The following is a 144,179-nucleotide window of genomic DNA, read 5'->3' as shown; positions in this document are numbered from 1 at the left end:
AGAAACATGGGGGGGAAATGTGCCTGCGTCTTATGGTGCGAATATACGCTTGTCACCGACCCCCACCGCGCTCCGGAGTGCTCCGCAGCCTTGGCCTTAGGAAAGGCCACGGCTTCGGCCTAGCTCCGAAGCGGTGGCCATCTTGGCGCACCCGCCGTTTGCAATGTGATCGCTCTGTCAAATGACGGAACGATCACAAAACGGCGTCATGATGACGGTTCCTCTCTCCCCTCTCTGTACAGATCTGTACAGTGGAGGGGAGAGATCGGATGGCAGCAGCGCTGTGGGCTGCATCTGTAGTGCCCACAGCGCTGCCCTGTGTCAAGTGCAGTCACAGCCATCCCTCCATACCCTGCCAATACCATGCAATACCCTGCCAATACTCTGCCATACCCTGCCAATACCTTCTATGGTAATGGTCACTCTGCATTTCATGGGCACTGGAAAATATTTTAGTACACCATTTGGTTCAGAATATTTTTTTCTTCTCGTTGTTAACCTCTAAAACCTAGCTGCGGCTTATGGAGCGAAAAATACGGTATGTACCCCTACGATGGGTGCTCACAATATATTGTGTTATGACTACAGTACACTGAGGTGCAGGATGTGACCACTGCAGCTTATGCATGTATTTGCAAATGTGTGCAAACGAAACCCCTGATTTTACATGAACTTAGACAGGAGAATTTGGTTTGTTGCAGGCTGGCAAGTGAGCTGGGAATTTTTGTCTGTTGTTGGTTGACGTGCATCGCCTTCCCTGTGCTCCTTGCTGTTAAAGCGGAGTTCCATCCATTTAAAAAAAAATCAGCAGCTACAAAAAATGCAGCTGCTGACTTTTAACAAACACGCACTCACCTGTCCCATGGTCCAGCGATGCGGGCGCATGAAGCTTCGCTCCTCTCCCCCTCCTCTCCGCAGGACCGGCATAGTAACTGTGGGTGCCCGGCTGTGGCATCACAGCCGGGCACACACTGTGATGTGAATGGCTGGGCAGTCTTATGGGACCTGTGATGTGTCCCAGAATATTGCAGGGAGGGAGGGAGGTGGGAGAGGTGAACTTCCTTCCAGCAACACAGTGCCAGGAGAGCAAGTGGGAGCTGGGTGCCTGTAAACTTGGTACCCGCTCCCCCTCCAAAAAAATGGACATGCCAAATGTAACATGGCAGGGGGTCACCAGTACTTAAAGTGGAAGTTCCATTTTTGGGTGGAACTCTGTTTTAAGGCCAGTCATAGGTTGGGGCCGTTGCTGTTTGTTTGTACCGCTGAACTAATATTACCTAGCAGCTACTCTGAACTAGGAGGGTCAGGTGCTATACACAGATAACAAAAATAACCTATAGCTACTTGCCGATAGTAATTGCTCAAAAATACAACAAAATAAGACTCACTACAAAATTATATAGATCAGACAACATGTTAAGACATATTCAGCCAGACCACTTGGCTGTGTCCAAGAAGGTTGCCCAATATTTCCTAAGAGTTACTGTAGTCTAAAGGTTTTCTTGACAGTTACTTGTGTTCTGCAAGTCCTGAAATTGTGACACAACTAAGGCCACGTACACATGACGGGACTTTCCGGCAGACTAGGTCCGACGGTCTTCCCGATGGACTTACGGCGGAGTTCCGACGGACCTTCCAAATGAACGGACTTGGCCACACATGAACGGACTAAGACCGTTCCAAAGTCCATTTGTTTTGAACGTGATGACGTAAGACGGGACTAAAAAAGGAAGTTCAATAGCCAGTAGCCAATAGCTGCCCTTGCGTCGTATTTGGTCCGTCGGGCCAGCATACAGACGAATGGTTTTCCCGATAGGAATTGAGTCCGTCAGACAGATTTGAAACATGTTCTATTTCTAGATCCGTCTGATTTTTTTGTGAAAAACAATTGGATTAGCCCACACACGATTGGATTGTCCGACGGACTGATTCATTTGGACCTAGTCTGCCGGAAAGTCCGGTCACGTGTACGCGGCATAAGAGGTTTAAAATTTTGCTTAAAATACCTCCCAGTGCTTCTGACTGGTATTAATAGTATCAATACAGTCACGTATTCATAAAATTACTTATCTGTTCATAAAAATGATATACAGTGCCTTGCGAAAGTATTCGGCCCCCTTGAACTTTTCAACCTTTTGCCACATTTCAGGCTTCAAACATAAAGATATAAAATTTTTATTTTTTGTGAAGAATCACCAACAAGTGGGACATAATTGTGAAGTGGAACGAAATCTATTGGATTTTTGAAACTTTTTTAACTAATAAAAAAATGAAAAGTGGGGCGTGCAAAATTATTCGGCCCCCTTGCGTTAATACTTTGTAGAGCCACCTTTTGCTGCGATTACAGCTGCAAGTCGCTTGGGGTATGTCTCTATCAGTTTTGCACATCGAGAGACTGAAATTCTTGCCCATTCTTCCTTGCAAAACAGCTCGAGCTCAGTGAGCTTGGATGGAGAGCGTTTGTGAACAGCAGTTATTAGCTCTTTCCACAGATTCTCGATTGGATTCAGGTCTGGACTTTGACTTGGCCATTCTAACACCTGGATACGTTTATTTGTGAACCATTCCTTTGTAGATTTTGCTGTATGTTTGGGATCATTGTCTTGTTGGAAGATAAATCTCCATCCCAGTTTCAGGTCTTTTGCAGACTCCAACAGGTTTTCATCCAGAATGGTCCTGTATTTGGCTGCATCCATCTTCCCCTCAATTTTAACCATCTTCCCTGCTGAAGAAAAGCAGGTCCAAACCATGATGCTGCCACCACCATGTTTGACAGTGGGGATGGTGTGTTGAGGGTGATGAGCTGTGTTGCTTTTACGCCAAACATATCATTTTGCATTGTGGGCAAAAAGTTCGATTTTGGTTTCATCTGACCAGAGCACCTTCTTCCACATGTTTGGTGTGTCTCCCAGGTGGCTTGTGGCAAACTTTAGATGAGACTTTTTATGGATATCTTTGAGAAATAGCTTTCTTCTTGCCACTCTTCCATAAAGGCCAGATTTGTGCAGTGTACGACTGATTGTTGTCCTATGGACAGACTCTCCCACCTCAGCTGTAGTTCTCTGCAGTTCATCCAGAGTGATCATGGGCCTCTTGGCTGCATCTCTGATCAGTCTTCTCCTTGTCTGAGCTGTAAGTTTAGAGGGACGGCCAGGTCTTGGTAGATTTGCAGTGGTCTGATACTCCTTCCATTTCAAAATGATCGCTTGCACAGTGCTCCTTGGGATGTTTAAAGCTTGGGAAATCCTTTTGTATCCAAATCCGGCTTTAAACTTCTCCACAACAGTATTACGGACCTGCCTGGTGTGTTCCTTGGTCTTCATGATGCTCTCTGCGCTTTCAACAGAACCCTGAGACTATCACAGAGCAGGTGCATTTATACAGAGACTTGATTACACACAGGTGGATTCTATTTATCACCATCAGTCATTTAGGACAACATTGGATCATTCAGAGATCCTCGCTGAACTTCTGGAGTGAGTTTGCTGCACTGAAAGTAAAGGGGCCGAATAATTTTGCACGCACTACTTTTCAGTTTTTTATTTGCTAAAAAAGTTTAAATTATCCAATAGATTTCGTTCCACTTCACAATTGTGTCCCACTTGTTGGTGATTCTTCACAAAAAAATTAAATTTTATATCTTTATGTTTGAAGCCTGAAATGTGGCAAAAGGTTGAAAAGTTCAAGGGGGCCGAATACTTTCGCAAGGCACTGTATATGGATGTCTCGGCATTCGCACAGCTAATGGGGATATTTCCAAAATAGAGAAGACATCGCTTCTAAGTGCAGTAATAGGAAGGGTTAAATAAAAACGTACAAGATGGAAGTAAAATGCAGGCTCATCAATGAATCCATAACATCTAGCGGGATGCCTCCTGGGAATAAAGACAGCTGCAGGTGGAAGTTCCATCCGACCAGTGGTGGGAAACACTGTTTCTGATCCAAGATAGAGAGCCGCGCTATCATGGCCAGCATGGAATACAGGCAACCAGAAGTGATGTCAAAGTGGGCAGGAAATGTTTCGGAGCATGCCCAGTGGCTTCTTGTTCTTGGTTTGAGTTTGGCTCCATTCAAATCTCTGCGTATGATAATTGAAAAGCAACTTCCTCTGTAGGGGACTTTTGAATAGGGTAGATAGCTAATGAAGTATTAAAAAAGATCTCTGCGTATGGGGACGCCAAAAGAAGCTCCTGTATTTCTTTTGGGCAACGGGCGTCCCACGATTCTGTTTGTGCGTTTTTACCATGATTCGTCAGGCGATGAATTTGGGGTGGTATTAAAATCAATGCGCAACGCACAGGCGTCCCGCAATTTGCCGATATTGCGAGTCGTGGGCAGAATCGTGGCGATTCCAACTGCAATTTGGAACGTGGAGATGTGAACGGAGTCTTAAGGCGTCAGCATACCAAGACATTTTGGACAATTGCATGCTCCCAACTTTGTGGGAACAGTTTGGGGATGTCCCCTTCCTGTTCCAACATGACTGCACAAAGCTAATTTTAAACAAATGGCTGACAGGCAGGGTATTCATGACAGAAGAGATCCTATTGGTCTCTTTTGCCATAAATGCATCCTTCTGCCTGTCAGCTGTCATGTTCACTTAGCCATGCATGCGCAGCTCGGTGAACATTTCCGGCCCGATCCGTGCCGCAGCAATGGACTCCCATGCATTTGCGTGGAAGTGACGTCATTGCAGCCTGGCCTATCCAATGGGTGAAGGCACAGGACCCGGAAGATAGACTGGGCGAAGATGGAAGTGCCGGAGGCCCGGTGGTTCGATGCCAGCGCTGTAGGACACCATATGACAGGTAAGTCTGGCATAATGTACTAATATGCTGTGCAAACTAGCACATTATGGCATAACCCACCTGGGAAGTTTTTTTATTGCTGACTTTACTTCCACTTAAAGACATGGATGAGCGATTGGGGTGGAGGAACTTGACTGGCCTGACCTCAACCAGATAGAACACCTTTGGGATGAATTAGAGTGCAGTCTGTGAGCCAGGCCTTCTTGTCCACATCAGTTCCTGTCCTCAATTTTTCTTTCGCCCAGATACCCCCACTACACACATTTAGAAGTGCAATCTATGGACAGTGTGTATGGAAGACCGCTACGCTGGGAGAACACCAAAGCGTGCCCACACAAACCCAGCATCAATGTATTAGCTCAATGTATGTATGTATATATATATATATATATATATATATTTTTTTTTTTTTATTTTTTTATTTTTTTTTCCCTCTCTCACTGCACAAGATTTTGGCTGATGGCTGCATTACCGCCGTTCTGACTAGGAAAATGCAGAGACAGGATGTTTTGTGCACCGGCCTCACTAAACACACACAACTCTGGAGCATCAGATAAGAGAGGTACAACTTCCTCTGTGCTGGCCACTACACAACACCACCTGACCTGCCCCTTCCACACCGGATGTGACTACCAAGCAGCCTAGTGCTGGGGAGAATTTCCCTCCTGCATTGTCTTAACAATATTATTACTCCAATTTACGTTTGCTTTATATACAGACCATGCATTACTATATGGTGAGCATAATGGCCTAGTGGTTGGTGCAGCACCGCGGCCTTGCAGCACTCAATTTTGCAAATCACCAAAAAATGTACAGTGCCTTGAAAAAGAATTCCACATTTTGTCATGTTACAACCAAAAACATAAATGGAATTTAATGTGATAGACCAACACAGCGTGGCACATAATTGTGAAGTGGAAAGAAAATGATAAATGGTTTTCAAAATATTTTTACAAATAACTATCTGAAAAGTGTGGCGTGCATTTGTATTCAGCCCCTTTTACTCTGATACCCCTAACTAAAATCTAGTAGAACCAATTGCCTTCAGAAGTCACCTAATTAGTAAATAGAGTCCACCTGTGTGTAATTTAATCTCAGTGTAAATTACAGCTGTTCTGTGAAGCCCTTAAGGGTTTGTTAGAGGACCTTAGTGAACAAACAGCATCATGAAGGCAAAGGAACACACCAGACAGGTCAGGGGTAAAGTTGTGGAGAAGTTTAAAGCAGGGTTAGGTTATAAAAAAAAAAATATCCCAAGCTTTGAACATCTCACAGAGCTCTGTTCAATCCATCATCTGAAAAAAAAATTGAAAGAATATGGCACAACCGCAAACCTAACAAGACATGTCCGTCCACCTAAACTGACAGGCCGGGCAAGGAGAGCATTCATCAGAGAAGCAGCCAAGAGGCCCATGGTAACTCTGGAGGAGCTGCAGAGATCCACAGCTCAGGTGGGAGAATCTGTCCACAGGACAACTATTAGTTGTGCTCTCCACAAATCTGCCCTTTATAGAAGAGTGACAAGAAGAAAGACATTGTTCAAAGAAAGCCATAAGAAGTCCTGTTTGCAGTTTTCGAGAAGCCATGTGGGGGACACAGCAGACATGTGGAAGAAGGTGCTCTGGTCAGATGAGATCAAAATTAAACTTTTTCTGCCTAAAAGCAAAACGCTATGTGTGGTGGAAAACTAACACTGCATATTACCCTGAACACACCATCCCCACCGTGAAACATGGTGGTGGCAGCATCATGTGGTGAGGATAGTTTTCTTCTGCAGGGACAGGGAAGCTGGTCAAAGTTGATGGGAAGATGGATGGAGCCAAATACAGGGCAATCTTAGAAGAAAATCTGTTAGAGTCTGCAAAAGACTTGAGACTGGGGAGGAGGTTCACCTTCAAGCAGGACAACGACCGGAAACATACAATACAGCCAGAGCTACAATGAAATGGTTTAGATCAAAGCATATTCATGTGTTAGCATGGCCCAGACAAAGTGCAGACCTAAATCCAATTGAGAATCTGTGGCAAGACTTGAAAATTGCTGTTCACAGACGCTCTCCATCCAATCTGACAGAGCTTGAGCTATTTTGCAAAGAACACTGGGAAAAATGTCACTCTATAGATGTGTAAAGCTGGTAGAGACATCCCCAAAAAGACTTGCAGCTGTAATTCCGGCGAAAGGAGGTTCTACAAAGTATTGACTCAGGGAGACACCATACAAATGTACCCCACACATTTTTCACATATTTGTAAAAAAAAATTTAAAACATTTAATTTTCCTTCCACTTCACAATTATGTGCCACTTTTGTGTTGGTTTATCACATAAAATCCCAATAAAATACATTTACACTTTTGGTTGTAATCTGACAAAATAGGGAAAATTTCAAGAAGTATGACTACTTTTTCAAGGCACTGTAGTCGCTAAAATGCTAACAAAATAAGACATTTCATGAAGTCTACAGGCTTGGAAAGATCAATTTGTAAATGGATAGAAAATTGGCTAAAAGACAGAATTCAGAGAGTAGTGGTTAATGATTTGTACTCTGAATGGTCTAAGGTTATCAGTGGTGTACCCCAAGATTCAGTGTTGGGACCCTTACTTTTAATATCTTCATAAATTATATTGGGTCTGGGATTAAAAGTACCATTTCAGTCTTTGCAGATGACATCAAGCTATGCAGTGGAATAACGTCCTTACAGGATGTCTCCAACCTATAAGCCACCCTCAATGCTCTGTTTTATTGTGCAACTGTGTGGCAAATGAGGTTTAATGTTAAGAAATGTAAAGTTATGCACTTGGGGGCTAAGAATATGCATGCATCATACATACTAGGGGGGAGTACAACTGGGGGACTCCAGAGAGAGAGAGATATAGTTTTGCCCCCCTGTACAAATCATTAGTAAGACCTCATCTGGAATATGCAGTTCAGTTTTGGGCACCAATTCACAAAAAGGATATCGGGGAACTGGAGAAAGTGCAGAGAAGGGCCACCAAACTGATAAGAGGCATGAAGGAACTCCGCTATGAGGAAAGATTAGAGGAACTGAATTTATTCACTCTTGAGAAGAGGAGATTAAGACCCCTTTCACACTGGGGCGCTTTGCAGGCGCTACATCGCTAAAAATAGAGCCTGCAAAGCACCCTGAAAGAGCCGCTGCTGTGTCTCCAGTGTGAAAGCCCTCGGCTTTCATACTGGAGCGCTGCACTGGCAGGACAGTAAAAAATAAAAAATAAAAGTCCTGCTAGCATACACCGCTCCTTCACTGCTGCTGCCCATTGAAATCAATGGGGCAGCACGGCTATACCGCCGGCATAACGTTGCTGCAGCATCGCTTTGTGGTGGTTTTAACCCTGTCTCGGCCGCTAGCGGGGGTAAAAGTGCCCTGCTAGCGGCCAAATAGCCCCTCTAAAAATAGCGTCATTTTACCGCCGACACCCCAGTGTGAAAGGGGTCTCAGGGGGGATATGATCAACATGTACAAATACATAAGGGGTCCATATAGTGAACTTGGTGTTGAGTTATTCACTTTAAGGTCATCACAGAGGACAAGGGGCACTCTTTTCATATTTTCATCTCCAAATACGGAAAGGTTTCTTCACAGTAAGAGCTGTGAAAATGTGGAATAGACTCCCTCCAGAGGTGGTTCTGGCCAGCTCAGTAGATTGCTCTAAGAAAGGCCTGGATTCTTTCCTTCAAGTGGTTGTATACCCTTTTTTCTACAGGTAAGCCTATAATAAGTAGACATGTGCAGACTGCAATATTTTGTTTTGGAATTTCGTTTTCGTCTGAAAAATAAATGTATTTAGTTACTCTCGAAATTCGTTTTTATTTCGTTTTTCGTTAAAAAATTGCATTAATCCGAAAATCCAAATGAATTACGGTCGAATCTGTCATTGAAGGCTTATGGTGTCTGTAGGAATGTTTAAAGAAGATTCGAACAGAGCAGTGAAACTCACTTATGATACTGCGATCATACATTCCCAGTCAAATATTTTGACTGCAAGCTATAGTAGGATTCTAATGTTGTACGTCTATGGGGTTTTTTTAAGGTTATTTGCATTGCACACAGGTCATTAACATTAGCATTAAGAAAAAAAATTAAAAAAATTAAGAAAATAAAAATAAAAATGCGTGGGGGTCCCCCGAAATTCCATACCAGGCCCTTCGGGTCTGGTATGGATATTAAGGGGAACCCAGTGGCAAAAAAAAAAATGGCACGGGGGTCCCCCTCAAAATCCATACCAGACCCTTATCTGAGCACGCAACCTGGCAGGCCGCAGGAAAAGAGGGGGGGGGACGAGAGAGCACCCCCCCAAACCGTACCAGGCCACATGCCCTCAACATTGGGAGGGTGCTATGAGGTAGCTCCTCAAAGCACCTTGTCCCCGTGTTGATGAGAACAAGGGCCTCATCCCCACAACCCTGGCCGGTGGTTGTGGGGGTCTGCGGGCGGGGGGGCTTATCGGAATCTGGAAGCCCCCTTTAACAAGGGGACCCCCAGATCCTGACCTCCCCCTCTGTGTGAAATGGTAAGGGGGTACAAAAGTACCCCTACCATTTCACCAAAAAAGTGTTAAAAAATGACAGGAGACGGTCTTTGACAATTCCTTTATTAAAGTCTTCTTTCATCTTCTTTCTTCTGGTCTTTTTCCTTCTTCTTTTCTTCATCCTTTGGTTTCTTCCTCCATCTTCTTCCTCCAGTCCTCTTCTTCCTCCGATCCGCTTCTTCTTGGTCCGGTGTTCTCGTCCGGCATCTTCCTCCACGGCGTCTCTTCTTGGTTCACGGGCCGCTCCGCGCAATGGGAGGCTCCAGCTGTGTGTGACGCTTCTCTTCTTCTGACAGTTCTTTTATAATGGAAGGCCGGGCCACCCAGTGACTCCGCCCCCCCCCCCCCCCCTCTGACACACGGTTCCATGCATCAGAGGTCAGCTGTGTTGGAAGGCAAACTACTCTGAGCCTGGGTGACAGAGAATGGGGATGATGAGCATGGCTTTGTTATCCACTCCACCAACTCATCTGCATGCTCTGGCTCAATAATTCAGCCAGCAGCAGAAAAAAAAGGAAGAGCATGCCCCACGGCCACCTGCAGAGGATGCACCATGTCCACGACCAGCACTGTTGACTGTAGACACAGAGGCTGCTTGTCCTCTTTTAGTGGCCTGTGAGCATCTGCCTCTCCTTGGTCGCCTTCCGGATATGATGTATATTTTGTTTTGCAACACCACACTACACTGTATTAGATATTGTGTACACACCGCCTACATTGTTTTAGCAACTGTACTATGGCTGCACTGTACACACTGTATTAGATACTGTGTACACCACCTGCACTGTATTAGCAACTGCACTACGGCTGCACTGTACTGTGTACACCACCAGAAGTGTAGTAGAAACTGTACACACTGTATTAGATACTGTGTACACCACGGAATGCACTGTAGATATAGGCTACACTGGATGCAGAGTATAATATATATATATATTAGGGCTGTGAAAATTAAAGATTAATTTCTCGATTAATCGTTAATTTTTTTGATTGATCAAAATTCTTTTGATCGGTACTCACCTCTCCGCCGACTTCCCAGGTCTTCAGAGAGTTCTGCCGGAGATCCGGTGACATCACCGGACTCCTCCCCCCTTCCCCAAGTGTCTCCGTCTGCTAACGAAGGGAAGGGGGGAGGAGTCCGGTGACGTTGAAGTTTCTGATTGAACGTAATGTGTACGGGGGAGGAGCTACGCATGATGCCACCCGCTGCTGCCCTACAGAACTAACACGATTGTCGGCTTTACATGCTGTGTTTTTATCATCTTTATGTGAGTAGTTTGTGTTTGAACACAAAAATGAAATCTTATACGTAAGCGATGAGCATTTCGATCTTTTCTTTCTACCCATGACCTGAGATTGTGAGAGAAGTTTTAACCCTTTTGATACCCGTTTGCATGACCACCTGTTTGCACAGGGGTCCATGCCATAAGGTGAGAGTGATTAGTTAGACAGGAGGTGGAGGGATTGTCACGCTACTGTGGAAAAAAAAAATTACTTACGTCAGTGCTACAGTTTGAATTTAAAACGTTTGTGTGAACTGTGAAGTTAAGTCATGGATTGTGGAAACTAACTAGTGTCAGGTGATTGTATATAGTGTATACCACATTTACCACTGACTTATTCAGAGTTGCAATGCAAGGAGATCAGCTAAAAGTAGTTGGATCTGTATGTGCGTTATAATTAACCGAAATTAGTCGATTAATCGATTAAAAAAACCAAACGATTAATCGAACACAAATTTTTTAATCAGTAACAGTCCTAATATATATATATATATATATATATATATATATATATATATATATATATATACACACACACACACATACATACATACATATACACACTCTATATTTTAGGGCTGTTACCAATTAAAATTTTCGTGTTTGATCAATTTAAAAAAAATAAATAATAATAAATCGATCAATTGACTAATTTCAATTAATTATAAACGCACATACAGATCCAACTACTTTTAGCTGATCTCCTTGTATTGCAACTCTGCATTAGTCAGTGGTAAATGTGATATACACTATATACAATCACCCGACACTAGTTAGTTTCCACAATCCATGACTTAACTTCACAGTTCACACAAATACGTTTTAAATTCTAACTGTAGCACTGCCGTAAGTCATTTTTTTTCCCCACACTAGCATGACAATCCCTCCACCTCCGGTCTAACTAATCACTCTCACCCTATGGCATGGACCCCTGTGCAAACAGGTGGTCATGCAAGCGGGTATCAAAAGGGTTAACGCAGAACAAAACCTCTCACGTCTCCTTAGATCTCAGCAAGGATGCCAGGTCATGGGTAGAAAGAAAAGATTGAAGTGCTCACCTCTTAAGTATAAGATTTAATTTTTGTGTTTAAACACAAACTACTCACATAAAGATGATAAAAACACAGCATGTAAAGCCGACAACCATGTTAGTTCCGTACGGCAGCAGCGGGTGGCATCATGATATATATATATATATATATATATCTCAAATACACTGCACTACCTGAATAACCTGCCTGCTTAATCTAAATTAAGCTATCTCTCTGTCCATGCCAACAGCATTACACACGGCCGCCGTGTAAGCAGCCTTATATAGTGTGGGGCGTGGACTTAGTCCCCTTGAGCCATGGTTGGCCAAAGGCACCCTGCCAAAGGATCTCTTAGCAGAGGGCTGTGATTGGCCAAAGCATGCAGGTCAGGTGCATGCTTTGGCCAGTCATCATACAACAATGCACTGCGATCTTGCAGTGCATTATGGGGCGTTCCACGGCGCTCAAATTTGTCCCAAACGCGCCATGCGTGCGGGAGCGCTGAAGCCCACGGTACCCGGAAGTAACCCTGGGAACGATGTTGATGGCCAGGGCGGGGTATGAGGACCGCTGCGGGGGCTTTGATCTAAAGGTAAGTAATTCATAATGAGCTAGAATGCCTTTTGTCTTGCAGTTTTTTTTGTGGGTTTATAACCACTTTAATGCACATAATATACTAACATTTATAGGTAAAGTTGATCCAGGGAATATCCAATTGTCTCTCGGGGGATCAGGAAGGAATTTTTTTCACCTGCTGTAGCAAATTGTATCATCCTCTGCTGGGGTTTTTGCCTTCCTCTGGATCCACTGTGGGTGAAGGATTGTGTATATGGGATTGTATGTTTTTTTTTTTTTTTTTGGTTTAACTGGATGGACTTGTGTCTTTTTATAATCTTAGCTATGAATAAGCACTTACTATAACGGTGTGAAACACGTTAGCGGTTTTATCCTTGCTGCATGGATTTATTGTAACAACAAGGAAATCATTTTCATTGGAGTGCGGCCATCCAGACCTTTTTGTTCAATTTTAACCTATGTAAAAAAAAAAAAAGTCTGTATTAAAAAGCAATTACCGTATTTATCGGCGTATAACACGCACTTTTTTCCCTTAAAATCAGGGGAAAATCGCGGGTGCGTGTTATACGCAGATCCACCACGATTTCCTTGCGATTTTTGGGCTCTGGGCGGCTGTTAGCCGCCTTCGGCCTCTCTCGGCGGTTTTTGAGAGCGGCCGAAAGCCTCCGAGTACCGCCGAGGCGGACGAAAACCGCTGAGAAGCGGTGAGAGCGACCAAAAGCCTCCGAGTACGGCCGAGGCGGCCGGCCGAAAGCCGCCGAGAACTTCCGGGCGCCGCCGAGATACGAAGGACATCTCGGTGGCGCATTTTTTAAAAACAAAAGCTGAGCAATACATGATGTGTAAATGACACATTCAGAAACGCATGCTTGCTTGCAAGATGCTTGTTCCACAGCACATGCTATAGGTATGTGTGTATACAGCGCACACCTTTTTATGTTTTTGCCTTAATCATATTGTAGGAAATTCATGCTTCTATGAACGCACGCTTCTATTGAGGCATTTACTCTGCCCACATACACATATGAAGAGCCGTTTGCATATGTGTTTATTTGCATGACACTACAGAGGTTGTCTGCGTTTCACAGGCAAACGGCACCTCCTCCAGTTAGTAGGCTTGCCCTTGGGTTAGCCACCATGCTCAAGTTTTAAAAAGTGCTAGAGCCCGGGTCTAAGAGGCCGGAGAATAGTAGTAATGGCATGCCAAGGCAGTCTGCTGCCAAGAGATCAGTCTGTTGCATGGCTGGACCTAGGTGTGTCCAGCATGGTCAAGTATCTGGAACTCCTGGGTTAGGATCCCAGTCTAAGGTACATTCTCAGCCCAGGGAGACTGAATGTGCTCAATACAATAAAGACTTAAGAGCACTTAAGCTGGGTCCTCAACGTAGAGAAATTGTCTTGCAGCCCCTTTGGAGGCTGGAGTATGTTGAGTATAGTCATAGGCACAGCCCAAAGCAGGGTGTCTTTACCTGGGTCAAAGGCCAAGACCATAAAATAAATTAAAAAATAAATACATTTTTGGACTAAGTAGGCAAGTAGGGCAAAGACCTTCCATTTGCCTTTGTTTGCGGTTGTTGGGGAAGATGGTAGCCTCATTCAACACTCAATGCCATTAAAAAACAGCATGCTCTCTGCTTGGATCAATCAGTGTGTAGAAATGATGTGTTGTAACCTCTAGCAACCAGTCAGTAAGTGGTAATGATATGTTGTAACCTCTGACAACCAATTGCAATTGCTGTCTGATCTGCTGCAGTAAACTGATTTTGAGCCTACCTGCTATTTATTGTATGTCTCAGAGCAGGTGGAGAGAGAAATTGCATAGTGGGGGCCGAGGTTGGTGGTGCTGGGTCAATGGAGCCCCAGGAAAATGTTTGCCCAGGGTCTAATCAATATTAAAGATGGCCCTGCAAACCAGGTTGACTGTTAAGCCCCATACACACTATCAGTTTTTCTGCTGAGTTTTTCCTTCAGATTTACCAAAACCCTATAATATGAGGTCAAACCTTAGGAGTTTCAATGCAATCAGGCAGGCCCTCACTGCATGTTTTTGGTAAACCTGAAGGAAAAACTCAGCAGAAAAGCTGATAGTGTGTACGGGGATTAAGAATGCTTTGATGCCTAGAAGCTGCCAGTCCAGGATCCAGGCACCCTGTAAAAGCACCACGGCAAACACCATTGGATAGTAATACCAATGGGATAATTCTAGGGCACCATCACTACTGACCCAACCCTCCAATATTAGTATGGTGACTTACACAGCTTCTCATTAGAGCAGCGCAAACAGTAGTGGTCATGACTGAAATGCAGTACCCCCTATCAACCAATCATATTTCAGATGATAACAGTAAGGGCTGGATCGTGCTAGAAGGTGGTGCAAGAAAAGTGCAATCCACGTGCGTTTTCTCTCCACGCTGGAAATGCACTGCCTTTGTGATCAGCTGCGGATCCCACTACATTAGCGACCCCCCAAACACAGATCGCAAACGCTTTGTGTTTGTGAGCACTGAATCGCATGGTTCCCCCAGATTTGGTGCAGTGCTTTTAAAAAAAAAAAAAAATAGTGCATGCATACTTCTTTCATGTCCCGTTGCGTTTTCAGCCTAAGTGAGATTGCACCGCACAGGAATTGCACAGGAGCGCGGCATGCATTCCTGAGGGATCCCCGTGTGAACTGGCCCTAAAACATCCAGAAGCATGAATTCTGATTGATTGCTATTAAGTACTATGCTTTGATTTTCAATTTACAGAATAAGTCCCTTTTGCTGATTGGAGTGACTGATATGTTTGTAGAAGGATCGTTCATATGAGATCAGATCATGGCTGCGCGTCCGACATCTGGTGCCTCTAGGAATCGCCGTTACCGTGTATGGCCACCCCTCAACGTTACCAAGTGCTGCTGGTTTTATAGAAGAGAATATGAAAATCAGAGCATTGTAAGCAGTGACAGATGTGCATATTTCAGAGGAGAAATTATTAGGTCAGTGGTCCTGCGTCTAAAAGCCTCCAATGCTGTTTTCCCAGCTGTTAAATTCCAGCGTTTTAAATGCATTTTGGGGTTTTGTAGTTCTAATCTCTCACTGGGCAGATTATAGAAATCCAGTGACCGTCTCACACTAGACACAGAGCAGCTTCAAGAATAACCTTCTGTAAGGGGAACATAGTTACATATATAGTAGGTGAGGTTAAAAAAAGACACAAGTCCATCAAGTCCAACCTATGTGTGTGATTATATGTCAGTATTACATTGTATATCCCTGTATGTTGTGGTCCATCAGGTGCTTATCTAATAGTTTTTTGAAATTATCAATACTCCACCCTGAAACCACCGCCTGTGGAAGGGAATTCCACATCCTTACCGCTCTTACAGCTTATATGAGACTATGTGTCACACTTACTGTGTCCGGGGGGTGGCCACCAGCACTTTCAGGTTTTACTGAGAGCATCAGTGCCACGACCAATCAGTACACAGTTCTAAATTCAGGTGCATTTTAACCGCTTCAGCCCCGGAAGATTTTACCCCCTTCCTAACCAGGGCACTTTTTGCGATTCAGCACTGCGTCGCTTTAACTGACAATTTGCGCGGCCATGTGACGTTGCACCCAAACCAAATTGATGTCTTTTTTCCCCCCCACAAATAGAGCTTTCTTTTGGTGGTGTTTGATCACTTCTGCGGTTTTTCTTTTTTTGCGCTATGAACAAAAATAGAGCGACAATTTTGGGAAAAAAAGCAATATTTTTTACTTTTTGCTCTAAAAAATATCCCCAAAAATATCTAAAAAAAAAAAAAAAAAATTTTCCTCAGTTTAGGCTGATATGTATTCTTCTACATATTTTTGGTAGAAAAAAAATCACAATAAGCGTATATTGATTGGTTTGCACCAGGACCGTTTTTAAGGCAGGGCAAAAAGGCCCTGGGCCCTGTCAATTTTGTGGGGCCCAAAGCAGCTGCCTCATACTTGCCAACTATCCTGGTTTAAATTCCCTTGTCCCTTGAGGTTTTAGTCCTGTGCTGTGTCCTGATATCTCAGTGTGAAGAAAAGTTTTGCCCAGGGTCCAATCAATATTAAAGGCAACCCTGGTTTGCGCAAAAGTTATAGCGTCTAAGAAATAGGAGATAGATTTATGGCATTTTTATTATTATTATTTTTTATTAGTAATGGTGGTGATCTGCGATTTTTATCGTGACTGCGACATTATGGCGGCCACATCTGACACTTTTGACACTATTTTGAGACCATTGTCATTTATACAGCAATCAGTGCTATAAAAATGCACTGATTACTGTGTCAATGACATTGGTAGGGAAGGGGTTAAACACTAGGGGGCGATCAAGGGGTTAAGTGTGTCCTAGGGAGTGATTCTAACTGTGGGGGGGTGGGCTTCCATTGACATGACAGCAATCACTGCTCCTGATGACAGGGAGCGGTAGATCTCTGTCATGTCACTAGGCAGAATGGGGAAATGCCTTGTTTACATAGACATCTCCCCGTTCTGCGGCTCCATGACACGATCGCGAAACACCGGCGGACAACGAATCCGCGGGACCCGCGGGCATGGTCATGCTGTACGCAGGGAGCACGTGCCCGCTAGCGCCCTGCCAATTATAGGGTGCGTACAGGTACGTCCATTTGCCCACCACTGCCATTGTGCCAACGTATATCGGCACACAGCGGTCGGCAAGTGGGTAAGTTGCAAACAAACCCATGGTTTGGTGTTTGGGCAACACATCGCTACACTTCTGCTGAGCAGCCCTTCAGCTAGGTACTCCCGGGGGCTCCGCTAGGTAATTTTGGTCCATGGGTGCAGTGGAGGACACAGGATGGTAGCACAGAGGGAACAATGGCCCCTGTGCGCTTGTGACTCCAGTGCAGAACATCATGCATCTTCTAGTGACCTCTGTGCATCTTTGATTCCATTGCAGAGAACCTTGTGTCTTCCAGTGGCCCCTGTGCACCTGTAACTTCAGTACAGAGTATCCTGTCTCTTCCAGTGACCCCTGTGCACCCGAGGCCCAATGCATAGCATCCTGTGTCTTTCATTGGTCCCTGTGCAACTGTGACTCCACTACATAGTGTGACAGACCCAACTCTGCAGGGGCTTTTGGAGGGGACTGCAGAGTATTCTCTTGCCTACTGACTAAGGGCCCTGGCATTTGAGGGGACTCTATTCTATGGGAGGTTTGTGCCTGGGGGACCACTGGAGTAGTTTTACTTCAGATTCAAGTCCATGTCTCTACGAAAACCACAGACTCTGAGCACTGAAGGTCCTGGATACAGATTTGGGGCCTCTATGCCCAAGTCAGCATTCACTGCTTCAACCCCCCTCCTAGACACAGCAAATGTTAATATAAGCAGCTCAAAACAACCTGATGCTGGGGTCTCCTGCTATAATCTGTTTCTCTCATGGTATAATTTCGCCATTCTGTGTCTCCTACGTGTGTATTCCAATTGTTGATTGAGTCACATATTGTTTCTGTCTGTCTGTCAATCCTTTTAGAGCAGGGCTCTCAAACTGGCGGCCCTCCAGCTGTTACAAAACTACAAGTCCCATGAGGCATTGCAAGGCTGACAGTTACAGGCATGACTTCCACAGACAGAGGCATGATGGGACTTGTAGTTTCGCAACAGCTGGAGGGCTGCCAGTTTGAGACCCCTGTTTTAGAGATTGGGACAGTCCTAGGTCTTACCTACTGGGTCTTACTGGGGAACTGGTGCCAAATGGTCTGGGACTCTGGGCACCTAGGCTTGTTCAAGTGACTAATGGTTGATTAGCATACTATTTATATTTATGTTAATGTTATCAAGCTCTTAGCTGATCTTATGTGGTATATATTCTGTGAGAATTTACAATAAAGACAGTTCCAGTTTGCACCTAAGCTAGTGTTGTCTAGATCCTAGGTGCAATATTCCGCTATATCATCTGGTTCCTGGTTCCAGACAGTAAGAAGCTGTATATCTTGATGGAGGCACCCAAGAGGGGTGCCAAGTGGTCCATCACAAAGAGCATCCTGTGTCTTCCAGTGGCCCCTGTGCACCGGAGGCTCCATGCAGAGCATCCAGTGTCTTCAAGTGGCCCCTGTGCACCTGAGGATCCATGCAGAGCCGCCTGTGTCTTCCAGTGGCCCCTGTGCACCTGAGGCTCCATGCAGAGCATCCAGTGTCTTCAAGTGGCCCCTGTGCACCTGAGGATCCATGCAGAGCCGCCTGTGTCTTCCAGTGGCCCCTGTGCACCTGAGGCTCCATGCAGAGCATCCAGTGTCTTCAAGTGGCCCCTGTGCACCTGAGGATCCATGCAGAGCCGCCTGTGTCTTCCAGTGGCCCCTGTGCACCTGAGGCTCCATGCAGAGCATCCAGTGTCTTCAAGTGGCCCCTGTGCACCTGAGGATCCATGCAGAGCCGCCTGTGTCTTCCAGTGGCCCCTGTGCACCGGAGGCTCCATGCAGAGCATCCAGTGTCTTCAAGTGGCCCCTGTGCACCTGAGGCTCCATGCAGAGCCGCCTGTGTCTTCCAGTGGCCCCTGTGCACCTGAGGATCCATGCAGAGCCTCCTGTGTCTTCAAGTGGCCCCTGTGCACCTGAGGATCCATGCAGAACATCCTCTGTATTCCAGTAGGCCCTGAGCACCTGAGGATCCATGCAGAGCATCATTACCCTCTGCTACCTGTTTACCCTCAGGTATACTGCTATCACCCAGACTGTCCTCCCAATGTATACGGACCCCTGTACATGACAGATCAGATTTAAATTAACTTTAGAACCTGATGAAGAAGACTCTAAACCCCAAAGATGTGTTGGCTTGTAAACATCAATTATACTATATTGGCAAAAGTATTTTGGCACCTGCCTTTACACGCACATGAACTTTAGCGGCATCCCAGTCTTTGTCCGTGGGGTTCAATATTGAGTTGGACCACCCTTTGCAGCTATAACAGATTCTTCATTCTTCCAGAAGTGCATTTGTGAGGTCAGGAACTGATGTTGGACGAGAAGGCCTGGCTCGCAGTCTCCGCTCTAATTCATCCCAAAAGTGTTCTATCAGGTTGAGGTCAGGACTCTGTGCAGGCCAGTCAAGCTCCTCCACCCCAAACTCGCTCATCCATGTCTTTATGGACCTTGTTTTGTGCACTGGTGTGCAGTCATGTTGGAACAGGAAGGGACCATCCCCAAACTTTTCCAACGAAGTTGGAAGCATGAAATTGTCCAAAATGTCTTGGTATGCGGATACCTTATAGCCCCATACACACTATCAGATTTTCTGCTGATTTTTATCTTCAGATTTACCAAAACCATGTAGTGTGAGGGCCTGCCTGATTGCATACACATTGAAACTCCTAAGGTTTGACCTCATATTATATGGTTTTGATAAATCTGAAGGAAAAAATCTGCAGAAAATCTGATAGTGTGTACGGGGCTTTAGAGTTCCCTTCACTGGAGCTAAGGGGCCAAGCCCAACCGCTGAAAAACAACCCCACACCATAATCCCCCCTCCACCAAATGATTTGGACCAGTGCACAAAGCAATGCCCATAAAGATGTGGATGAGCGAGATTTGGGTGGAGGAACATGACTGGCCTACACTTCAACCCAATAGAACACCTTTGGGAGGAATTAGACTGGAGACTGTGAGCCAGCCCTTCTCGTCCACATCAGTGCCTGACCTCACAAATGTGCTTCTGGAAGAATGGTCAAACGTTCCCATAGACACACTCCTAAAGCTTGTGGAAAGCCTTCCCAGAAGAGTTGAAGCTGTTATAGCTGCAAAGGGTGGGCCAACACAATATTGAACCCAACGGACTAAGACTGGGATGCCATTAAAATTCATGTGCGTGTAAAGGGAAGCGTCCCAGTACTTTTGGCAATATAGTGCAATGCAATGGGTGGGCCAACTCAATATTGAACCCTACGGACTAAGGCTGCGTACACATGAGAGGATTGTCCGTCCAACTTAGTCCGCTGAAACACTTGAGCGGACAGTCCGCTCGTGTGTGGGCTTCAGCGGACTTTTTCAGCGGACAGTCTGGCGGACTAAGTCTTTCGGAATTTCCGTAATTTTGTCCGTCCAACTTTGGTTTCAGCGGACAGTCCGCTCGTGTGTAGGCAAGTTGGACGGACTAAGTATGGCGCATGCTCAGAAAGGATTTACACGGCCGAAGATTGCATTGCAGTGTATTGGACGTCGTATTTCTAGTCCCGTCGTACGTGCTGTACACGTCATCGCGCAAGCTTTCAGCGGACTGTCTGTTCATCGTGTGTGGTCAAGTCCGTTCATTCAAAAGTAGGACGGACTGTCCGTCGGATTGTCTGACGGACTTAGTTGGACGGACAATCCTCTCGTGTGTACGCGACCTAAGACTGGGATGCCATTAAAATTTATGTGTGTGTAAAGGGAGGCGTCCCAGTACTTTTGCCAATATAGTGCAATGCAATGGGTGGGCCAATTCAATATTGAACCCTACCGACTGAAGCTGGCCATACACCTATAGATTATCTGCAGATTTTCTATGGTTAGATGGAAAAAGTGGGAGATTCCTCCATCCACACAGTTTAGCGAACATGGAGAAATCTGTTGCACTTTTTCCATCTAACCATAGAAAATCTGCAGATAATCTATAGGTGTATGGCCAGCTTAAGACTTGGATTCCATTAAAATTCATGTGTGTGTAAAGGGAGGTGTCCCAATACTTTTGGCAATATAGTGCAATGCAATGGGTGGGCCAATTCAATATTGAACCCTACCGACTAAGACTGGGATGCATTAAAATTCATGTGCGTGTAAAGGGAGGTGTCCCAATACTTTTGGAAATATAGTGTACCAATAATAAACCATATTTGGACTACTACTTAGCCTTTTCTCTACCGATAAGGTCATTAGAGGTGTCTGGGTCCCCCTCGGGTATCAGAACAGGAAGTGAAGGGGCTTCTTTTTCAACGGGGACACCTCATTAAAAACAAACAAAAAAAAAAATCGCAGCTCCTTCTCATTCCATCCGACACCAAAATCAAATACTTTTCCCAGCATTTCGTGTTAAAACAATTCCAGTCGTCGTTCTTTTCTCGTACTTCCCGATTTTCTCAAGTGTTTGCAAACACCGAGCGCGATCAGCAGGTGCGGATAATGCGATTGTCAAATATTTTATCTCCCCAAAACTCCGGCGTTTGAAGTGTTCCGTTGAGTCACGTAGCTGCCTGAGATCAAACAGATTTTACAGCAAATGAATACATAAAAAAAAATAAAAAATAAATACTTTATAGAGATTTACAAACCCTCGCCTGAGTCGCCTCCTCGCCGAACGTCTTTTATCTTCCTTCCCATTCTCATATGAACTTCACACAAAACTCCGATACCAACGTCTTTCATACAGACCGCTCCTAATTGCTTTTCTTTTTTATATGTTGAGGATGAAAAGAATGTTTTGGCTCCTCATAAACAGACCTGAGCCGGGTTACATTCGGTAAAATCGAGCTTCAAATTGTTACAGATGGAGACACTTAAAGGAAGACGTCATCTTTACACGGCTTTAATGTCCGGGAGGAGCCATCCGTCTACTAAATACCTGGAATAGTCATTGATGTCAGGATTTAGGGTGTCTAACAGGTCACTCCAATATAATCCTACTTTGTTATTGGTGGCAGGTATGTAGTAACTTGTCACAGTAAACTAAACATAAGATCGACAGTCATTGTTCATGTTCAGTGCATGCTAATGAAGGAAAATAAGGAAAATACAGCATTATGGCCACTAGATGGCGCTCACAATGATAAAATAGTCCCAGAAGCCTAGTAAGTGTAAAGAGGAAAGGATCACTGCTACTCCCAACCAGCCCGGGGGGAATAAACAATAAGGAGCCTCTTCAGGAGAAGACATGGCCGCTCCTTATCTTTTATTCACCTGGGCTGGTTGGGAGGAGCGGCCATCCTTTCCTCTTTACACTTACTAGGCTTCTGAATTGGTATCAGGACAAGCCTGCAGCCCATGTTCTTGAACACGGGGATAAGACATGTGCAGAACGAATGCAGAACAAAACACGTGTTTACGATTATTTACATAAATTCGTTTTAATTCGTTTTCAGGATTCACTTAATTTATTTGAACTCAATCCGACCGAATTTGGAAAATTTTAATTCCATTCGAGTTCCATTCTAAATCAATATTTATTCTATTCTAAATTAAAATTTTGGAAGATGGTTATATCCTTTCTATTCCATACTATTCTATTGTTTTTTTTTTCTATTCCATTCTATTCTAATCTATTCTTTTCCATTCAAATTCAAATTTATTCTATTCAAAATTCAAATTTCAGAAGATGGTTATATTGTTATATTCTCTGTTCTATTCTTTTCTATTCAATTTTTTTCCATTCTGTTTGAATTTATTCTTTTCTAAATTAGAATTTTGGAAGATGGTTATATTCTTTCTATTCCATTCTATTGTTTTTCTATTCTATTCTAATCTATTTTTTTCTATTCAAATACAAAATTTATTCTATTCAAATTTCAGAAGATGGTTATATTGTTATATTCTTACTGTTCTATTCTTTTCTATTCTATTTTTTTCCATTCTGTTTGAATTTATTCTCTTCTAAATTTGAATTTTGGGAGATGGTTATATTCTTTCTATTCCATTGTTTTTTCTATTCTATTCTAATCTATTTTTTTCTATTCAAATACAAAATGTATTCTATTCAAATTTCAGAAGATGGTTATATTCTTTCTGTTCTATTCTTTTTTCCTATAAAAAATTTTTTCCATTCTGTTTGAATTTATTCTTTTCTAAATTTGAATTTTGGAAGATGGTTATATTCTTTCTATTCCATTCTATTGTTTTTTCTATTCTATTCTAATCTATTTTTTTCTATTTAAATACAAAATTTATTCTATTTAAATTTCAGAAGATGGTTATATTCTTTCTGTTCTATTCTTTTTTTCTATTCTTTTCTATTCTATTTTTTTTTCCATTCTGTTTCCTTTACTAAGGCTGAGGAGCGCTCTGCGGATCGCGGCGGAGGGTGGTGCTTATCGTATATTCGCACCATAAGACGCAGGGACATTTCCCCCCCCCCCCCATATTTCTGGGGGGAAAAAAGTGCGTCTTATAGTCCGAAAAAATACGGTAAGTTTTAAAGGGAAGACCAGCAATAAAAGAGTAAACCTTCATCATGACCTTCTATGAGGACTGCAGATACAAAAACAATGCAGGGACGGCTCATGTAAGGGTTCTCTATGAGATACAGTGCCTTGGAAAAGTATTCATACCCCTTGAAATTTTCCACATTTTGTCATGTTACAACCAAAAATGTAAATGTATTTTATTGGGATTGTATGTGATAGATCAACACAAAGTGGCACATAATTGTGAAGTGGAAGGAAAATGATAAATGGTTTTCAATTTTTTTTTACAAATAAATATGTGAAAAGTGTGGGGGGCATTTGTTTTCAGCCTCCTTTACTCTGATACCCCTAACTAAAATTTAGCGGAACCAATTGCCTTCAGAAGTCACCTAATTAGTAAATAGAGCCCATCTGTGTGTAATTTAATTTCAGTATAAATACAGCTGTTCTGTGAAGCCATCAGAGGTTTGATAGAGAACCTTAGTGAACAAACAGCATCATGAAGGTAAAGGAACACACCAGACAGGTCAGGGATAAAGTTGGAGAATTTTAAAGCAGGGTTACGTTATAAAAAATATTTCAGGCTTTGAACATCTCACAGAGCTCTGTTCAATGGAAAGAGTATGGCACAACTGCAAACTTACCAAGACATGGCCGTCCACCTAAACTGACCGGCCGGGCAAGGAGAGCATTCATCAGAGAAGACGACAAGAGGCCCATGGTAACTGGAGGAGCTGGAGCGATCCACAGCTCAGGTGTGAGAATCTGTCCACAGAACAATTATTATGCCGCGTACACACGATCAGAATTTCGGCCAGCAAAAGTCCGATGAGAGCTTTTCATCGGAAAACGCGACCGTGTGTATGCTCCATTGGACTTTTACTGGCGGAATTTCAACCAGCAAAAAGATTGAGAGCATATTCTCAATTTTTCAGACAGAAAAGGTTTCTATCGGAAATTCCGATCGTCTGTGGCAATTTCGACGCGCAAAATTCCGACACATGCTCAGAAACAATTCGATGCATGCTTGAAAGCATTGAACTTCATTTTCGTGGCTCGACGTAGTTTTGTACGTCACCGCGTTCTCGACGGATGGAATTTGGTGTGACCGTGTGTAGGCCACACAAGCTTGAACGGAATTCCATTTGGAAAAACCATCCAAGGCTTTTCCGACCAGAATTCAGATCGTGTGTACGCGGCATTAGTCGTGCACGCCACAAATCTGGCCTTTATAGAAGAGTGGCAAGAAGAAAGCCACAGTTTAAAGAAAGCCATGAAAAGTCCTGTATACAGTTTGCGAGAGGCCATGTGGAGGACACAGCAAACATGTGGAAGAAGGAGCTCTGGTCAGATGAGACCAAAATTTAACTTTTTGGCTCAAAAGCCAAACGCTATGTGTGATGAAACACTAACACTGCACTTCACCCTGAACACACCATCCCCACTGTGAAACATGGTGGTGGCAGCATCATGTTGTGGGGATGCTTTTCTTCAGCAGGGACAGGGAAGCTGGTCAGAGTTGATGGGAATATGGATGGAGCCAAATACAGGGCAATCTTAGAAGAGAACCTGTTAGAGTCTGCGAAAGACTTGAGACTGTGACGGAGGTTCATCTTCAAGCAGGACAACGCTAAACATACAATACAGCCAGAGCTACAATGGAATGGTTTAGATCAAAGCATATGCATGTGTTAGAATGGCCCAGTCAAAGTCCGGACCTAAATCCAATGGAGAATCTGTGGCAAGACTTGAAAATTGCTGTTCACAGACGTTCTCCATCCATTCTGACAGATCTTGGGCTGTTTTGCAAAGAAGACTGGGAAAAAAATCCCCAAAAAGACATGCAGTTGTAACTGCAGTGAAAAGCGGTTCTACAAAGTATTGACTCAGGGAGGCTGAATACAAATGTACACCCCACACTTTTCACATATTTATTTGTAAAAAATGTTGAAAACCATTTATCATTTTCTATCACATAAAAAAAAAAAATGTGGTCTATCACATAAAATCCCAATAAAATACATTTACATTTTCGGTTGTAACATGAAAAGATGTGGAAAATTCCAAGGGGTATGAATACTTTTTCAAGGCACTGTATAAAAAAAGCCACTAATGGCGCTATGTATTAAAAAAAATCAAAAAAAATCATTGTGCAAATATCTCACAATCCACATAACTGTCGCAAAAAAAAAAAACTGTAATGTGTCTAATATGCTTATTTCCTATTATAATCAGCTCCATCTAGTGGCCACAGCTTTTATTACTTTTTTAAATATTAATTTTGCCCTGACCTACACTTTAAGGCAGCCTTAATTATAACCTTAACCGAGATGCCACTTTAGCATGCCTTTCACCTACTTTAGAATATCTTACGTGCTCCTGCAGCTTTATAAATCAGGGCTTATGTGGCTTACTTGGTTTTAATTTCAGCTGTTCAGAAGAGATGCTAACTGCAATTGCTCCAGATTACCACTAGAAGGAGAAACTGCAAATATTTAAAAGCCCTTTAACAGTATTGAGGACGTCGTGGGTCTCACAGGTCTGATATCTGTCCCTATTGCAGACAAAAATAGACCACATGCTGACTTTAAATAAATAGAATTTATTTTCTCTTCCAGTTCACATCACTCTTCTGCACACATAGAAACATAAAAAAATATTATTTCAAGCTTTGTCTGGAAAGTAGCACCACCTTATACAGGAGAGAAGTATGCACAGGCTTGTCACAAGGCTCATCCCCCATCGCTATCCTTGGGAGATCAGGAAATGTTGGACTTTGTCACTTCGCCCATTCAGTTCCCCTCCAACCCTTTTACATTCACCTTCACTGTGCTCCCCCATCCTTCTCCACTGGGGCCCCGGGGTCCAGCCCCCACATCAACTACACCTTGAAGGGTGTCAGAGCTTACACAGCTTTGTGGCATCATCATGACTAGGTCTGAGCACTGCACTCTGGGAGGTGGTCACATGCCCCTCCAATGCCACCAAGGATCAAGCTCAATGTATTTCCAAAGGGTTTCAATCAAATGGCGGGGGGGGGGGGGGGTGCAGCATAGGTGAGTATTAGTTGAGCTTTGGGGCAGAGTTGCCATTTGTGCAGGCATTGAAGCTGCACAAGGGCCCTTTGGGACTTAGGGACCCATATGTATTGTGTGTAGGTTAGACATAGACCTAGATCAGACATATGCAATTAGTGGACCTCCAGCTGTTGCAAAACTACAAGTCCCATCATGCCTCTGGATGTCTTGCTTGTGGCTGTCAGAGTCTTGCTATGCCTCATGGGACTTGTAGTTCTGCAACAGCTGGAGGTCCACTAATTGCATATCCCTGACCTAGATGTTACTCGCTTCTAGGGCACATTGTAGGAGACCTTCTTCACAATTCCCCAACTGTTCTCTCTCACACCAGCAATTGGGCACTATTCCTCCCACTGATACCAACGATGGGGCACTATTCGTTCCACTGACACTAACAATAGGGCACTATTGCTTCCATGGACACCAATAATGGGGCATTATTCCTCTCACGGACACCAATGATAGGGCACTATTCCTCCCACTGACACCAATGATGGGACATTGTTACTGACGCCAGAACATTTTCTATTCCTAATGACTACAGTCCAGCCCCTCTAAAAGTCTGAAGGATAATAATCTTGCCCTTTTTTTTTTACAAAATTTGGAGATCCCTGGTCTAAAGAGTAATCAGGGGCGGGGCAGCGACACAAAGCCCTCCTATAAAGCCCCTTAGCACAACCCGGTTGGTTGTAGCACAAAACTTTTGGACGATAACACAATTCCTACATAAGTGTTTCATTTGCGGTCTTTGCGTACACCAGCTGTGAGAACCATGCTAAGCAAAGCAGTATACTCCGAATATGAGATCCTTCATCGAGTCCAGCACTCCTGTATATTAACAAGCTTCTGGTGAAGAGTTGCCCCCAAAACGCGTTGGTTTGTCTTTTTCAACTTATACCGGGAAATGAAATACTCTTTGGATTCTACACATTTGGTGTGACGCTCCTCTTCGGGAACCTCCTACGGTTATTTGGATACAGTTGCAGTTTTGATTCACCCGATTTGTAAACTTGGACAATCTGTAGGTATATACGGCTCCTACTGTCCCATATTTAACCGTACTAGAGAAATCTGGTTTCCATCAGATCCAGTTTGTTTGCTCCAGCACCACCGTTCAATTCCTCCAATACAGATGCAGTTAAAAAAATAAAAATCACCTAATGCACCCAATTACAATAAAGTAGCTCCATCCAAAACAGATACTTGATTCATGGGTGGATTCTGGTTGGGTTCCGTCATCTTCTGGTTTCCTATATCACTAAGAGCCCATTCACAATATGGGGTGTACATATAAAAACATTTGCATAGCCATTTGTCCAGCAATACTACTGGTACTTTTGTTCTGCATGAATGCAGGAACATCAAATGAACTCCTATTTCTTCTACAGGTCAAATGTTATTTATTCATTGAAAAAAGGGAAACTACCACATTATGGCCACTAGATGGAGCTGAGGATCATAGAAAATAGGTATTTATGATCTTCAGCTCCATCTGGTGGTCCTAATGGGGTATTTTCCCTAACCACTCTATTTGGATCATAGGAAATACTTATCTATTTCTTATAATCCTCAGCTCCATCTGGTGGTCTTAATGCAGTATTTTCCCTAACCGCTCTTTTAGGATCATAGGAAATTAGTATTTATTTCCCATGATCCTCAGCTCCATCTAGTGTCCATATTGCGATATTTTCCCTAATTACTCTGTTAGGATCATAGGAAATAAATATTTATGTCCTATAATCCCCAGCTCCATCTGGTGGACAGAATGAGATATTTTTCCTGACCACTCTATTAGGATCATAGGAAATAAGTATTTCCTATGATCCTCGACTCCATCTAGTGATCATAATGTGTTTTTTTTTTCCCTAACCACTCTGTTAGGATCTTAGGAAATATGTATTTCCTATGTTCATTAGCTCCTTCTGGTGGACATAATGTGGTATTTCCCCTAAATATTCTATTAGGGTAATAGAAAATACAAAATTATTTCCTATGATGCTCAGCTCCATCTAGTGGCCACATTGTGGTGTTTTCCCTTAGCATCTGTTAGGATCAGAGGAAATTAGTATTTCCTCTGATCCTTAGCTCCATCTGGTGGCTATAATGTGGTACTTCCCCTAACCACTCTGTTAGCATAATAGGACACAAGTATTTATTTCCTATGATCCTCAGCTCCATCTCTGTTAGGATAACAGGAAATAAGTATTTTTTTTCTCTTATGATCCTCAGCTCCATCTAGTGGCCTTAACGTAGTATTTTCTCTAACTGCTCTTTTAGGATCATAGGACATACGTATTTATTTCCTATGATCCTCAACTCCATCTCTGTTAGGATAATAGGAAATAAGTATTTTTTTCTCTTAACAGAGATGGAGTTGAGGATCATAGGAAATAAATACGTATGTCCTATGATCCTAAAAGAGCAGTTAGAGAAAATACTACGTTAAGGCCACTAGATGGAGCTGAGGATCATAAGAGAAAAAAATACTTATTTCCTATTATCCTCAGCTCCATCTAGTGGCCTTATAGGATATACATATTTATTTCGTATGATCCTCAGCCCCATCTCTGTTAGGATATTAGGAAATAAGTATTTTTTTTTTCTTATGATCCTTGGCTCCATCTAGTGGCCATAATGCAGCATTTTCCCAAACCATACTATTTTTTTTATGAATGAACAACATTTGACCTGTAAAGGCACTGGATTTAGTTGCCAGAAATCACAGATCTGGATGGGCCCATAGTGACTACTGTGGAGCGAGTTTTCCACTGGAGTTTTTGACTCTTTCTTGTGTGAAGCCATGCAAAAAGGAGTCTCACTTTTTCTGCAGTATTTTCAAGAGTGTAATTAATCCGAATAGAAGAGTGAGATCCTTTGCTAAGAGATGGGAGCTCAGAGAAAGAGATCTTGCCAGTGAAGTCCCTAAATGTGTCCATACACAAGGCCATTTGACACAGACTTTGACTGCAGAACACTTAATAAGATGAAAGCAACCTCCCACCAATAGTTTGGATCAATAAAATGAGCATTAAGGGGCCTTGATCAGTCATTTTTGGTAACTGGGAGTTATTGTCACAAATCCTCTGTAACCAGCTTAAGAGATAGGCCGGAAGATGTCACCAAAATATCCGTTTTGGGTGGACTGTCCCTCAAAGTGTCCTTGTAGGAGCAAAATACCTACCGGTGGAATATTTTTAAAAATGCACTGAAGTAGGTTTTGCATAGAAAGTGATTTATTTTTTCAGTAGTTCTACACTATAGATTTCATTTCAGATTTGATCCGTCCAGTCTGCCGGATTTGAGATGACTTGGAAGGGACGATTTACAATGTAAAGTAGTGAGTGTACAGCTTGTATAACAGTGTCAATTTGCTGTCCCCTCAAAATAACTCAACACACAGCCATTAATGTCTAAACCGCTGGCAACAAAAGTGAGTACACCCCTAAGTGAAAATGTCCAAATTGCACCCAAAGTGTCAATAATTTGTGTGGCCACCATTATTTTCCAGCACTGCCTTAACCCTCTTGGGCATGGAGTTCACCAGAGCTTCACAGGTTGCCACTGGAGTCCTCTTCCCCTCCCCCATGATGACATCACCAAGCTGGTGGATGTTGGAGACCTTGCGCTCCTCCACCTTCCATTTGAGGATGTCCCACAGATGCTCAATAGGGTTTAGGTCTGGAGACATGGTTGGCCAGTCCATCACCTTTACCCTCAGCTTCTTTATCAAGGCAGTGGTCATCTTGGAGTTGTGTTTTGGGTCGTTATGTTGGAATACTGCCCTGCGGTCCAGTCTCTGAAGGGAGGGGATGATGCTCTGCTTCAGTATGTTACAGTACATGTTGGCATTCATGGTTCCCTCAATGAACTGTAGCTCCCCAGTGCTGGCAGCACTCATACATCTATTTCCAAATGACAACCTCTGGATATGACGCTGAGTACTCAAATTCTTTAGTTGACCATGGCGAGGTCTGTTCTGACTGGAACCTGTCCTGTTAAAGCGCTGTATGGTCTTGACCACCATGCTGCAGCTCAGTTTAAGGGTCTTGACAATCTTTTTATAGCCTAGGCCAGTGATGGCGAACCTTGGCACTCCAGATGTTTTGGAACTACATTTCCCATGATGCTCAACTACACTGCAGAATGCAAGAGCATCATGGGAAATGTAGTTCCAAAACATCTGGGGTGCCAAGGTTCGCCATCACTGGCCTAGGCCATCTTTATGTAGAGCAACAATCCTTTTTTTTCAGATCCTCAAAGTTCTGTGCCATAAGGTGCCATGTTGAACTTCGAGTGACCAGTATGAGAGAGTGAGGGTGATAACACCAAATTTAACACACCTGCTCCACATTCACACCTGAGACCTTGTAACACAAATGAGTCACATGACACCGGGGAAGGAAAATGGCTAATTGGACCCAATTTGGACATTTTCACTTAGGGGTGTACTCACTTTTGTTGCCAGCGGTTTAGACATTAATGGCTGTGTTGAGTTATTTTGAGGGGACAGCAAATTTACACTGTTATACAAGCTGTACACTCACTACTTTACATTGTAGACAAGTGTCATTTCTTCAGTGTTGTCACATGAAAAGATAGAATAAAATATTTTTTATTAGCAATATGTGAGGGGTGTACTCACGTGTGTGTGTGTGTGTGTAAGAGTGTGTGTGTGTGTGTATTTATTTTTATTTATTTTCTTCTATTGGCTGAACTGGATGGACTTGTGTCTTCTTTCAACCAGACTAACTAAATAATCCAATACATTTCAGGGGCCCCCTTCTTCAATGCATTAGCCGATTCACAGGTATTGAGCGCTTCTAAACGTTGAGTGTTTCTAAATGTCGACACAATAACTCATTATTCCTTGTGATTATACGATTGAGACCTGAAGAAGGAGAAGGTCATTAATCCCCAGAAATGTGTTTAATGGATGTGATCCAGTGTTAAAATATTTAGGATTCCTAGAAACAGTCTGGTGTCCTCATTATACTTTGTATTTGTGGTCCTCAATTCTGGACCCTCTACTTATGTGGCATCGTCCATATTCCCATTGCACATGTTCCCGAAATATGCTGTAAAATAATGGGTCCTGCCGCAATCACCAGCTGGAAACTGGAAGATGCCAAGTACAGTGCAGATATTTGCCAGAACACCATGGAAATTCAGATTACGTCCAAACGTTTTTTTTTTTTTATTGAAGAACAATCACATCAGAAACAGCAAAGAGCAATGTTTCCGAGCTGTACAGGACACATTCATCAGGCAGGCGATGACCCCCTTCGTCAGGCATGTGATGATCCATTGTCAGGCATGCAGTGATCCCTTCATCAGGAATGTGATGAAGGGTTTGAACCTTTTACAAGGGTCAGTCAAGTGATGATCCCTTGTCAGGCATGTAATGATCCCTTCATCAGGAATGCGATGAAGGGTTTGAACCTTTTAGAAGGGTCAGGCATGTGATGACCCCTTTGTCAGGCATGTGATGAAAGGTCAGGCAGGTGATGAAGGGTTAGAACCTTTTGTGATGACCCCTTTGTCAGGCATGTGATGAAGGGTTAGAAAATTTTAGAAGGGTCAGGCATGTGATGAAGGCTTAGAACCTTATCCCTTTACTGAGGAATGTGATGGCCCCTTCGTCAGGCATGTGATGACATCACATACCTGATGAAGAGGAACTGCGCTGCTCTGAAACGTTGCACTTTGCTGTTTGTGACGTGATTGTTCTTCAAAAAAAAAAAAGGGCTTGAACATAATCTGAAGATCAGTGGTGTGCTGGCAAACATCCTCTCCTTATGAGCAATCCCATTTTTGTAGTATTCAGCCTCACCAGATCCCCTGTGCCCAGTCATATTTCGATTAATTTAACAAGCTGAATCGATGGTCCCGCTGTTTTCACTAGTCTTGCACAGCAATAAAACCCCAACAGAGGTTCTAACCCTTCCCCACTCTACCCACAACTAGAAATGAAATTGTTTTGCTAGGCAGTTCCTTAACAGTGCAATCTTGACTTTCCACCAACTAGTGTGACAGTGTGTGAAAACACTCCTAAAATGGGATTCCAGCTGCTAAAATTCAGTTTCTGGTCCTCATTTCAAGTAGCATGATACGAGTTATTGCTGAGACTGGTATCTTGGTTATCAAGACGGGGGTCAAGGGTCAGCTGGGGGTCGTACAGTTGTGTTCGGATCCATCTTGCAGAGAGGTACTCAGTTCTGTTGGACTGTCTGCAATGTTTGGTTCGCTGCTGAAATGTCGCTGGGTGAAGTTGGGTTGAAGGAGCAGACATGGGTCCGAGAGCTCGGTGTCCTCCGATCGGGGGTGCATGATGGAAGCCATAGTCAGGAGCTGGATGTCTGTGTGAGCGTTGGCGACTGTGTGCCTCCGAATACTGCCGCATCTTTCCAGGTACGCCTCGCCTTCCTGTTCCGTCAGGGGGGACAATGAGCGTTCGATAGCAAGTGAGGTGCCAACGTGAGTGCTGTAGGACATTGGATCTGACCTCATGTGACACTTGGGGAAGCGATGTTCTGGAGAAAATAAAAATGTAGACAATGCAGAGAAATTAACAAAATTATTATTATTACAGTAAAGCAAACCAACAAACTGCAGCTGAAGGCCCAACCCCATCTTACCCCATCTTTTGAAAAAACACAGAAGCCCAGAGGGTGATGGAATAAAAAAAATAAAAAAAAATTGTTTTACTAAAGACACTAGCCTCCTTTACAATGCTGTACCAGAAGAAAGTTCTCTCCAAGGTCCAACACTGCTCGTGTTTCAGATTGAATATTTGCCCAAGTTAAAAAAAAAACAAAAAAAGCTGTAGACTTCAGCTATGGGCAATGCATGGACTGCAGTACCATTTTCTAACCTGTAGAGGGCCATGTTACTACAGTGTGTTTTCTGCTACTTTATAGGATATTTAAACCCAAAAAATCCAAATATGTCATGTATTGTAGCCAACCAGACCTTAGATTTTGCGGCTCCATTTGTTTCTTTATTTTTTCAGGCAAAGGCCACTTTTAGCACATACAGAAAATACCTGCTAACCCTGCCAGAAATCCAGTGTCATTGTATCTTCCCGGGAACTGAAATAATGTATCTTCCTTCTGTAAACTACGAATCACAGCCTCACACAGAACATGCAGCAGAGCTGCTCCTGAATGCATTGGACACAGCTGACATTGGATTATTATTGTACAGACAATCTGTATAGTGTGTAGCTGGCTGTTGCAGTTCTGACTTTTGGAATCCTCAAATCGGAAATGCAGCAGAGCTGCAACAGCCAGCTACACAGTGTGCAGATCAAGGCTGTGTCTGTAAAATAATCCAACTTCAGCTGTGTGCACTGTGGGGGAAGAGCAGGACTTCCCATCCTCTGACATTTTTTTACTGCACTCCCACATCAGAAAGGCTAGATTTGGTCCTGGTGTTGAGTAGGACTCCTCAAGCTGCCTGCTCTTATTTTGGACTTCTAGTTTACCCACTATTGGCAAATACTAATTTACAGGAATTTGGGAGATCTGAGGTGTGAAGGTGCAGGGATTGGGGTAATTGGTTGTGTGAAGGTGCAGGAATTGGGGTAATTGGCTGTGTGAAGGTGCAGGAATTGGGGTAATTGGTTGTGTGAAGGTGCAGGAATTGGGGTAATTGGTTGCGTGAAGGTGCAGAACACTCCAGCCAGAACTGCCATTCGGCCGCTGGTTTTCCAGCATGCATGCCCGACAGAAGCTGGCCAAACTGCAAGCATCTGTAGGACGGACTGCCATACACATGGGCCAAATGTTATTGAACCGGCCGATGTCCCCCAACATTCTGCCCCTGTGTACTAGGCTTAAGAAGAATCAGTGAGGATGTAAATCGTCAGGGAAGAGCAACAGTGCACAGAATTAACTTTTTTCCCCAGCAAAAATAACCATATAATTACTTGCTAGTGCTGCTGCAATTACTCTAATGGCAAAAAAAACCCTCCTTTCAGATCTGGCTTTTTTCTCAGAACTACAAACCTTGGCTGTTTTTATTAGGCTTTAGCTAGACAGGGCTGCTGTTAGAAATCACAGGGCCCCATACAGCCTACCTGGCAGGGCCCCCTTCCCCCGTCCAAAAGTGACTGAAGACATAGATTTATCAGTCCCTTTCTCAGTAGCTTCAGCTGCACAGATGAATGAATATGGGGCACTCTGAGGCTTCCTGTTCATTCACAAACTGAAGCATAGTAAAACACTGTGATAAATGGACACAGGAATGATTGGTACTAATCGCTCACTGTGTTCATTCAGGAAAGGAAGGATCCAGTAATTTACAGGCAGAAGAGGATCGGTGCCTGCAAGAAGACAGTACAGTCGGACCTTCTGCTCAACATGTACCTGGGCCCCCTTCTGAGCTGATGGGGCCCGGGCCCGGTACAGGGGGGCTGGCTGCACTGCCTTATCAGCGGCCCAGGCTAAGGAGACATTCTGGGATTATTTTTTTTTTTTTTAATAGCCACAGAAGACTGTACTAGGCATTCAGGCTTAAATTTTCGAATGGCTGGGCTGTAGTAGAAGTTGTGGGGGGGGGGGCAATACATCTACAATGCCTAATAGAGCGGGGGGGGGGGGTCAGTGACTAGCGGCATCCTGAGGACTTCTATACTGCAGGCTGTGCCTCAGCAACCTCCCTAGTGGGACCCCCTCCCACCTCCAGGCCCTATAGCAGCCATGTGGTTGGCTATAGTAACAGATGGCAAAAAAATACCCAACAGGGGTTGAAACCCTTCATTAACAAAGGAATAGCCCTTGGGACTTTGTGTGAAGTGTGCACAGTTGGCCAGTGAGAATGACAAGGATAAATGCAATGAGAATATTTATTACCAAATTATAATGCATACATGCATGCATAGCATAAACAATTGCTAGGCCGATACAATTTAGCACAAGGTTATAGGTTACAATAGTACATATAGTGAAACATGGATATGCATGATATCTAGAAAAGCCGACGCGTTTCGCGAGGCATAGCTCACGCTTCAGGGGTGGATGGCATTTTGGCTTTGCCGATCGGGGAGTAAGGGATCTTCTTTTTCTAGGCCTCTCCCACCATTTGTACAAACTTTTTACATGTGTTTTGTTACATATTTTACTTATTATGTTTTTTTTTTTAAATATGCATCCACCCTTGAAGAGCGAGCAAAACACTTAGGTTATTTATTTTATAAACGGTTCCCGACTGGCGCACGCCGATGTACGTCGGCAGAATAGCACGGCTGGGCAAATGGGTGTACCTGCACGTCCCTTTGAATTTGCCACCATGCCACCGCTCACGTGCCGGCCGGGAGCTCCGTGAGTCAGGTCGGGTCGCGGGTCCAGCGTACTTGATGTCAGCGGGGATACCCACGATCGCCTCACTGAGAGGAAGAACGGGGAGATGATAATGTAAACAAGCATCTCCCCGTTCTGCCTAGTGACAGCGTCACAGATCATAGCTCCCGGTGATAGGGAGCTATGATCAGTGATGTGTCACAGCTAGCCCATCCCCCCTACAGTTAGAACACATCCCTAGGACACACTTAACCCCTACATCGCCACCTAGTGTTAACCCCTTCACTGCCAGTCACATCTACACAGTAATCAATGCAATTTTAATCGCACTGATCGCTGTATAAATGGGAATGGTCCCAAAATCGCGCCAAAATTCTCTGACGTGTCTGCCATAATGTCGCAGTCATGATAAAAAAAAAAAAATATTAATAAAAATGCCATAAAACTATCCCCTATTTTGTAAACGCTATAACTTTTGCGCAAACCAATCAATAAAACGCTTATTGCAATTTATTTATTTTTTACCAAAAATATGTAGAATACGTATCGGCCTAAACCGAGGGAAAAAAAACGTTTTTTTTTATATTTTTGGGGGATATTTATTATAGCAAAAAAAATATTTTTTTTTCAAAATTGTCGCTATTTTTTTGTTTATAGTGCAAAAAATAAAAAAACGCAGAGGTGATCAAATACCACCAAAAGAAAGATCTATTTGTGGGGAAAAAAAGACGTCAATTTTGTTTGGGAGCGAAGTCGTACGACTGCGCAATTGTCAGTTAAAGGGACGCAGTGCCGAATCGCAAAAAGTGCTCTGGTCTTTGGCCAACCAAATGGTCCCGGGACTTATGTGGTTAAAGAGGAGGGTCGGTTATACGAAAAAAAAAAAAAAAAAGTCAGCAGCTGCAAACACTGCAGCTGCTGACTTAATCAACACACTCACCTGTCCAGGGCGCCCGCGATGTCGGCCGCCCGAGGCCGACCCGTCCCTCGGCTCTCGGGTCCCGGCGCCGCCATTCCTTGTAAGGGAAACAGGCAGTGGAGTCTTACGGCTTCACTGCCCGTTTCCTACTGCGCATGCGCGAGTCCCGCAGCTACTGCGCATGCGCGAGTCCCGCAGCGCTTTCTGAATGGGACGCGCTGTGTTCTGGAACACACAGTTCCCAGAACACAGCGCGAACCATTACCCAGAAGACAGAACATCTCCGCGGAGGAGGAAGAGGAAGATTAGGAGAAAGTGCCTAGCAACAGGCATTTCTGGTAAGTAAAAAAAAAAATTTTTTTTCATTTTTTGTTTTTTATATTTTTTTGTAATTTTTAATATTTTTTTGTTTTCAGGGTGGCCCTCCACTTTAATAAATGTTCTCATTACATTTATCTTTGTCATTCTCACTTTTCTCACTTTGCACATTTCACACAAAGTCCCAAGAGCTATTCCTTTGTTAATTGTATAATTAGGGATGGAGGTGTGTGACCCCAGTCATTTCTTTTATATGAAACCCTTCATCATTCCATTTATAACAAAAAAATATAAAAATAAGTAGAAGAATAGCTGGAGTCCCACTTTCAAAAATAATTACGATCAAAGTATACTGGGCAATAATTCCAGCCAATCGGGAATCAAATTTCCTAACTTTCCAAACTGCTGCAAATCCCCATAAAATCAGTTTGTTATAAGCAATGACATTTTTACAGGGGAATAAACAAGATGGATCTCTGCTTTTGTTTTATACTTTTTTTTTTTTTCCTTTAGCGTTGGTTTTGCCGTCATTAGGAAGAGCTGAGAAATGCCGCGTATATCCATCGTCTGATAAAAATAAAAATCGGTTTCCGGAAGAAGGCATTAGGGATGAAAGGAGCTGCTCACCAGGATACTTTTATACCACGAAGGTCTGACCTTTACAACAGAAAAAGGTAATGAGGATGTGTAGGATTACCCCTAGGTGGTCCGAACAAGGCAGAGATCTGTGTGTAGGTGGTAAAGCTCCGGGAAAAGAGCTGAATACACCACTGAAATACACCGATGGGGGTCGGCTTTACTTGCCCACGTATTGGGGTGCTTTCACACTGCTCCGTTGAATAAATGCAGTAAAAACGCACATGCATTTTTTTGGCGCATACTCTGAACTCCTGACTATAATCATGCACCTGTGGAAGTTGCTGCATTTCTTAGCCCTTGTACACTCGGTCGGACATTACAACAACAAAATCCGTTGGATTTTGTCCGAAACTTGTGTTGCATACACGCGGTCGGACAAAGTTGTCGGAAAATCCGATCGTTCAGAACGTGGTGACGTTATTTTGTTACGACGGGACTATGTTCAGGCTAGTAGCCAATAGCTTTGGTCTAGGAATTTGATCTGAGCATGTGTGGCACTTTGTCCAATCGGAATTCTCTAAAAACGATCGGACAAAGTCCGATCGGATCATGTTGTCGGAAAATTTTATAGCCCAGCTCTAAAACTTTGTCGGTCGGATATTCAGACAGAACCAGTCCAATGGAGCCCACACAAGGTCGGATTATCCGACAACATGGTCCGATCTGACATTTTCCGTCGGAATGTCCGACCGTGTGTACAAGGGCTCATAGAAATCAATGCAATATGCATATTTGGTGCCCCAGAATCGCATCACATAGGTTCGAAAACACATTGCAGAGCAGTAATCAGGTCCTCAGTCCCATGTCATTCTACAAACTGAACGCTCAGGGCTCATACATTTCAGTTTCGGGCCCCAAAGTGAAGCTGTTGAGATGGGCTCTAGGGTCTCCGGACTGTCAGGCAGCAATTTAAGAAATGTCATCGGAGGCCTGTGATGGGTTGGGACTTGTTGTGACACCGAGAGCTGAAAACACTGAAATGGTAAACTTTTCAACCTGAAGTTTAGCCCGGGGACTGAGCGTCCAGAACGGAGGGACGAGGATTCCAGGGAAGTTTCTCCAGAGGCCCAGAAACATATCGTAAAGCACGTATACATGCAATGGTCACATGCCACTTTTTTTTTTTTAATGCAAAGAGGGAGAATGGGTGTTGGGACTTTAGATATACCCCCGTGTGCACAATAACATGGAAACAGATACTAATAACATAAAATAAGTCTAAGAAAATTTTGTCTTTATTTTACATAATATTAAAAGCATTTGTTGCTATCAATAGAATACATTACAAACAAGTCTGTGTATAAGGTCTGCTAGAAGGGTCAACACGTTTCGCGGATCATCTGCTTCGTCAGGACTATTATGCCTTGACTGGGAACTTGGTGTTCTTGGGATGATTCCCTACTGCCTGAGCCACTGTGGAACTTCTTTCAGAGTAGAGCCCTTGTTACCCGATGCTGCTTGCTTATGGATTCTGGCTCTACCCTGTGGCCAGCTGTAGGTAGTTACCTGATCTTGTGACCTCTAGTCACTTCCCCCTACCTGTCCTTGCCCTAGTATAGGTTCCATTTCCTGCTTGTTGGTGTATAATATATTGTATTTCTGGTTACTGACTTCTGCCTGTGCCCGACTTCCCTTCTTGGATCTCAACCGTCCCTCCACCTGATACCGGGATAAGAAGACTACCGGTCAGGAAACTAGAGTGACGGTTGGAATCTCCTGGCAGACCTTACAAGGACCAGTAGAGTTAGGCACATTGAGATTGATCAATCAAACAATTTAAAAACAGATACAAGATCTGAGTTGATATGTATATATCATATCATAGTGAATTACAGATGAAGTCCAAGTAGATTGTAATGCATGTGTTGCAATCGAGGGGCTCACCGTACTATAATTCAGATGTGAAAGATGGACGAATGATGCACAAAGCAGCAAAAATTCAAAATCCCAAATAGGGCCCAATTGGTTCAAACAAATAGGTGCAAGCCAAAGTCAAATTAAAGAAGCCATCTTGACAGAGGGATAACCCTCACACAAATCTGAGGGGTGAAACCTATCATCTCTGATCTCTATACAAGTTTGTGTGGGAGTTATCCCTCTGTGAAGATGCCTTCTTTAATTTGACTTTGGCTTGCACCTATTTGTCTGAGGCAATTGAGCCCCATTTGGGATCTTGAATTATTGCTGCTTTATGCATCATTCATCCATCTAGCACATCTGAGGTATAGTATGGCGAGTCCCTCAATTGCAGTACATGCATTACAATCTACTTGGGCTTCATCTTTGATTCACTACGATATCATATCAACTCAGATCTTGGATTTGTTTTTAAATTGTTTGATTCATCAATCTCAACGTGCCTAACTCTACTGGTCCTGACGAAGCGGATGATCCACGAAATGCGTTGACCCGTCAAGCAGACCTTATGCACAGACTTGTTTATAATGTATTATATTGATAGCAACATATGCTTTTAATATTCTGTAAAATAAAGACAAAATTATTTTAGACACATCGTATGTTGTTATTAATATCTGTTTCTATGTTAGTGTGCACATGGGGGTATATCTAAGGTCCCGACACATTTTCTCCCTCTTTGCTACTACATACGGGATGATACCCCTCTGTTCACATGTTTTCAATATAGTTACACTCCTTCCCACAAACACAAATTCCTCGCATAGCAAAAATTCAAGGGAATGTATAGGGAGTTTTGTACATATTGTTTTGTACATATTGACATGAGCGAATGTACGCTCGTGTCACCCCTGTGTGCCTGATCAACACATTTGGGGTGCCGTGGCGTGCACCTGCAGATAATCTCCCATCCACAATGGACGGTAGTATAGTCCGGGTATGCTTTGTTCTCTGAACAACGCAGAATAAGGATTCACACCAAATGGTAAAAACGGGAATCTTTGGGTCGTTGTGGTCAGGAGCAGCGTTCTTGATTTCAAGCTTCCTGTCTGTAGCTGAAGATACTTTACAGAGACAGGGGGCTGGAGATCGTACACGCTGCCCCCGCTCAGACACGCCCATAAGACTCCCTTAGTCATTATTCATTGGTTGTTGTATAAAACTCATCTTGTTGGAAGGATTTCCTGTGTTGACATTCATATCCTGTGAGGTCATCTGCCGTGGAGGAAGCAATTGGCTGTTGGGGCGATCACTTCCTGTTTGTCATTGCTTTTTTTGTCTTTGAATAAAAGACCCAGTGCGGTGCTTGGAGGGGGAGCAGTCGTACTGAGATGAGGACGTAAGCTGTGGTCATGTCTGTTTACTTGGGGATATGTGGGAAATAGAGTGATAGGTAAGATGCATTATACCATTGGACGAAATAGGCGCTTGTTAGCGCAAAAGAGTATGGTGGGTTTTTCCACGACACACCTTGCAGATGCCACAGAGTGCATGCACTTTTTGTGCATTTCTGCACTTTCCCATGCTTCGTGTTTTAGGCAGACTGTTCATTTCAAAGATATGCTCTAGGCGCATAAAATGCACAAAAGAAGTGCCCTACCTATTGTAGAAAAACACACCACACTAAAAGGCATGGAACTGCACGTTGGCACAATGTGTGGGGAAAAAAGAAGAACTAATGGCACTGCTGTACGCCTGCTAAAGGGCAGCACGTTTTTCTGCGTTGAGAGAAAGCAACCGATTTTGGGCGCGTTCCCACAATGCACAGGTGTAAGGCAGCCCAGGGATGATTTTTTTTTTTTTTTCCTTCCACCTCAGGTGGAAAAAAAAAATAAAAATCGCTTGATTTCCTCCATTAACACAGTCAGTGTTGATGGGAGAATGCCTCCTGCAGCACTATTATGTTCTACCAGCAGGGGGTGGGTGTGAGGCGTATTCCCGGGCGGGAGAACACAATGATTACTGCTTGCTGCTATAGCCAGCGGTAGTAATCGCATTTAAAAAATGAAATTTAAATCCATATATGACTGGCTTTAACCACTTGCCGCCTGCTCACCATCCAATGATGGCTGGGCGGTGCGGCTCTCGTTCTGGGTGGACGTTATAAGACGGCCGTGCCGTGTTGCTAGGACAAAGAGCCGCGGCGAGTGAGAGGAGAGCTGATCAGCAGCATCTCTTCACAGGGGACAGCTAGGTATGTAATCAGGGCACTGATCATCAGTGCCCTGATTACAATTAAGTGCCCACCAGTGCCAGCAATGATTGCCCACCACAGCCAGCAATCGGTGCCAACCAGTGCCCACAATTGCCACCAATCTGTGCCCACAAGTGCCAGTAATCAGTGGCCATTAGTGATGCCATTCAGTACTGGCTATCAGTGCTGCCCATCATTGCCCATCACTGCTGCCCATCAATGCTCATCACTGTTGCCCATCAGTACCGCCCATCAACTATTTGTGCCCACCAGTGCCACCTATCTGTGCCGCCTATTAGTGCTCATCAGTGCCACATATCAGTGCCACCTATCAGTGCCCATAAGTGAAGAATATATGTGCCTCATCAGTGCAGCCTATCAGTGCCCATCAGTGCTGCCTCATCAGTGCCCATCAGTGGAGAAAAATTACTTATTTACATAATTTACTGACAGAAACTAAGAAAAAAAATTTGTTTTCCAAAATTTTTAGTCTTTTTTTTTTTTGGGGAAAAAATAAAAAACCCAGGAGTGATTAAATACCACCAAAAGAAAGCTCCATTTGTGTGAAGTAAATGATACAAATTTCACATGGTTACAGTGTAGCATGACCGTGCAATTGCTATTCAAAGTGTGACAGCTGAAAGCTGAAAAATGGCCTGGGCGGGAAGGGGGTGTAAGTGCCCGGTATTGAGGTGGTTAACAAGCCCTAATAGAAGTGCACTTTATTCCCGATTTATTGGCTATGCTCTATCAACTACCCTCCATCTGTCCAATGAGAGGGCCCACTGAGTCTCATTGAACAGGAAGGGTCATTTGGCAAGGCTTCAGCATGAAGCCAGTGAAAGCCAGGTCTTAGTTACATAATGAAGCTAAATCAGAGAGGGGCACAGCTGAGACCTTTCTGGATAATCGCGGTAGTAAAGGCATCTTGTGGTGTCTAATCTGCGGCAGGACGTTATAAATAGGAGTCCAGGGTCACTTTAAGTCACACATACCTCTGTAGTCAGGATCAGATTATCGTAGCCGCGGGACACCTGTCGTTTCTCAGTGCCCACATGGTGGGAACTTGGCAGGTTGGATGATTTATGTTCATTTAATGAACTCTGTTTGAGGACCTTCATGTTTATGTTGGGCTATAATTGTTAATCTAAACCTTTTAAGAAAGGAATCTTTAGTCAAATATTAATTCTCCTAAGCCAAACTGAACTAAGTCAGCAATCCGGAGCTAGAAGGTAGAATTTAAATGAGTGCTCCCAGGGAAAAATGAAAGCGCTCAATATCAAATGTAAAAAATATATATATTTAGTGCTGATATACAGAGATTTAAAGCTGAAGTTTTAATAATAGATCCTTTGAAAATGACCCGTGGACGGGACGAAACCGGTTAGGTGACAACGGGTGGTGACGTAATTTCCGGCTGACCATTTCCGGTTTTACATTGTTTTCAATGTTTTAATATGAGTGGATTACCTGGAATTTTGGATTTTGTACAATAAATATACAGAATTACGCTATATAGCTTCTTTTGCCATTTGTACCCATCCCTGGAGGTTCGTTGAGGACAGCACCTTTTGTAGCTGGAGTTACAGCCTGTGGGATCACAGAGCCCAGCAGTCCTCATAACGTTTGCACACTTCTCCATTGGATTCGGCGATTTATGATGGCTCAGTGAGGACAACGCAAGCTGCAGTGATACAGCCAGTGGGACTACCAAGCCCAGCCATCCTCTCAAAGCACATCCGGCTTGTGCTATGGGAGTCCAGGATCGCTGGTGAGTGAGAGGGCACACAGAGGGGAGCACGAATTTTGCACTGATGTTTGTCTTGGCACTTTATACTGCACATCCGATTAAGTTGAAGTTGCACTGGAAAAACCTACTTGGATTCACATGGACTTTATATATTTATTTATTAACTGGAATTTATGGTCTTTACACTCAGAACAGGCCTCACCATGGTTGACCAAAGAATTTGAGTGCACGTGCTCAGCGTCATATCCAGAGGTTTTCTTTAAGAAATAGATGTAAGAGTACTCCCAGCATTGCTGCAGAGGTTGAAGGGGTGGGGGGGGGGGGCATAGCCTGTCAGTGCTCAGACCATACGCCGCACACTGCATCAAACTGGTCTGCATGACTGTCGTCCCAGAAGGAAGCCTCTTCTAAAGATGGTGCACAAGAAAGCCCACAAACAGTTTGCTGAAGACAAGCAGACTAAGGACATTGATTACTGGAACCATGTCCTGTGGTCTGATGAGACCAAGATAAACTTATTTGGTTCAGATGGTGTCAAGAGTGTGTGGCGGCAACCAGGTGAGGAGTACAAAGACAAGTGTGTCTTGCCTGCAGTCAAGCATGGTGGTGGGAGTGTCATGGTCTGGGGCTGCATAAGTGCTGCCGGCACTGGGGAGCTACAGTTCATTGAGGAGACCATGAATGCCAACATGTACTGTGACATACTGAAGCAGGGCATGATCCTCTCCCTTTGGAGACTGGGCTGCAGGGCAGTATTCCAACATGATAACAACCCCAAACATACCTCCAAGACCACCACTGCCTTGCTAAAGAAGCTGAGGGTATAGGTCAGGGATATGCAATTAGCGGACCTCCAGCTGTTGCAGAACTACAAATCCCATGAGGCATAGCAAGACTCTGACAGCCACAAACATGACACCCAAAGGCAGAGGCATGTTGGAACAGCTGGAAGTGCGCTAATTGCAGATCCCTGGTATAGGTGATGGCCTATTGAGCATCTGTGGGGCATCCTCAAATGGAAGGTGGAGGAGCGCAAGGTCTCTAACATCCACCGGCTCTATGATGTCATCATGGAGGAGGGGAAGAGGACTCCAGTGGCAACCTGTGAAGCTCTGGTGAACTCCATGCCCAAGAGGGTTAAGGCAGTGCTGGAAAATAATGGAGGCCACACAAAATATTGACACTTTGGGCCCAGTTTGGACATTTTCACTTAGGGGTGTACTCACTTTTGTTGCCAGAGGTCTAGACATTAATGGCTGTGTTTTGAGTTACTTTGAGGGGACAGCAAATTTACACTGACTACATTGTAGCAAAGTGTAATTTCTTATGTGTTGTCACATGAAAAGATATAATAAAATATTTACAAAAATGTGAGGGGTGTACTCACTTTTGTGAGCTACTGTACATACAAATATATACAGTATATTGAAGTATAGAGGGATTTGGCTCCAAAAAAAAGGGGGAAAAATTACATAATAGGACATGTATAAATTATAGTGATGTCTCTAATTCTTAGTGGACTTATAGAACGCCATTGTCATGGACATAGAAAAAAAAAAAAAGACTCATGCTGTAAAAAAGCCATTTATAAGAGACCGTTACACTTTAAGAATATCTTGCAAAGGATTTCTCGGAATAAATGTTTTTTTGGCAAAAACAACAGTGAGATTCCTCCAGAGCTCTCATAAGAATAAAATCTAGCCCAGGGCCCTCGGCCTAGTTTCGGCACATGACGTCCGTTCATCCACAGCCATGCTGACAACCGCAATAAATAAGCACATTAAATTCAAGGCAGCTGCACAATTAATAAATGACAAACAAAAAAGACTGAGGTCACAGCGGCGTTGGGTTCCCGTTTGCAGAGGAGGGGGCTGGCAGGCACACATTTTTGTTATTTGTTTGGAGAACGGATTTGCACTCTCCAGCGTTCCCAGAATCCTCAGGGGGTTAATACTTGAACACCTCGCCCACTCTGCAGAGCAGCTGATGTGGGGCACCAAAGGACATACCGATCGGCTGCCATCATTGGCATTGGCCAAGTGGGACTCCGCTGAGAAATGTCACTGTGGTTTGTGAAGCTGCCTGATTCTTTAGAATTCCTAATTCCTTCGTCATCCGACCAATGCAAGAGTCATTTTTTACCATCATCGGGGCTATGTTCTTCAAACCGGGGAAATTAAAAGCAGAAGGATTGCCCAAGAGTTTCTAACTTAAGTTTTTCCAGTTGAAGGGCCAATGTTGGGTGAAAACCAAGGCCACCGCTATAACAACCATAGCTTACCCAGTATACAGGAGGTGCTGGTGTGGCTGTAGCTTCTGTCCGTGTACGCCGCCAAGTACGGTGATACCACCATCTTCAACAGTTCCTCCAACTTCAGGTAGCCTTCATTGGGGCCAGACGGCTCGTGGATACCCTGCAAAGAAGAAAAGGTTTCAGACGCCTGGGCTAGACATTGGAAATTACCATTTGGTAGAATGAAGTACTCTACATGTAAAGCCGATCATTGAAATCATAACCTTGAACATGTAAGGATTCATGCACACTGGACGCTCCAAGATGCCTTAACTCCAAGCAGCAGAAAAATACTGGGTGCTGGTAAACGTGTGCCTTGCTTTTAGCCGTGTTTAGCAGCATCAAGCACTTGGGTGTTATTTCATTTCATTGGCCAGAAAAAATAATTTATTCTGGACATTGAAATGAATGAACGCTCAAATGCTAAAAACGCATCTAGCGTAATATGCGATTACATGCAATTTTGCCGCATCTAGAATTTTTCTGCCAAAACTCTCCTCTCCTGAACGCGATTCTGTTGTGTTTTTTGCATTTTTTTAAACCCAACTCAAAGAATTTGAAAAAAATAAATAAAAATTCTTGCAGGGGTGTTTCCAGCACTGGAGGGGTTAAATGCTTATTAAGTCTAGAAGGTACAGTGCAGGCAGGATTACTTATCAAGTGGTTGTAAATCCTTACATGTACCACTTAAGTGATAACCCTCAGGTGTTACAGAAATATGAAACAAATTCTTCTACATAAAAGTTATACCTGTTTATCTGCAGCCCTCGTGTCTCTACAGCCATTCAAAGTCTAGAAATTCATGCACCTTGACTGAACTTTCAGAAAGCAGGGGGCAGGGATCTGAAGTTTCACTCTGCAGAACTCAGTGAGGATCGCTCTGGGAGATGATTAGAGGGAAGGAACACACCCCTCTCCACACAGCACATAGTTGAGACTGTCAATCACAGGCTGTGTGCTGGAGCTCCCTACCCTGTCACCTTTTTAACATGATTTTCACATATTCTTAATAATCAAATCATACAATATACTGCAAAAAACTACATAAAGTGCAAATGTGCAAAAACGTGCAGAACAGTATCAAGTCCTTTCAATACAAAATACATGTGTAGATTCTTGTTGTGAAGATCCGAGTGCCACTCTGTGCCCCCCTCCTGGGTCCCTACTCACCAGAGATAAGTTATAAACACGCAAGATCTTTCCAACAAGGATCAGGATGTCTCCTTAACCCCCCCCCCCCCACAGCCAAATTGACAACATCTAGGAAGGAGATGGGTGCTTCATAACAGTTTGTCTTGGCTCTGAGCACTTTCCTGAGACAAGCAATGACAACAGATAATGCCCCGTACACACGATCGTAAATTCCACCAGCAAAAGTCTGATGTGAGGGTTTGGTCGAAAATTCCGACCGTGTGTATGCTCCATCTGACTTTTGCTGGTGGAATTCCCACCAGCAAAAGATTGAGAGCAGGTTCTCAATTTTTCGATCGGAAAAAGTTCCGATCGGAAATTCTGATAGCCTGTACCAATTCCGACTCGCAAAATTCCTACGCATGCTCGGAAACAATTTGACGCATGCTCTGAAGCATTGAACTTAATTTTCTCGGCTTGTCGTAGTGTTGTACGTCACCGCGTTCTTGATGGTCGAAGGTTCAGAGAACTTTTGTGTGACGGTGTGTATGCAAGCCGAGCTTGAGGGGAATTCCATCCACGTTTTTTCCCGACGGAAAATCCGCTCGTGTGTTCGGGGCATAAAGCGAACAACCTGTTCATCCCTCTGCATTCCTCTTGCTATTGCTTGTCTTGGGTAAGTGCTCAGAGCCAAGACAAGCTGCTGTATAGTAAATATAAAGTTGGGTTTACATCTACCAAGAGATCCTCTGCTAGAGGTCCTTTGAAAAAAATTTAATACGCGACATCTCATTACTGGCTAAAAAAAAAAATTAAAAATGAAGTACCAGCAATTGCAGACACAATTAATTAGAACTAACCCATGAAAGAACTACAATGTGACCTACAAAGCCTAGTACCCATCCCTAGGCTTTGTGGTTACATGGGATGTGAACATACAAAGAACTCTATAGAAAGCCATACTGATAATTAATGTCAGATGTACAGATTTGTCATATATAACCTTTGCATCTTCTACAGCGTCATCTCTGCCTTTCTGATCTCCTATTGCCACTCGCTAATTATAAGACTTCTCTTGTGCTGCAGCTATTCTATAGAGGTCTGTTCTTCAGGTCATGAGACTCCCATGGATCTGCAGACAGTCACACTTTTATGGCAATCTCAGCATTTAATCGGATTTCTGCCAAGATTTAATTTATTAATACAATTTATATGGCCGGAAAGTCACATTTGCAGATGGTCATGGTCGATCTCTTGAGCATTTTGTTGAGACACTTTTACCATTTTAAAATCCTTGTATCCATGCGCTTATTATACGTTACTACACCAGGGTAAGTATCTTTACTTTTAGCGCCTTTTTGCCACAGAATAGGTGCAGGCACTCACCCCCCTCACACTTGTGGGCATGGTCAAAAGTGGGCATAGTCAGCCAAGAGGGTGTTGCTTTTATGGTGTATGGCTTGTAGTGTTGCACCTTCTCCTGTTTATTTTGCTATTTTTTAGACCAGGAGTCTCTAAACTTTTTACTGTACTTCAGAATTCATGGGGACCAGATTGTTGCCCTGGTAGTAGAACATTCCCAGCATCAGTGAGAGGAGACAGGACTGGTGCTCAGTGGGATAAAAAAAAAAATGACACAGCAGTCTGTGGTCAGTAGGGTGAGGAAGAGTGCCCCATCATTGGTGTCAGCGGGAGGACTAGTGCCCCATCATTGGTGTCAGTGGGAGGACTAGTGCCCCATCATTGGTGTCAGCGGGAGGACTAGTGCCCCATCATTGGTGTCAGTGGGAGGACTAGTAGTGCCCCATCATTGGTGTCAGTGGGAGGACTAGTGCCCCATCATTGGTGTCAGTGGGAGGACTAGTGCCCCATCATTGGTGTCAGTGGGAGGACTAGTGCCCCATCATTGGTGTCAGTGGGAGGACTAGTGCCCCATCATTGGTGTCAGTGGGAGGACTAGTGCCCCATAATTGGTGTCAGTGGGAGGACTAGTGCCCCATCATTGGTGTCAGTGGGAGGACTAGTGCCCCATCATTGGTGTCAGTGGGAGGACTAGTGCCCCATCATTGGTGTCAGTGGGAGGACTAGTGCCCCATCATTGGTGTCAGTGGGAGGACTAGTGCCCCATCATTGGTGTCAGTGGGAGGACTAGTGCCTCATCATTGGTGTCAGTGAGAGGACTAGTGCCTCATCATCTGTGTCAGTGAGAGGACTAGTGCCTCATCATCGGTATCAGTGGGAGGACTAGTGCTCCATCATTGGTGTCAGTGGGAGGACTAGTGCTCCATCATTGGTGTCAGTGGGAGGAAGGGTGCCCCATCATTGGTGTCAGTGGGAGAAATAGTGTAAAATAACTCCACTGCTCTAGGTCGGTCTACCTCAACACCAGCCTCAAGTTCCACATGAAGAGGTGCAGGTCCGGCTTGCAAAAGAGAATTACTTTGCAGGAAAAAGTGGATGACCACACTCAAAATATGCAATTTAGCCTTGCTGGGTAAACCTAAATAATATGAAAGGGTAAGTCTCTCAGGTGTGCTCTGTTACGACTAAAGCCGCGTACACATGTAGCCATCTGTCCGACGGACTTTCCGAACGGGCTACTTGCCCACACACGGCACTTTTTGAGCGGACTAATATGGCGTACTAAGTCCGCCGTACTATCCGCCCTACTTTTGAAATGAACGGACTCGCCCACACACGCAGAGGAAAGTCCGCTCATTTCGAGCGCGTCTCTAGGTAGGCGGGGCCCGCGAAGAAGATGTCGCTGGCCCCGCCGCCTGGTATGGACTTAAAGGGGAACCCCAACGCCGAAAAAAAAAATCGGCGTGGGGGTCCCCCCCCCCCCCCCCCCCCCCAAGTCCACAACAGACCCTTGTCCGAGCACGCTACCCGGCCGGCCAGGAAAGTAGGGGCGAGCGAGCGCTCCCCCCTCCTGAGCCGTACCAGGCCACGTGCCCTCAACATGGGGTGTGCCTTGGGGAAGGGGGGGCCGCGTGGCCCCCCCACCCCAAAGCACCTTGTCCCCATGTTGATGAGGACAAGGGCCTCTTCCCGACAACCCTGGCCGTTGGTTGTCGGGGTCTGCGGGCGGGGGGCTTATCGGAATCCGGGAGCCCCCTTTAATAAGGGGGCCCCCGGATACCGGCCCCCCACCCTATGTGAATGAGTATAGGGTACAATGTACCCCTACCCATTCACCTGTAAAATAAAGTACAAAAAAAAAACACAACACACAAGATAAAATAATTTATTGCACAGCTCCGGGGGGTCTTCCGTCTTCAGGGGTCTTCTCCCCGGACTCCTCCGCTATCTTCTTGTAGCTCTTTTACTAGCGGAGGAGCCCGGCATTCTTCTTCGTCGCCGCGGCCTCTTCTTCCGACTTCGGGGGTCTTGTCCCCCTCTTCAGTTCTTCTGCCGGGCCACCGCGCCTTCTTCTAGCTCTTTTACAGGCGGTGGCCCGGTCTTCTGTCGCCGCCGCCGGCTTCCGTTCTTCTGTTCTTTTCTTCTTCTTCTTCAGATGTTGCCTCGCCGAGTCCTCCGCTCACAATGACGGGGAGCGGGCACGCAGTGACTTATATAGGGACAAGGGGCGGGGTCTTCGGTGGATGTCACATGGGTGGATGTCACATGGTGACCCGCCCCCTTACGATGTCACAGTCCCGGAGGATGCTGGGACTGTCACCATGTGACATCAACCCATGTGACATCCACCCATGTGACATCCACCGAAGACCCCGCCCCTTGTCCCTATATAAGTCGCCGCGTGCCCACTCCCAGTCATTGTGAGCGGAGGACTCGGCGAGGCAACATCTGAAGAAGAAGAAGAAGAAGACAAGAACAGAAGAACGGAAGGCAGCAGCGACAGAAAACTGGTGGCCCTGCAGAAGAACCGAAGAGGGAGACAAGACCCCCGAAGTCGGAAGAAGAGGCCGCGGCGACGAAGAAGAATGCCGGGCTCCTCCGCTAGTAAAAGAGCTACAAGAAGATAGCGGAGGAGTCCGGCGAGAAGACCCCCAAAGACGGAAGACCCCCCGGAGCTGTGCAATAAATTATTTTATCTTGTGTGTTGTGTTTTTTTTTTGTACTTTATTTTACAGGTGAATGGGTAGGGGTACATTGTACCCCATACTCATTCACATAGGGTGGGGGGCCGGTATCCGGGGCCCCCTTATTAAAGGGGGCTCCCGGATTCCGATAAACCCCCCGCCCGCACACCCCGACAACCAACGGCCAGGGTTGTCGGGAAGAGGCCCTTGTCCTCATCAACATGGGGACAAGGTGCTTTGGGGTGGGGGGCCGCACGGCCCCCCTTCCCCAAGGCACCCCCCATGTTGAGGGCACGCGGCCTGGTACGGCTCAGGAGAGGGAGCGCTCGCTCGCCCCTCCTTTCCTGGCCGGCCGGGTAGCATGCTCGGACAAGGGTCTGTTGTGGACTTGGGGGGAACCCCCACGCCGATTTTTTTCGGCGTTGGGGTTCCCTTTTAAGTCTATACCAGGTGACGGTGCCAGCGGCGTCTTCTTCGCGGGCCCCGCCTACCTGCAGACCCACTCGAAATGAGCGGACTTTTCTCAGCGCGGGAAAAGTACACTCATTTCAAAAGTACGGCGGACTGGCATACACATGCCTGGAATGTCCGCCGAAATGCGAGTCCGGTGGAAAGATTGGAGTGCAACACTGCCTTCTAAGTCCGCCATACTTTCGTGTCAAAAAGTATGCCGGAGGCTACACACGGGGGGATTGTCTGGCGGAATTGAGTTTGCCGGACTTTTCCACCCGCTTGTTTGATCGTGTGTACGCGGCATAAGTGCTTGGAGCGCAAAACGCATCAACACTGTTCCTTTCCTGTAGGTGCTGTGTATGTGTCTGTATTGATGAACTGTTTCCAATAAATTCCTACGATCTTCTGCATATTTGAGTGTGGTCATAAATTTTTCCTCCAAAGTAATTCTTGGAAGGAATAGTGTCTTATCATTGGTGTCAGCGGGAGGAATAATGATCCACTGTTGGGGTCAGGAAAATGAATGTTGCCTAATTTTTTGTGTCACTTGCCGGGTGAGAAATGGTTCAATACTTTCATGAACTTTCAGTTTTTACAGCTACAAAATTCAGTTTGATCTAATTATTCGAGTTAGTTCATGACCCGGTTAACCGCATGATTTCGTGGTAACACTGTCTTCTTATGCAATACTAATAGTTTACCAATTCAAGTATTAAAATAGACTGAAATGGAAAGTTCAGGTCATGAGGTCATGTGTGCCAAACTTATCACACATTTCGGCGACCTCCTCACACTCACTGTCCAATATTTAAAACCAAACTTAAAGGGCAAGTGAAAGCAGGTGCTTACAGGAGGTGCGAATATAATAGGATTTTTATAACGGCATACCTGTAAAATCTTTTTTTTGGAGTACATCACTGGACACAGAGCCATAGTAGTTACTATGTGGGTTATATAGGTCACCTTTAGGAGATGGACACTAGCACACCCTAAGACAGGAAGTTCACTCCCTATATAACCCCTCCCATTACTGGGAGTTTTTGTAGCAAAGTAATATACGTGTATCCAAAGATGGGAGGGACCCGTGTCCTGTGATGTACTCCAAGAAAAGGATTTTACAGGTAAGCTGTTATAAAAATCCTATTTTCTTGATCGTACATCATGGGACACAGTTACTATGTGGGATGTCCCAGAACAATGCTATCTGAGGGGAGGGAGACACAAACAAAAGTAGGGCGCCATCAGACCTGAGGACCTATACTGCTGCCCGGAGCACACTGCTCCCAAAGGCGATATCCTCATGCCTTTTTCCATCCACCTGATAGAATCTGGTAAATGTATGGACTGAAGAACAAGTTGCGGCCTTGCAGATTTGAGCCATGGAGGCTTAGTGATGCACCCACCATGAAGCGTTAACAGCCCTGGGAGAGTGCACTTTGATTTGAAAAGGTTGAATCTTCTTCAAACCATAAGCTTGAACAATTACTTGCCAAATCCATTTAGAAATAGTAGATTTTAATGCTGCCTTCAGGCAACACAAACAAAACATTAGTCGTTCCAATCTGAGCAGTCGCCTTCAAGTAGACTTTAACTGCTCTCACTATATCAAGAGAATGTAGAGACTTTTCCTCCCATAGAACAGGGTTCTGGAAAAAATGAAGGTAGAACACTATCCTTTTTTAGATGAAAACCTGACACTACCTTTGGTAGGTAGTTAGGATGAGGACGCAATTCTACCCTATCCTTGTGAATAATTAAATATGGCTCTTTACAAGAAAGAGCAGCCAACTCGGATACCCTTCTTGCAGAAGATATGGATACTGGAAAAACTAACTTCCTTGTCAAAAAGATCAAGGGAATATGTTGTATCGGCTCAAAAGGCTGTTTCTGTAACGCCGACAGAACTAAATTCAAGTCCCAAGGGTTCAGGGGTGACCTAACCGGTGGATTAAGCCGCGTTAACCCCTGTATAAAGCTACATACCAAAGAATGTGAAGCTAGTGGTCATTGTAACAATACTGATAAGGCCGAAACCTGGCCTTTGATAGTACTCAAGGCCAGCTTCAACTCTAACCCCATTTGCAGAAAGTCAAGGATTCTACCTATGACATACCTTCTGGGATGCCAACCCCTGGATTCACACCAGGAAACATATGCCTTCCAGACTCTATAATATATGACTCTGGAGGCCAGCTTCCTTGCATTAATCAAGGTAGAAACAACTGATCCTGACAGCCCACGCTTCTTCAGAATGTGGGTTTCAATAGCCAAACCATTAAATTTAGGGTTTGTAAGGTAGGATGGAATATTGGACCTCGAGAGAGTAGGTCTGGACGTGGTGGTAGAGTCCATGGGTCCCCTACCGCCATCTTTATGATCTCTGCATACCAACATCTTCTGGGCCACAAGAATCACCGACTTCCCTTCCTGCTTGATCCTGCGAAGAAGTCGTGGAAGCAGCAGAATAGAAGGGAATGCATAAATCAGTGAAAACTGGTCCCACGGGGCCACCAAGGCATCTGTTCCGCATGCTAGCTCTTGACACAAAGTTGATCTTTTTGTTGAACCTGAACACAAATAGGTCTACATCCGGGATCCCCCATCTCCGACATATTGCCAAGAAGATATCGGGGTGAAGGGACCATTCTCCGGGGAACAACTGCCGGTGACTCAAGTAGTCCGCCTGCCAATTTTCTATTCCTGGAATGAAGACTGCCGATAAGCAAGGTACATGGTTTTCTGCCCAAGTTAGGATATGATTCACTTCTCTCTGGGCTGCATGACTTCTTGTGCCCCCCTGATGATTGATATAGACCACTGTCATGGCATTGTCGGATTGGATCCTGACACAAAAGTTCCGCAACCTGAATGTCCAGGCCCTCAGGGTCAAGAGCACTGTCCGAATCTCTAGAATGTTGATGGGCAAGGTTCTTTCGGTTCTGGACCATTTCCCTTGGACAGTTGCCTTTTGCAGGACTGCTCCCCAACCCAAAGGTTGTCATCTGTTGTTACCACCTTCCAGGTAACTGGTAAGAAGTATTTTCCCTTCTGCAGATTTTTGGTTATCCACCAACTGAGGCTCCGGCGCACCTTTGGAGACAGACACATTGGGAAATCTAGAACTTGGACCTTCTTGTTCCAAACCGATAGGATACCGTTTTGCAGCAGCCTTTTCTGGGCTGTATCTATGATCAGAGCCAAGTACTCTAATCTCATTAATGGATTTAAGGAAGATTTCTCTAGATTGAGAATCCAACCTAGGTATTCCAAGTAGTTGACTGTGGTGACCATACTTTGGTCTAAGCGGGCTACCGACTGGTCTATCAAGAGCAAATCATCTAGGTAAGCTGAAATCGTTATACCTTGAGCCCTTAATCTGGCCAGAGGAGGGGCCAGGACCTTTGTAAACACCCCAGGTGCAGTAGCTAGACAGAAAAGGCAGAGCTACAAACTGAAAATGAAGCTTTTCTACCTCGAAACGTAGATATTTCTGGTGAGTGTGAAAAATAGGCACATGGAAGTATGCATCTTTGATGTCGATTGATGCCAGAAGTTCTCCTCTTTGTAGGATGGAGACAACTGATTGGATTGGCTCCATGCGAAAAGAGCGGATATTCAGGAACCAGTTTAGATCCTTGAGATATATAATGGGTCTGACATCTCCATTTGGTTTTGGCACCGTGAAAAGGTATGAATAAAACCCCAACCCCTGCTCTTCCTTGGGGACCACCATGATCACTTTTTGAAACAAAAAAGACAGTCCCCAATGCATGAAAGAGATTTTATTTTTCTCTGGATCCTTGGGAACGTTTGATATGAAAAACGAGGAGACAGGAACTCTCGGAACTCTAGTTTGTAACCTAGAGCTATTGTGTAGATCACCCATCTGTCTCGAAACTCCTCCTGCCAGACCCTTGAAAACTGCAGAAGTCTTCCTCCCCACTCAAGCAAGCGGGGGCGCCCCTTCATAGGCTTTAGTATTTTGTTTTGTAGGTTTCCTTCCCCAGGACTTTATTTGTCCCTGGGGTTGACCCTGAGGTTTACCTCTTGAACCTGATGGTGGAGGCCGTCGTAACTGCCTGGAGGCTGATGCCCCTGGCACTGGAGAAGGAGCTTGTTTAAATGAAAGACGTTTACTCCTTTACTGGTAAGAGGGTACTTTTTCCACTTGAAATGTTTTGGATGTATTTATCCAAATCATCCCCAAACAGCCATTCCCCACAGAAAGGAAAACTAGCCAGGAGTTTTTTGCATGGCATTTCGGCTGATCAATTATTCAACCATAGGATTCTACGCATATGCACCAGCCCAGGCATAAGGCCTGAAGAATAGAGGTTAATTGCGTCAATTGCAAAACATAAAGCCCCTGGTAGCTCAGCTAAATCCTGGGCCTGCTGACCAGGGATAACCTTGAGCACCTGTCTCAACTGGTCTTTCAAGGATTCACATACACCAATTGCTGCCACTGCAGGTTGAATCACTGACCCTGCCAAAGAAAATGCGTTTTTTTAACAGGAATTCCAAATTCTTATCAGCTGGATCCCTAAGCATTTGAGCATTGTCTACCGGACAAGTCAAATTTCTATTCACCAAGGATATAGCAGCGTCAGTTGCTGGTATCTCCCACTTTTTGGTGCTTTTTTCCTCCATAGGATAAAGTGCTGAGAATTTTTTAGGAGGAAAAAAAATGCTTATCTGGGTGAATGATGGGATCCCTACATCGTCACTGAGAGTGAGGTGGCAAACAAGGCTGTGCTGGTGGAGCAGGGCACAGGCTCTGCGATGTCCCCTCAGAATGCTGCATTCAGAAGAGGTAGTGAACAGAGACATGGGATGAGCGCTTCAGAGTAAAGAGCTTAATGTGTAAAATGGAAATGCACGAGGCGGATGGCTCACTTCTAAGATAGGGTGCTACCTTAATGGGAATGAACTCATGTCCGTGGCCCTGTCCCTATTTCCCAGGCATTAGTAAGCACTTTCGCATGGGTCACCACATTGTGTGATGAGCCCTGCCCACACAAGTGTACTGACATTGGGTGCTCATTCTGAGTAATCATTTAAAATGTATTTAAAGCCAAATTTTGGATAGTGGAAGGACTAGAACCCCTTTCAGCTTTTTATTGTTGTCTGTGTCCCTGTTATGGATTGTCCCCCACCTCATATCTAGGAAAACCTTTGTTATTGGGAAGTGAGGGGAAATCTAGCTCACAAAGGCCAGAAATACATAGAGTAGGGATAGAGTGGAGAGGGGTTGGAATGCCTGTCAGGTTTTTTTCTGTTTCAATAGTATTTGTCGATTACAAGATATGTAAATTAAAAATTAAAAAAAACCCTCCATAACAGCAACAGATAGGCATGGCCCCAAGGCCATGATGGCCAGAGGGTCCTAGGGAGGTTTCCAAAAATAACAAGGTCTCCCCTGGGCTCTGCAATATCCATATAGTGGTATAGTTTACATCCTATATAAATTCAACATAGGAAGGACCAAGCGGAAACCAAGGGATGGTTAGGTAGGTGGATGGTGCAAACGGAAAAGGGGTTGTGCACCCAACAGGTGGAGAAGTAATGAAAAGCCAGGGTAGACTAGGGGGTCAAGAGGTTTGAGGCTAAGAGAGGGAGGGAGGGGGGTAGGCCTGTCAGGTTTTTTAATGCTGTCTGTATCCCTGTTAGAGAAATGTACCCTCTAATTGTCCTGCTACCATAAATAAAAGTGAGATTCTAAAATGTGGGAGGTCACCAGAACAGGGATAGTGGGAAAATCATCCAATAGGAACACTTGCACCTGTGACAACCCCCCAAACTCACATTGGAAAGATATCCTTGATACTCCATTCACACAGGGGCAACTTTGGATCCGACTTCAAGTCACCCCAAGTCGCGCTACATGTAAAAATCAATGTAAGTGAATGAGAGCCATCTTAATGCACACTACTGAAGTCGCTCCGACTTCAGAAAAGGTTCCTGTACTACTTCAATCCGACTTCTAGGCGACTTGTACCCATTGATTTCAATGGAAGTGGCCTCAAAGTCGGATCTCCATCTATATTGAAGTGACAATGTCGCCTCTCTCGCAGAATATTCAGCTCTCGAGGGGGAACCCCACACCAAGTTTAAAAAAAAAAAAAACAGCATGGGTTCCCCCTCCGGGAGCATACCAGGTCCTTAGGTCTGGTATTGATTTTAAGGGGAACCCACTACGCAGAAAAAACGGCGCGGGGATCCCCCCAAAATCCATACCAGACCCTTATCCGAGCACGCAGCCTGGCCGGTCAGGAAAGGGGGTGGGAAAAAATTTTCCCCACTTTTTCACAAAATTTTAAAATCTGAATGTGGAATGTTTCAAAATAAAAAAATTTCAGTGTCAACATATATAGCCTCATAACGTCAAATCATCTTTCATCAAAAGTCACTGAGCCCTGGAATGGATAACCATACTATTACATCCCGTCACCGTCTTTAAACTCCTACCTGAAGAACCAGCAGCATCTGCAGGATGGGTGGTGGGATCTGAGACTGCATCAGAGGTAGTGTTTTGTCCAGGTTCACCTTTAATAAGACCAAGTCCCTAAAGCCAAGCAGAGCAATTTGACGGATAGTGAGCTCCTGGCCCTGGAAGACAAGCACAAGCATACCAGTCTTATTGGAAAGAACGACAAGGGGTCACAAGTATCATTACTACAGTGAACATCAGGTGATATGCAAAATGTCGGAACCAATCAGATTACAATTTGCTGCAGTAAAAAAAAAATTAAATCTGCATTGAGAAAAATACTGTAGTTGATATTGTTGATATCCTTCTAAGAATACTATTTGCTTAGCTGCATCTGCCATTATTATTTTCTGATCCAGAATGAGCATAAAGATTAGAAAACCACAGTGAAGGCAGAACACTTGATTTGTATACTTCTTCCAGGACATTATCCAAGTACTAAAGCCAACAGACAAGCATGAGATCCAGGCAACTAGTATGTTTTAAGAAGGAGAGCTCAACAATGGCAACCAAAATTTTGTCTGGCCTCATACTTCCTTTATAAATCATCCAGCAAGTTATGTCAATAGACAATGTCAACCAAGCCACTGTGGGAGTCAGTGAGCTCATTCAGCTTACCTTTAATTCTAGAACACTAGATTTAGTAGGCTCCTCGTAGGTGTTTTGGGGCCAAGTGTCCCTGGTTCCAGGCAGTGTTGTACAGAGAAGATGATATCACAGGTTATGCTGCACGCATACATGGAACTCCAACTCATCAACTATACACATTGGCCTTGGTATCCAAGTCCATTAAAGATCAGAACCAAAATTTGGCTAGCTTATATACAAACAACTCTTGAACAGGCAACTAGGGCCGGTGCTACCACTAGGTAAACTAGGAAGCCGCCTAGGGCGCACTGCTGCCTATGGTGCCCAGCCACTGGCATTCCTACTCTCTTCTCTCTGCAGCAAGCAACTAAGTCTCAGGATCAGCAGGCAGCCACCGCTGAGTTTGCACATAGTGTCAGAGGCGCAGCGGAGGACTGTGTCTGTGTCCCATCTCCCGAATGAATGGAAGCAAGCAAACATTCATTGATGGGCGCTGGTAGGTTGCATTTGATGGGCACTGGGGAGGCTGCATTTGATGGGCGCTGGGGAGGCTGCATTTGATGGGCGCTGGGGAGGCTGCATTTGATGGGCGCTGGGGAGGCTGCATTTGATGGGCGCTGGGGAGGCTGCATTTGATGGGCGCTGGGGAGGCTGCATTTGATGGGCGCTGGGGAGGCTGCATTTGATGGGCGCTGGGGAGGCTGCATTTGATGGGCGCTGGGGAGGCTGCATTTGATGGGTGCTGGGGAGGCTGCATTTGATGGGCGCTGGGGAGGCTGCATTTGATGGGCGCTGGTGAGGCTGCATTTGGTGGGCGCTGGTGAGGCTGCATTTGGTGGGCGCTGGTGAGGCTGCATTTGGTGGGCGCTGGTGAGGCTGCATTTGGTGGGCGCTTCATTAAAAAGGTGGGTGTATACATGGGCAGGGCAAAGGGGGTGGAGTCAGAGGTGGAGCAAGGGGGGGCAGCAAAATGAGGTTGGCATAGGGTGTCAAAAATTCTTGCACCAACCCTGCAGGCAACATATATGCATAGGTAGCCTGGACCTCTAAAGAAAATGCAGTTCACTAAACCCCTGAAACTGGCATAGAACCCACTGAAGATGGCAATGTACACTGCATATGATTCAAATTTGTACAAAAATTCCCCTGAAGACTTTTTTTTTTTTTGTTAGAAAATTCTAACCATTTATGGCCTGCTATAGTACATTACTGCTCAAACTTTTTAGAGCTCTTGGCAATGTCTTCCAATTCTTGATCCCTTGCCAATGGCACACAAATATGAGGCTACCCCAAAATATACACTCTTGTCTCATGCACCTCTGTGAGGTGGACATTGGTGGTACTCAATGGCCAGTCTTCTTATGCATCATCTGGTGCACCTCACCCTGGTTGCACTACTATCAGTGGTGACCCCTATGTCTTAAGAAGCCAGCATTACCAAAACAGAACTTTGTGTTGATAGTCAACCTAACAGTCCGGTTCTCAGCCCAAGAACTTCATGCACCAATTGGCACCTAGGCAGGACTCCTGTGTGCCCCAAGCAGCCTCCAGCTACGTAACCCTGTAAATAAGACATTTAACCGCAATACTACTCTTCCTCCGAGCCCATCACAGCCTAGCCCGCAAACACTGGAACATTAGAGGGAGATTGCATAATACACAATGTCATAGAAGCACAGTGGAAATCTAAAACTGGATTAGGTGGTTAAAAGTAAACTGAGTAGACTTTTTGCCATTTTTACTGGAAGTAATTAGTAATTCACAGGTTCTAGTTATTACATGCCGATAATTACTGATTCAGTTTAGCCTTTCATTTTACATTTTTACATTCTCTACCCTATTAAGAATTCTGGTCCCCTAGAGGCAACAATGTGTACGACAGCTGCTAATCATTAATACATCCGAGACATAATACAGCAATTTAGTGAAACCACAAAAAGGAAAATTTGGTGCAGCGTTAATTAATAACTTCAATCTCCATACATATAGGTCTTAATGAGGGCAACTTCTACTAGCTTTCAGTTATTATCTCATCTTAACTCCTGTAGTTACATTAACCATTGCTTTACCCATAGATCTTGGTAGATAACAAAAGGGCGATTATATATATATATATATATATAGAGGAGACACAGCAGTTAAAGTAAAAAAAAAAAAAAAAAAAAAAAAAGAGAAGGAAACACTGGATATTTATTGCTCGAGAATGTACCCAACAACATATCACTTTGTTGTGCTGAGACAGGTTGGGTTCACCAATTTTTCTCAACTCCGGTCCTCAAGTACCCCCCCCCCCCCCCCAAAGATAATTTTTTCAGGCTTTATATTATTTTGCACAGGTGATTTGATCAGTTTCACTGCCTTGGTAATTACCACAGCCCTTTCATCCGAGGGAAATCCTGAAAACATGACCCGTTGGAGGTACTTGAGGACTGGAGTTGAGAAACATTGGAGTACAATTGGCCGCACCTGGAGTATGCAGTTCTGAACACCAGTTCTCAGGAAGGATGTACTGGAAATGGAGCGAGCACAAAGAAGGGCAACCAAACTAATAAAGGGTCTGGAGGACATTAGTTATGAGGAAAGGTTGTGAGCACTGAACTTATTCTCTCTGGAGAAGAGACGCTTGAGAGGGGATATTTAAATGTACAAATACCGTACTGGTGACCCCACAATAGGGATAAAACTTTTTGGCGGGAGTGAGTTTAACAAGACACATAGCCACTCATTAAAATTAGAAGAAAAGAGGTTTAACCTTAAACTGCGTAGAGGGTTCTTTATTGTAAGAGCGGCAAGGATGTGGAATTCCCTTCCACAGGCGGTGGTCTCAGCGGGGGGGGCATCGATAGTTTAAAAAAACGATTAGATAATCGCACCTGAACAACCACAACATACAAGGATATACAATGTAATACTGATATATAATCACACACATAGGTTGGACTTGATGCACTTGTGTCTTTTTTCAACCTCACCTACTATGTAACTACGTAATTACGTAACTATGTACACCATTCCAACTTGTGATACTATCATAGCTCCCAACTCGCCTTGATTTTGAGGGACTGTCCCTCATTTGGAGCAAAGTCCCTCTTTCCTCCTCATTAAGATCTGATCTATTTAGTTGTATATAAAATGCACTTTTTATCTATCAAAAAGTGTTTCCCAGTGCTAAACCATTCCTCCAAATTCTAAATGGCTGCATTTGTTAATTTTCAAAGCCAGTATAATGTAATAATAGTGGTTAAAAAAGCACTTGTAGGTTTAACTAATAATTTTTGTTGTATAATTCTCCTTTAAAGGGGGCATGGCAGGGGGGTGTCCTATGCCTATATAATTTTGTCAATAGGTGTCCCTCATTCCCATCTAAAAAAAAAAAAAAAAAAAGTCTAATGCCGGCCATAGATGGATCGAATCTTGGCCAGTTTAGCAGGAACCGACCGAGATTCAATCCATCTATGGGCAGGCTGGTTGTACTGAAGTCTGTCGGATTTTTACTAGCATTAATCACTGCCTTCTACAGGCCAGGAAGGCTCCCTGTGCCCCCCACCCTCCGGCAGGACACAATAGCGATGAGGGAAGCATTCCGCAATCAACATTGTATGTTAATGAGGGAATCAAGTGATTTTCTTTCCTTCCAAAGAAGATCGTATCATCTATGGCCTGCTTTAGGTTACATTCACACCTCATCTCATTCATCCCTATGGAAAGTGCATTTTGATGGAAACCACTCCAAAGATGCAGCAAGCAGGATTCTTTTCAACTTATCACACTAAAACGCAGAGGGTAAATAAAGCCTTAGTAGAATGTCTATAACGCATTTGGAATCTGGTCCTCATTTACTGGCTTTGAGTAAAATGGTCTAAAAGAGAGAAAAGGAGTGAACAGGTTGCATCTGACTTAGGTCTCTCTATAGCAGACAGACTTTCTCAGCTAGGGATTTGTGGAAACCTTAGGTTAGAATGGGTACCTTGAGCTGTATTTGGTTTAACTCCCGTTAGATCCAGGTCCAGAGCTATATGGCAGGGTTAGCAGCATGGCATCAATTACCTTTTTAGCTGTCTACAAGGGTGGCCATTCTTCCCTTCTTTCTTTCTCATCGACCCCCGAGGGAGTCATTTTTACAGGGGTTCCCTAAGACTTGAAACTATTTTAAAGGGTTCCTGTGGGGTCAACAGAGGAGGACTGTTCTATAGACAAAAAAAAATATTCTTCCTGTTGTCCCACCTCCTGGGATTGCATTGCAATGTATTGGGTCGAGGCTAACAGGATGCTGAGCATTATTAATTCCTTGAGAGAGTTTTATATTTCCTGAGAAGAAGAATAAGAATAGCCAAGACCGGTAAACAAATGGGCACGTTACCTACTCCAAATTGGTGTTGGTTCCATTAAACCAAAAATATATTACACTGAGCAAAATTATAAACACTTTTGTGTTTGCCCCCATTTATCATGAGCTGAACTTAAAGATCTACGACTTTTTCAATGTACACAAAAGGACTATTTCTCTCAAATATTGTTCACAAATCTGTCTAAATCTGTGTTAGTGAGCACTTCTCCTTTGCCAAGATAATCCATCAACCTCACAGGTGTGACATATCCTGATGCTGATTAGACAGCATGATTATTGCACAGGTGTGCCTTAGGCTGTCCACAATAAAAGGCCACTCTAAAATGTGCAGTTTTACTGTCCAAAAACCAGTCAGTATCTGGTGTGACCGCCATTTGCCTCACGCAGTGCAGCACATTTCCTTTGCATAGAGTTGATCAGGTTGTTGTGGCCTGTGGAATGTTAGTCCATTCCTCTTCAATGGCAGTGCAAGGTTGCTGGATATTGTCAGGAACTGGAACACGTTGTCATATACGCCGATCCAGAGCATCCTAAACATGCTCAATGGGTGACATGTTCGCTGAGTATGCTGGCCATGCAAGAACTGGGATGTTTTCAGCTTCCAGGAATTGTGTACAGATCCCTGCAACATGGGGCCGTGCATTATCATGCTGCAACATGAGGTGATGGTCGTGGATGAATGGCACAATAATGGACCTTAGGATCTCGTCCCGGTATCTCTGTGCATTGAAAATGCCATCAATAAAATGCGCCTGTATTTGTTGTCCATAGCAAACACCTGCCCATACCATAACCTCACCACAACTGAATGTAAGCATTTGTCCACTCAAGTCTGTTACGACGACGAACTGCAGTCAGGTCGAGACCCTGATGAGGACAACGAGCATGCAGATCAATTCAAGGGCAACAGCTCTGGTTCTGCAGTCAGCATGCCAATTGCACGCTCCAGACAGCCTAAGGCACACCTGTGCAATAATCATACTGTCTAATCAACATCTTGATATGCCACGGCTGTGAGGTGGATGGATTATCTCAGCAAAGGAGAAGTGCTCACCAACACAGATTTAGGCCTCTTTCACACGGGATGGATCCGTGATGATCCGCCCCGTGAACATCCGCTTGCTCAGCGGGGATCGACGGAGCAGGAACTTGACAAGTCTGTCTCGGCACACTGTGCAGGGATGGACCTGTCAGAGCGCCGCTCTCCCCTATGGGAGATCGGATGACGCGGACCACAGAGTCCCTCGTCACCCGATCTGCAGATGGATGGAAATGTAAGTTTTTCCTCCGTCACATTTTTTCGGGTCAGAGCGGGTCGGATGTCAGCAGAAGACATGTCACCGATGACATCTGACGCTCCATAGGGGTCTATGGAGCATCCATTCAGGTCCACCTAAAAAACTGACAGGCGGACCTGAACGGATCGTTCATGTGAAAGAGGCCTTAGACAGATCTGTGAACAATATTTGAGAGAAATAGTCCTTTTGTTTACATAGAAAAAGTCGTAGATCTTTAAGTTCAGCTCATGATAAATGGAGGCAAACAAAAAAGTGTTGCGTTTATCAATTTGCTCAGTGTATATACAGAAAAGAGAATGGTATAAAGAACCTCAGAAATAAATATAAAATTACACAATTATTTTTTAATTCTATATAAAATAAAAAGTCATGATCTGATCACACAAACGCATATTAGCGGCTATTAGGAGCTGCTTTTGTTTGGAAAGTCAGGCAGGTGTGTTGTCATGTGTCAACCTACATTTCCTTTGTGCTTTGACATGCATTATTGACATGGATTATTGCACATTTCCAATGCATTTTTAAAAATTATAAGTTGGAGTGGATAGAGCCAACAGCCATTGACCAACCCTTGTGAGAGGTCATTAAAGAGGACAAGGGGCACTCTAAGTCTGGAGGAAAAGAGATTTAACCTCCAGATATATGGAAAGGCTTCTTCACAGTAAGAGCTGTGGACTGTCAAGGAACTAGTTCTGGCCAGCTCGGTAGAATGTTCTCAAGGAACTAGTTCTGGCCAACTCAGTAGATTGTTCTCAGGGAACAAGTTCTGGCCAACTCAGTAGATTGTTCTCAGGGAACAAGTTCTGGCCAACTCAGTAGATTGTTCTCAGGGAACTAGTTCTGACCAACTCAGTAGATTGTTCCCAAGGAACTAGTTCTGACCAACTCAGTAGAATGTTCTCAAGGAACAATTTTTGGCCAACTCAGTAGATTGTTCTCAGGGAACTAGTTCTGACCAACTCAGTAGATTGTTCCCAAGGAACTAGTTCTGGCCAACTAAGTAGAATGTTCTTAAGGAACTAGTTCTAGCCAACTCAGTAGATTGTTCTCAGGGAACTAGTTCTGACCAACTCAGTAGACTGTTCCCAAGGAACTAGTTCTGACCAACTCAGTAGATTGTTCCCAAGGAACTAGTTCTGGCCAACTAAGTAGAATGTTCTTAAGGAACTAGTTCTGGCCAACTCAGTAGATTGTTCCCAAGGAACTAGTTCTGACCAACTCAGTAGATTGTTCCCAAGGAACTAGTTCTGGCCAACTCAGTAGAATGTTCTTAAGGAACTAGTTCTGGCCAACTCAGTAGATTGTTCTTAAGGAACTAGTTCTGGCCAACTCAGTAGAATGTTCTTAAGGAACTAGTTCTGGCCAACTCAGTAGAATGTTCTTAAGGAACTAGTTCTGGCCAACTCAGTAGATTGTTCTTAAGGAACTAGTTCTGGCCAACTCAGTAGATTGTTCTTAAGGAACTAGTTCTGGCCAACTCAGTAGATTGTTCTTAAGGAACTAGTTCTGGCCAACTCAGTAGAATGTTCTTAAGGAACTAGTTCTGGCCAACTCAGTAGATTGTTCTTAAGGAACTAGTTCTGGCCAACTCAGTAGATTGTTCTTAAGGAACTAGTTCTGGCCAACTCAGTAGAATGTTCTTAAGGAACTAGTTCTGGCCAACTCAGTAGATTGTTCTTAAGGAACTAGTTCTGGCCAACTCAGTAGATTGTTCTTAAGGAACTAGTTCTGGCCAACTCAGTAGAATGTTCTTAAGGAACTAGTTCTGGCCAACTCAGTAGAATGTTCTTAAGGAACTAGTTCTGGCCAACTCAGTAGATTGTTCTTAAGGAACTAGTTCTGACCAACTCCGTAGATTGATCTCAAGGAACTAGTTCTGGCCAACTCAGTAGAATGTTCTTAAGGAACTAGTTCTGACCAACTCAGTAGAATGTTCTTAAGGAACTAGTTCTGGCCAGCTCAGTAGATTGTTCTTAAGGAACTAGTTCTGACCAACTCAGTAGAATGTTCTTAAGGAACTAGTTCTGGCCAACTCAGTAGATTGTTCTTAAGGAACTAGTTCTGGCCAACTCAGTAGATTGTTCTTAAGGAACTAGTTCTGGCCAACTCAGTAGAATGTTCTTAAGGAACTAGTTCTGACCAACTCAGTAGAATGTTCTCAAGGAACAATTTTTGGCCAACTCAGTAGATTGTTCTCAGGGAACTAGTTCTGACCAACTCAGTAGATTGTTCCCAAGGAACTAGTTCTGGCCAACTAAGTAGAATGTTCTTAAGGAACTAGTTCTAGCCAACTCAGTAGATTGTTCTCAGGGAACTAGTTCTGACCAACTCAGTAGACTGTTCCCAAGGAACTAGTTCTGACCAACTCAGTAGATTGTTCCCAAGGAACTAGTTCTGGCCAACTAAGTAGAATGTTCTTAAGGAACTAGTTCTGGCCAACTCAGTAGATTGTTCCCAAGGAACTAGTTCTGACCAACTCAGTAGATTGTTCCCAAGGAACTAGTTCTGGCCAACTAAGTAGAATGTTCTTAAGGAACTAGTTCTAGCCAACTCAGTAGATTGTTCTCAGGGAACTAGTTCTGACCAACTCAGTAGACTGTTCCCAAGGAACTAGTTCTGACCAACTCAGTAGATTGTTCCCAAGGAACTAGTTCTGGCCAACTAAGTAGAATGTTCTTAAGGAACTAGTTCTGGCCAACTCAGTAGATTGTTCCCAAGGAACTAGTTCTGACCAACTCAGTAGATTGTTCCCAAGGAACTAGTTCTGGCCAACTAAGTAGAATGTTCTTAAGGAACTAGTTCTGGCCAACTCAGTAGATTGTTCCCAAGGAACTAGTTCTGACCAACTCAGTAGATTGTTCCCAAGGAACTAGTTCTGGCCAACTCAGTAGAATGTTCTTAAGGAACTAGTTCTGGCCAACTCAGTAGAATGTTCTTAAGGAACTAGTTCTGGCCAACTCAGTAGAATGTTCTTAAGGAACTAGTTCTGGCCAACTCAGTAGAATGTTCTTAAGGAACTAGTTCTGGCCAACTCAGTAGATTGTTCTTAAGGAACTAGTTCTGGCCAACTCAGTAGATTGTTCTTAAGGAACTAGTTCTGGCCAACTCAGTAGATTGTTCTTAAGGAACTAGTTCTGGCCAACTCAGTAGAATGTTCTTAAGGAACTAGTTCTGGCCAACTCAGTAGATTGTTCTTAAGGAACTAGTTCTGGCCAACTCAGTAGATTGTTCTTAAGGAACTAGTTCTGGCCAACTCAGTAGATTGTTCTTAAGGAACTAGTTCTGGCCAACTCAGTAGATTGTTCTTAAGGAACTAGTTCTGGCCAACTCAGTAGATTGTTCTTAAGGAACTAGTTCTGGCCAACTCAGTAGAATGTTCTTAAGGAACTAGTTCTGGCCAACTCAGTAGAATGTTCTTAAGGAACTAGTTCTGGCCAACTCAGTAGATTGTTCTTAAGGAACTAGTTCTGACCAACTCCGTAGATTGATCTCAAGGAACTAGTTCTGGCCAACTCAGTAGAATGTTCTTAAGGAACTAGTTCTGACCAACTCAGTAGAATGTTCTTAAGGAACTAGTTCTGGCCAGCTCAGTAGATTGTTCTTAAGGAACTAGTTCTGACCAACTCAGTAGAATGTTCTTAAGGAACTAGTTCTGGCCAACTCAGTAGATTGTTCTTAAGGAACTAGTTCTGGCCAACTCAGTAGATTGTTCTTAAGGAACTAGTTCTGGCCAACTCAGTAGAATGTTCTTAAGGAACTAGTTCTGACCAACTCAGTAGATTGTTCCCAAGGAACTAGTTCTGGCCAACTCAGTAGAATGTTCTTAAGGAACTAGTTCTGGCCAACTCAGTAGAATGTTCTTAAGGAACTAGTTCTGGCCAACTCAGTAGATTGTTCTTAAGGAACTAGTTCTGGCCAACTCAGTAGAATGTTCTTAAGGAACTAGTTCTGGCCAACTCAGTAGAATGTTCTTAAGGAACTAGTTCTGGCCAACTCAGTAGAATGTTCTTAAGGAACTAGTTCTGGCCAACTCAGTAGATTGTTCTTAAGGAACTAGTTCTGACCAACTCCGTAGATTGATCTCAAGGAACTAGTTCTGGCCAACTCAGTAGAATGTTCTTAAGGAACTAGTTCTGGCCAACTCAGTAGAATGTTCTTAAGGAACTAGTTCTGGCCAACTCAGTAGAATGTTCTTAAGGAACTAGTTCTGGCCAACTCAGTAGATTGTTCTTAAGGAACTAGTTCTGACCAACTCAGTAGAATGTTCTTAAGGAACTAGTTCTGGCCAACTCAGTAGATTGTTCTTAAGGAACTAGTTCTGGCCAACTCAGTAGATTGTTCTCAGGGAACTAGTTCTGACCAACTCAGTAGATTGTTCCCAAGGAACTAGTTCTGACCAACTCAGTAGAATGTTCTCAAGGAACAATTTTTGGCCAACTCAGTAGATTGTTCTCAGGGAACTAGTTCTGACCAACTCAGTAGATTGTTCCCAAGGAACTAGTTCTGGCCAACTAAGTAGAATGTTCTTAAGGAACTAGTTCTAGCCAACTCAGTAGATTGTTCTCAGGGAACTAGTTCTGACCAACTCAGTAGACTGTTCCCAAGGAACTAGTTCTGACCAACTCAGTAGATTGTTCCCAAGGAACTAGTTCTGGCCAACTAAGTAGAATGTTCTTAAGGAACTAGTTCTGGCCAACTCAGTAGAATGTTCTTAAGGAACTAGTTCTGGCCAACTCAGTAGATTGTTCTTAAGGAACTAGTTCTGGCCAACTCAGTAGATTGTTCTTAAGGAACTAGTTCTGGCCAACTCAGTACAATGTTCTTAAGGAACTAGTTCTGGCCAACTCAGTAGATTGTTCTTAAGGAACTAGTTCTGGCCAACTCAGTAGATTGTTCTTAAGGAACTAGTTCTGGCCAACTCAGTAGATTGTTCTTAAGGAACTAGTTCTGGCCAACTCAGTACAATGTTCTTAAGGAACTAGTTCTGGCCAACTCAGTAGAATGTTCTTAAGGAACTAGTTCTGGCCAACTCAGTAGAATGTTCTTAAGGAACTAGTTCTGGCCAACTCAGTAGAATGTTCTTAAGGAACTAGTTCTGGCCAACTCAGTAGAATGTTCTTAAGGAACTAGTTCTGGCCAACTCAGTAGATTGTTCTTAAGGAACTAGTTCTGGCCAACTCAGTAGATTGTTCTTAAGGAACTAGTTCTGGCCAACTCAGTACAATGTTCTTAAGGAACTAGTTCTGGCCAACTCAGTAGATTGTTCTTAAGGAACTAGTTCTGGCCAACTCAGTAGATTGTTCTTAAGGAACTAGTTCTGGCCAACTCAGTACAATGTTCTTAAGGAACTAGTTCTGGCCAACTCAGTACAATGTTCTTAAGGAACTAGTTCTGGCCAACTCAGTAGAATGTTCTTAAGGAACTAGTTCTGGCCAACTCAGTAGAATGTTCTTAAGGAACTAGTTCTGGCCAACTCAGTAGAATGTTCTTAAGGAACTAGTTCTGGCCAACTCAGTAGAATGTTCTTAAGGAACTAGTTCTGGCCAACTCAGTAGAATGTTCTTAAGGAACTAGTTCTGGCCAACTCAGTAGATTGTTCTCAAGGAACTAGTTCTGCACAACCCAGTAGATTTTTCTCAAGAGCTAGTTCTGGTCAACTCAGTAGATTGTTTAAAAAAAAAAAGAAGAGCTGGATGCATTCCTAAATGCACAAAAACTAACTGGATATTAATATTTATAGGTAACACCAGGGATTGTTGATCCAGGGAATATCCGATTGACTCCTGGGGGATCAGGAAGGAATGTATTTTTCTCTGACTGAAACATATTGGACCATGCTTTAGTGGACATTTTTGCCTATATCTGTATCAACTGTGGGTCTACAGTTGTGTATATGGAAGTTTTCTGTTTATTTATATTTTTCTATTGATTGAACTAAATGGACTTGTGTATTTTTTTCAACAAGACTAACTTTGTAACTATGAATGCATTAGGCCTAAATGGGCCCTTCAAGTGGTTATTAAAAAGGTACACTTTTTTTTTACCTTAATACATTAAGGTAAAAAACAAAACAAAAAAAAACCCTTCTGCATGCAGCACCTTCCCCCGCTACCTCTTATACTTAGCCTGGTCTCAATCCAGTGGTGTGCATGAGAACAGCGGCTCTCTCGGCTCTCTCTTGCCCCACTGGACAGAGAGGCAGGAGCCATTGTCTTCTGCTGCTGTCAGTCACGGCCAGTGAGGAGAGAACAGGGGGCCAAGCTGTTCCATGTGTGCCAATGGACATACAGCCAGCTCAGGACCGAGCACACACACGAGTGCCCCCAGATCAAGAAGCTTGCTCTGGGGGCACTCTGCAGGAGGGATTAGGGGGACACCAAAAGAGGAGGATAGGGGCTGCTCTGTGCAAAACCAGAGCAAGTAAGTATGACACTGTTTTTTTTTTGTTTTTTTAATGCCTTTATCTATATAAATGCTTTTGTCTATATACTGTAGCACAATGAACCCCAAACTTCCTAATGAGGGTATTTTAGCCAGGTATCTGTTGTTTTTACCCAACCAGATCCTTATTAGTCCCTGTACCATAGGCAACCAAGCATCAGGATAAGATAAACTCAAGGTCTCGTCATAACACAGATATATCAGTGGTATAATCCATGGAACGCAGCAATAGATGCTTCTTTGGGCTCAGCTGCTTTGCATTAATTGAAAAAAAAAAAAAGGGGGGGATGTAGTTCCATTCTGTCCACAATAGCCAACCAAAGCTCTATGTTCTTGTAACATGTAGCCGATTGATACAAATGGAACAATCAAACTATTTAACAAGAGACACCAAATCCACAGAATCAGCCATTGTTTGAGTTCAGAGCGTCTCACAATGGACATCTGCTAGAGCATTGCATCCTTGTAGTGTGCAGCCATTTGTACAAATGTAACAATCCCACAGATCTTCTATTCAGCGACACAAGAATTTACTGCAAAACAGCTGAGCGCACACAACTTTATGATAGTGCACCTATTCCTGCGTTCCAACGCTGCTATAATTGTATTACGATGAGAACTTTGATTCTATCTAGTTCTAGTGATGTGGGGTTTAATGTGCAATAGATGTTGTCTTATTTAAAAAGGAGAAGTATGGGTTTGTTTGTTTTTTCACCTAATCATACTTACCTAGTTGGATGCAGCATCTGTCCCCGAGCGTCTCTGCACTGAGAACCGAGCCATTGAATACCGCCAATGGCTCAGTCCTCACTCCTCCCTGAGCAGAGAGCTGCTGACTGTCAATCAGTAGCTCTTTGCATTCTATGCATTAATGTGAAAAACCTCCTATGATGCAGCAGCCCCCCCCCCCATACTTACCTGAACCCGGTCTATTTAGCGACAGGGACGAACACACCAGCTCCAGCCGATGTCTCGGGTCTTGATTGGATAGATTGATAGCAGTGCAGCCATTAGCTCCCGCTGCTGTCAATCAAATCCAATGACGCGGGAGACGGCGGGCAGGGCAACTCCTGCTGTCTGTGTCAATGGATGCAGCAGGACACGGGAGCGTGCCCGCACAAGTGCCCAGAGAAAGAGCGGCTCTCCAACGGGACACTCGAGAAGAGGAGGAGCCAGGAGTGCCGCTGGAGGACCCCACAAGAGCAGGATCCGGGCCACTCACAAAACCAACTGCACAGAGGAGGTAAGTATGACATGTTTGGTTTTTTTTTTGTTTTGCTTTTGTTTTTGTTTTTTAAACAAACCTTTACATATCCTTTAAGCTGCCTGTGGAAGGTGCCAAATCAACAGGCTGGCTCTAAGGAGGCATGTCAATGCATAAAGCAGCACTTGAAAACAGAACAGGGCCAGGTTACAGTGCACGGTTGTATTTTAATGCACACACTGCAACGCAATAAAATGCGCGTCTTACTTCCTCATATTACAAATAGTGTTTACTTCCATCTATGTACTGCAGTAGGATGCATTTTGAAAAATAGAAAATATTACATTTTTTGGCAGTTTAGTGCATTGGAAGGCCCATAGAAGTCACTAGTAATGCAAAGGTTGTTTTTTTTTTAAAATGCCAACGGATTTTTTTTTAATGTAATGAAATCTCAACATTTGCATATCATTTTTTATGGTATTAATAAAGATTTTTATCATGTAAAGGTATCCTTGTAGTTTTGTATACCATTTCTCTTTTTCTGTAAGTAGGGTTTTATATTTTATCTACGGAAATGTTTGAACAATACCTGAACAGGATAAAATATTGCTTGCAGCGTTGGCAGGATTTCCATGAAGAAGTGGTCCCATAATTCTGCTAAAATCATGACACGGTTTTCACCTAGAAAGCAATATATAAGAGACTTTGTTGAGATTAAAAGACCTTTACTTGTACTGGAATTTAAAATTACTCTCTGATTAGAGACTTGTCTCCACTGGTGTTACATATTTAATTCTGCAAATGCTCTTAAAACGCACCTTGCATTTTTTAAGCAGTTTTTGAGCATCTGGGATTGCCTTTGGGTTAGGAATTTGGAAGGTTGCTCCATGTTGCCGCTTTTAATGGCAAGCTTTAAATTTTTATTTTTACATGCCAAATTGCTGCTACTTCCACGGGCATGGCCCCTACCTTCTTGTTCCATGGTCACTGTGCCTATCAATTGCTTTCTAGGAGACTTTCTAGGGCAGTGGTCTCCAAACTGTGGCCCAGGGGACAGATGTGGCCCTTTGCTTGCCGTTATATGGTCCCTGGGGCACCATTCCCCCTACTGAGACCATCAATATGGCACTATTCTTCCCATTGATACCAAGAATGGGGCACAATTTCTCCCATTACAACCAATGATGGGGCACTGATGTTCGGACATTTTCTACTCCCACTGACCACAGACTGGCCCTCCTAAATCCTGAAAGACAGTAAATTTGCTCCTTGCTTCAAAAATGTTTGGGACCTCTGTTTTAGGGCATATACATACACATATATGACGCCAATGAGAAGCAGCCAAAATCCAAGATTGAGTACGTTTCCAAAAAGGCCTATGGATAATATTCACATTCGCCAAAGATAATAGTATAGGGACAAAAGGGAGTCTTCTTGATAAAGGTGTTCATTCCAGACTAGAAGATCTAATAAATGTGGAAAGATCTAAATGATGGTCTACAGTATAGGGTAAAGCCTTTGGGGCAATAAGAGCCAAGATCCCAAAACAGAGACCCCCCCAGAAAGTATGGCTTGTAAGGCCCAGGTGGATTAATTATGACGCCGGAGCAAAAAAAGCCTGATGAAAGCAGTGTGGTTCCTCCAGCAGCAGAATAGTAGCACAGATATAGATAACAAATGTCCTTCAGCAGTACATTGGGTTCCCACCCGATAGATAGATAGATAGACCCTAGAACAGAGGGCAGAAAACTGTAGATCGCGATCTACCAGTAGAATGCGGACAGGTGACTGGTAGATCGCAGTCTGGACTTGCTGACCCGCCATTCTAGAGCATCAAATAGAGTGCAATGTGTAGGGACTCCTTGTAAAGTTGGAGCTGGTATAGGCAGCAAGAGCCACATAAGCCAATGCTTCCTCTGTAGTGCTGTCTCCTGTCCCATGTGGAGGGATACCAACTGCACTCCATCTCAGGAGGCGATAGGTTGCCTCCTCACCACCTGATTTAAACCCGTGACTGCAACACGGTAGTACGGCAGTTAGAGGATTAAATTGGGCGTGAGGTGGCGACACTGTGCCCAGTGATCTTTGACTTCTCCCATGTTGTCCAGGTAGGTCTCCACCTCTTTAAGTTTGCCTACCCCTGCCCTAGAATGTCCCCTGCTACAATGGAAGTTTTAACTTTAATCATCCTGGATATTGACATTTTAGACTGAAGTAAGCTTATAAAAAATAAACAGTATTGATAATCTTTGTTATTAGTGAAAGCGCAGTCAGCTGTATAGTGAACTACCCTCTCCACAACAATCTACTTGCACTTTCTATTAAATGCCAATGCATCATAACGTACATCTCATCAGCAATGCGCTGAAGAGCATCTTGGCACGTGCACTGAAAAGCGTTTTGATTCATTTCAATTGATTTCAACAGCACATGCATCAAAGAAAAGCAATAAGGTTAACCCAACCTAGGTTTTACAGATACAACATTATGACAGACATAAAACACAAAACACTAATAAATAAGAACCAGTATATAGGTTACGATTTACTATGGATAAACAAAAGTTTGGGGAAATTTGGCTTTGGCAGTTGGGTTTTGCATAAATGTATAGTGGTAACATCAGATCATTGGAAAGAAATCCACTAAACTGCAGATGAGTCTGGTGCATTTGGTTTAAATTACAGTGAATGGCTACAGTGAATGGTTCGCCACAAGCAAAAATCCCATTCACAGCATTATAATATGCCATACTTTGTGAATTTAGGCCATTTGCCTTTCTGAAAAGCCTTTAAAGATTTGGTAAGGCTGTGAGTGCCTGATGAGCAGTGGGGGGGGGGTATAAATGATGACCAAAGAAAGTAGAAGTCAGTAAATGGAGCCCAGTTTGGGTGCAGAGCTGGAATTATAAAGGGGCAAAAGGGCCAACTGCATTTTGACCTCCTGGACTGCCACTCTACTAGAATGGAACACCTCTGGGAAAAATGGAAGACCGACATTACAGACTTAGACAGGGAGGACTGGAATGACTGCCTTGGAGAAAGTGCCCAATTTCATCTAGGGACAGACTGATTCAAATCAAGTTCCCACATCGAGTCTACTTTACTACCCAGAGGTTACATAGCATATATCCAGAAAAATCTACCAAACTGTACTGGATGTGGTGGAGAGGGGGGTACATATATAGATATGTTCTAGAGCTGCCCTAGAGTGGCCCGGTTCTGGTTGCGGGTGGTTGAACTTATAAACTTTCGTCTGCAGCTGGCCTTCTGTTGTACTACGCTAGAAGAGAAATAATACTAAAGTGGAATCCCCCCGTGGGTACTTGGGTTCTCGGGAACAGGCTGTTACCTCAGCTCTTCCCATGTACAAACTAACCTACATAAGCAGGAACTGCCCTGGGAAATATGAAAAGGTTTGGCAATCCTGGACAGCATAAAGGACACAGACACACATGCTAACGTGGTTTCTGCTCTGGATGTAGCTGAGCCCTCAGGTGTTAGTGTCATCACCTCCTGGAGGAAGCCTGAACCTGTATACTATGTTGACAATCTACTACTTTGCATACACAATGCTCCACCTTTTCCTGACGCTCCCTACATGTAATTTTAATTACCTACATATTTTACTTCATAAAATGTATCACATTTCTTTTTCTCAATAAAAGAACAGTTTTTTTTTTTTAAACATGAACAAAGGGGGGCAAACTGCCATAGGCCCCCTATACAAATTATATATATATATATATATATTATTATATTATTATATTATTATATAAAATAAAAAATATAATTAAAAAATTACCTTTATTAAATTATTTTGCAAAGTAACATTTTGCTGGCCATTATCTGTAAGGCCCCTTTCACACTTGTGCGACTTGTCCTGCGACTTGGAACTGCAAAGTCACATGACAAGTCGTACCCCATGATTTCCAATGAGAACCTTTCATAACTGTGCGACATCAAGTTGCAGCGACTTCAAAGTACTCCCTGCACTACTTTGGTCTTACTTTGACGTGACTTGAAGTCCATAGTCCTCAAGATTACACAGGCATTGCTTCAAGTCTACTTTCAGGTTGTACTCGCGTGAAAAGGGCCTAAATGTTTTTACTCTTGACTGGTGTATTTTATCATTTTTAAAAATGAATTTCGGCAGCCCAAGCGAACCATACATAGAGCACTTATGCTCTTAAAGAGGAGTTCCACTCCTTTTTGTGTTCATTAAAAGTCAGCAGCTATAAAAAGTGTAGCTGCTGACTTTTAATAAAAACACACACTCACCTGTCCCACGGTCCAGCGATGCGACCTCCTGAACCCTTGGTTCTCTCCGGCACCAGCATCACGAGCGTGGACACCCGGCTGTGACAGCTTGTGGCTTCACAGCCAGGTGCACACCGCGCATGTGTGCAAGTCATGCTGCGCCTCCTCAGTGGCCAGGAGGGACATGTCCCAGAAGATCGCAGGGAGGGGGAGAGGAGAACTTCAGCTCAAGTTGCCTAGGGAGCTGGGTACCTGTCAAAACTAGGTACCCCCCCCCCCCCCCCTTTCCAAAAAAATAAATAAAAAAATGACATGCCAAATGTGCCATAGAAGGGGGTGGGGAAGCCTTAAAGCAGAAGTTCCACTTTTGTGCTTTAAGCAAGGTGGCCCATGACTGCATGCATGTGTGCATGCATGACCTCAAAATGGTGTTGTGTGCATTTTAAAAATGTGTGACCGTCAATGAGAACATAAACCAACTCCGTATATGAGGGACCTCCCAAACCTGAAGTACCCAGGCCCCCCAAGGTCTAAATCGGACCCTTATTGGATGCCCAGCATGTCTGGAGACTAAATAAGACATATACAGAGGTGATAACTTGTTAAAGGCTTTATATGAAGTTTTCTTGATAGACGAGGGCTGTAATGATAGTAAAAGTAGGTATAACTTTTTTGTTAACTTTATATACTGTAGGTCATTCAAATAAATATATGATTCCATGCAGAGGCCACACCATTGAGTTCTTGATGAAAAAGGAGCGCAGACTGTCCGACAAAAGCTACAGAATGTTTACGCAGATGACCCCATTCACAAGAGTCACCAATGGCAAGACATCGCTCGTCTATGGTGCCATCTCCATAAACATTGTGTAGCCTCCTATGGATGTGGGTTTGCCTGTACTGCTCCTTCATCAAGAACTCAATGGCGGCATTTTGCTTCTGACTGGAATCCATTATTTTCCTGCAATGAAAGAAGAAGAGGAGGAGTTACCATAGAGGAAGCGTTGCTCTACCAAACTATGAAAGTTAAATTACCTATGTAAGGGATGCCCACTTTTGCATTACTTTCGGTACAGCCCTTGCATTCTACTTTTCCATAATGCACAAAGCTCAGCACGCTTTTGTTGTGGCTCACCTTCATACAGCTTGATTTTCTCCTCCATGAGGGCCAGACCCTTTGAGAGCAGCTGATTCTGCAGATACAACAGTTTGTCATTCATAACATGCCCAGTGTATACAGTACATTCATTTACCAAGGATAAGCTTCAAAAAGGGAGCACTTGGTAGGCATCTCTAATACCTGCTAGGTGCCGCCAACCACGGATCCAACCGTGCGTACTGGGAACGAGGGCTAAGTACACATTATTGCTGTGTTAGAGTTGGACGTCACTGGGACACATTGCATTGGCTATCACTTTTTTTGTACCAGAAGAGGGTTTCAAGCCTAGACGGGCATGGGCACCAGATACTCTACTTCTGCATCAAGCACTGAAAGAGTTGGCCTTACAAATGTTTAAAGTTGTTGTAATCTCTTCCATATACCTAGTGAAGTGACTGGCCTCAGGTGATAAACAGAGATAAACTGGTACAAGTTACATAGGGGGATTTGTTTTATCTGCAGCCACCTCTCTTCTAGCATTTATGAGCTTCAGAAGGCAGGGGCCTGAGAGGGAGCATCACACACTGCACAGCATAGAGCAGGGAACTGAGTGTAGTCTGAGACCTGAGTGGAGGGAATGGACACCACCCACTCTGGACAATTTCAGGTACTGTGGTTTGTCGACATGTCACAAACCACAGTACCCCATTTCCTAGCCGGCTGGAAGCGTCCATCTTCCTTCCGGGGTCACGGACTCCGGCTCTGTGACTGGCCGGAGTCGCGCGACGCCACTCTCACGCGTGCGCATGGGAGCCGCCAGTCACAGCATGTCGTTTAATGAAAACGGCACAACATGACCCTTGTAAAGTGTGCATGCGCCGAGTACATCGGCGCATGTGCAGAAGGAATCCTCGTACAGGGAATTGTAAATATCTCCTAAACCATGTAGGTTTAGGAGATTTTTACAGCAGCTACAGGTAAGCCTTAATCTAGGCTTACCTGTAGGTTAAAAAGTGTGTTGTAAGGGTTTACAACCACTTTAACTATCCATTATGCAACAATGTTGCCATGATACACTTGACACACCACCTATAGAGCAGGTGTGTTGCATTTCCGTGCGCATTGCATCCTAGAGAAATGTCAGGGTCAAACAAAAAACATGGCTGCCAATCAACTGTTTTGTAAAAGTGATCCAGGCAGCTTTATAGCAGCTTTTACAGTGCTGTGAAGGATTGCCCTCCTCTTGCCAATGCCCACGATGGTTCCTGGGTTCTCCCAGGACCGCGGTAAACGCCCAGAATGGATCACACAGAGGAAATACCATCTGTTCCCTGATCTCCTCTGTGTCTAATGAACCCCTTAAGGCCCCTTTCACACAGACGGCTGTTCTGCTGCAGTTTAGCATGTTTATTTTTTTCTGTGAAATTCAAGACTCCAGGCATAGCGATCAGCTGCATTTGTACAGTGCAATTACCTGCGTTTCTGTGCAGTTGCGTTCAGCTGCAGTTATCTAATATAGTCATTCCCATAGCAACCCTTTTTTTAAATTTTATTTGTTTGGTCCCTTGAATGCCTTCTCACGCTGCTATCCACAGTTGACAAAAAAGACTGCGATTACCTGCGGTTATGCGCATATAGCTGCGCTACATCGCACCTGGACGTATTCAATTCTATTTTTTCTATTCGCACTGAACCGCATGTAACGAAATCGCAGCTAAACGCAGTGTGTGAATGGGGCCATAGGAAAGCATTGTGTGCTTTTAGCTGCGGTAGAAAAATAGAAAATCCGCAGCTAAAAGCACCATTCTATCAGTCCGTGTGAAAGGGGCCTAAGGCTGGGTTCACACTGCTGCGGGGGGAGATCCGGATGTGATTCGCACCGCAAATCACATCCGATCTCCGTAGCGCTGCGAGTTCAGCCATACAGATAGTATGGCTGAACTCGCAGCGGTCCCGCAGCAAACTCGCACGGGACCCTTTTTTTCGTCCGCAACAGAATCGGATCGCATGGGCGTTCACACCATGCGATCCGATTCTTGTGCGAGTCGGCAGATCGCACTGCGATATGCGATCGGATCTGGGGGTGTCATTAACATATCATTGACACTCCCAGCCGTTCGCATAGGGCAGTGTGAACTGCCGGCGGGAGTCGTGCGATGCGGGAAAACGCCGCGGATTCGCGGCGTTCCCGCATCGCAGCGGTGTGAACCCGGCCTAAGTGACAATGATTTCATCACTTCCAGTTTCAGAGCTGTCATTCCCTGGCTGTTATAGCCAATCAATGCTTGGTTAGCTGCGCTGGAGGACAATGAGTGCTCATAAACCCCTGATGTCTCCATAAAGAGGACCTGTCACTGCCCACTTATTAGCCCCCTTGTGATAGCAATAAGGTTATATGAAAAAAAATAAAAAATTTAAAATCAAAAATATAATGTGTAAGCATCCCCCCTCCGCTCACTCACAAATGCCAAACGTACATGTAGGTCCCGCATGCATATATAAACAGTGATTGCACCATATATGAGGTCTCTCTGACGGAGTGAGAGTAATAATTCTAGGGCCACAATTCATAATTAACTCTAAACCAGTATCCTGGTTTGCTTTTAAAGCATCCCCTCTGGACAATTTTGGGTACTGTGGTTTGTCGCAATTTCACAGGCATATGCAATATTAAATCTCAACATATTTGGTTTCTATTTATCTTGTGATATAAAAAAATTGCAACAGCCATCATTTTATTCTCCGGGGACTCTGCTTTCAAAAAAAAAAAAAAAAAATTACGTTTGGGGCTCTAAGTAACTTTCTATCAAAAAAAGCTTTTAACGTGCGTGAAAATTAAAAAAATTGCTCAGGACAGCGGTTGGTTCAAACTATAAATGCATCTAGACTTGTAACAAACACGTTTATAAGCATTACCAAAAGAAACGTATAAAAAATAGCAAACAATGCTTCCAAAACAACAAAGAAAAAAAAAAAAAAGCAAACCGCTGACCGAGCATCATTATTTACAGCATGCTGTACAAGTTATGAAATGCACAAGGGACAGAATGCAGCCTTGGAAGAGACATGTACAGTAAAAACAAAACCAAAATGCAGAGAGCGGCGACCACAAATGAGAGCTTTGTTACAGTTAACGCCGGCTGATTCATAATCACTAAACCGTAGGCTGAGGGATCGAGGCCGCTGTAAAATTACTAGGTGAAAACCCGGCAGGTCTCCACTCGAAATTTTAGTTACTCTGAGCGGTTACATTGCTTACCTGAAAATAGTCGGTGATAAATGAGCCCAGCTCGCTTTTCAGCAACTGTCTGCAAAAAAAAAAAGAATGCAAAGTAAAAAGAAGTGCATGAATACATATCTGTGAAGGTTCACATTGATCTGGTCATGGTACAGCTGGAAGCAGTGAGTCACAATCTACGGCACTCGGTGTGTAATATTGAAGGCTAGGGATGAGCGAAGTGATTTTTGAGAAATCAAGTCTGCTACAAATTTAGATTTCCACGAAAGTACAGGCAAAAATAACATGAAAATGAAAAGCCCTAAAGCCCCATACACACGATCAGAAATTCTGCCAGCAAAAGTCGGATGTGAGCGTTTGGTCAGAAATTCTGACCGTGTGTATGCTCCATCGGACTTTTGCTGGCAGCATTCCAGCCAGCAAAAAGATTGAAAAAATTCCGATCGGAAATTCCGATCGTCTGTACAGATTCCAACATGCAAAATTCCTACACATGCTTGGAAACAATTCGACGCATGCTCGGAAGCATTGAACTTCATTTTCTCGGCTCGATGTAGTGTTGTACGTCACCGCGTTGTTGACGGTCGAAAGTTCAGAGAACTTTTGTGTGACCGTGTGTATGCAAGCCAGGCTTGAGCGGAATTCCGTTGGAAAAATCATGCAAGATTTTTCAGACGAAAAATCCGCTCGTGTGTACGGGGCATTAGAAAATTAAGGAAAAACTGTTTTTGTGGCAATATTTAGCTTCAATCCAGATATTTTACCCAAAGTATTTTTTTCTGCCACTAAATATCCTCAGTCTGTGGGCTAGCATCATTCAACCCACTTCTTCTGAGCCCAAGTCATCCCGGACAAGCCCCCTGCCTGTGACTGGACAGTGAAAGGAGAAACAGCACAGTGATGAGCTTTATTTCTTTATCACTCCGTTCTCTAATATCAGCTTATCGCTAATTTGCTCTTAGCTCTGCTTCTTCCTCTTATACTCCAGCCCTGCTGTATAGGGACTGTGAGAGCCCGATATCAGGTCAGAATCAAATACTTACACTGCACCTATTTAAAATATATATTTATGTAATAATGATTTATGGAGCTGCATACCTTTGTGTCTTTACTATCTGCCTAGAGTTCAGAGTTAAAAATGGAGCACCATCGAAATAGGGATGCTCCGCTTGTCTGCCGCCACCCCCATGGTGACACATTTGGCACCTTGTGTGTGTGTGGGGGGGGGGGGGTACCTGGTTTTGACAGGTACCCGCTCTCAATTTTTGCTGAATTTGCCATGGCACACTTAGCCGGAAGTTCAGACCTTGCTACCCTCGGCCCATTGAGAAAGCACAGTGCGATTCGCGCATGCACAGTAGGAAACTGGTCGTGCAACAGCAAGGCTTCAATGCCGGTTTCCCTTGCCCAAGATAGCAGTGCAAACATCGGAGGGCCGATTCAAGAATCGCAAACCTGGACAGGTAAGTGCCCTAATAGTAAAAGTCTACAGCTATAGTATTTGGGGGCTGGAGCTCCTCTTTAAAGCGGACCTTCAGTCATTCTTTCAACTTTCCATCTATTAAATCTTCTGCCCTTGTTGTTTTAACTTTGGATAGTAAAATATATATATATATTTTTTTTTTTGCCTTATACAGCCATCATGCACAGCTGGCTCTCTATCACTCTCGTGAGAGTTTGCCAGGAAGGAAGTGAGTCATAAGAGGGCCAATGAGAGCTGCATATCTGGAGGTGTGCCTCTGTGTGTGTAAATCCAGGAAGTGAACAGGCAGCAGCTTCAGCTGCCCACAGTTAAAATGATTGCAGCCAGACTCAGGGGAGGGAGATTTATGCAGCATATTTGGCAAGTACAGAATGGCAGTATATATAAAATAATATGCAAAGTGGTTGAAGGGAAACTTCAGAATGGCAAAGATGTTATTACAAATTATGTAAGCAGACTGCAGTTCCTCTTTATGCAGAATGTGCTTAGAGGTGTTTACAGAAACTTAGCATTGTTGTTTTGCAATGTATTTTATTTATTTTTTGGATAGATTTTATTGTCCTTTTTACTAAAAAATATACAAGGGAAAGAAAATCAAACATAAATATTTGTGTTTTTTTTGTTTTGTTTTTAAAACCCTTATTGACTTTCTGTGAAAGAACAACAGATTAAAAAAAAAAAAAAAAAAGGAAAAAAAACAAATGGGCTTGAACTTTAATTATTTTAAACTTTTTTCCTTTCTGTAAAAATAAAGTCAAATAAAATAAAAATAAAAACATGCAAGGGAATGCCCTTAAAAGCCATATAAAATGCACCTTTGAAAACCACTAAAGAGGATCTTGATTCTGCATTCTCCATTGACTCCAATGCATGCAGCCAAAATGGCAAAATTTGGATAAAATGTCTAGAATTTTGATGAAATTTCAGCAAAGAGAAAAAAAAGTCAGTCTTGCTCATCCTCGGTGAAGACGTTTCACCAATCATCCAAGTAGCTTCCTTAGAGCTTAGAAAGCCACTTGAGCAGAAGGTGAAATACTTTCAGTATTACAAGTCCAGCTGAAAGTGAAGACTACGAGCTGCGTAAATAAGCGATATCAGTACTTGTACCCTTCAGAGTGCTATTGACAATTTTTAAGGAATATGCCGATCTGATAAAGTAAACCTCTACATTTTCTGTAAATAATACCTTTTATATAAAGTAATTCTCATAATAGTTCTTTGGTACGCTGATTAAAAAAGTGTATATACATATGAGGCAATTTTAATTTAAAAAAAAAATAAAAAATTCTTGAAATTTTTGAGTGGTGTTGGTGGTCCATACTTATGTGCCCACTTCTCTGTCTGTTACTTGAAAATTGAATAGAAATCTATTGCTTAAAAAAAAAACAACTCAACCCTGACCATTTCAGCAGTGAGCGTACAGGGCTATTATTTTTATTATATATTTTTTTTTAAATATGTACAATTTTTTTTTGTGGTGTTCATGGCCCCATACTCATGGGCCCACTTCTCTGTCTTTTACTTTGAAAATCCAATAAAAATTTATTTCTCTTATTGGACTCTGATCATGCCTCTACTCGTACTGTACTACGTATGACAGTGCATCGCACAGCCGCGCAGAGTATTCACGTGTGTGAATGTCATGTGGTGCCAATGCAGCGTTGTCCGGTGAGCCCAGGACACCCCTATGGGTCAGATTCTTGATGCCCTGGGCTCACTAGGTATGGGCTGAACAATGCTGGGTGTCATTCAACCCAAAAAGAGGTCTGTCTATGGACCTCAGCATGGAGTCAGAGACAGCGATGGACAGAAGGCAAGTTATATTTCATCAAGGGCTTGCTTATAATTTTTTGAAACATATTTAAATAAAAAAAGTGTATTTAGGCTTTAAGAGAAATGTTCTAAGCCATTAATACAGCACCGATGCTGACGTCTGTTGTGGTTTGAAGAAGGACTCTTTAGCTGACAAGTTTGCTCTAAGACTTAGAGTCTAAGTCACAGTGATGGGAGCATTATGCTTGGGGCTCTTTCTTCACATTTTGTCTGGTGATGGAAATCATTCTTGGCCATGTGGCATGAAGTAATGCAACCAATTCTGAAGTTTTACCGTTTGCACAATTATTGCCAGATTGCATAACCTGAACTAATCTGCAGTGCAAAAGGTCCATGTCTGTTTAAAGGGACACTAATGAATGTTTATTATTCTTTTATTCCCATAATATTTGGTAATGTCTTCTGGCAATCCATAAAGTGGACCTACAATTCTGGTAAGGTCAAAAGTAGACCTACCACCTCTGTGAAGTCCAAGTGGGACCTACCACTTCTGTAATGTCCAAGTTGGACCTACCACCTCTGTAATGTCCAAGTGGGACCTACCACCTCTGTAATGTCCAAGTGGGACCTACCACCTCTGTAATGTCCAAGTGGGACCTACCACCTCTGTAATGTCCAAGTGGGACCTACCACCTCTGTAATGTCCAAGTGGGACCTACCACCTCTGTAATGTCCAAGTGGGACCTACCACCTCTGTAATGTCCAAGTGGGACCTACCACCTCTGTAATGTCCAAGTGGGACCTACCACCTCTGTAATGTCCAAGTGGGACCTACCACCTCTGTAATGTCCAAGTGGGACCTACCACCTCTGTAATGTCCAAGTGGGACCTACCACCTCTGTAATGTCCAAGTGGGACCTACCACCTCTGTAATGTCCAAGTGGGACCTACCACCTCTGTAATGTCCAAGTGGGACCTACCACCTCTGTAATGTCCAAGTGGGACCTACCACCTCTGTAATGTCCAAGTTGGACCTACCACCTCTGTAATGTCCAAGTGGGACCTACCACCTCTGTAATGTCCAAGTTGGACCTACCACCTCTGTAATGTCCAAGTGGGACCTACCACCTCTGTAATGTCCAAGTTGGACCTACCACCTCTGTAATGTCCAAGTTGGACCTACCACCTCTGTAATGTCCAAGTTGGACCTACCACCTCTGTAATGTCCAAGTTGGACCTACCACCTCTGTAATGTCCAAGTGGGACCTACCACCTCTGTAATGTCCAAGTGGGACCTACCACCTCTGTAATGTCCAAGTGGGACCTACCACCTCTGTAATGTCCAAGTGGGACCTACCACCTCTGTAATGTCCAAGTGGGACCTACCACCTCTGTAATGTCCAAGTTGGACCTACCACCTCTGTAATGTCCAAGTTGGACCTACCACCTCTGTAATGTCCAAGTTGGACCTACCACTTCTGTAATGTTCAAGTTGGACCTACCACTTCTGTAATGTCTAAGTTGGACCTACCACTTCTGGATGACAGAGCCATCTTTGTTCAGGTATCAAAGTTACAATGTTGCTCTCCAATTGCTGCAAGAGAGGAGATTGATGAAATGCCACCTCCTGCCAGTAGCAGACTGATGGCATCATCTCAGCCTAGGCAGTTACTTGGAGCTCAAGGGCCGTTTCTTTAAATGTACTTTTCTTGAAAAATTGTACAGCACTGTAGATTGTGACATGTCAGGAATTTGTTCATGCAAACTTGTATAGGTCACTCTAATATGGATCAATAAAATTCAACCTTTACATTAAATAATAGCACACATTTCAGAAATAACAATTCACTTAATTTTTTATAAGCAAAAACTTTTTTTTTTGCCCATAAATGAAAACGCAGAAATTGATTCTTGAGTTCATATGACGTAAAGCATAGGCACCAGGCTTCCACCAAAAAAGGGGGGGAGGGGGGGATTATAGCACTTCGGTAGTTCATATTACTGTAACTTACGACATTTTATTCCAGAGAGAGGGACCATTCCATTTTAAATCTTTAAACTATTAAGGATCGCAAAAAGGAGTGAGAGGGCCCATATGGCTCAAAAACATCAGTTTGGCATGTCCTGTGTATGGCTTTCAAACAGAGCCCGTCTGGTAGACTTATAATAATATGAGGATCTGCCAGGCATAACCAGAATACAGAGACTGGAGGATTTACTAAAACTCCAGCCCTCAGAAATTGGTGCAGCTGTGCATCAACTTCAGTTTGTTCAATTAAGCTTTCACAATAAAAGCTGGAAGCCGATTGGTTTCTGTGCAGAGCTGCGTCAGATTTTGCACGCTTCAGTTTTAGTAAATCTCCCTATGTGTATAGAGCAAAAATGTGTGCCCCATCCATATAATCCAATTTTTTCAAGAATATATTAAAATAATTCCAGGTATGGATATTTTATACATAGTTACGTTGATTCGGCTTGGACCATTGTAACTATGCAAATAGCATACCTGTGGGATCCCTAGAAGCTGGAAATCGCTGATGAAGACACCACTACTCAGGGCCGGGATAAGGGGTGGGTAGGAGGGGCGGCTGCCCTGGGCTCAGTTTTATACTGTAGAGATGGAGGTGCCATCATTCTGACTATACCCCTGACAGGAGTAGTGACAGCGGCATCACTACCTCCGTCAGCCAAGTGCTGGGACTAGTGAGGAGGCTGTGCTCTCTATCTCCTCTCTGCCACGGTCCTTTAAATGACTCCACTTTTACAAAAAATCCTCCTATTGACAAGCAGATGATTCCTGGGTGGTAGTATCCCCTAGACTCGCATAAAATGGGGGTCCGGGCACAGTTTGGTATCTTATCCCTGGGAGCTGGATGACCTTGTCCTGGCACTACCGCTACTATAGTGCTCTCCACTAGATCGAGTAAAAAAAAAAAAAAAAAAAATGGCATGCCTGCAATGTAAACACAAAAGCTACCGAGCCACATTTGGGATCGCATCGCAGGATCCAGGAAAAGTTACGATTGCAAAGTCTCCCTGCTGTGTCCGCGGGCTGTCTCCTCCGCCCGATTCATCACAGTGCCGGGCTCCATTCCCTGCGAGCACGGGGGGGGGGGTTGGAGAATGGAGCCAAATTCAAAAAGTTAAAAACACACAATACATACAGTACACTGTAATCTTACAGATTACATTACTGCATCACATTATTTCACATCCCTTTTGTCCCCAGTGGTTTGTCCAGTGCCCTGCATGCAGTTGTATTATTTATACTGTTCTTTCTACCTGGAAACCTGAAAATGTCCATAGCAACCAAAAAGTGTCACTTTACATCAAAAACGGTTTTAGACCAGCTAGAAAACAGAGATAATAAATTAGAATCACTTGCAGAGTTGAGCGATAGTGAATCGTGGGGAAATTCATTATCAAACACTGAAAAGTAACAACATCGACAATTCTGCAACTAGCAAATTTCTGTGTTTTTGATTTGATTACATTATTGAATAAATTCTATATAATATTATTATTTGTTATACTTATTTATAGTTATTTATTATATTATAATTTATGATTTTGTGTTTCAAAATTTATCACACCCAGGATGTCTACTAGACACTTGTTTGGACAGATTTAAGTGTGATATTATTCCTAGGAATTACAGGCCTACAATATAAAATGCCAAATTTCCATGCAAAACAATGTACTGCTTTGAGCATCAAAAATCTGACATAATCTTACCACCAGGGAGGTTAACAGCATAGGAGAGTGCACCCGGTGTGCTGGATGTGCCTGGGCACACCCTAATCATCCTGTGCAGTTCTGATTTCCCCTGCTTCCTGGTGTCCCCTGTGTCCCCCCTGCAGTGCTGCCAGCTTCCCTCCTCTCTTCTCCCACCAACTGCTGCGAGGGATGTTTCAGGATGGAGAGCGGAGGAAGGGGCCGGTAAATATTTCATTTACCGGCCCCTTCCTTTCCTGAATGAACTCGGTGAGTGATCTGTACTGGTCGCTCCTGTGTTTATTCATTCTGCTGCACTGACACTGTCGGCTGCTGTACTGACACCGCCCTCTGCCCCACCGACACCGCCCTCTGCCCCACCGACACCGCCCTCTGCCCCACCGACACCGCCCTCTGCCCCACCGACACCGCCCTCTGCCCCACCGACACCGCCCTCTGCCCCACCGACACCGCCCTCTGCTGTGATAATATACACACATGCATGTTTGCATTCTGGGGTACACACCCTAATGCAATAGGCTGCACACACCAATGTTTAATGGATAATCTCTGATACAGCAGAGTTTCACACGGTTCTGTCTTCTTCCATCCCCTGTAACTTTCCATTGAGCTCATCCCCCCCAGTTGCATTCTGATTTTCCGTCAGTCATGTGACCAAGGTGTGACCCTTATGGGTCCCTAAATGAGCAGTTAGCAGGAAGGTGAGAGTCACACATGTGTGGGAACAAAGCCTGGCGTCTCTGTGTGAACCAGCAGCCGCATTCCCCAGCTGCGCCCCACCATAGCGTACCTGACGTTCTCGTTCAGGGTGTAGAGTTCGTTGGCTTGCAGGCCCCCTCCTTTGAACACGTTGATGACGGCGTTCTGCACACTGAGAAAGGAAACCACGAGTAAATTAGTGTGTCACATCTGTCCCCCCAACAGCACAGCAATACTACCAACATTCTATAATAGGATTGTTTCATCGGACTGCAATGTGTGCAGGTAGTTTAAAGGAAACTTGCAATAAAGAAAAAGTCTATTTTTGAGCTCAGCTTCTGAAAATGATCACTGCCTGGCTGTCATGTTGACTAAAGTAGAACTAATTCCCTATGTTAAAAACTGCGAACAGGCAGCTTCTTAATTGCAGATGACACATAGAATGTCTCTTCTGCAATTAACCACCTGCCTACCAGGCATTTTCACCCCCTTCCTGCCCAGGCCATTTTTCAGCCTTCAGCGCTGTCGCACTTTGAACAACTACGTGGTCATGCAACACTGTACCCACATTCATTTTTTTTAAATCATTTTCCCCACACAAATAGAGCTTTCTTTTTGTGGCATTTAATCACTGCTGGGTTTTTTAATTTTTACTAACAAAAAGAAAAAAAAAGACAGAAAATGTTGAAAAAAAAAAAGTTTTTCTTAGTTTCTGATTAGGTGGCACCAATATGCGGCAATGGGCGGCACTGATAGGTAGCACTAATTAGCAGGCACTGATAGGCAGCAGTAACTGGCATCACTATTGGGCACTGATTGGTGTCACTGATGGGTGGCACTGGGGGGCTTGATGATCAGTGCCCTGATTAAATGTCCAGGTGTTCCCTGCGAGGAGATGCCACCGATTGGCTCTCTTCACCACACACTCTGTCAGTGTGAGACGATGAGAGCCGATCACCGTCATTTTCCATGTACATGTGACCGGCTGAGATTGGACACAGCCGATCCCATGGTTAAAGAGTCGCGCGATCGTCTCTTTACAGAGATCGGGGTCACGCCATGTCCTAGCAACACAGAGAGGCTGCAATCACCGTTCATATGACGTCCACCAAGAACGAGACCTGCACCGTCCCTCCATCATTTGACCGTGGACGTGAGGGAAGTGGTTAAAGTGGTTGTAAAACTCAGACATGAAATATGAACAAAGAATATCCCTCTATAATTTTCACGTATCTCAATTAAGAACCGTTTGTGGGTTAATTCACTAACGGTAAATAGTCTGTGCACTGCAAGATCTGAGGGGAACATAAAAAACTGAATTACTGCTTGATTGGATGATAAAAATGGACAGACACAAAGGCATCCAGTGAATCCCCTCGCCAGTGTTTCAACAGTACAAACAAATGGCCACTACCCCCACCTATAACAGGCCTTTGCAGCAAGGAGCACATGGAAGAACGACGCATGCAAAACAAAAGCAAAGAAATTCCAAGCTTAATTTACCGACCCGCCTACAACCAACTAGGGATGCAATGGATCGTCACCGATCCGTGATCTGAATGGGTCACCCTGTTCGGATCGTCACACGCCGCGATCCGCGGCCTTGGCCTAGCTCCGGAGCGGCGGCCATCTTTGTACACCCAGGCCGTTTACAATGTGATCGCTCCGTCAAATGACAGAGCGATCACTTGTGTACTGATCTGTGGAGGGGAGAGATCCGCTGTGGGCTGGATTTGTAGTGCCCACAGCGCTGCTCTGCGACAAGTGCAGTCACAGCCATTCCTCCACACTCTGCCAATACCCTGCCATACCCAGCCAATACTCTGCAATACTCGGTGATACCCAGCCAATACTCTGCAATACTCGGTGATACCCAGCCAATACTCTGCAATACTCGGTGATACCCAGCCAATACTCTGCAATACTCGGTGATACCCAGCCAATACTCTGCAATACTCGGTGATACCCAGCCAATACTCTGCAATACTCGGTGATACCCAGCCAATACTCTGCAATACTCAGTGATATCCAGCCATACCCAGCCAATATTACAGTGGGGGAGATGGTGGATATTACAGTGGGGGAGATGGTGGATATTACAGTGGGGGAGATGGTGGATATTACAGTGGGGACTATATGGTGGTGGAATTTTCACAGGTTTTTGCAAATTCAATTATTATTTGCTGATCTGAAAAATGATCCGATCCGTGACTCTGATCCAAGGAACTATCCGATCCGTGAGTTTTTTGATCCGTTGCACCCCTACAACCAACCAAATTACCCTCCAGGCTCACCTGCCCTCTGCCTATTTATTATACTGCATGTGCTTCCACCATGGAGGCTTTTTAAAAATTTAGAGTTAAGACTGCAGAAAATACTGTAATTGCAAATGCGTCTCAAAATTCATAAAAAAAATAACTGGAAAAAAATAAAATGTTTTACTCACCTCTAAATGCCTGTTGCTAGGGGGTCCCTCGTAGTCTGCCTTCTTCAATGCCCAGGCTGGTGACATCACTTCCCCTCACGCCGTACAGTCATCTGGGACCTGTCACGTGTCTCAGATGACTGTGCGGCATATCACGGTGCCCGGCGCCGCTTGCGCATGCGCAGTGGATGCCCGGCTGTGCCCACAGTAAGAATGCCGGCGCTGCGAGCTTCGTTCCCCCGCATCGCTGGACCCTGGGACAGGTAAGTGTCCAATTATTAAAAGTCAGCAGCTGCAGTATTTGTATTTTTTTTTTTTTTTTTTTAGGGGGCACCCCACTTTAATGCATCCTATGCATCGAGGTAAAAAAAACACCTGTCAGTCACCGGCCCCCCAGCCCCCCCATTTTACTTACCTGAACCCCTTTATCTGTTTGGTGGGGACGTGCTATTCCTCACTCCATGGGGTCCCAGCTCTTGACTGGATAGATTGATAGCATCGCAGCCATTGGCTCCCGCTGCTGTCAATCAAATCCAATGACGCGGGCGCTGGGGGGCGGGGCCGAATTTGGCCTTCGTGTCTATGGACGCAAATGATGGACTCGGGAGCGCGCCCGCAAGGTAATACAAGTGGGGCTTCAATCCCCCGCATCGCTGGACCCTGGGACAGGTAAGTGTCCCATTATTAAAAGTCAGCAGCTGCAGTATTTGTAGCTGCTGACTTAAATTTTATTTTTATTTTTTTAAGCGGAACTCTGCCTTAAGGCTGCATTCACATTTTGAGATTTGCAAACATGAAATTCGCACCACATTTGCACACATTTTTGCGTTGTACACCTAGGACCCTACGTGCGACAAATGTGTCAAAGTAGCTCATGTACCTTTGAGCCTTGTACATCTATTAGCGTATGTTTTGCTGCATTTTCTCACATGCCAAATGTCTTTTTTTTGCTGCATAAGTGGTGCCATTAACAGTAAATGGCAACACAAGAGAGACAAGTGTTTTTCACACATTTACAAAAATGTTAAAGTGTGAATGCAGCTTACATTTTTATTTTTATTTTTTACAGAAAAGAGCAGAGCAGTTTCAGTAACGCCGTGTACACACGACCGGACTTTTTGACAGCAAAAGTCGGACAAAACTAATCCGTCGGACCTTTGTTGTCGAAAAATCCGACAGTCTTTAGATTTAGAACATGTTACAAATTTTTCCGACGGACTTGAGTCCGGTCGAAAAATCCGTTCATCTGGATGCTAGTCCGACGGACGAAAACCGACTCTAGGGCAGCTATTGGCTACTGGTTATGAACTTCCTTATTCTAGTCCAATCATACGTCATCACGTTCGAATCCGTCGGACTTTGGTGTGCTTGTGTGTGGCCAAGTCCAGTCGTTCGGAAAGTCTTTGTTTATCAAGGTACGTTTATAAACATGCTGGTTTTGAAGAGGTTAAAGCAAGCTCACGGCTGCTTTAATTTTTACAATTGGCGAAGGTACATGTCATCCAGTTATCTCTAAAGCTAGAAGTTCTCTTTAAGGGAAACAGTTGTTTCCTATGTGTCCCATTCACACTGCAATACCTCGCAGCGCACTGCAATGTCAGGCAGCGCATCGCGCAACCCAACATTACAACAAATGAAGTGTATGTTTTGTACACTTCAAATAAAGCTGGTACAAAAAAAAAAAAAAAAAAAAAAAAAAAAAAAAAAGGATGGTACGTTGCACTGAATCATGACCTACAAAACTACACTGCCCCTAGCCAGCTGCTCTGCCGTTTAACAGTGCTGCAGTGTGAGTTGGCCCTTTATAGGGCTCTAAAGGTGTGTCACTGTGGCACCACAAGCAGTGGTTCCTGGCCTCTTTCATTCCTCTGAGGAGCACAGGACCATGGTCAACAGTGAGAAATTTTACAGCAAGAGGTGATTGGGGAACATTCATTCCCTGACCCCCCCCCCCAGCAACGAATGAACCCGGAAGTGGCATGTATTATGATACGTCCGAGTTTACAGCTGTCATTCCTCTGCTACTGTGCTTGATTAGCTGCAGTGGAGAGCAGGGAAGACATAGAAGAATTACTAGACCCCTGATGTCTAAAGAGGACCTGCCACTTGCCCATGTTATCACATAGAGCAGGGATCTCCAAACTTTCTAAGCAAGGGGCAAGTTTACTATCCTTCAGGCTTTAGGGGGGGCAGTCTGTGGTCATTGGGAGTATCCCCTTATTGGCTTTAATGGAAGAAATAGTGCCCCATCGATGGTGTCAGTAGGGGGAAATGAATACAGGTGTGCAAGTGCTTCCACCTTCTCACATCCCAGCAGTGGCGGCTGGTGCTCAAACTTTTTATTGGGGAGGGGGGGGGGGGTGTGCGCAAACAAACTGAAAAACTCTGACAAATAAAAAAAAAAAAAAACATAAATTGCAGCCTAGCTGTGCCCATCAAATGCAGCCGCCTCTGTGCCCATCAAATGCAGCCGCCTCTGTGCCCATCAAATGCAGCCACCTCTGTGCCCATCAAATGCAGCCGCCTCTGTGCCCATCAAATGCAGCCGCCTCTGTGCCCATCAAAAAATGTTTCATGATGCAAAGTTTAATACACTGCAAGTAGATTTTAAGTCAATCAATATCGGGATCTATTTTGACAATCTTAACAGGCAAGAAAAAGAAAAGCATCAAGTGGTTCTCAAGCAAAAAAACAAACAAACAAACTCAGACATAGATCCTGTATCTGTTGACTGTAGATATTGCGAGGCCCAAGCACTGGGGTTTTCAACATTACCATCATTTTCTTCTGCAAATAGGCACCGCTCACTGGCACAGAGAAACAGGAAGTGACGCTCCGAGGGAAAGCACCGCCCGCCGGTGCCAAATCAAAAAAAAAAAAAGAAAAGGAAAAAAAAAAGGAGAATGGAGTGTTCAGGAGCATTACATTGCGCTACAAGGCAGCAAAAAAACAGGTAAATGAAGAGTCTCATCTGCAATCACATGATTGCATTGACGTCACGCTTCCCATAGTGCACCGTGTCCATGCACGAACACAGTGCACTTAAAAGGAAATTTTATTTTTTTAAGAAACTTTTTTTTATTTTTTGTGACTAGCTATTGGAGGGGGGGGGGGGGGGCTTTGCACCTGTGCAACCCCTATTAACGGGCCACCACTGCATCCCAGTAGGGGATATGGTGCCTCATCACTGGTGTCAGTTGGTGGAATAGTGCCCCCCAAGGGTCAGATAAAGCCAAGCGAAGGGTCACGTCTGGCCCCCGGGCCACAAATTGGAGACCACGGACAAAGAGGCTGGTTTCCTCCCTTGTGATAGAAATAAAGTATAAAAAAAAATCAAAAATAAAAGCACCCCCATCAGCCCTGTAAAGACTTCATTGTACAGGCTTTTTTTTTTTTTTTTTTTTTTTTGCTGGTGTCTGAGGCTTTTTTTCTAGCCAACAAAAAGCAAATTACTAATACAAAAAAAAAAAAAAAAAAAACACTCCCATTGAAAATTATTGGAGCCAAAACTGTTTGAAGCCCATACTTTGAGCTACAAAACTTGAAGTGACACTACCCTCAGGGGTGCACAGGGTACAACTGGGAACCCTGGGGTTTTGGAGTTTCAAGCTTGTACTACAAAATGCTTAGGTGTGAATGCGCATCCAAAATAATAATTTAAAAAAAGTAGACGTCTCATGAAATCTGCTGATCTCTTTTCTATTTCACACTCTGTATAAATTATGTTACAAAAGACGTTATAAAATAGCAGTTTTAAAGACCAGGTTTTTTTTTTTTTCCTTCCTAAATTTTGAACAAACATTTTTAATCTGGCTGCAAATCAGTAGGTTCGACTAGAACTATATAGTTTTTCTAGATGAAATCTACATATCTGAAATACTGCACCTGTTCCAGAGGACGCTGGAGTTGAGCTGCAGAACCTGGCGGTTGGCGTAGAACCGTGACAAGTCACTGAGAGCCGGGGAGCTCATGAACCGCGGCCTGGGACGCCGGAAGGAGCCCATCTTGTTGAGCTGCACGGCAAAGTACGGCAGAAGGGTTTGACTCCCGGTCATGCGGGCAACAGGGTGAAGAAAAACAGGAGTAGCTGGTCCTGCCGAGGGTGGCCTGATGAAGCAGCAGCGGGAGAAACGTTTCCAAAATAGCTGTGGGTATAACAAGCATTATTAGTATATCATTATATATATAAAAAAATATATATTCCTATGAAAAAAAAATTTGTAATATATAGTTGGAATATATATAATATATAGTCATGTTGGAACAGGAATGGGCCACCCCCAAACTGTTCCTACAATGTTGAGAGCATGAAATTGTCCAAAATGTCTTGGTCTGCTGATGCCTTAAGAACTAGAACTAATGGGCCAAGCCCAACCCCCGATAACCCCCCTTCCAGCAAATGATTTGGACCAGTGCACAAAGCAAGATCCATAAAGGCATAGATGAGCGAGTTTGGTGTGGAGGAACTTGATTGGCCAGCACAGAGTTCTGACCTCAACCCAATAGAACACCTTTGGGATTAATTAGAGCAGAGAGAGACTGAAGTAAGTACTGAACTAAAGTAAAAGTGAAAATGTCCAAATTGGGCCCAAAGTGTCAATATTGTGTGTGGCCATCATTATTTTCCAGCACTGCCTTAACCCTCTTGGGCATGGAGTTCACCAGAGCTTCACAGGTTGCCACTGGAGTCCTCTTCTACTTCTCCATGACGACATCACAGAGCTGGTGGATGTTGGAGACCTTGTGCTCCTCCGCCTTCTGTTTGAGACCTGACCTCAACCTGATAAAATGCCTTTGGGATGAATTAGAATGGAGACTGTGAGCCAGGTCTTCTCATCCAACATCAGTGCCTGATGTCACAAATGCACTTCTGGAAGAATGGTTAAACATTCCCATAGACACACTCCTAAACCTTGTGCACGGCCTTCCCAGAAGAGTTGAAGCTGTTATAGCTGCAATGGGTGGGCCAACTCAATATTGAACCCTTACAGACTAAGACTGGGATGCCATTAAAGTTCATGTGCGTGCAAAGGCCGGTGTCCATAATTAATATATATATATATATATATATATATATATATATCATATATACACACACACATATACATATATATATATATATATATATATATATATATATATATATATATATATACATATACATATATATATATATATATATATATATATATATATATATATATATATATATATATATATACATACATACATACATACATACATACATACACATACATACACACACACACACACACACATATATACACACACACACACACACACACACATATATACACACACACACACACACACACACACACATATATACACACACACACACACACACACACACATATATACACACACACACACACACACACACACACACACATATATACACACACACACACACACACACATATATACACACACACACACACACACACATATATACACACACACACACACACACACACACATATATACACACACACACACACATATATACACACACACACACACATATATACACACACACACACACACACACACACACATATATACACACACACACACACACATATATACACACACACACACACACACACACACACACACACACACACACACACACAGTATTTCACAAAAGTTGTATAAAATATTACACACAATTAAAAGGAAAAAAAAGCCTCATTAGCCTCATAGCTTCCGTTTGTTTTTTTTCCCCAGAAACATCATTTTAGCTTTGCTTAAAACAAGATAAAAATACAGTATCTCACAAAAGTGAGTACACCCCTCACATTTTTGTAAATATTTTATTATATCTTTTCATGTGATAACACTGAAGAAATGACACTTTGCTACAATGTAATGTAGTGAGTGTACAGCTTGTATAACAGTGTAAATTTACTATCCCTCAAAATAACTCAGGATTAAGAGGGCCCTGCTCAGAAGAGCTCACAATCTAATAAAAATGCGGTTTAACAACTATGACAATATTGATAAACAATTCCTCAATGTGTTTTATGTCTTTATTGTATTCATTTATAAAAATGATGGCATGGAGAAGTCCAGGTATAGGTGACACTGAGTTATTTAAGGGGATAATAAAATAAAAATGAATAAAAAAACATTACAGCATTCAATACTTCCCCTTACCCACAATACACAATGTTATCAGTTTACTGGCAGACAACAGATCGGTGTCACGCCTGTTCACATCACAAACATTGTAATCCTTGTTCAGAGGAATCTCTCCATGGAGGAACTAGTTAGAGGTGAGCACACAGAATAACTTCTTATTTTCTGTGAACAAAGCTTCAAAGGAAAACCAGCATCATTTTTATCCCATAGTCTTTGTTTTTTTAGGTTTTATGGTTCACAATACAAATTATTTGCAAATAAACACTTCTATAAAGTGCACCCATGACCTGCAATCCAAAGAACATTACGGACTGTCCAAACAGAGAGCAAAGAACCAACAGTTCTGCTTTCAGATTGTCTGTAAAATGAAGTTCTTTGCAGAGCAGGCAGAAAATGAGGAATGATGATAGATGTGCCTGACTCACGGCTTTAAAACATTTAGCTTTGTCTGGCAACTGTGCTTTAGCTATTGAGCTTTGTAACCAACAGTTTTTGGGGGTTTTTTGTTTGTTTTTTAAGCACAATCATTGAGACGAGCTGTGTGAAGTAAAAAAAAAATAAAAAAATCAAATTTTGGTTTTAGATATATTTTTATGAGCCACTCATGTCTGTATTTAGTCTATGGAGCATGGCGGGGAAAAAGCACAGAAGATATCTTTCTGCCAATTTACTAGGAGGAAAACTGTAGCAATCACACATAAAAAAAAAAAAAAGCCTGATCCTGTTTCACAATGATCCCTGGGTAACAGTGTCTGTGGATGCCCCATAAGACATTGGGGCCAGATTGTGAGACTGTCATCTAAGGCAGCGGTCACCAACCCTGTCCTCAGGGCCCACTAACAGGCCAGGTTTGCAAGATAACTGAAATACATCACAGGTGATATCATTTGCTGCTCAGTGATTGCAGTATTCTAGTCTGCTCCCTCCCCCAAGGTAATACATAAAACCTGGCATGTTAGTGGCCCCTGAGGACAGGGTTGATGACCACTGATCTAAGGTCTGTGTTAAAATCGTTGTTGGTGGAGTGCTGGACCCAGAAGTCAATATAATCTTGAGCGATCTCTGGTTTTAGGAGGCAGCTCTCTAACATACAGGTTATCCCTATAGGGTCCCCAAAGCTGTAAGAAGAAAGAGAAGAAGATGAGAGCATCATAACAGTTAGATTTAATAAATGTGATGAAAGATCAGTAGGTAAAACCCAAAGTGTTTCAGGAGCTCACACGCCCCCTTTATCAGGGCTTGTGCTGTGAGTGATAGAAGGAATATTGGCCAATCAGAATAACAGATGAAGTATTAAAATTATAACAGAACAGGTATCAGATTTATCCTCCCTATAATTGAGTCCACACAGTCTTTTTTTGAAGGCTCAAAAAAAATTGGGGGACTGGGAACTTAGGAGCCAACGACAACCCTTCATGGTAGGAACACATTTCTGTGGGCTAAAGAATGTGCACCACGGTGTTGCATTAAATTGATGGTCATGGTAAAAGGTAAGAGTTCCAATGGACATTGTTTATTCTATTGTTCTGCTACAGGCTGCACCCTCCTCTCCTCTCTCCTGGTGTCAGAAGCAGGCTCCCCAGGGTCGTGAATATCTTCACATCCAGCACACTAGACCACCCACAAAAAGGGGGAAATAGCTGCTCACCATAAAACCCAAGTTTTTTTTTATTAAAACAAAACAATGAAACGATTCTGATTAAGCTCTTTAGGAGTGAAAAGTGTTAGGGTTGCTTGTGCCAGGTGGACCTGCTTGTGCATCGGGTTTGTTTCAATAAACTCAACCTTCGCTTTTATGGGGAGCAGCTATTTCACCCCTTCTTTTCAGTAGACTAGTGTGCTGGATGCTTTATTGTAACATACCTTTCATATCTTCCAGAATCAAATTCCTTTTCAGCTCTCGCCATGCAGTCTCTTGACAAGCCAAAAGGTGTATAGGAAGTTGGTGCTGGAAGACTTCCTTCTCCCAGACAATGTAGCTCAATAACCTTCAGCATTGTGTTCCATGGAACCCTAGGGTTCCTCCAGAGGTTGCTAGGGATTCCTTGATCAATGAGCAATTTCTGCCTCTCAGATAAGTTCCCACTGACACCAATGACTTTTTTTAAATATCTGACATGCCCCATACACACCATCAATTTTTCCTTCAGGTTTACCAAAACCATGTACTGCAAGGGCCTGCCTGATTGCATACAAATGGAAACTCCGAAGGTTTGACCTCATATTATATGGTTTTGGTAAATCTGAAGGAAAAACTGATAGTGTGTATGGGGCTTAAGAGTGTGATTCTTTCCAACGACCACAAGTGTAAGGAGCATTCTTCCCACTGACCATCAAATTAATGTATCGTGAGTTATAGTAATTTTTAGCAGGCGTTCCATGATACCAGAAAGTTACAGTACTTCAAGGGTTGCTGTGTGTTGAAAAGGTTGAGAAAGGCCGGTCTAGCTTGCGTCACTGACTGCAGCTGTCTGAAGTGTGAAACATCTCCACTAAGGGCCACCAGCCAAACACATCTTCATACTGGCCTATTGGGACAATGTCCCCCTGGCCTCCAGCCAAGTCCTCTTCTGTACCAAAGGTCGTGTGCCTACAGGCTTGGCCCTGGGTCTATGGGCACCTTTAGGACTGCAGGAGCTTGGCCGAGATTTCTGCTGTACATAGAAAACAATACTCCCTTAACTTTTGCAATGTGGCGATTTGCTTTGTTTTATATCTGTGCATCCTTATTTTCTGTTATAACTGAATCACCAAAACTAACAGTTTTTAGATGTAATGAGAGATATGCGTGCCAAGACTATTTGTAGAGTTTGTGAAACTTTTATCAAGATGAAAATCGAAGCTCGCAAACTGCTCCCTCCCCGTATTGTAACAAGCTGTATTTCTCATCTGTGCTGCTAGATAAGACATACCTTCAGAATTGACCAGAATAGCAATAAAGAAAACTGTATAGATGGGCATCATTACATATTGCAAAGAATTTGGAGTTATTGATTAGCTTTTATACATGTCAATTATTAACTGGTAGAGACCTGTAATCTGGAAGTTTTCAGTTTATAACAATAGAAAAGGAATTAAGAGGTGGGAGGTTAGAAAAGAGACACAGTCACATGGAAGGGACGGCCACTGCTGTACAGACTTGGGATTTGCAACGTGTTGTGTAATGTGCTGTAAATTTTCTGCTAGGCAAAAGGTAAACTCCAATCAAATGACAATTTTGTATTGAAATTATTCAGAAAATATTGTGCTTTAACAATGTTTTATATGACCACAATTGCCCTAGACCATCCCCAAACTGTGGCCCAAGGGCCAGATGTGGCCCTTTGTTAGCCTTCATCTGGCTCTGGGAGCCCTATTTCTCACACTCAATAATGAGGAGGCACTATTCCTCCAACCGACACCAAAGATGAGGCACAATGCCTTCAAACGACACCAAAGATGGGGCACAATTTCTTCAACCGACACCAACGACGGGGCGCTATTCCTCCAGCCAGCGACGGGGCGCTATTCCTCCAGCCAGCGACGGGGCGCTATTCCTCCAGCCAGCGACGGGGCGCTATTCCTTCAGCCAGCGACGGGGCGCTATTCCTTCAGCCAGCGACGGGGCGCTATTCCTCCAGCCAGCGACGGGGCGCTATTCCTCCAGCCAGCGACGGGGCGCTATTCCTCCAACAATGGGACACTATTCCTCCCACCGACACCAAGGATGGGGCACTATTCCTCCAACGATGGGGCATGATTCCTCAAACTAGCACCAATGATGGGGGCACCATTCCTCAAATCAGTGCCAATGATGAGGCACCATTCCTCCAGTCAACAATGGGGCACTATTCATCCAATAGACAATAACGATGGGGCACCGTTCCCCCCACTGGCTACAGGTGCTATGCTTTTTTTATTTTTTATCTCCCAGTGACCACCAAGCCTGAGGCACTATGTACTCCCAATGAGGTTAGGGCTTTCTTTACTCCCACTTGTCATAATCTGCCCCCCTCCCCCCACATCCAAAAGGATAGTAAACTGGCCTTTTAAAAAAAAAAAAAAAAGTTTGGAGACCCCTGCCCTTGACCAGCCTTTCTCAATGCTTTTACCCCAGAAGAACCATTAAAGCAGAACTCCAGGCAACTGGAAAATGATCCCTTGCAGTGGGATGCTGCTCCTGTACTGCAAAGATTAATAGCCTGTTTTGTCTAGGGGGGTGAAGAAGCAGTTTTACTTACCAGCTCACCCAGCAATTGCTGCCAATCAATGCTCTGGTCCTTGGCTATGGATTGAACATCAAGACCGTAGACTGTTGAAGCATGGGAACCAGGTCTAGCTTCTGAGAGAAGCAGAGGATTGGCACAGCCCCACTGCAAGGGATCATTTTAAAGTCTTAAGCACTACCTACAAATAGACCACACTCTCCGATTACCAGTAAGGGCTTTTAAAGCGGTAGTAGACCTCTGCCTTACCTAAAAAAAAAACAACAAAAAAAAAAAAACACAACCTGCAAGACAATAACAATACATTTAGACTGAAGCCCTCCAGCAGTGCGCTGTCACCGCCAACATGGATTACATCTTCCCCCAGTCTTTCTACCGGGTTCGCTGGCTCTGGTCCTTTGAAGTCCTGAAGAAGTCACGGTTTACAGCACAGAGCTCTGAAGAGACGGAACGGATCTGCCGTTCCTTCAGAGCGCATGCACCGGTGACATCATTCTGTGTGAATATCTACTAAACCAGTGGTTCTCAACTCCTGTCCTCAGGACCCACTAACAGGCTAGGTTTGCAAGATAACTTTTATATCATTTTCTGCTCAGTGATTGCAGTATTCTAGTCGGCATCTCCTCAAGGTAATACTTAAAATCGGACCCGTTAGTGGGTTCCGAGGACAGGAGTTGAGAGCCACTGTACTAAACAGGGCAAGTTTAGGAGATATTCAAGGTACCTACAGGTAATTCTTAGTAAAGGCTTACATGTAGGTACAAGTTCAAAAGCAGACTTTGCTACCACTTTAAAGTGGTTGTAAACCCTTTACAAACCACTTTGGCCTACAGGCATGGGCGTCCGCAGAACTTTTTCAGGGGGGGGGCATCATTTTAGGGTCACCCATGCACCTCCACTTTTCGACAATGTCATTATCACGGTCAGAGACTGCAGACGTAGTACAGTTCCTAAGATTAGTAATGGATAATGTCCAACAGGCCCTTTTACCAGACCCAGCGAAACTACAGCAGTGATCCCTCCGGCTGGACAATTGATCACTCTGGGTCCCCCGGGGGCGACTCTGGTCAGTAGTGTAGTATGTCTGTAACCTGGTCTCTCTGGCTTCCGCCTGGCACACTCCTCATTCTTTGTTCTGTACCATTCTCTCCCTCAGCTTTTTTCCAGGCTGCAGTCTCTCAATCTCTCTCTTGATCGAGCTGTAGCCTCCTCCCTGTGGAAAATGGGGCTACCAATCTTTTTGACTACATGTCCCATGATGCTCTCCTCTCCTGGTCTCCTTTGATTGGCCCTCAGTTATGGCCAATAGGGAAGGAACGGAGCGGGCAGGAAGCCCGGATAGCGTCGCGACTGTGCTAAATTTAAGATCTGGTTCCCAATTCCAGGGGGGGGGGCACTTGACCCCCCTTGCCCCTACCTGCGGACGCCCATGCCTACAGGTAAGCCTAGATTAAGTCTTACCTGTAGGTCCAAGAAATATCTCCTAAACCTACACGGTTTAGGAGTTATTTGACAAAACACAGGCACCGCTGTGTACGCCGCTGTCAACGGCGATATGCCGCAAGTGGCGGCTCCCGTGCGCATGCGCAGGAGTGACGCCATCGCGGCCTCGCCGAATGACAGCTCTGGAGCAGCGAGACCCACCGAGAAGATGGAGGCTCCGTACACAAGGGGACAGCGGTGGCTTCGCTGGCTCCTGTGTCAGATAAATGACACATAATGGACTACATAAGTAGTCCATTATGCTTTACCTTTGCAGGGAATCAAAGAGGAAGTAAACCCATCAGGGTTTCCTTCCTCTTTAAAGCTTCGCTGAGTACCGAGTTCTTTGTCAGACACACGCAATTTTAAGGCTTGACATGTTAGGTATCTATTTACTTGGTGCATCCTCATTTTTTATATTTAAAGGGTATGTTCACTTTTACAGAAACATCTATGAGGTCAACTTACACAGGACCCCCTCCTCACCCCCCGGGTCCCACTGACCTGGAGCCCGGTGATCACCCGCTATGAGACATCGTATAGCCGCCTTACCAGTCCGGGGCTCAGAAATCCCCTCAGCATTCTAATTGGTCGGCGCAATCACATTGGGCATCGCTAACCAATCAGATCTCGCGTAGCCTGTCCTGTCACTGCAGGCGAAGAGGAGAGAAATCCGCAGGGATTGCAAATCCCCTGACGGGTAAAGCGGCTATACGAGCCGTCAGAGTGGACGATTGCCGGACTCCAGAGTAAGTTTAATCTTACAGATTTTCTGTAAAAAGTAAACACGTTAACCAAAAAATTGGGTAATATATGGAGTTTGTGTTGCCTAAAATTAACTTGCATGTATTTTTTATTTTTTACATATCATGCGACATAAAAATACGGAACTACTGCTATTTTATTGCAGAACTCTCTCAATTTAGATTTTTTTTTTGGGGGGCATTTTTTCTTTAAAACAACACACAGGCAATATCGAAAAATAACAAACGATATTCACACTATTTATCACCTTCCCTGTTCTCCTACATTTGTTTTGTTTTTTGTTTCAGAAGACATTTTTGTCATTGCTGCAGTCTACAAACACTGGAAATAGAAATGTCCATCAAATCGCCTAAAACAAGAATCGGTGTTTGCCGAGTTGATCTTGGTATAACATGATTTTGATACTACAATCATCCCAGTTTAAACATCAATGTTTGAGAACAGCAATCCAGACTCCGGAGCATGCAAAAACAGGAAAAAAAAAAAATATATATTATATATATATATATATATATATATATATATATATATATATATATATATATATAGTGGAAGCACGCTCCCAATTTATTCTATAAAAAGCAAGATTTTTTTATTTTACTCATTCTTTCATTTGTTGATCTTTTAGGCCTCATGCACACAGGACATTTTACCGTGGCTATTATGGGGGGGGGGGGGGGTCTGACGTTTTTTTTTCCTGCCTCTGAACACCCCTTCAGGTTATCTTATGTATCCATGCACACATAGGCGTTTGGGGGAGTTTAGAGGCAGAATAAAATAAAAAAAAACACTGCCAACGCATTTAGGAGCAGTGGCATTTTGGCAGAAAAAAAAAAACAATTGGCATGTCTAAAAAAGCATTGACGCTAGGTGCGTTTAGCAGTTGAGCATTAATTCATTTCAAAGGCCAAATTAAATGATCATTCTGGCCAAAGAGATGAACGAACACCTAAGCGCGTGATGCGCATAAATGCATTAGGAGGGGAGAGATCGCAAAACGTCCTGCATGCACAAGGCCTTCATTTTTAGGAGAGGAGAGATCGCAAAACGTCCTGCATGCACAAGGCCTTAATTTTTTAATTTTACGTACTGTAGTACTAAAATATTTCACGGCAGAGAAAATTTATTTTCCCATTTATATCTATATTTCCCGGAAATGCACATTATGTGGCTTGTCATTCATTTCACATGGCACCCCAATACACCAAGTCTCCATTCACTGAGGGTTCTGTGACCATGCGTAAATAAATAAAAAAAAAAAAAATACATGCATTTTTGTGCGTGTTCACGGAACGCGTTGAAGCCACATTGCCCTTGGTGTGCCAATTATTCTTAATGGCAACCCAAACGCGGCAAACGGATGTACATTTTCACACACGTCAAAATGAGCAGTTATAAAACATGAAGCTCAATGGCTAAAAAGGAACAGTAGCTTCTTAGGATTGTTTGTCGCATGTAGGTCAGCCTATTCAAGTGAATGGGCTGCCCTGTGTGTGTAGCGTGAAAATGCATAGAAAAAAAAAAAAAAACAGAAAAAAAAAAAAAAAAACGCAGGTTGACAATATGGTATGTTTAAACCTAGCCTAATGCCTCGTATCACACGATCGGACTTTCAGCCAACAAAACAGTGATATTTTGTCCGAAGGGCGTTGGCCCAAACTTGTTCTGCATACACATGGTCACACAAATGTTGGTCAACAATTACGAACGTATTGACGTACTACGTGGTTTTTCAGCTCTTTAGTGCCACCCTTTGGGCTCCTTCTGTGAATTTCGTGTCAGTAGAAGTTTGGCGAGTGTTGATTTGCACTTTTCTTTTTGCATTTTTCATTTCGTGCTTTTCAGTTCGTTTCTGAATGCCCGTTCGTCAACCAGACATGTTGTGGAATCGGAGGAGATAACGTGTTATTTATTATTGGCCTTGGAGTTATTGCTTTGACATTGTTTTTTTGGTTGAATAATGATTTGATTTGGTATATTTTTGGATGCATAGAATTAACTTTTTGGTTAAGTTATGTTGGCAGATAGCATGTCTAATTTTATTTGTTTTCTTTTTTTAATGCACAATAAAAAATAAAAAAAATGTGTAGAATAATACTTGTCTATGAGTTTTACTTCAAATGACAGTTTTGGAGTAGGCAGTTAAATTTTAAAAAATACAATGTAAAATTAACAAGGGACACCAACATAGTTGTATCTTTGATCTTAAAAAAAAAAAATAAATAAAAAAAATGGGCAAATAAAAAAAAAAAAACATAATAATATTCTTGATATCACTAGAAAAAAAAAAACCTTTGAAAATTAGTTTGCTATAACTCCATCAGTATCACCAGCAAAGCAGCTTCATTATTATCCCATTAAAGAAGAAGAAAATGTGCGCTGCATTTCAAGATTTTGCCACGTCAGGAATGTTAATCCTCCATTACGAACGCTAGTTTACAAGACCGACCGCTTCTGGCTCATCCTTGCTTCTGAGCATGCGCGTTTGTACTTTGGACTTTTGTCCGGCGAACTTGTGTACAAACGCTCAGAAAATCCGGAAAACAGACATTTTTCTGCGAAAAATTTGAGAACATGCTAGCCAATGGAAAGTCAGACAATTGTCCGATGGAGCATACACAGGATCAGATTTACCACCAACAGCCTGACATTCAACATCTCCCGTAGGAAAATTCGATCGTGTGTACGAGGCATTAGGACCTATGCAGGTTGCAGTTTGCCTATTCGAGGTGCATTTTGCGTTTTTCAATACACATTTTTTGATCCATTGAAGTCTATGGAACAAAAAAAACAGAAAAATTCCCTGGCCCTTTCCATAAAATGCACAGATGTGAACTACATCCATAGGAAACCATGTTAAAAACGGACTGTAGTGTGTTTCTGCAAAACTGAAAAACGCACGAAAAAAATGCATAGGTGTTAACCAGGCCTTACAAGATGTGGTGCAAAAAAGGGGATGTTGAACAGACAGACATAGGAAGTTGTAGGTCACATTTAGAGATCTAATAAGAACAGGTGTCGAGACCAACTATTAGGATGCAAGATTAAGCGCTGCAAAGACCTCATGCAAGCGGACGTGATACTATTATAGACAGCTGGGATATTTACTTAAACTGAAGAGTGAAAAATCTGGTGTAGCTCTGCATAGAAACCAATCAGCTTTCAGGTTTTATTGGCAAAGCTTCATTGAAACAGCTGAAGTAAAAAACTGATTGGCTACCATGCACAGCTGCACCAGATTCTGAGTTCTCCAGTTTTAGTAAATCAACCCCTAGGAGTCTATGTGCATTTTAGACCCGGATAATAAAGCAATGTTGAGATGTGAAAAAAACAAAAACACTTCCCCATTCAGGCACATGTTCTTTTGCATATTTTGCACTGTAAGCAGGTAAAGGTTTATCGTGAACAGCGGAAAGTGCACTCTATTGGAGCCACTTGCAAATGTTCTTTTTAGGAACAGTAACAGATTACATACTGACTGCATGAGGTTACACACACAAGAATACCGAGATTGTTATCAGACAAGCGGAGCAAATACCTAGCAGGACTAAGGGCTCTTTCACATTTGCAGTTGCCTGTGGTGTCCTCTGAAGAGTGATCTGTGTTCTGACAGCTTTTCAGAGGGTATTTGACAGGCAGTGAGGAGGAATCGTATCGCCTCCTCACCGCCTGATTTAACTCTAGAATACCACACTACCACGGTGCATTGCATTCAGTTGCAGCATGGCTCCACTGAACTCAATAAGTTTGACAAGCGGTGCCTTTCTTTGTGGCAGTTCAGGTGGGTGGCTTGGGGGGGGGGGGGGGGTAAAACTGGAGCCCTGGTCACCAATCTTAAAAAGCCCTTACTCATGAAGCCGGAATATGGAATCTATGATCACAGCCTGTCGTTGCTGGCACTTTTTTTTCTTTTTATTATAAGGGTTGGTCAGCTTCATTGGTAGCATCCATACCTTAGAACCAGTCAGCAACGGCAGATCCCATAGGTCTATAATTACAGGTCACCAGGGCTGGTGCTACCACTAGGAAAACTAGGCAGCCGCCTAGGGCGCACTGCTGCCTAGGGCGCCCGGCCAATGGTTTTCCTACCTTCTTCTCTCTGCAGCAAGCAACTTATGCCGCGTACACACAACCAGACTTTGACGGACTAGGTCCGACGGTGTTCCCAACGGACTTTTGGCGGACTTTCCGAACGAACAGACTTGGACACACACAATCACACCAAAGTCCAACGGATTCAAACGTGATGACGTACGACCGGACTAGAAAAAGGAAGTTCATAGCCAGTAGCCAATAGCTGCCCTAGCGTTGGTTTTCGTCCGTCGGACTAGCATACACACGAATGGATCTCTCGTTAGGAACTGGGTCCAGCGAAGTTCCGGACGAAAAATTTGAAACATGTTCTATTTCTAAAGTCCGTCAGATTTTTGGACAGCAAAGGTCCGATGGAGCCCACACACGATTGAATTGTCTAAAGGATTCGTTACGTCGGACCTTTGCTGTCACAAAGTCCGTCGTGTGTAAGCGGCATAAGTCTCAGCATCAGCAGGCAACCCCCGCTCTGTTCGCACATAGTGTCAGAGGCGCAGCTGTGGCAGAGGACTGTGTCTGTGTTCCGACTCCCGAATGAATGGAAGCAAGCAAACATTCATCGATGGGCGCTGGTGAGGCTGCATTCGATGGGTGCTTCATAAAAAGGTGAGATGTACATGGGCAGGGAAAAGGGGGTGGAGCCAGGGGGAGTGCAAAATTAGATTTCGCCTAGGGTGTCAAAAATCTTTGCACCAGCCCTGCAGGTCACTTTAAGGCGGAGTTCACAGTTGAGAATGCAGCATCTCACAGCAGGGGTCCGGTGCGTCCCCGTTCACTGTTTCAGGTCCGATTTCAGTCTGAATTTGGACCCAAGACAGACCAGAAGACGCACAGGACTCCCGTGCATTTCGCACTGGAGTTGCTGCAGAGATGTGCGAGCCAGCTCTATAGAGAGCCGGTCACAATTTCCTGCTATTGCGATTTGGATGCAGGGAAAGCCACATCCAATTCGCAATGGTGTGAAGTCAGCCTCAAAAGACTCCTGGGCCAATTAAAATAAAACAGTGATATTGCTGTACCATCAAACCTGATTTAAAGTGAATCTGCATCCCAAATCAAAGATGCAATGCTGTATATTGCAGCTTAGCTGTCCTTTGATGTGGTGTAGTAGCAGCTGGTGCTCCACCCGCCCACTCACACTTACCCCATCCATGTCATGGGTGGCTTCCCCGGCTTCTCCTTCCAGCCAATCTGGTCGCTTCTCCTCCTGACCAATCTGGTCTTAGGACCTGATTCCTGTTCTGACTGGGAGGAGAAGCAGGAAGACAATAGTGAATGTTGATTCGCTAATGTCACAAGTGGGTGGGCTCAGGGTGTTGCTCTCTAAGCCCCCAAGCCCACCCATTTGAAGCCAATTAGACCCTCAGGCTCCAATCATGTGCTTCAAAACACGCCCCCCCACCCGTAGAAATCCATGCGTCTGACGCCCCTTATGGAGATGCCCCTTATGGACCTGCCCCGGCTGATGTGATGGCTGCATTCGTTTTCATGTTTCAAGCATTTTTTCCTTTATTTTTACCTGGTGATCCTGCCTGTAACACTTCTATGATGGCAACACTCTCTAGCCCTTCTATTTCAGGACTACAGTTCTACTAAGAACATAGAGGGACGTGGCTCTGTAGTCCTCGGAAATAACTGGCAACAATGTAGGACAGGCTTCTCTCAGCCAGGGTTCCATGGAACCTTCGGGCTTCTACAGAGGCTGCTAAGAGTTCCTTGAGCGATTTCTGCAGGGGCTTAACTATAGGGGGTGCAGCAGCTGCGACCGCAACTGGGCCCTGTGCTGCAGGGGGCCCATGCAGCCCCCTCTACATATGGCCAGCAGCAGCATAGGCAGCTAGGGGTACCAGTGCACCATGTACATGGGTGGCTGGAGGTGGAGGGTGACTAGCAGAGCTCCATGCTCGACTATCGCACTGGCTGCTCTTTAGTTGTGCATTCCCCGCGTGACCTGTGTCCTCGGCCGGCTCCTCAGAGTACCCCTCTCCTGCTCCATGCATTGCCGCTCAGTCCAATGTCTGTTCTCCCCGGCCAGAGTCCCACCCCCCGAGTCCGGCCCACACTGCACTGCATACTTCTCCCGGGTAAACAAATTTTAAGCACACAGATGCAGTGCAGCCCTATGAGAGCCGGCTCCCCGGAGGACACTGCAGGCTGGTCTGCCAGCCCCCCTCCTCCCCTGTCATACACAGATGATGAAAGGTCTTTCTGGGAGATATGCTGATCGCCCGTCCAGCACGCTGGATGGAGCCCAGGCCAACATGGATGAGTGCGCGGCCTGCAGCTTGGTCGTGGTGAGTGAGAGGACCCCATCCCCCACACCCCATTACATACCCCCTCCATCTCCCCCTGGGGACAGGGGCCCCTTCTCACATGGGGACAGGGACCCCCATCTCCCCTAGGGACAGGGACCCCTTCTCACCTGGGGGCAATAACTTCATCTGCTCTGGAGAAAAGGACCTCACCTCTTCTGGGGATGGGGACCCCATCCTGCCTAGGGACAGTCCCCCAATAGGGCACCTAAAAATAATAAAAAAAAACTACTGATGCCAGTGGTGGAACTACAGGGCTCACAAAGGTCATACCTGTGACCACGCCCTGGAGTTCCACCGCCGGACTCGGAGGGAAGGGCCCTGGCTGGGGTTCAGGGGGGCCCTTCATGGTTTCTTGCATCAGGGCCCTGAAGGTTCTAGTTACGCCACTGGATTTCTGCCTCTTTAATAACTAACCATCGAGAGCATTGATCTTTTTAGCTATCTGTAAGAAGGTTATTCTTCCCAATAACCACAAGTGTATAAGGCTCCATTCACACCTGTTTCAAATCACTGCAAAACCCGAGATGCGTTTCCTATTCCATTACTTTTTAAATAGCATCCCAATTGTGCCGCGGATTTGCTGCGATTGCCGCTCAAAAAGGAACATGAGCTTATTTTTGGGCGTCAAGCATTGCAATTTGTCGCAAATGGGGGTGCCATTAGAAGTCCCGCGTTTTGCAGCGATTTAATATCGCCAGGATTCCGCCCACGAACAGGTGTGAGTGGAGCCCAAGAAGCATTCTTCCCACTGACCATCACACTAATGTTGAGAAAGGCTGTTGGAGGAGGAGCACACTGTATTTATGGCAGGACCAACAAGTATTTATTATTTTAATTTTTTTATGCTTACAGTTAAAACAAAAAAGGATAGGGCTCTAAATACTTATAAAAACAAAAACAAAAACAAAACAGCAATGTGCTTTAAAAATGCGCACTGCGATCCACCAGCTTTGGGAGACCACAAAAAGGGAGCAGAAGAAAAAGAATGGAGGAAAAAAAAGGTCTCGTCCAATTACTGAACTCTCTCTGTGCTGCGTTAAGAAGAGAAAACTTGCAAGCTCCATGCTGTGCCCACATTTTAGAAATGGGCTGTAAAATCCAGGTGACTGTGTGCATAGCCTTGAAGAGTATAATGGGTTTCTGCTCTTCAATATAGATTACCCCCCGTGCTACTTTGCCCATTCATCCTCTTACTATTCTACACCAAAAAAAAGACAGAAAACTGAGGCGGAAATAAGTACAGAGGCATATGTTCTAAAGAGGGACTGTCCCTCCAAACGAGGGAAAGTTATGAGCAATGTCACCCCCGTCCCTCTGTTGGCTTCCACCACGTATAAGCTCCATGTTTTATAGTGTGGAAGCTTACACAGGGCAAATGATAGAATTCTCCTAATCACATGGTGTTCAGTCCCGGTGATTGGACAAACACCGAATGCTGGGTGGAGAGCCCATCCTTCTTCATACCTCCTTCTTACCTGAGACATAAGAAGGTGTATAAATGGAATTGGGGGGTGGATTCCAAAAGTTTCTGTCACTTCGCTCGAAATTAGCTAGTTTATTGTCCTCTTGAATCATCAAATTTTGTTTGTTGCTTATCTTTCACAATTTGTTATATTTCGGTTTCAGGTTGAGGTGGCAAGCCTCTAATACCGTTATGGTTTTTCATGGGTGTTATCACCATTTATATCACAAGCAGCTAGACTTTAGCTATATTTGCAACAAAACCGCACTACGAAGACGAAGATGAAAAGATCCAACAGCTGAATGACCAATCTTTCTTTATACTGATCAGTTATGAAACATTCATGTACGTATTGGCCAAGTGTCTATGCCTATGTGCCATTCAGATATCACAAATCGGAGAATTACCCCAAACTAGCCATTACACCAGAGCAATCCGAACTAGCTGATCAATTTGTCTCGTGAGATCGGTGGGCTGACCAATTGAATGGTGGACTCTTCAGATGGTTGGATAAGGTGCGATGAGTCCCAAAAGACTATATTTTGCTTATAGGTAACCAAGGGCGGACTGACAACTCATGGGGCCCCCAGGCAATAGGAGATTATGGGACCCCCAGGCAATCAGAGATTATGGGGCCACATAGTATACACACACACATCCAGTATACAATCACACAGTATACACAGACATGTTTCTATTGGCTGAGAAGGTACTGGAGAGGTGGGGCAGCTATAATCTCGGGATTTTTAAAAGGATGTCAGTAAGGGACATTTCAGAGACAGATGTAAAAAAAAAAATAAAAAAAAAAAACAAACACAGATTTTTACATACTGTCCCTGGTTTTACTGAGGCTGGCAACCTTGATGGGGCCCCCTAGTGGCCTGGGGCTCTCGGGGCATTGCCCGAGTGGCCGAATGGTCAGTCCGCCCCTGTAGGTAACCTTAGATTTCAGCCTGCTCTGGGTGGGTAAAGTCTATATGAGCCATTGCTGGGGGCCACTGATGTAAGGGGGCTCTGATGGGGACTGATAGAAGGGGGGATATTATTGCTTTGTTTAATTTAAGTGCTCTCTCTGCTCTTAATCGTTTTATGTCGATTCCAAAAGTTTGCCATAGACAATGACCAAACCAGCCAATGGATGACTGTCATCTTAAACCTATAGACTGTAATGAGGTACCCACAGAGGTTTCAGGTACCCTGAGATGACAGTAACCCATTTCAGCCTTTTGCAGCCAATCAGATGCGTTCTATAAACCACATCTAATAGCTATTCATTTCCCCCAGTCATCCAACACTGGAGATGTCTACGTAGGAGTATGGGTTCCGCCAGCACTGGAAGCCTCTACCTAGGAGTTTGGGGTCTGCCAACAATGAAAGTCTACCTAAGAGTGTGAGTTCCACCAACCCTGGAACAGTCTATCAAGGAGTGTTGGTTCCACCAGCACTGGAGGGGTCCAACTAGGAATTTGGAACTGGAGGGGTCTACCTAATCGTTTGGGTTCTGCCAGCACTGGAGGTGTCTACCTACCCTGTTTCCCCAAAAATAAAATGTAAGGGTGGTGTATGGAATTGGGGGGTGGATTCCAAAAGTTTCTGTCACTTCGCTCTAAATTAGCTAGTCCTCTTGAATCATCAAATTTTGTTTGTTGCTTATCTTTCACAATTTGTTATTTTTCGGTTTCAGGTTGAGGTGGCAAGCCTCCAATACCGTTATGGTTTTTCATGGGTGTTATCACCATTTATATCACAAGCAGCTAGACTTTAGCTATATTTGCAACAAAACCGCACTAAAATGTAAGGGTGGTGTATGGAACCGGGGGCCAGCACTGGAAGCCTCTACCTAGGAGTTTGGGGTCTGCCAACAATTAAAGTGTCTACCTAAGAGTGTGAGTTCCACCAACCCTGGAAGAGTCTATCAAGGAGTGTTGGTTCCACCAGCACTGGGGGGGTCTAACTAGGAATTTGGAATCTGCCAGCACTGGAGGGGTCCACCTAATCGTTTGGGTTCTGCCAGCACTGGAGGTGTCTACCTACCCTGTTTCCCCAAAAATAAAATGTAATGCAAGTTTCTGGGATGGCTGCAATATAAGCCCTACCCCGAAAATAAGCCCTAGGTAAAGTCCTTGTAAAATCATGTAATCCGTTGTGTAAAAAATATTCTATGATGTGCAGTGTGTCTCCTTGTGCAACTTTATTGTGGAAAACATCTTATTTACAGCTGGGCGCTCACGTGACCCGCTGGAGCTCTTCTCTTCTCCTCCCGGCTGATGTCAGGAGAAATTCCCTTTGCAGCACTCAGAGCAGGCTGACGTTAGCAGGGATCTCAGCCTCTCCCTCTACAGTATTTGGACCGGGAAAGAAGAGCTCCAGCGGGTCACGTGAGCCCCCATCGGCGCTGTAAAAAAGGCATTTTCCACATTCTCCCATTACACAAGGAGACACACTGCAAATTATGGAATCTTCCAGCACTGGAAGTGTCTACCTAGGAATTTGGGTTCCATCAGCACTGGGAGGGTGTCTACCTAGGAGTGTGGGTTCTGCCAGCAGTGGAAGTGTCTACCTAGGATTGTGGGTTCTGCCAGCAGTGGAGGTTTCTACCTAGGATTGTGGGGTCTGCTAGCAGTGGAGATTTATACCTAGGAGTGTGGGTTCTGCCAGCAGTGGAGGTATCTACCTAGGATTGTGGGTTCTGCCAGCAGTGGAGGTTTCTACCTAGGAGTGTGGGTTCTGCCAGCAGTGGAGGTTTCTACCCAGGATTGTGGGTTCTGCCAGCAGTGGAGGTTTCTACCTAGGATTGTGGGTTCTGCCAGCAGTGGAAGTGTCTACCTAGGAGTTTGGGTTCCATCGGCACTGGGAGGTTTCTACCTAGGAGTGTGGGTTCTGCCAGCAGTGGAGGTTTCTACCTAGGATTGTGGGTTCTGCCAGCAGTGGAGGTTTCTACCTAGGATTGTGGGTTCTGCCAGCAGTGGAGGTTTCTACCTAGGATTGTGGGTTCTGCCAGCAGTGGAGGTTTCTACCTAGGATTGTGGGTTCTGCCAGCAGTGGAGGTTTCTACCTAGGATTGTGGGTTCTACCAGCAGTGGAAATGTCTACCTAGGAGTTTGGGTTCCATCGGCACTGGGAGGTTTCTACCTAGGAGGGTGGGTTTTGCCACCAGTGGAGGTTTCTACCTAGGAGTTTGGGTTCTGCCAGCAGTGGAGGTTTCTACCTAGGAGGGTGGGTTCTGCCAGCAGTGGAGGTTTCTACCTAGGAGTTTGGGTTCTGCCAGTACTGGAGGTTTCTACCTAGGAGCGTGGGTTCTGCCACTAGATTCAAATTCCCAAGAGAGGTTGAGTCTTGTTCTCGATCTTTAGTGTCTTTGGACCATTTTGGGTCCCCTTTGCCCACTAAAAACAGATAACTGTTTGCAATGACTCGGCATAAACTCTCCATTATAAAAACCCAAAAATAATCCTCACAAGTAGGCAGTGAGACAGTCTATGAACTTTACACCGACATGAACAAATAACGGTAGTGTGTCTGCCAAATAACACGAGGATTCTGCATGCTGAGGGGGTAGGGACAGAGGAAACAGAAGGATTAGGGTCAGGGGGGGTGACCTTAGTACATCCCCTCCCCCCCTCTTCCTAGACTGCCAAAGCCAATTCCCCTCAGAAAAAGAACCTACTCTGACCTTTGTGACAGTGACACACTTACTACTAGAAAATGTTTAATATCCGCTGATGACTACTCTTAGAGCTCAGCCTTGGCCAAACAGCTCAATTGACATCGGACACACACACATATATGTGAAATAGCCGGGATAGTCAGGAATCTCTTCATCCAACTGTGATGGATAGTGATGGACGAACTTCCGACGGGACGTTTCGCGAAAGCGAAATGCGAACGGACCCAAACGTTCGCGAAACCGAACGTTCGCCGCGGGCCCCATTGACTTCAATGGGAGGCGAACTTTGCAAACCTTCATGTCGAATTTGCGGCCACGTGGTAATTATTAGGGGGTAAAACGTAGTCCCACCATCTGGACAATGACATAATACATGTATGAGGTGAATTTGGGATCGATAACTACAAGCATTTTTATTTTATTTGGGAAATTGTTCTAACAATTCAGGACTATGGAGCTAATGAAGGCAATGGAGGAGAGGGAAGGTCAGGGACCAGGGTAGGCAAAGAAGAGGGTGCAGGAGATGATCACCAGCAGCGTGACATACCGGAATGACACATGCACCGTGATAGAGGCATCTGACAGCAGCACCGTAATACAGAGCACTGACAGCAGCACCGTGACATACAGCGCTGACAGCAGCACCGTGACATACAGCGCTGACAGCAGCACCGTGACATACAGCGCTGACAGCAGCACCGTGACATACAGCGCTGACAGCAGCACCGTGACATACAGCGCTGACAGCAGCACCGTGACATACAGCGCTGACAGCAGCACCGTGACATACAGCGCTGACAGCAGCACCGTGACATACAGCGCTGACAGCAGCACCGTGACATACAGCACTGACAGCAGCACCGTAAGCAGCCCCAGGAGGAAGTCAGCACAGCACAGGGATGGTGTGATCCCCTCATAATAAGAACCCCCAGGAGGAAGTCAGCACAGCACAGGGATAGTGTGATCCCTTCATAATAAGAACCCCCAGGAGGAAGTCAGCACAGCACAGGGATATCATAAGCAGCCCCAGTAGAAATATGACACCGCTCAACCTCTTCAAAGAGGAGGGTAGGGGCATATAGTACGGTGTGCTTTTTTGGGTCAAGGAAGTGAGCCAAATGAATTAAGAAGGTCTGTGTGCTTGATTAAAAAAATAGTTTATAGACATATACATGGTCTACTGGTCACATGTGTTGAATTCCTCCGAGATCCATGCCTCATTCATTTTTAGAAATGTGAGGTAGTTAACACTGTGGTGAGCTAGGCGAGTACGCTTATCGGTCACAATCCCCCCTGCTGCGCTGAACGTCCTTTCGGACAGGACACTGGATGAGGGGCAAGCCAACAGTTCGATTGCAAATTGGGCAAGCTCTGGCCAGAGGTCAAGCCTGCCCACCCAGTAGTCTAGGGGTTCATCACTCCTCAGAGCGTCCACATCGGCCGTTAACCCAATGTAGTCGGACACCTGACGGTCTAGGCGTTCCCTGATGCTGGATCCGGATGACACCTGTCGATGGGTCGGCTGAAAGAATGACCTCATATCCGAAGTCACCAACACATCTTCAAACCGGCCTCTTCTTGCAGGCGCTGTTGGATTGGTACCCGCAAATCCTTCTCTGGGAGTGGGAATTGCTCCTCTGCCAGCGCACGCAAAAGCAGAATGCAGCATTTCTCGAAGCAAGGCCTGGAAGTGCTGCATTCTGACAGCCCTCTGCGACGGCGGTAACATTTCCGCCATTTTGTGTTTGTACCGGGGGTCTAAGTACGTTGCCACCCAGTACTGGTCCTTGACCCTCATGCTTTTTATACGGGGGTCCCTATTAAAACACTGGAGCATGAAGGCCCCCATTTGCACTAAAGTGGAAGCGGTGTGGTGGCCTGGCTCCTGCTCATCATCCAGGATAATGTCGTCCTCTTCATTCTCCTCTCCCCATCCTCGCACAACAGGGATCCCAGAAAGGTTTAAAGCATGCTCTTCTTGCTCCTGCTCATCCGCCCCGGCACCATCCTCCTCTGACTCCTCATCAGACTCCTGTTGTTGACTTGTCTCAGATAGAGTAGCCCCCCCTGGGAATTCATCCAGCATTGCGACTTCCTCATCTTCCCGCTCCTGCTCCTCCACAGCCTGATCAATGACACGACGCAATGCACGCTCCAGAAAGAAGGCATAAGGTACCATGTCACTGATGGCGCCATGGCTGCGACTGACCAGTTTGGTGATCTCCTCAAATGGCCGCAGAAGTCTGCATGTGTCGCGCATGAGCAGCCACTGGCGCGGTGAAAAAAAACCCAGCTCCCCAGAACCGTTTCTTTCGCAGAGTTCATACAGGTAGACGTTAACTGCACGTTTCTGCTGGAGCAGCCTATCAAGCATATAGAAGGTTGAGTTCCATCGCGTCGGGCAATCGCAAATAAGACGTCTGACCGGCAGATGGTGTCGCCGCTGAATGTCAGCAAGGCGAGCCATGGCCGTGTAAGATCTTCTGAAATGGGCCGAGATTTTCCTTGCCTGCCGCAAGATGTCCTGGACCCCAGGGTATTTGACAAGGAATCGCTGCACGACCAAGTTTAAGACGTGTGCCATGCACGGCACGTGCGTGATTTTGCCCTGTTTCAATGCGCTAAGCAGATTGGCACCGTTGTCACACACCACTTTACCAACTGTCAAATTGAGCGGTGTTAGCCACTCATCTGCCTGTGAACGCAAAGCTGAAAGGAGTGCCGGGCCAGTGTGGCTCTTTGCTTCCAGGCACAACAGACGCAGCACGGCATGGCAACGTCTCACCTGGCATGTGGAATAGGTTCTGGGGAGCTTGGGCGGTGCAGTGGAAGAGACGCTAGCAGCGGAAAAGGAGGAGGCAGCTGAGGAGGAGAGGGAGGAGGATGGAGTAGGAGGAGGAGAAGAAGAGTCAGGCCTGCATGCAATCCGTGGCGGTAAAACCAAATCTACACGGGTGCCACGGGTTACATGCTTGACGGCCGTCAGAAGGTTCACCCAGTGGGCAGTAAAACTGATATACCTTCCCTGCCCGTGTTTGCTAGACCACGTGTCTGTGGTCAGATGTATCTTGGCACCGACACTGTGTGCCAGAGATACATTCACTTGCCGCTGAACATGGCCATATAGCTCTGGGATGCCCTTCTCTGAGAAATACTTCCTTCCTGGGACCTTCCATTGTGGTGTTCCAATGGCCACAAATTTGCGAAAGGCCTCCGAGTCCACCAGTTTATATGGCAGTAGTTGGCGGGCTATGAGTTCTGACAAGCCAGCCGCCAACCGTTGGGCAAGAGGGTTATCCGGCGTCATCATTTTTTTACGCTCAAACATTAGGCCCACGGAAGCCTGCCTTTTTGCAGAAAAATGTGAGCTTGGCGTGATGGAAGGTGGAGTGGAGGACAATTGTGAGGAGAGAGGAGAAGGAGAAGTAGAAGACGAGGCTGGACGGTGAGAGCCTGCAGTGTGGCTTTGTGTGTTCCGTTGCTCCCACTGGGCTCGGTGATGGCTGCTCATGTGCCTTCTTAAGGCGGTCGTCCCTAGGTGAGTATTGGGCTTACCGCGACTAACGCGTTGACTGCAAAGATTGCAGATGGCAACGCTATTGTCAGCAGCGGACACGTTAAAAAAAGCCCACACTGCGGAGCCATGTGCCGGTGTCCTGGGAGCGCCAGATGTGACCGTACATGGTCGATGACTCGCTCCTGATACATTTGCAGTCTGCTTTGTCCCTGCTGTGCAATGTAAGTCATTGCTGCTTCTCCTCCCTATCTGCTGGTCCATATCTCCCTCTGAACTCCCCTCCTCTTCCTCTCTTGTGGGCACCCACGTGACATCACTAGACACGTCATCATCAACGTCACCTTCCCCACCGCTATAAGTAGAGATCTCGGAGTAGGCAGCAACACCGGGGACCAACCTCCTCCTTGGGCTGATCTGGGTACTGGCGTCAGACTGCTGAGTAGCGCTTGTTGCTACCTCCTCTTCCTGATCCAATACCAAGAGTGGCTGCGCATCAGAAATGTCCTCTTGATATGGATCGGAAAATAATTCCAGTGACTCAAGCGGAAGGTATGTGGTGGTGGTGGTGGTGGTCGTGTTGTTGGTGGTAGTGTCTTTGGGGGTGCACATAGCAGAGAGTGAAGAAGAGGGTGCAGATCGAGAGGATGAGGAGGGTGCAGAAGAGTAAGGCTGAGCGAGCCACTCAACCAAGTCTGGTGCATCCTTTAAAGTAATTGAACGCACCTTCTGCAACTTCCCACTTTGGCTCAAGCCTGTTGCTCCTGCCCTACCCCTACCACCCCTGCGGAAGGGCCTGCCTCTTCCTCTGCCTGTCATTTTTTAAATGACCCTGTGACAAAACTCTTAGTCCCTATACCGATGAAGGACTGCTGCAGTATAGGGCAGCGGTCAGCAGTGGTGCACGTCAACCCTATCTATTGTGGACCTATAGCGGTCCTTACAGAACAGCAGACTGTACCGCACTCAAGCCTATGTACCGTAGCACCCTATACCAAGTTACCAGTCCTTATAAGAACTTTTGTGGACCAAGCAGGTTGTGTATTAGTGTTTAGCAGACTGTACGTCAGTCCCTATACCGCTGAAGGACTGCTGCAGTATAGGTGAGCGGTCAGCAGTGGTGCACGTCAACCCTATCTATTGTGGACCGATAGCGGTCCTTACAGAACAGCAGACTGTACCGCACTCAAGCCTATGTACCGTAGCACCCTATACCAAGTTACCAGTCCTTATAAGAACTTTTGTGGACCAAGCAGGTTGTGTATTAGTGTTTAGCAGACTGTACGTCAGTCCCTATACCGCTGAAGGACTGCTGCAGTATAGGGCAGCGGTCAGCAGTGGTGCACGTCAACCCTATCTATTGTGGACCGATAGCGGTCCTTACAGAACAGCAGACTGTACCGCACTCAAGCCTATGTACCGTAGCACCCTATACCAAGTTACCAGTCCTTATAAGAACTTTTGTGGACCAAGCAGGTTGTGTATTAGTGTTTAGCAGACTGTACGTCAGTCCCTATACCGCTGAAGGACTGCTGCAGTATAGGGCAGCGGTCAGCAGTGGTGCACGTCAACCCTATCTATTGTGGACCGATAGCGGTCCTTACAGAACAGCAGACTGTACCGCACTCAAGCCTATGTACCGTAGCACCCTATACCAAGTTACCAGTCCTTATAAGAACTTTTGTGGAACAAGCAGGTTGTGTGTTAGTGATTAGCAGACTGTACGTCAGTCCCTATACCGCTGAAGGACTGCTGCAGTATAGGTGAGCGGTCAGCAGTGGTGCACGTCAACCCTATCTATTGTGGACCGATAGCGGTCCTTACAGAACAGCAGACTGTACCGCACTCAAGCCTATGTACCGTAGCACCCTATACCAAGTTACCAGTCCTTATAAGAACTTTTGTGGACCAAGCAGGTTGTGTATTAGTGTTTAGCAGACTGTACGTCAGTCCCTATACCGCTGAAGGACTGCTGCAGTATAGGGCAGCGGTCAGCAGTGGTGCACGTCAACCCTATCTATTGTGGACCGATAGCGGTCCTTACAGAACAGCAGACTGTACCGCACTCAAGCCTATGTACCGTAGCACCCTATACCAAGTTACCAGTCCTTATAAGAACTTTTGTGGAACAAGCAGGTTGTGTGTTAGTGATTAGCAGACTGTACGTCAGTCCCTATACCGCTGAAGGACTGCTGCAGTATAGGTGAGCGGTCAGCAGTGGTGCACGTCAACCCTATCTATTGTGGACCTATAGCGGTCCTTACAGAACAGCAGACTGTACCGCACTCAAGCCTATGTACCGTAGCACCCTATACCAAGTTACCAGTCCTTATAAGAACTTTTGTGGACCAAGCAGGTTGTGTATTAGTGTTTAGCAGACTGTACGTCAGTCCCTATACCGCTGAAGGACTGCTGCAGTATAGGGCAGCGGTCAGCAGTGGTGCACGTCAACCCTATCTATTGTGGACCGATAGCGGTCCTTACAGAACAGCAGACTGTACCGCACTCAAGCCTATGTACCGTAGCACCCTATACCAAGTTACCAGTCCTTATAAGAACTTTTGTGGACCAAGCAGGTTGTGTATTAGTGTTTAGCAGACTGTACGTCAGTCCCTATACCGCTGAAGGACTGCTGCAGTATAGGGCAGCGGTCAGCAGTGGTGCACGTCAACCCTATCTATTGTGGACCGATAGCGGTCCTTACAGAACAGCAGACTGTACCGCACTCAAGCCTATGTACCGTAGCACCCTATACCAAGTTACCAGTCCTTATAAGAACTTTTGTGGAACAAGCAGGTTGTGTGTTAGTGATTAGCAGACTGTACGTCAGTCCCTATACCGCTGAAGGACTGCTGCAGTATAGGTGAGCGGTCAGCAGTGGTGCACGTCAACCCTATCTATTGTGGACCGATAGCGGTCCTTACAGAACAGCAGACTGTACCGCACTCAAGCCTATGTACCGTAGCACCCTATACCAAGTTACCAGTCCTTATAAGAACTTTTGTGGACCAAGCAGGTTGTGTATTAGTGTTTAGCAGACTGTACGTCAGTCCCTATACCGCTGAAGGACTGCTGCAGTATAGGGCAGCGGTCAGCAGTGGTGCACGTCAACCCTATCTATTGTGGACCGATAGCGGTCCTTACAGAACAGCAGACTGTACCGCACTCAAGCCTATGTACCGTAGCACCCTATACCAAGTTACCAGTCCTTATAAGAACTTTTGTGGAACAAGCAGGTTGTGTGTTAGTGATTAGCAGACTGTACGTCAGTCCCTATACCGCTGAAGGACTGCTGCAGTATAGGGCAGCGGTCAGCAGTGGTGCACGTCAACCCTATCTATTGTGGACCGATAGCGGTCCTTACAGAACAGCAGACTGTACCGCACTCAAGCCTATGTACCGTAGCACCCTATACCAAGTTACCAGTCCTTATAAGAACTTTTGTGGAACAAGTGAGTTGTGAATGTTTAGCAGACTGCAGCAGAAGGGCAGCAGTCAAGTATAATATCCTTTCTATATTTGGAAGAAAGAATATTATACATGTACAAGCCTATTACTGTACCACTGATACCAGTCCTGAAAAGAACCTTTGTGGAACTAATAATAACAGCAAGTCTTTAAAATTACCCTCACTGCCTGACAACACTGCTTCCTTCCTGTCCCTATACAAATTGGCAAAAAAAGAGAACGATTAGTGGTTACTGGAACAGCTCTTTTGTGGACCTTGATAGTAACAGCTAATGATGATGATGATGATGATGATGATGAAAGACTAATCTGGCTGTCCCTGTAGCATACACCGTCCTTTCCCTTTCTCTAAACTAACAAAAGACACTCAGGCTGCTGCAAGAATCAGCAGCACAGCAAACCTATCAACACCTAACACCTATACCAGTCCTGAAAAGAACTTTTGTGTACCAAATAGCTAGTGGTTTATCTCTCCCTACTCCACACAGGAACCTGTCCCTATCGTAACAGAAGAAAGAATGTAAAATGGCCACCGGATCGGGTGTATTTATAGGTTAGGGGGAATGTACAAGTGTCCATGTGCTGTCATGTCTCAATTGGCTGTCCTGTATCACATGATAAACGTGTCACCAAAGGTTAAAGTTCTTGTATACATTAAACACGTAAGTCCGCCGCGGCGAACGACGGAAAAAGGCGTTCGAACGTGCGGACCGCGAATGTCGGAAATTCGCCGCGAAACGACCGCCGGGCGAACCGTTCGGCCATCACTAGTGATGGATACATAAAAACCTAGAATTGAATGGATTAAATGCTTGTTTTCTCCTGGAGGGACTGAAGCTCAGTGGCTCCTTTCAGTACTAGTCAGCACTTTTCTCTTACTGCATATCTTATTTTATGCTATAAAACACAACCAATAAAAAAAAAAAAAAAATGTAAATAATGTAATTTCTTGTATTCGGTTCACATATTTTTGGTAAACAAAATCCCAATAAGTGTATATTGAATGGTTTGTGCAAAGGTTATAGAATCTACAAACTATGGCATATATTTATTGATTTTTTTTTTTTTTTTTTTTTTTTACTAGTAACGGTGGTGATCGGCGATTTTTAGCGGGACCACGGCATTGCGGCAGACAAATCTGACACTAAGTAACAACTTTTGGGGACTGTCACTGTACTTATTTTGTTTTTGTAAACTGGCACTTTACAATAAATGTTGCACTGTATTTTCTGTGAAATATATATGCATATGAGCGGATCATTTTTTTTTTTTTGGTGGGGGAATGGATCTTGGGTGGGTGGGAGTTCCCACACTTGGGGGAAAAAAAAAAAAAAGCGTGGGAACTCACACCCAGCCAAGATCCACTCCCCCACAAAAAAAAAAAAAAAAAAAAAAAAAGGAAGAAAGATCCGCTCATATGCATATATATTTCACAAAATAAGTTAACTGATCAAACTAACAGAATAATCACCTCAATGGGTGATGATCTTTCCCTCGCAGGGAATTTCTAAGACAAATACACCCTGTTCCAAATTATTATGCAAATTCTATGTTACACAGCCCATTATAATATATCCCACAAACTGAAATAACGCTGCGCTTGCCGTGCAAAATTATCAACTTTACGAGATTTAGTATCATCTGCGCTGCGAGGTGTGGTTAACCTATTTCTCCCACTGACACCAATGATGGGGGACTATTCCTTCCACCAGAGGGCAGGTGTCCCCATCAGAGAGCCCCCCATCAGAGAGCAGGTACCCCCATCAGAGAGCAGGTACCCCCATCAGAGAGCAGGTACCCCCATCAGAGAGCAGGTACCCCCATCAGAGAGCCCCCCATCAGAGAGCAGGTACCCCCATCAGAGAGCCCCCCATCAGAGAGCAGGTACCCCCATCAGAGAGGCCCCCATCAAAGAGCCCCCCCCATCAGAGAGCAGGTACCCCCATCAGAGAGCAGGTACCCCCCATCAGAGAGCAGGTACCCCCCATCAGAGAGCAGGTACCCCCCATCAGAGTTGTGACTGAGCCATCACAAAGCAGAAAAACGTGTACCTGGATAAGTCCTTGATGAAGGAGCATGCTGCAGGGGGGCAAAAGCCGGGCGGAGGAACTTGCCGATGAGGGCGGGGAGCACAGGTGATGTCATTGGTTGTTAGGACAATGGCGGTTCTAGCAGCCAATGACAGTATTGCAGCAGGGAATCTAGCGCTGCAGATTGGCTGGCGCTGTCCTGTATAGTATAGCCGCAGCTGCTGGAGGAGGAGGACCGAGGGAGGGGAGGACGCCGTCCTTCACTTAGTGAAGGATCGGCACGGGTGGCTCTAGTTCTGCAAAGGGAACAGCGTTCCTTCTGTGAAAAAAAGTGCAGGGACGCCGTTCCCACATATTCCCGCAGGACTCAAGCCCTGGGGAGCGGATACCCTCTTTTTAGAGGGATCCAGCTCCCACTTCCTCCCGGGGCACCGCAGCGCCGGAAGGAAGTTCACCTCTCCCCCCCCCCCCTCGGCAATCATCTGGGACACGTCACAGGACCCAGATGATTGCCCGGCCAGTTGCAGTGCGCAGAGTGGCTTGCGCATGCGCAGTGCGTGCCCACAGCCGGACACCCACAGTGACAATGTCGGCGCCGCAGAGAGGAGGGGGGAGAGGACAGGGGCTTCGTACACCCGCATCGCTGGACCGTGGGACAGGCAAGTGTCCGATTAAGAAAAGTCACACTTTTTTGTAGCTGCTGACTTTTATATGGGCGGAACTCTGCTTTAAGCTTTAACCCTGGAGAAATATTCATATATTTACCCATCAAGGGGATTGGTTGAATTTATGGCGTGAATAGAAAATCCCTTTATTAATCATTTTCACTAAAGGGCCAGAGGAAAAAACAAATTGTGGCTTTTGGGTTTCTGGTTCATCAATAAGGAAAGCAAGAATGACATTTTCAATGGGGGAAATCCCAGCAGAAAACACGCGGCGTGTGCTGTACACGGAAAGAGTGACACAGAGTGACAAGACACTGAGGCATCCTCTCTTTCTCCGAGGCGGTGGTGTAACGCCGGCAGATGATGGAATTCTGTCAGGCATAAATGCTGAATTATTTAGGGCTGAGAATCACAACCGGCGCGGCACGCCTGGAATTGAGGAACGGCCACATAGGCTGCAGCCTAAGGCATCAAAAGCTCAGTGGGCTGCTTCTCATTTAAAAGGGGAAACCACAGACTTTTACAGTTCAGAGATCACTTTAAATTTAAATAATTTTATCATCTGGAGGATAATTATTATAATGATGATGATGAAGGATTTAAAATGTAGTTTAACTTTAGGGCTCCTTTACACTTGCTGGAAGATCTGTCACTTCTTGAAAAGCAAATATAGCTTTTTAGAGGCGTTTGACAGAGGAGATATGTTGCTTCCTCACAGCCCGTTTTAACCCATTGAATGCTGCACTACTGCACCGCAATCGTGCGAAATAGCACAGCCCCATTCAATTGAATGGGTTGCGTTCAGAAGGTGTAGTGCCCACCGCCAAATGCAATGGGGGTGGGGGGGGGGGGGGTGTAATTCCTGCCACGGCTGAAGCAGAACATCACAGCTGCAACATGTGTACAGCCATACCTCCAAACTTTTTGAGTTGGAAATGAGGGACACATTAGCAAAAATATGTAGACATAGGACACGCCCCCTGCCACACCCCCTTAAAAGGAGAATTATACAATAAAAAAAAAAAGATTAGTTAAACCCAAAATTGCTTTTTTCTAAGCACTATTATTCCTTGATAATGGATTTTGACCAGTGGCGGGTGGTGTTCAAAATTTTTGGAGGGGGCAGGTTGGCTCGGCTGGGCAAATCGATGTTATCTTAAGTGGCTTTGCCTTCTGGCCACTAGGGGCGTGCGTGCCCGCAATGTTTGCCCAGAGCCAATACGAGTGCCCAGCGGGCGCAATGACCGCCGGGCACCTGCGATCGCTCGTGACAGAGCGAGAACCGAGATCTGTGTGTGTGTAAACAGTCACACAGATCCTGGGTCTCTCAGGGGAGAGGAGACAGATCGTGTCTTCATACTAAGTATGAAGTAGATATTTGCCAGCACACCCAGGATCGGCACAAAGTGGTGTCCGAACGGGTACTTTATTACATGATCACGACACAAGAAAGGTGCAACATTTCGGAGTCACGCATGACCCCTTTGTCAGGCATGCCTGACGAAGGGGTCATGCGTGACTCCGAAACGTTGCACCTTTCTTGTGTCGTGATCATGCAATAAACTACCCATTCGGACGCCACTTTGTGCCGATCCTTAGTGTACTGGCAAATATCTACTTTGTGACTTGAACCAGTATACAGCCGGTTGTTGCTGCAGCACCCAAATCTTGAGAGCTTATGCCAGGAAAGGAACGTGTGCGATGGGAATATGAAGTATTTCATACTAAGTATGAACACCGATCTCTCTCTTCCCCTAGTCAGTCCCATCCCCCCTACAGTTAGAACACACACAAGGGAACACAGATAACCCCTTGATCGCCCCCTAGTGTTAACCCCTTCCCCGCCAGTGACATTAATACTGTAATCAGTGCATATTTATAGCACTGATCGCTGTATAATTGTCAATGGTCCCAAAAATGTGTAAAAAAAAGTGTCAAATTTGTCCACTGCAATATCGCGGTCCTGATTAAAATAATATTTTATAAAAAAAATGTATAATAATAAAAATGCCATAAATCGATCCCCTATTTTGCGCAAACCAATCAAACCAATCAATATACGCTTATTGCGATTTTTTTTACCAAAAATATTTAGAAGGATATGTATCGTCCTAAAATGGAGGAAAATTTTTTTTTGACAAAAAAAGTGGGATATTATAACAAAAAGTAAAAGATACTATGTTATGTTTCAAAATCGTCGTTCTTCTATTGTTTCTAGCGCAAAAAATAAAAACCGCAGAGCTGATCAAATACCACCAAAAGAAAGCTCTATTTGTGAGAAAAAAAGGACGTCAATTTTGTTTTGGTACAGCGTTGCATGACCGCGCAACTGTCAGTTAAAGCGACGCAGTGCCGTATCGCAAAAAATGGCCTGGTCATTGAGCAGCCAAATCTCCCAGGGTTGAAGTGGTTAATGAGTTTGGTGTGGGGGGGGGGGGGGGGACACAAGCAGCCTGTGTAGAGCCCTGATCTCAACCCTACTGAACACTTCTGGGATGCATTGGAACACCCACTGCAAGCCAGATGTTCTCATCCTGACCTCACCATTGCTCCTTTGGCTGAATGGGCACACATTCCCACACAGACAAGCTCAAAATCTTGTGGAAAGCCTTTCCTAGAAGAGTGGAGGCCAATATAGCCAAAAAGTGGGGCAACATGTTAATGGCCATGGTTTTGGAATAAGATGTCCAACAAGCTCAAGTCCTTGTTCCTTGTAAACCTTATTTCAGTGGACTACTAGGCCTCTTTGATTGAAAACAGCCCACACACCCTGCAGTCTCTAGGCTGGCCCAAACTTACCATTACCTTCAACGTGTGCGCCCACTTGGCGAAACAGCATCAGTCTGAGCGGTGCTCAGCCATTCATAGGCAGCCTGGTATTTTAGCAATGAATACAAAGCTTCCTCTGCTTGGATGAATCAGAGATTGTGACGTCATAAGCCCACCTCACTTCCTCTGTCAATCATAGGAAGCTTTGTATTCATTGATAAAATGCAAAGCTGCCTATGAACGGCTGAGCACCTCTCAGACCAGCGCTTTTTTGTTCCAGTTGTGAGACAGGAATGTCTCATTTCACACCTAGAACCCAATCACACTATTCAAAGTGAAAGTAACCCTGGACATCAGATTGAATGCATTCTCTGCATTAAGGTAAAAAAAAAAAAATGCCTAGTACCTTTCTGTGCCCTTCATCTCCAAACACTTTCCTAAGGTCCATGTTCACGGTCGCCAGGTCCTTCACAATCTGTACTGCTTCCTTGATCTTCCTGGTTATAGAGGAGGACATACCGCCCAATGTTTTGAGATGGGAATCAGGGACACCTATTAGCAAAAGCAGGGCTTTTTTTTCCTCAGAGAATAGGTGCCAGATCTCCCCCTTTTGGGAGTTACCCATTGTCTTTGCCCCTACCTACCTCTGAGCACCAGTCCTTGGTTCCTCCCCCTACCCACCTCCCAGCACTGCCCCTGTTAGAGAACACAGAAGCAAGTAACATTTGTGGTACTAAGTCATTTGTATGGAATAATATATATATATATATATATATATATATATATATATATATATATATATATATATAGCCAGCGGGACTTTTATTTGTATCAATTGTTTCCATGCATTTTACTATATATTAATATTTTTAAACGTATACAATTCATAAAAAATATTGCACATTGATTAAACATTCCAACAATATGTTGGTACATATATTATGAGATACAAGCAATGATTGAAACATGATTTTATAAAAATGGAATTAATGACTATACAGATATCGCAAAAGAACCACAAAAATTAAAATTAAAATGGAAGTAAAAAGAAACAAATAAAGAAGGATCGTCGTTCCTTCTTTATTTGTTTCTTTTTACTTCCATTTTAATTTTAATTTTTGTGGTGCGTTCCCCCTGAAAAAAAATCCCTGAGCAAAAGTATGTAGTGATAGGACCCCCCCCCCCCCCCGCCACACCACCTTAAAGGAGAATTATACAAAAAAAAAAAAAAAAAGAAGAAGATTAGTAAACCCACAAGTGCATTTTTCTGCACTATTTATCCTTTATACTGGCTTTGAAATTTACAAATGCAGCAATTTAGAAATTGTTTAGCACTGGGAAACACTTTTTGAAAGATAAATAGTGCATTTTATATACAATTATACAGATCAGACCAAAATGAGGGACAAATGAAGCAGAAAGAGTGACATTGTTGTAAATCAGGAACAGTCCCACAAAATCAGGGACAGACCCAGTCACTCAAAATCAGGGACAGTTGGGAGCTTTGGGAGGGTACTGAGAGTGATAGGCTGCTGCCACCATCAAATTGCACGGAGGAGGAGTGCAGTCTGTCGGGTGCTGTGTGTGCCTATGGACACATGTACCAGTGTTTTCTTAGCAGCCAGGCCACAAACAGGCAAGGGGTGCCAGCAGCTCAGGGATGGGCCGCAGGAGAACAAAGGAGGCGATTCTAAAAAGAAGAATCATCCTATAATGTAAGTGTGGACCGCCGCGGCAAGCCTGGCAAAAGCTAACCTCCCCTTCCGAAAATGCTAGTTCCCTGGCTGTCATGTTGAACCCAGCTGGTATTTTTTTTTAGGAGATCAGTAAAAGGTAGTCTCTCCTGACTCTTCCTTCAATGACAGGTTCACTTTAATGGCTTTGCACAACACTTGGCAACCTCAGCGGTGTTTGCAGAAGAGTAGATGTCATTTCTGGCACATATAAGACTGACTATAATGAATTACTAGTTACAGTAATTATTACTTGTTATTCTCTTTCCTAAGTTCCTCTTTTGGGCTTCCCGTGTGAAGTTACTCATCATCAGCATCGTTTTGAAGTAGTAAATATTTGTGACACCTATTCTGGCGCATAGCGAGGGAAGGAGCCAAAATATTCATCACTGTGCGATTAACATGCAAGTTGGGACAAAAACAATACAACAACCTATACAAACCACTTTGAATGAATCATCAATCATTACCTGATAAGAAGGACATACAAACTTTATATATTTGTCACTTCATTTAAACAACAACAAACCTCCATTTAATTCAAAAGACAAAAATAAAAAAAAAGGAAAAAACCTATTACAGCCTAAAAATCTGCACTTGAACCAGAAGAAAACCAAAACCCTTGTTAACTGGGGTTCAATTTGGTGAAAAATCATTCCTGGTCCTCAAAAGGCACGTACTTCCCGGCTCATCAATACTTCTATTTTAATAGCTAGTTGTATTTTGTGCTTTTATAGAAAACACATCCTGAATTTTTTTTAACCACTTCAGCCCCAGAAGGATTTACTCCCTTAATGACCAGGCCATTTTTTGCGATACGGCACGGCGCCATTTTAACCGACAATTGCGTGGTCGTGCGACGCTGTACACAAACAAAATGGATGTCTTATTTTCCCCACAAATAGAGCTTTCTTTTGGTGGCATTTGATCATCTCTGCGGTTTTTATTTTTTGCGCTATAAACAAAAACAAAAAAAAAACTATAAAATTTTCTACTTTTTGCTATAATATAAAAATAAAAAAAATCCCAATAAACATATATTGATTGGTTTGCGCAAAAGTTATAGCATCTACAAAACACGGGATATATTTATGGTGTTTTTATTATTAATTTAGTTTACTAGTAATAGCGGTGATCAGATTTTTAGCGGGAATGCGACATTGCGGCAGACACTTTTGGCACTTATTTGGGACCAGTGGCATTATTACAGTGATCAGAGCTAAAAAAAATGGCCACTGATTACTGTATAAATTACACTGGCAGGGAAGGGGTTAACACTAGGGGGCGATCAAGGGGTTAAGTGTTCCCTAGGGAGGTGGACTGACAGGGAGTACAGAGAGATCGCTGTTCCTAAACACTAAGAACAGACGATCACTCTGTACTCCCCTGACAGAATGGGGATCTGTTTGTTTACGTTGACAGATCCCCGTTGTAGCTCTCTGTGAAGCGATCGCAGGTGGCCGGTCGACATTGCGGCCTCCGGCCACATGCATAGGCTCCAGTAGCGTGCCTGCTATAGCTGTTGAAGGGATGGACTTACAGCTACGGCGATTCACGCAGCCAATCCAACCTTCCGCAGTATAACTGCGACGGCTTGTCCACAAATCGGTTAAACAATCTACTTTTTTGAGACTTGTTGCTGCCATCAGTTTCACAATTACCTTATTTTTTTCTTAAAATATAATATTTTCTGTTTAAACATGTGAGGTTTTCTATAGTCCATTGTGGATAAAATATGGGTTTATGAGACTTGCAAATCATTGCCACCTGTTTTTAATGTAGATTTTACATAGCGTCCCAACTTTTTCAGAATTGGGGTTATATATCCAAGGTTATGGATATGAAAAACTAGATGACGGGGTTGTCCATAGATAGGCAATATGTGATGAAGATCAGTATGGCAAAAGGTCCTAGCACTTGGGGGGGGGGGGGGGGGGGGGTTAGTGCAAGAACAAGAAGACAGCCCTCTGGCCGCTGTGAGATATCTGCCATCTTCAATATGTAACTGTATGTGTCTCTAACTTCAAAGAAGAGCTTCACCCAAAAAGGGAAAGTTCCACTTTCTCCCTCCTCACCAAATTAGACTTTAATTTTTTATTTTTTTTTGGGGGGTGGGGGGGTACCTGGTGTTTTTATCTGGCTGCACTCCAAAGACAAAAGGGTCCACCCAGACCCTCCTCCGGCTGCCATGCTCAACCAAACAGTGCTAAGTCATAGAGGACTCCTCTACAACCAAAGACTAGGTTGGGTGAAATGCGTCAGTAGGAGGAGGATCTGGGCAGATCTTCTGTGTTCTATGCTCCAAATAATAAAACTTCAATCAGGATGATGTCAAGGAAATGCATTTCGTCTTTTCATTTTTACACATGGGGAGCTTGGATGAGCTCCATTCAGCTGGCACCCCCATCCACAGATGTGGGCAGATCAGGGTTAAGGAGCAAGAGTTTTCTCCTCGAAGGTACCTTAAATTATATGTTGCCAATGCGTGTGTACAGCATACAACCATGGCTTTAAAAATTTTATACAGAATAACAGGGGTCTACATTCTCTCTTTTTTTTTTCTTGCCACCTCAGCTTAATCGTTCAAGAGACCTAGGTCATATTGTCTCTCCTCGTGTCTCTGCCCAATTCCACATCGTATATATACCGTATATACTCGAGTATAGGCCGACCCGAATATAAGCCGAGGCCCCCAATTTACCCCCAAAAAAACTGGCAAACTTATTGACTCGTGTATAAGCCGAGGGTGAGACATGCCTGTCCATCCCTGTGTGTGTGTCCGTCCATCCCTGTGTGTCCGTCCATCCCTGTGTGTCCGTCCATCCATCCCTGTGTGTGTGTGTGTCCATCCATCCATCCATCCCTGTGTGTGTGTGTGTGTGTCCATCCATCCATCCATCCCTGTGTGTGTGTGTGTCCATCCATCCATCCATCCCTGTGTGTGTGTGTCTCCATCCATCCATCCATCCCTGTGTGTGTGTGTCTCCATCCATCCCTGTGTGTGTGTGTATCCATCCATCCCTGTGTGTGTGTGTCTCCATCCATCCATCCCTGTGTGTGTGTGTCCGTGTGTGTGTGTGTGTGTGTGTGTGTGTGTGTGTGTGTGTGTGTCCAGCCTACCTGTGTCCCGAGCCTTTGTCCCGAGCCTCCGTCCCGTGCCTTGCCTCCTTGCCTCCGTCCCGTGCCGTGCCTTGCCTCCGTCCCGTGTCGTGCCTTGCCTCCGTCCCGTCCCGTGCCGTGCCGTGCCTTGCCTCCGTCCCGTGCCCTCTTCGTCGGCGCCTCGGCGGCCATTGTAAAATTCAAAAGCCGCGCCTCCGCCTTCGCCTGTGATAGGCGGAACACTGAATTTCCCAGCAGCCTGTGTTCCGCCTATCACGGACATCGTCTCATCCTCGTCCGTAGTACGAGGATGAGACGATGTCCGTGATAGGCGGAACACAGGCTGCTGGGAAATTCAGTGTTCCGCCTATCACAGGCGAAGGCGGAGCCGGAGGCGCGGCTTTTGAATTATAGAATGGCCGCTGTCTGTCTGCTCGACACGCTGATCGAGCGGGCAGACAGCGATGACTCGAGTATAAGCCGAGGGGGGCACTTTCAGCCTCAAAAAAGAGGCTGAAAATCTCGGCTTATACTCGAGTATATACGGTATATATATACACACACACATATAAAAAATTTAATTTTTTTTTTTTATTCTTATATTTATTTATTTATTTTTTTTTTATTCCATTCTTTCTAAGCAAAGGGCCAATTTACTGTCCTTCAGACCGGACTGCGGCCAGTGAGAATTGAAAATGCCTGCCAGAGGAAGTAATCAATGTCCCATCATTGGTATTAGTAGGAGCAATAGTGCCCCTTCGATGGCGTCAGTGGGAGGAATGGTGCCCCATGATTGTTGTCAGCGAGAGGAAGAATGCTTTGCATCAGTGGGAGTAATAATGCCCTAAGGGCTGGATAATGGCAAGCAAAGAACTGCATCCGCTGTAGTGTCAAATACTGTCCCTCGTCAGATAGTGTCCGCCCTGTACTGAGTCCAGGTTCAAGCCCCACCATCCAAGTGGACATAAAGTTAGAATAAAAAAATTGCAGAGCGAAGCGAGGCCGTGCCCGAAGTGTGGCGAGTGAAGCGAGCCCGCGAGGGGCCCTCTTACTAAGTGTTACCATATGTCCACTTGGATGGTGGGGCTTGAACCTGGTCGCTGTTCATCTTTGGAGACTTTCAGAGTCTCCTTGTCCTCCGTACTGCGCAAGCGCTGCACCTGCGCAGTACGGGCCAGACACTATCCGATGGGTGGACAGTTTTTGACAGAACACCGGCCCTGGTGCCACAGTTTGGAGACCACTGCAGTATAGTATTGTCAGAGCTGGGTTCAGCCCTTCCTTCGCTGAGCTGGCCACTCAGCTGTCGGCTAATTGCCAGCTCCTAGCTCTTCACAATTACTCAGCTGTTGATATCCTGCTCTTCAGTTCTGCCTACTAAAGCCGTCCAGTCCAGAGGAGCTCTGCCTTTGCCTTGGTCAACATCACAAGAAACTATCTCCTGCATTCCCATTTAAAGCCTAGCTTTGCTGACATCCCTTCTAGCTCCAAATCCTGCTTGCTGTTCCACTACATTGATCCCTGACTTCTGGCTTGCCCGACTATCCTTTCCGGTTACTGAACTTTGGCAATGTTTGTTCTTTTTACTTTTATTATTAAACAAGTGTGATTTAACTGTACTTCTGTTTCAGCCTGATTTCATGGTTTCTAACAAATATATAACAAAAAAGTCTCTCTTTTTTTTAGATCTTCTTCTACAGGGGTCCCAGGCAGCAGAGGTCTTTCCCCATAACCTCCTGCAGTGTTAAGAGTGGGATCCCCAATGTGGTCCCCCTGGGGGGAGCATTTAATTAAATATAAAAATCAGATAATGCTTTAAAATGTCCCACTGTTGAAATACCTAATACCGGTTGATGCTTTCATCTCCTGCAGATGCAGAGGAAGAGCCGCTAAGAATAGTAGGACCTGACACCCTAAAACAGGGGTCTCCAAACTACGGCCCTCCAGTTGTTCAGCAACTACAATTCCAATCATGCCTAGTCATGTCTATGAATGTCAGAGTTTTACAATGCCTCATGGGACGTGTAGTTCCGCAACAGCTTGAGGGCTGTAGTTTGAAGATCCCTGCCCTAAAAAATGTTGAGGCCGTGACCTCCCCCTGTGCCATGTCATGCTGATGGAGAGCACATGGATGCTGACATTTTACAAAAGCAAATCTGAAGAAGCTCAACTGTTTTTGTATAAACTGAAATTCTGTGCTGCAGACCACATACAGATACTCAATTTTTTAAAAGGAAAGCTCCCCTTTCATTGAAACTTTATGTCACCTTTATAACTGAAAAAAAGGCATTTTGTAATATAAAAAATATATACCGTATTTAAATCGGTGTATAGCACGCACATTCATTTTAAGGGTGAAGTTTCAGGGGAAAAAAAAAAAACTTACATTTTAAATAAGGCAACTAAAATTTAAGTATTGGTGTATAACACGCACATGCCATTTGCACCCAATTTTCATGGTGAAAAAGTGAGTGTTATACGCCAATAAATACAGTACTTGTAATTCAATCTGTAGAAGCTATAGAAGAAAAGCAAATTTTGCCTCATTTCATCACACCTGCCGCCCCCAATTCCCCTCTCCAGAAATGTGCACAGAGCTTGAAGTCAAATCACAGGCATCCCCTGCAACAGTGTTAAGTGGGGGACACACTAGTCGAAAATCGAGGCGAAAATTTTCGCCCAAGGAACGATCGTACGATTTTCGACTAGTGTGTACACAACTTTCCTCCCCCGATTCTGATCCAGCGAATTGTAGACCATCAACAGCACAACCAATTCTCGTTTAAAGTGGGGTGCCCCCTAAAAAATAAAAATAAATACATTTAAAAGTCAACAGCTACAAATACTGCAGCTGCTGACTTTTAATAAATCGGACACTTACCTGTCCCAGGGTCCAGCGATGCGGGGGAACGGAGCGCCCCCCCCCCCTCATTTCCCGCTCCGCTCGCGGCGCCGGAATTCTTACTGTGGGCACCCGGCTGTGGCTTCACAGCCAGGCACCCACTGCGCATGCGCGAGCGGCGCCACGCACCGTGATACGCCGCACAGTCATTTGGGACACGTGACAGGTCCCAGATGACTGTGCGGCGCCGAGGGGGGAAGTGATGTCACCAGCCCGGGCACTGAAGGAGGCAGACTACGAGGGACCCCCTAGCAACAGGCATTTAGAGGCGAGTAAAAAAAAAATTTTTCCAATTATTTTTTTTTTTTTTTTAGGAATTTTAAACAATTTTTTTTTTTTTTTTTTGGTGGCAACACCACTTTAATGTGTACACAATTCATATGAAAAAACATGGATACAAAAATCCGCACATGGTTTGAAGTTGCTGACAACCTGGAAGAATAATATCAAAATGAAATAAAAAAAGTGAAATAATCGGAATCATAATCGCATTGTCATCCAAAGATAAGCAGAACTTTCCTCTTTGTACAAAACATTATACATAGATATATACATAGATATAGATAGATTTTATATATATATATATATATATATATATATATATATATATATATATATATATATATATATATATATATATATATATATATATATATATATATATATATATATATATATATATATATATATATATCTCTATCTCTCTCTATGGGGGGTCACACGTAAATTACGTCTGGATGTCACAAAATCGGATGAGAAAATTTGTACAACACAGAGTGCGAGAAAATAAAAAAACGGTTATGACCACTGAGCTATGACGAGAAAAAAAAAAATAAAAAAAAAAATAAAAATAAAAAAATCGCACGATTTGTTGGCCGATTTTCGTACAGTGTGTATGGGGCATTAAGCTGGCCATACATTATACAATTTTCCTTTTAACTATTTAGTGCGAGGGCCTGCCTAAATTACATACAAATTGAAAGAGTTTAGGTTTGACCTCATATTAGATGGTTTTGGTAAATCTAAAAGGAAAATTGTACAAAATAAAACATTATATAATGTATGGCCAGCCTTAAATCTTTAGCAAGATAGATTTTAAAGAAAAGAAAAGCTGAGGCTGCAGCGAAATTAAGACAATACTCAGCTTGATCAGGTGATGATAGTGAAGTTGAAAAAAAAAAAAAAAAAAAACACACACCTTTCAGTTTAGCAGACACTTGATGAGAATGCTTGCAAGGCTTAATATCTCCAGAAGAGAAGCAGATAAGGATCAGCGATATCTTGCGCAACTCTTTGCAATGCATATAGTTTAGTTAAAATACTACCACTGTCCAAGGTGCTCAGTTTTTCCCAGTGGTTTAAATTTTAAAATAAAGTTGGCACAGTACCCCTGCTAGTGTTATAGTTTGCTCCATTGACTGTCACTGTGAACAGCTTGGTCTGCAGGTGAATGGGAAGAACATACAGGATCTCACAAAAGTGAGTACACCCCTCACATTTCTGTAAATATTTTATTCTATCTTTTCATGTGACAACACTGAAGAAATGACACTTGTCTACAATGTAAAGTAGTGAGTGTACAGCTTGTATAACTGTGTACATTTGTTGTCCTCTCAAAATAACTCAACACACAGCTATTAATGTCTAAACCGCTGGCAACAAAAGTGAGTACACCCCTAAGTGAAAATATCCAAATCGGGCCCAAAGTTTCAATATTTTGTGTGGCCACCATTATTTTCCAACACTGCCTTAACCCTCTTGGGCATGGAGTTCAGTTGTCAGGTTGCCACTGAAGTCCTCTTCCACTCCTCCATGACGACATCACGGAGCTGGTGGATGTTAGAGACCTTGCACTCCTCTGCCTTCTGTTTGAGGATGCCCCACAGATGCTCAATAGGGTTTAGGTCTGGAGACATGCTTGGCCAGTCCATCGCCTTTACGCTCAGCTTCTTTAGCAAGGCAGTGGTCGTCTTGGATGTGTGTTTGGGGTCGTTATGTTGGAATACTGCCCTGCGGCCCAGTCTCCAAAGGGAGGGGATCATGCTCTGCTTCAGTATGTCAGTACATGTTGGCATTCATGGTTTCCTCAATGAACTGTAGTTCCCCTGTGCTGGCAGCACTCATGCAGCCCCAGACCATGACACTCCCACCACCATGCTTGACTATAGGCAAGACACACTCGTCTTTCTACTCCTCACCTGGTTGCGGCCACACACTCCTGACATCATCAGAACCAAATAAGTTTATCATGGTCTCATCAGACCACAGGACATGGTTCCAGTAATCCAGCAGCAAACGGTTTGCGGGTTTAGAAGAGGCTTCCTTCTGGGACAACAGTCATGCAGACCAATTTAGTGCAGTGTGCAGCATATGGTCTGAGCACTGACAGGCTGACCCCCACCCCTTCAACCTCTGCAGCAATGCTGACAGCACTAAAACTTCTATTTCCTAAAGACAACCTCTGGATATGACGCTGAGCACGTGCATTCAACTTCTTTGGTCGACCATGGCGAGGCCTGTTCTGACTGGAAACTGTCCTGTTAAACTGCTGTATGGTCTTGGCCAACATGCTGCAGCTCATTTTCAGGGTCTTGGCAATCTTCTTATAGCCTAGGCCATCTTTATATAGAGCAACAATTCTTTTTTTTTTAAGATCCTCAGAGAGTTCTTTGCCATGAGGTGCCATATTGAACTTCCAGTGACCAGTATGAGAGAGTGAGAGCGATAACAATAAAATTGAACACACCTTCTCCCCATTCACACCTGAGACTTTGTAACACTAACGAGTTACATGACTACGGAGAGTGAAAATGGCTAATTGGGCCTAATTTGGACATTTTCACTTAGGGGTGTACTCACTTTTGTTGCCAGTGGTTTAGACATTAATGGTTGTATTGAGTTATTTTGAGGGGACAGAAAATTTACACTGTTATACAAGCTGTACACTCACTACTTTACATTGTAGCAAAGTGTCATTTCTTCAGTGTTGCCACACGAAAAGAGATAGAGATAGAGATAGAGATATATATATATATATATATATATATATATATATATATATATATATATATATACACACACACACACACACACACACACACACACACACACACACACACACACACACACACACACACACTGAAGGTTATCATTACAGGTTTTACCCACATACAGAACACAAGATTTTATCCCTAGCCTAATGCCCCGTACACACGTTCCGATTATCGGACCACAAAAGTCGCTTTCGGACAGATCATTCGATAATCTGATCGTTAGTACGCAGCTTTTGACAGCCGATCACGACAGTCCGTCCAACTAAATCCGAAGGAACAAACAGGAAAACTTTGGTCGGATGACAGCCCATCGTACGACAGTCGTGTAGTCAGTACAGTATGCGTCCGATAAAAGTCATTAGACGAACACCACGCATGATCGGAAACATGAAAATAAACCAGAAGGACACACGGGTCACACGTTTTTGACATCATTTAAAATACGTAGCTACGCACGACGGAAGATTTTTCCAGAATCGTACGACAAAAGTCTTACACACATTTTGCACTGTTGTATTCAATCTTAGTTGTATACAACAAAATGTGAACGATCGGTCTTACGATAATCGGAACGTGTGTACGGGGCATTAAAATGAAAAGGAGTTCCACTTACATTTAAATTCGCCATAATATAAAATCCTAAATCTGAAAATTGTCCCTTTGCCATGGGACTGTTCCAGCACTGCAAGGGTAAACTATTAATTTATTCTAGGGGAGAGTAAAAATGCTTTTACTTACCTGATTCTCCAATCCCGGTAGATGGCGCTCCCCTATGTTCTGTTCCATGGCAGCATGTCCAATGCATCACCTTAGACTACTGGAGCACGGGGGACAAGACACTGTGAGGACCAGTCTAATGGTGTGGGGTCAGGGCACTGGGTAATTCTTCTTTGCTATACCCTTGGGCCCCATTTACACTTGGCAATTTGGAATCACAGTTGGAATCTCTGCAATTTTGACAAATCGAATGGCAATCGCTGCAAACCGTGCATTCGGGTGCCATTCCATCTACATGGCACCCCAAACACGGTGCAATTTTGCCGCGGTTGTGATGTGACTGAATCAGGCTGCAATTGTGGCAAAATCAAGTGAAGCTTGTCGCTCAGGAAGCAGAAGCTTCGTATGGGTGACAAACGCACTATCGGGCACCATAGGGCACTATAGGGCATCCCATTTAAGTGAATGAGTTGCCCTATGTGTGATGCACAAAATCGCGAGTGGGAACGCGAGTTCCTGCTATGCAAAGTGTGAATGGGGCCCTAAGACCTAAGTGACTGTCTGGGCACAGAGAATGTTCAAGTTTCCTGAAATGTTACTTTTAGGCTGGGTTCACACCTACTTGAATTGGATGAGAGGAACCGCATCCAATTCGCATAGCAGGAGATTTTGATTGGCTCTCTATGGAGCCGGTTCACATATCTCCGCTGCGGCTCCGATGCGAACTTGCATAGGAGCCCTGTGTGTCTTTTGGTCCATTTCAGATCCAAAGTCAGACAAAAATTCGGGGCTGAAATGGGACCTGAAACAGTGAACCAGGATGCACCGGACCCCTGCTGTGAGCCGCATGGTGTGAACCCAGCCTAAAGCCCAACTCCGGGCAAAAAAAAAAAAAAAAGATATCCCCCACTGTGGCCTGCACTATCCGAGTCCACTGCTCGTTTTGTCTAGGGGTGGAGAGAAAGACTTATACTCAGCCGATCCTTTCTCCCACCAGAAAACAGCGCTCCCCCATGGTCCAGCAGTGGACTGGTCTGTGGATCCTGCTCTTTGCTTGATGACATCAGGAACAGTCCACAACCGGACCGGTCTTGGGCTGGGAGGACCAGAGGATTCGGTAAGTACAGTATATATTCCTTCTCTTCTTCCCTAGACAACAATGAGCAGCTGACCTGTGTAGTGTGGGCCATGGAAACACATTATTATTTTTTTGCCCCGGAGATGGGCAACTATACACAAATTAATCTGCAGTATTTTGAGCGCTAACATGCATTGCGCCACGGCAGCCCATTCATTTTGACCCCAACGCACACACAAAAAAAAAACATTTTTCATCTGTGCTCTGTGATGTACTGCAATACATAAATAATAATCTACCACATTACACCAGACTGCCAAATATGCATTATTGTGTGTTGTGATAATGTGTGGTAAAAGTACATTTTAACCCCATATTACCACAATGCACAGAATGAAAGCCTTCTTAAAAGAAAATCTTGCATGGAATAAATACAGTGGTTGCCCGCCTACATAAAAAGGAGATGAGAAGAGAGGAATGTGTTCTGCACGCCAAACAAACCTTTTGTCCTAGGGTGACAACACTTACTCTATTGTATCCATAGGCGTGCACACAGGGTGTGCCAGATGTGCCTGGGCCCACCCTAATCACCCTGTGCAGCGCCGATTTCCCCTACTTTGTCTCACCCCTACAGTGCTGCCAGCTTCCCTCCTCTCCCGCCTCCTGTGGGGGGGGGGGGATGTTTCAGGATGGAGAGCGAAGGAAGGGGCCAGTAAATATTCCTTTTCTGAATGAACACAGCGAGTGATCTGTACAGGCCGCTCTTGCAGTGGCGTTGCAAGGGGGGGGGCGGGCCACACCGGGTGACACCCGCCAGAGAAGTGACACCTGTGGGCAGAGGCACCACTAACGCCGCATTATCCTTACCCCTAGGTTGATGTCTCGCCCCTCGCCGGCTGTCTCGCACGGTGGAGTGGACCGAAGCTGCCTCCCCTTCCTCTCTGTTTACATCTACACAGGGAGGGGGTAGGCGGCTTCGGTCCGCTCTGCTGCGTGAGAGTGAGGTGGGAGTCCGAGGGACACACTGCTGTGCCGGTCCCATGCTGTTCTGAGATTTGTAGTTTAATGTAATGCATGTGCTGGGGGGGCACTATGGCAGGGAAGAGGGGGGATTTGCACTGGGGGGGTCTGCACTGACGGGGGGGGGGTCTGTGCACCATCTTAATAGGTGTAATTTGAAGTAGCGCGATTTGAAAAATAGATCCTGCGCTATTTTTGTCCATTCCATGTGCGACTTGCATTGGCATCTGTGCATGAAATCGCACAAATGTCAGCGAGCCGCAGATGAAATCGCACCGTCCTGCAACTTTGAAATCGCACTAAAGTAGCATGATTTCAAAGCCACATTCAGTGTGAACGGGACTTTAGAATACAAAGTCAGATCTTCAGTAAAGAGAACCAGCCTAGGTCTCCCCAACCCATAGAATGCACTTCCAGCCTGCTGTGTACTCAAGCAAAGCTGAAACCATGACCGGTTCTCTTTATATATTTGTATATAGTTAGAGGCCTTAGCTGTAAGCTCCTTGAAGACAGGACTGATGTGAACATACAATATACTGTATATGTTAAGTGCTGTGTAAATTGTCAGTGCTATATAAATACATGCAAGCGCTGCAATCCATGTGCATTTCCCACACCGCATTCAAATCGCACTGCCCTTGTAATCTGCAGTGGGTGTCAGTGCAATCTTAATGACACCCCAAACATATGAAGTAAGCATAGTTAATTCGCCCACACCGGATCACACAGGTAAACTACCATACAATCCTATTGCAGTGCGGTTCCAAAATTGGCGCCGTCTTTTACGGTACTGGATTTGAATCAGCACAATTTAAAAAATTGTTACTGCACTATTTTTGGAAATTCCATGTGCGACTTGCATTGACATCTCAGCATGAAATCGTACAGATGCCAGAAAGCTGCGGTTGAAATTGCACCGTCTTGCAGGCTTTGAAATCGTGCGTAACTAGTGCGATTTCAAAGCTGCATTCAGTGTGTGGGGGGGGGGGTTCGAAAACAAGGTCAGATCTTCAGTAAAGAGAACCAGTCTAGATCTTCCCAACCCATAGAATGCACAACCCCTAGTGTCTGCTGTGTACTCAAGTGATGCTGAAGCATGACCGGTTCTCTTTATATTTAAAAAAAAAAATAATAATAATATTAAAATGTATATATATATATATATATATATATATATATATATATATATATATATAGTGAGCATCATGATATTTGCACCAGTTTAGTGTATATATATATATATATATATATATATATATATATATATATATATATATATATATATATATATATATTTTTTTTTTTTTTTTTTTATATATAAAGAGCACGTGTGTGTGTGTGTGTGTGTGTGTACACACACACTCTTTGTATATTAAATTTTTTATAGATATTTTATATATATACACACACACACACACATATACACACTAAACTGATGCAAATAAGCAATTTTAGTTTTTATTTATATATTTATCATGATGCTCACAATATATATATCTTTAGTAGAGAGAACCAGTCTAGATCTTCCCACCCCATAGAATGCAAAATGCCTAGTCTGCTGTGTACTCAAGTGATGCTGAAGCATGACCGGTTCTCTTTATATATTTGAAAAAAAATATTATTTTTTATATATATATATATATATATATATATATATATATATATATATATATATATATATATATATATATATATATATATATATATATATATATATATATATGCATCATATTAAGTCAAATTAAAAATCGAGGACAAATCCTGGAAAACTGGGGATGCTTCCTAACTATACAGTAGCAGCAGCTGTAGCAAAGAGCATTATATTATAGCACATAATCCATTCTAATAATACATGGAGCTTCTATATCTATACAGTCACATCTTTCCTTCTAGTTAATGTATCAGATTGATTTGCAGTAGTATGTTGCATTGTACACTTGCAACAAAACAAAACAAAAGAAAAATCATCAAGTACAGTCCATGATACATTTTCAGGACATGCTTTCGGTGGGTGCCCCCCCCTTCTTCAAGGTCCAAGCATGCCGCATGTCATAGAAAGTATGTGCACCTTCATGAAAAGTAATACCCCCCTTGTGGGTCGCCTTACCTCTCCAGCTACATTTGTTACCAGTCATGTGTAAATACTTCCCATACAATGCTTTATGATTGTAAACAACTAACAACAAATATTGTTACAATGATTGTATTTTAAGAAACAAAAGTGCCCCCTGAACCCAACATCAGCATCACCACCATCCCCAGGATATATGTCACACTGGTGGAGACGCTATGGTATATGGTTGCTGCTCAGCACTCACCTATAGATGCAGTGGCCCCTGGTGCCCTCTCCCTGAGCAGATGCAGTGGCCCCTGGTGCCCTCTCCCTGAGCAGATGCAGCTGGATTAGGCAGCCCAAGGGGCTCTAGACTGTTCATCAGCCTCCTGCAGGAATGTGACACTTAGGAGAGCCCAGCTCTTTTGCTTGTCTGATGTTCCTCCACCCCTGAGACTATGCTCTCCACCCCCCCTTGCCTGTGTGTATTAACTCCCTCACTCACTCCTCCCTGCCTCTCTCATCTGCTCACTTTGTGGCTCTCTCAGGAAGTTTACATACTCTGACATTTTTTTTTTTTGTTACATCACAAGTATGTTATTGCTGGCATCCTGCATTGGGCCAGGGGGCACCACCTCTGCCCCCCTCTGTCCGGTAAGGGGACGCCTGCAGTGCACAAGGAGACAACTGCTGTAATGACATATATGATATGAAATGATATGATATGATATGATAGATATGATATCAGACAAATTTACTGGTGATTACAGATAAGGTGTCAGATATACACTATATTACCAAAAGTATTGGGACGCCTGCCTTTACACACGCATGAACTTTAATGGCATCCCAGTCTAATGATGGCCATACGCTGTCCGAAATTCGGTCTTTCGTTTTTTTTGGGCAGTTAACGGGCACAAAAACGATAATCCTTTGGACGTTCTTGAGCCAAAAAAACGAAGGACAAGTTTGGAAATTTTCGAACGATCGAACGAACGATAAATTGAAAGGTTAATGCGTTTCCCGTCCGACCTGTCTGGTATATGTAAAAAAATATAAAATGTATTTATTTATGTCCACTGAACAATTTATCGGTCGTTACATGTTGGCACCATCGTTTGCGCTCGCGGCCGAACATTCGTTTTTCAAAATTGGGTTCGCCCCATTTTTTTTTTCGTATAGTGTGGGGGTGGGAGAGGGCACAGGGGGGCACGAGGGTGGGAGAGAACACAGCAGGAAACTGTAGGGGGGAAGAGCACACAGGGGGACAACTAGGGAGGGAGCACACAGGGAGACACTGGGGGGAGAGCACACAGGGGGTCACTGGGGAGGGGGGGAGCACACAGGGGGACACTGTGGGGGGCGGAAGCACACAGGGGGACACTGGGGGGGGAGAGCACAAGGTGGACACTGGGGAAGGAAAAGGGCACAGGGGAACATGGGGTGTGACACAGGGGGA

The 144,179-nt window shown here is 44.3% G+C and overlaps 1 protein-coding gene across 2 annotated transcripts; it reads right to left on the bottom strand.

Moving 5' to 3' along the window:
* Nucleotides 1–29,645: 29,645 nt before the first annotated feature.
* On the bottom strand, nt 29,646–143,161 carry PRR5L (proline rich 5 like). 2 transcript variants are annotated; one of them, XM_077463072.1, is made up of 9 exons: nt 142,986–143,161; nt 94,352–94,611; nt 88,133–88,213; nt 80,373–80,421; nt 77,150–77,207; nt 72,348–72,439; nt 57,858–57,998; nt 45,748–45,880; nt 29,646–32,960 (listed from the first exon to the last, which is right to left on the bottom strand). In XM_077463072.1, exons 2-9 carry the CDS (start codon nt 94,519–94,521, stop codon nt 32,590–32,592), a joined length of 1,095 nt encoding a protein of 364 aa, XP_077319198.1. In that variant the 5' UTR covers nt 94,522–94,611; nt 142,986–143,161; the 3' UTR covers nt 29,646–32,589. The 2 variants fall into 2 exon arrangements, with proteins under 2 accessions (XP_077319198.1, XP_077319207.1); XM_077463081.1 differs by lacking the exon at nt 142,986–143,161 and adding an exon at nt 100,852–100,948.
* Nucleotides 143,162–144,179: the final 1,018 nt, after the last annotated feature.

This window comes from Lithobates pipiens, unplaced genomic scaffold, assembly GCF_037356315.1.
Source record: "Lithobates pipiens isolate NorthernLeopardFrog02 unplaced genomic scaffold, aLitPip1_a1.2 Scaffold_10, whole genome shotgun sequence".
NCBI classification, from domain to species: Eukaryota; Metazoa; Chordata; class Amphibia; order Anura; family Ranidae; genus Lithobates; species Lithobates pipiens.
Note: the sequence above shows the minus strand (reverse complement) of the source record. Positions and strands in the feature narration are given on the sequence as shown.

Bases quoted from the DNA above. Each gene is read 5' to 3' on its own strand.
- PRR5L (XM_077463072.1), bottom strand. From the start codon at position 94,521: ATGACCGGGAGTCAAACCCTTCTGCCGTACTTTGCCGTGCAGCTCAAC. The intron at 80,422-88,132 runs GTACGCTATGGT...TTTTTTTTGCAG, and splicing joins ACCCTGAACGAGAACGTCAG to ACAGTTGCTGAAAAGCGAGC. The intron at 45,881-57,857 runs GTAGGAGTTTAA...TCTTCTTTGCAG, and splicing joins AGATGCTGCTGGTTCTTCAG to GGTATCCACGAGCCGTCTGG.